Below are 144,179 nucleotides of genomic sequence, written 5' to 3' on the forward strand. Positions count from 1 at the left end.
TCACAGCTCCACTTTGGCCGACCACATCAGAACGCACACAGGTGAGAAGCCGTACGCCTGTGAAACCTGCACCAGGCGCTTCAGTAGTCGCGCTTACCTGAAAGTCCACATGAGAACGCACACAGGCGAGAAACCGTTTTCCTGCAAAACGTGCGGAAAAGGTTTCAGAAGCTGTACTCACCTGATAGCCCACGTGAGAATCCACACAGGTGAGAAACCTTACACCTGTAAAGTGTGTGGGAAACGATTTAGCCGCTCGTCGGGACTGAAGAACCACATGATGACTCACACAGGTGAAAGCGCCTTTTCTTGTGAAACGTGTGGAAAAAATTTCTCTAGCTGTCCTCCTCTGATAGTCCACATGAGAACCCACACAGGTGAGAAGCCTTACTCCTGCGACACCTGTGGAAAAGAGTTCAGTAGCACCTCTCATCTGAAAAAACACATGATTGTGCACACAGGTGAGAAGCCGTATGCCTGTGATCTCTGCGGTAAAAGCTTCACTAGCAGCTCCTACCTGAAAGTCCACATGCGGAGCCACACAGGTGAGAAACCGTATTCCTGCAAAACGTGTGGGAAAGGTTTCAGCAGTAAGCCGCCGCTAATAGTTCACATGAGAACCCACACAGGTGAGAAGCCTTACACCTGCAATAGCTGCGGGGAAAGATTTACGTATGCGACGGTGTGGAAAAATCACATGAGAGCTCACGACTCTCACACAGCATCCTCTTAGGAGAGGAGCAGCTGAGGAAACATTTGAGGTCATCAGCAAACAGGAAGAATCGGCGCGGTTTCGACCAGGAGGGATTGACTTCAATCTGAAGTGACCAGCACTGACTGGTTCTTTCAGATTAAAGGACAAAACTTGAAGGTCAAGTAAGCTGGAGGCCGTGTTGGAGAACCTTTTTCTTTGACCGCAGGCTGTAAAGGCTGATTTATGGGACTGAGTTTTGTTTTTATTCTGGTGTTCGATGTTTTCTCAATACACTGGATGAAATGCTTCATCATGGTTTCCATAAGTGTTTTGTACAGTTTGGAGTCAATGATGTGATTCATGGGCTTTATATATTATAAATGAAACAAAGAATGCAGCAGTGATGCAAAGCTTTCTATCAATAAAGACATTAATAAAAATGAACATCGTGTTAGTCATGCTTACAGCGCCGAGTGCCACAGAGGTGGTTGTAGTTCAGGAGGTGGAGCAGCTCATCTATTATTGTACTGTTTATATTGTGCAAAATCACAACAACAACTCAAAGCACTTTATATTTGAAAGTAAAATCAAATATAAAGTGCCAAATATATACTGTGTGTAAAACAGGGGTCTCAAACTCGTGGCCCATATATTGGGTGACGTTACTTTTTTTGTTCAGAAGGATTTGTTTGTTTTTGAGTGCAATGTTAAAAAAAAAAATGATTTAATGGAAGACAATATGAGCAGAGTACACAAACACGCAGAGGGATAGGCTGTTAGTTCAGTGAGAGTCAAAAGCTAATGTGTTCACTTATGTCTGCGTTTTTAATGTGGTCATCTGTCTGTCTTCCTTCTGTCACCCCAACCAATCACAGCAGATGGCCCCGCCCCTCCCTGAGCCTGGTTCTGCTGGAGGTTTCTTCCTGTTAAAAGGGAGTTTTTTCTTCCCACTGTCGCCAAAGTGCTGCTCATAGGGGGTCATTTGATTGTTGGGTTTTTCTCTGTATGTATTATTGTAGAATCTACTGTACAGTTTTTTCAAAAAGGTCTCAAAGACTTTAGAGTCAGACCTGTTACAGATCGTCAACTTTTCTTTATTATCAGGTGTGTTTCCAGAACCACTAAAAACTGCTGTAATCAAACCTATACTGAAAAAGGACAATCTTGACAAGACACAAATGAACAACTACAGGCCAATCTCAAATCTCCCGTTTTTAAGTAAGATCATTGAAAAAGCAGTTTCTCAACAGCTCAGTTACTTCTTAAAACAGAATAACTGCTACGATGCCTTCCAGTCAGGTTTTAGACAGAACCACAGCACTGAAACCGCTCTGACCAAAGTGTTTAATGACATATGTCTGAACACAGACAGTGGAAAAATGTCAGTCCTAGTTTTACTGGATCTCAGTGCAGCATTTGATACAGTTGACCACAACCTATTACTCAAACGACTGGAGAACTGGACAGGTCTTTCAGGAACTGTACTAAACTGGTTCAAAACATACTTAGAAAACAGGAAATACTTTGTATCAATAGGTAACTTCACATCTGAGCAGACAAGTATCACATGTGGAGTTCCCCAAGGTTCCATCTTGGGACCCCTTCTGTTTAACATCTACATGCTCCCACTGGCACAGATTATAAACAACAACAAAATAAACTATCACAGCTATGCAGATGACACACAAATATATATCACAATGTCACCAGGAGACCGAGGCCCTGTACAGGCTCTTGGTAAATGCATTGAGGAAATTAATGACTGGTTGTGCCACAATTTTCTCCAGCTAAACAAAAACAAAACTGAGGTAATAGTCTTTGGCGCCAAAGAAAAACGATTACAGGTCACCAGAGAACTTCAATCTATACATCTAAAAACCACAAACCAGGCGAGAAATTTGGGTGTAGTGATGGATGCAGACCTAAACTTAGAAAAACACATTAAGACAATAACAAAATCAGCTTACTATCACCTCAAGAATATTTCAAGGATAAAAGATCTGATGTCTCAACAGGACCTGGAAAAACTAGTCCATGCATTCATCTTTAGTAGGCTTGATTACTGTAACAGCATCTTTACAGGTCTACCCAAAAAATCAGTCAGACAACTACAGCTCATTCAGAACTCTGCTGCTCGAGTCCTCACTAAGACCAAAAAAGTGGACCACATCAGTCCAGCTCTGAGGTCTTTACACTGGCTGCCTGTCCGTCAGAGGATAGACTTTAAAGTTCTGATGCTGGCCTATAAAGCTCAGAATGGTTTAGGACCAAAATACATCAATGACCTCCTGACCCAGTATGAACCATCCAGATCCCTCAGGTCATCTGGATCCGGTCTTTTATCAGTTCCCAGAGTCAGAACCAGACACGGAGAAGCTGCATTCAGCTTTTATGCTCCTTTATCCCTTGGAGATCCTTAAAAAAAAGACACCCACCTTTGCTTTTAATGGACATAAATGTCCATTCCCCAAAAAGTGCTATAAAAACTTTATATATGAATATTTTTTTCCACTTTAAATTGGTCAGTCTTTTAAAACTACTTCTCCCTGAAATATTCATATAAAGTTTTAATTATATTTTCGTTGTTTTAACCCTTTAAATCCCAGTTGTATTACACGAGCGCCCTGTTTTTTTAGCCCCAAAAAAACTAAATATTTTCCAAAAAAAACATTTGAAGTAATATTTGATTGTTATTATAATTAGGCCTTTAGATGGTCCAAAGATTGGCACCAAAATTCATTTTGACCTGCCATTATTTTTTTTGCAGGAGCACATTAAAAAAAAATGCATCCACCTTTAAGCCTATGTCCATTCCCCAAAATGTGCAATAAAAATATTAAATATAAATTTTTTTTTCACTTTAAATTGGTCAGTCTTTTAAAACTACTTCTCCTTGAAATATTCATGTCAAGTTTTAATTACATTTCGCGGATTTTAACCCTTTATATCCCGGTTTCGTCACATGAGCGCACTGCTTTTTTTTGCCCCAAAAAACATAAAACTTGAATATTTTCCAAAAAAAACATTTGAGGTAATATTCAATTGTTATTATAATTAGGCCTTTAGATGGACTAAAGATTGGCACCAACATTCATTTCGATCGCCTTTTTTTTTTTTTTTCAGGACCAGAAAATGGTCTCCAGGCGGCAAATGCTCCTCCTCTAGGCCGAAATAAGTGCATCTTCCCGGGGTAAGTCGCGACGATTACCGGGGACTCCTTTTTCCAGCACGTACGTCCGATACCACGTGACAACAAATACGTCATTTCCTGTTGACTAAAAAAAAAAAAAGCACCCTCTCACGGCCCTAGGGACCGAAAATGGTCCCGCCCGATCAGCGGGCGAAGCCGCTGCTGCACGCCGGAAATGAGGCTTCATTTCCCGCAGGTCTGTCTAAGCAGCCCGCTGTTTTCCAGCCTGGGGTCAAATGTGGAGCAAGGGCGCCACCAGGTGGACAAATAAAAAAATTACAACTCTAAGGCCCGTCCTGCAAAACGAAACGGAAACATAAGTAATCACCAAGACATTAACGGTAATAATTCTGCAGTGAAAAATAGCGTTTATAATGGAAGTCAATGGGGACATTTTTGTCCGAAGAGACTAAGGTGGATGCATCTCTGTAGCTTAGCCATTTTAGGCTAATTCAATGAATTTACACCACAATTATAAAATATAATTAAAAAGAAAATTCTTTGACAAATTTGGCTATATTCCACTCAACACAGTGAAAATGGTTTAAAATTAAAAATGCAAAAGACAATAAATGTCCCTAAGGACCTCTGAGGGTTGTTAAATCTGGAACAAACTCCCAGAAAGCCTCAGATCAGCTGAAACACTCAGTTTATTTAAATCCAGGTTGAAGACTCACCTGTTCTCAGCTGCATTTGAATAAAGCACCAAATCCACACTTTAAGCTTAAATTTCAAAACTTACATTTAACTACTGATTTTATGTTTTGATTTTATGTTTTGATTTTATATACTGTTTTGTTTGTTTGTTAATTAGTTTGTTTTAATCAATTTTAAATCATGCTTTTTATTTGTTTTTGTTTCTAATGTCTCTGTAAAGCACTTTGAATCACCTTGTTGTTGAATTGTGCTATACAAATAAACTTGCCTTGCCTTACAATAGAAAGTGCCTTGAGGCAACTGTTGTTGTGATTTGGCGCTACGTAGAAAAATGAGAAATAAAATGAGAGCAGGGGCACTGCCACATGTGTGGCCAGAAAGAGGACCATTGTGTTTATTTGGTAGTTCATTGAAGGCTTCAGTTAAGAGGAAGGAAAAAGAAAAATTCACGTTAACAGTAGCAGTTTTGTCCTCTTATACAATATTTGAAATTTGGGAAATATTTGTGGGTGTTTTCTTGTTTGTTTTGCATTATGTGAACACTAAAGTGTCCCTCACATTAGATGACAGTGCCAGCAGTGGCCCACAGCTCGTTTGAGACCCCCGATGTAAACTATATGCTTTAGCAAAAAGGAAAGTTTGAAGCCTAATCTTGAAAGTAGAGATAGTGTCTGTCTCCTGAATCCAAACTGGAAGCTGGTTCCACAGAAGAGGGGCCTGATTATTTGAGACCTTGTATGTGAGGAGCAGGATTTTGAATTCTGGATTTAACAGGAAGCCAAAACAGGAGAAATCTGCTCTCTCTTTCTAGTCCCTGTCAGGACTCTTGCTGCAGCATTTTGGATCAGCTGAAGGCTTTTCAGGGAGTTTTTAGGACATCCTGATAATAATGAGTTACAGTCGTCCAGCCTGGAAGTAATAAATGCATGAACTAGTTTTTCAGCGTCACTCTGAAGATCAAATAAAAATGCAGTTTTTTCAGCGACGTCGGGACAGACGAGGGTTTCTTCTTCCTCTTCAGAAATCTTCAGGCGTCGTGGAGGACGTCACCCGTTCAATGTTCAACACGTGTTCAGGCAGGCCGACTGAAGTGTGACTTTTATAAATGAACACACAGGTTTTCTTGTTAAGTTTTTATTATGCTTAAAAAAGAAAATTAAAAGACAGAGGAGGTGGTGATCAAAGAAAAAGAAAAATATATATTCATATTCAAATATCTTTATACTTTTCTATTCATATATGATTAACAATGCAAAGAAAATAATTCCCGTAGTAGTAGTGCTTAAGTAAAGTTCAATATAGACTTTATTATAACAAAATAGGCAGTTTACCGAGGGTTAAATATCTGTCAAAATCTCATTGTACAATAATCGTGTTTCCGACACCTGTGGACGCCCGGAGGTGGCAGCTCGTCTCCGGGCTCGCCGCGCGAATCGCATGATCGACATCGTTTTTGTGGTAAGACACTGGCGACGCTGATGGACGTCACCGCGACGACCGGCGGGGTTCTAACTGCAGAGGGCGCCACTGCATCACGCGACTGTGGACTCGTCCAAGTGAGAAAAAAAAGAGACCAGAATTAAAAAAAAAAAAAATCAGCTGAAGAGAATCTAAAATCAGGAGTTCAGATCTCACGAGACACTCGTTGACGTCGGCGTTACTTCCTCGTGTTGTCCTGCAGCTCTGACGTGCTTTTAAATATTTTTAATTTTTCATAAGTGTTACAGTTATAATTTCATTATAATAAAATAGATTGTTGTAATAAAAGTTAATAGAATTCTTGTTTCACTGTTTACAGGAAGTTTTATATTTTGGTAAAATAAAATCTTTTACTTTTTAGGTTTTAGGGGTTATAATAAAATATTAAGAAATCTATTTTGTCCTGTGATTCTGGTGTGTTTGTAAATAAAATACGGATTTGGGATTTTAAGTTATTCTAAACTTAAAAGTTTCACGCTTTTCTAAATTCATTTATGTTAAAACAATTTTAATTTGTTTTGCATTTTCTGGTGATTCAAATTCTTTTTGTATTAGATTATTTTTTCCTTGCTGTTCTGGATCCTTCATAAAAATCTGTTTTTTATTAATTATGAGCAGTTTTTCTAACAGGCGGAAAATGTTTGTAGCATTTTTCTTGATTTTAATATTTAATTATCTTAAATTAGATTTTATCATAAACCATATTTGGCATAATCAGTTTCATAAAATTCTGAGATAATTTTCTTTAGTAAATTAAAATAGTTTGATTTTATTAGATTCTTTTGTTATTTCTAATATTGAGATTTTTCTGGTAATAAAATAAACATATTTGGAAATTTCTGTCTTGCATTTGGTGTTTTAGTGAAATTAAACACGTTAATGAATAAAATATTTTTTATAGATATGATTTATAATTTTTGATGATTGCACTCAGCTTATTTTCATCTATAAAAATATTTATATTTTTCTGTCTCTTTGTCTCGGTGGTTTGGTGAGAAACGATTCGACGTCTGCAGAAACATCAGAGCTTTTATTTTTTCATCCCTGAAATCAGAAAATCTGTCAGATTCTTTCTCATTGACAGAAAATTATAAATGTTAAAACCGTTTCCTCTAAAAACAAAGTAAAGAAACTGTCGTTTTCCTTCGTTAAGCCTTGCGGCGCCCTCTAGCAGCAGAGCAGGAACCTCGCGGTGTCCTGACGAACATCCAGCAGCAGCGAGGAGCGAAAATAAAAAACAAACGAAACGTGAGTAGAGTCTAAAAAACGAGCAGAAGAGAAAAGCGGTGACATCAGACGTGAGGCGACGGGGCTGATGGGAAAATAAACGGGATTAACTGACATGCTGTTAAAGCTCAAACGTGCAAAGTTTTGCTTTTTGTGTCTCCGCCTCCTCCGGACCGACAGACGCTGCCTGAGACTGAAACTCCGCCCACCAGCTTACCTTACAAGACAAAAAAAGGGGAAAAAAACCCACAAAGAAAAAACTAAACATAAAATCCACTTCGTACGTTTCTTCTCGTCACTTCCAGGTACCTTCCTCGTCTCCTCTAAAGTTCTCCTCCCTTAAACATTAAGGAGCTGTACCGCGGTGAGTGTGATGTCATCAAACTTCCTGTGTGCTTTGCTCTGCTGGTCAGGAAACCCAAACATGAAGTCTTATCAGGCAAAGAAAGAAAGAAAAGAAGCTAAACTGAACTCGGGTCGGCCGCTGCGTCGCTGATGGGGCGAGTGGAGGGTGAGGCGTGGGGGAGGGGACGTCTGCAGGTCGACTCGTCCGTCAAAACGAGGAGGAGGAGCGGCCGTCTTCATAACTTCTCCTTGGACTGAACCCAGATGAAGGGACCCGACTGCTCCTCGATGATCTGCTTCACCTGGTCGTAGATCTCCTCCAGCGTGTCGCCCTGCACGATGGCTGCACACACACAGAGCAGAGTCAGCGGCGAGCGCGTGACATCATCAAAGACGGGCACAGCCCACCTGTACATCACTCATCCCGACTCCGCTGACGTTTATTATCGTTTTTAAATGTTTGTAAATAAAGTTATGATTGGTGCCTCTTGTTGCATCAGCTGTGATGTCATTAGTGCTGTGGACGTGTCAGAGCGCTGCTTGTGTCTGAAACCAATCAAAACACTCCTTTCATCTCGAAGTTTAAAAGCTCCGCCCATAAAAATAAAACTACAAACGTATTTAAACCTGGCTGATCGATCCTTCGAGCTCATTTCTCGGACTTCCTGCTCTCTGATAAGGCGGCGCCATTTCTGCTCGTTATTAAAGGTCCCGGCAGGGTGGTATAGCGCCAGTCTGCGTGAGGAACTTCCATCAGGATGCACGCTCGCAGAGGTGCACGAGGACACGACCTCGAAGAGGAGATCAGCCAAATTTAAAACGTCACGTCTCAAACAAAGACTCGTCATTTCCTCCCGTCTGCTGCACTAATGTTGAGGTGCAGCTCCAGCACGTGACCAGCAGGGGGCAGAGAGGAACCACATGCGAGACTGTAACGTGGTTTCGACGGCGCGGGTGGAGAATCACCTGAGCTGAGGCGGGTGGAGCCAGGGCACTCACCTGTGAAATGCTCGGTGAACTCCTGCTCCAGCTTGTTCGCTCGGTCGAAGGTCTTCTTGCCCTGCTCCTCCGTCAGACGCTTGTTCATCTCCCTGCAGAGAAAAACCACGTCACCTTCACGCTCGTGTGGGAGAACTGAGTGGAGGCGTTTCCTGTGAAGTGACTCACATGATGTTCTCCACAGATTTGGGTTTGATGAAGATGGCGATGGGGTGGAGCTGAGCCAGCTGGAGTCTCTTGATGGCGTTACCTGACACGTCCAGGATGCAGTGTTTGCCCTGAAAACAGCAGGAGAACATCTCAAACCACACGCCGCCGCTTGAATGAGGTCAGAGCGGGGTTAAAGGTCAAAGGGGCGTGTCGCCATTACCTTCTCCGCCACCTCCCGGACCGACTGCACGCTGGTCCCGTACAGGTGGTTGTTGTATTGCCCCGCCTCGATGAACTTGTGGTCCTGGATGTCCTTCTCCATCTGCTCTCTGGAGATCACGAAGTGATAGTCTCTGCCGTCCACCTCGTAGTCCCGCTTCGGCCGGGTCGTGTCTGCGGGCGGGGTCAGCATTAAACATCAGGTGACACGAGCGTACAACGCAGCCTCTGTTTACAGGCGTTCGGCGGACTTACGAGGGACGCAGGATCCGAACTTGTCGGGGAACTCTGAGATCAGGTCGTCGTTGATGCGGTCCTTCATGGGGCCGAGGATGATGACGGGGCGGGTGTAGTTCACTGTGGGACAGAATCGAAGCATGTCGAATATGCAGGAACACCTGAGTGCTGCCTGTGGTAATCAGATTACTTTAAAAAAAGAAAGCTAAGCGAACACAGATGTCTCACCTTCCTGCTGAACGACGGGCTCGTAGGACAGCACGTACTCCTCCTGCCCACCTGGAGACACAGAGGTCGGTTAGTTTCAGCGTCCGGAGCTCAGACGGGAGTGAGGTGTGATGAAGGTGAAGAGGAGGAGAGACGGAGGAGAGGAGGGAGGATGGGATCTACTGAGGTTGGTTAGTAGGCGGAGTCTGAACCTGCGGGATTACATCAGTGTGCTCAGGAACTAAAATTCTCCCGTTAGAGAACGGCGACGGGAGCAGAAAGCGTTTAAACAGTTTCAGTTACGGCTCTGGAATCGGAGACGACGCCGACTTTGACGTCTGCACGTCTAACAGCTCACGATCCAATTTTCAGCATGCACAAACGCCGCGACTCCTCACATACTCATGCTTGTTTAATCTGAGCTGTGTGAGCCGCGGTCACCTTACATCAGTGGCGGGGAACTCCAGGCCCAGAGAGCCGGAGTCCTGCAGGTTTCAGACGTGTCCTTGATCCATCACAGCTGATCTAAATGGCTGAATGACCTCCTCAACATGTCTTGAAGTTCTCCAGAGGCCTGGTCATGAAGTAATCACTGGATTCAGGTGATACCTAAAACCTGCAGGACACCTCGAGGCCTGGCGTTCTACACCTGTGCCTCATCTTTATTTTCGGGGTATCGGAGGTTTTCTGCTGCAGTCACAGCTCAGCCTGCGGGCTTTCACTCCCACTGCTGTGCTGCTTCAGATTGATCCGATTCCATGTTTAAAGGAGCCTTTATCTCTGATCGGGTTTGCTCGCTGAGCTCGTTTTTAACCGTTAATGGTTCATAACAGTGCTCTCACAACATCACCCGAGTCTGCAGCGCTCGCTGGGTTACAGGTGATGCTGTGCGTTTCTGGTTTCCAGTTTTAAGGTGAAATATTTTTATAGTGGCTTCATGAAATCAGTGAACTGTGCCGACATGCTCGGTGTGCGGTGTGGCTGAAAGAGTCGCTCTCTGCGAAGCGGCAGCGTCCATGCAGCAGCGGGGGGAGGGGCAGACTGTGAGGGTGTGAGGTCATGCTGTTACTGGCCAATCGGCAGTCTGTGCTTGTTAACGGCGTCAGTGAGGGAGTTAGCGGGTTCAGTGACAGGTCGCGCCGATCGTTAGTGTTTCCTGCGAGTCATCGAGCGGCACTTACGGTAGCTACTCTCACTATCGCTGGCGTTAGACGTCACGTGTTCTGGAATCACAACACAAACAGGACACGACAGGTCACATCGCCGTCCCACAATGCTTTGCCCCGAGCCGTGATCACGCAGGGGGACTCGAGGCGGCAGATCAATCACAGCAACAACCACCGTCCGACTCTTTTCAGCCCAATAATGGACACATTTAAAACATTTCCCAAACTTCCAGGAGTCTTCCCTGACCTCAGATCCAAATATAACTGCTTCACGTTCAAAGACTCGACTCTGAAAACTGGGCGATGTGGATAAAACCAGACTGTATATAAACGATGGAAGCAGCCACCGTGACATCATCCGTTTGCTTCGAGCAGAGCGATTTAGGCTGAACCAGGGAGGGAACTGAGGGACACGGCGCACTCAGTGGGCAGCGACTTCCCCTCCATCACCTTTTAAACATTTTACTTAGACCAAAATTAACTAAATAAATATCCCGTTTTTAACTCAGTAAGACTTAAAACTAAAGACTGAGACCACAAACTCACCAGGACAGCATCGCCCCCTGCTGGCCATTAAAAAGAACGCAGCTTTAAGACGCTTCCCTCCTTTATATACAGTCTGTGTTTTCAGCTCGCTGATGATCATATTCAGATAAGAAAATAAAATCAGATTTTTTCTGGGATATTAAACGTTTTCTTTAGATCGTCAGCTGGACAAACATCTGGAAACATCTGGAAACACCACCAAGACCTGAATACACACATTTTAAACTGTAATTTAACCAAAACTAAAAATGTTCCCTGGTTTATCGATCAGCCGTGTTTGTGGGCGGGTTTATTTCCCGATGACTGAGCGAGCGGCTCGGCTTCAGATCTGCTCGTGTCGGTCGCCGTGTTCAGCTTTTAGAGCTTCCTGTAACTTGTACACGTTTGCCATGAAACAGAAAAACAAAGGTCTCGTGAGAGATGAAGAGCGGAAACTCGTGGCCAGAGTGAAGAGCGCCGGCCTGAAGGATCCACGAGGGTCTGTGGTGAGGAAGAGGAGGGGGAGGGGTCTCAGACTCCACCAGGAACCATCATCAGACTCTTCAGTTTAGCGTCTTTTACGGCATTAAAACTAAACGCGCTGATCCGGGCCTGCCGACAGCAGCCTTCACTGACACTCGACACACTGACATAAGAAAAACTGAGATTTTATCTTCATGTTCTGGATGAAATATAACAAACTGATCCGGATCAGAGCTCCTGTCAGTCGGGAACTTTGAACCTGCTGGTTCTCTGTTACGTGTTTGACTGGTTTTTGTGGTTTTCTGAGTTTTATTTGATAGTTTTGGTCCCATATGCAGTTTTATGAACATCATTTAAAATCTGAATAATCACTTTGATCAAAGGCTGATCAGGAGTCGTTGATGCTTCGTCTGATTTTACTTCACAAAACAAACAAAATAAAGTCGTCTGCTCTAAAACACGAAGCTGCTTTTAATTCAAAACAAACAACCAGTAGAATAAACCTCAAATACAAATCGGGCGGCGTAAAGCTCCGCCCCCAGAGGTTTTAGGATGGAAGGATGCTCGTGCTCACAACTCATAAACTCGCTTGTAGAGCGAGCGGCATCTGTACGCTCTGGTTATTTAGTGGAGCTCTCGGGAGGACACTGGTGGAGACCGAAGAGGCTGATGGGAGTTTTGGGGGAGGGGGTGTTGGGGAGAGACTTACTGTGTCCTTTGGACAGCACGTCCTCGCTGTTGTCCTGCAGCAGCAGAGCCGAGTGAAGGAAGGAGGGAAAACAACCACAGACACAGTTACTGACAGAGCGACAGACTGAGAGAGCAGAGGGAACGCCGCCGGGGCGCCGCTGCAGGGCGGCCATGTTGGCTCTGGTTTCAGGTTTTAGAAACGGCTTCTAATCAGATCGCACGACCGCGGCCACGCCCTGCAGCGGTGACGACCAGCGCGCGCTCAGCACGCCGTCGCCACCTGATCTCTCTTCCTGTCGCCGGCCAACCTCCTTTCAGACCGCCCTCCCCGCGCTTGTACTTACGGTCGACATCGCTGGTCTCCTGCTCGCTCGCCTCTTTGCTCTTGTAGAACGGAAACTTTCGGGAAAAGAGGTTCTTTTTACGCTTGTCATTGAGAGACTGCTGAGGAAGAGGAGGAGGAGGGGTGATGGAGTAAAACAAAAACAGAGGAGGAAGAGAGGGAGATGAGGGGGTGTGATGGGTGTCTGAGTCTGCGTCTGACCGGCTCACAGTTTCAACATTAAACACAAAAATCACAAAGTTTAAACTAAAACACTCGGACACAGAGGCCCCGACCCTGAACGCAACCTGCTCTGACGCCCCGCTTCACACGCCGACAGTGAAGGCAGTGTCGGTCGGAGAGGAGGAGGAGGATGAAGGTGAACATGCTGACGACATGCAGAGACACAGCAGCGACAAGCTGGGAGAAGCCGTTTGGTTATTTCGGCGAATCGGCTCGAAGATGGTGCTGATGCGATGCCTTCAAGTGCATCAGGAAAAGTCGTTCCACAGAGCATTTATGTTCCTTCGTGTAGCACTGAGGAAACACTGGTGCTACAAACCCCAGGATTACAAACGTCCCGCGGGTCGGGCTCAGAGGCCTTCTCAGCTTTACGTGGTTTCTTCATTTGGACTTCTGAAGCTTAAATTTAGCTTCAAATTTTGCATTTCGTTTGTCTTGAAGTGTAAATGAAAGCGTGACGTCACCAGTCAGGCTGTAAAGGTTACTGTGGGGTTAACACTGATATTTAAAATAAACTCATCCAGATGTGAGGCTATAACAAAACGATATTGGCTGATGTCATGGCAACCAACCAACAAATATTAGGTTTATTTAAAAAGCGCCGGCAGCTGCAGTCGTCTGAGTCCGGCATCCACCTTCTTTCAGTTCCATTGTTGGTCTCCACCACCTCATGGCTGCAAATATTGATTAGTTGAGGCTACGAACGCTAAACCTACATTTATGTATAAATAGAAGCCAAACACAGAACAGAGTCGTGTCCCTTTTCCTTTAACCGTCTGTTACTATGGTAACAGCTTGGTCTCAGTGGGTTCATTCAGGCTTGTGCGATGACACAAAACCAAAACCAGGAGCTGAAAGGGCCTAAAAAGGTCTGTGTTCAAGTTATTGATTAGTTCAACTATAAATGGGTTTAATGGCTCAACGAGAAGAACAAGCAGACATTTGAACCGCTGCGTGTCGTTCATCAGCAGGAGGCGGGACCTGTGACATCATTAGCTCACATGCTGCACTTTGATGTTACAGAGCAGGAGACGGAAAACAGGGTGAGGAGGGTGAGTGGTGAGGAGGAGGAGGAAGGTTTGAGAGCAGCAGACGTCAATGTCAAGCGTTTCGCGAAGAGGCGGGGAGCAGACCGCGGGCACCATGCACGTTCTACGGTTTGCCTCCCCGCCCTCAGTCTGCCGTGTTAGCGTGGCGGCTGGCGAGCAACGCCGTGGAGACACGTATTAAAGCGGCACACGGTTTAAAGGTGGCGGGGGAGGGAGGGGGAGGCGCTGCTGCGATTTGGTGAAGAAGAAGAAACGCCTCAGAGATCGTCATGCTGTTAAACGGCCGGCTGCTTCAACATTAGTCAAACACTCATTAGTAGGTGGAGATCAGGTGGCTGTGGCTCAAACACACAGAGGTCACATGATGCACACAGCTGGCGCCAAACACCTGAAACGTGTCATCAACCAGCTCAGAATCAGCCGACTTTATTCAAACACGTTTCACCTTCACACGAATGAATCTGGTGCAGTTTAAAGTGCGACACGCCGACGCTCGGGGAAGGTCAGAAAAACAAGCACCCGTCACACTCGAGGTGGCGGGCGCCGCGGGCAGCCATTTCCCTCACTGCCGGGTTTCAAAAAAGGCGGGCGGCGCAGACGGACTTATTCAGTAACGTCCGGTAACTGATGAAAACCCTAAAACCGAGTCGTTAGCTAACAGACTGAAGTCTGTCACAACGGCCCAAACACGCGTGCACTTCAACCGCCTGTACGAAGGTAACACCGCGCATGGCTTCACTAACCTGCATGTTACACGTCACTGCGGGGAAAATAAAGTCGGCTGATCCTGAGAGCATCAGATGGGACGAGTCACTGAAGTCTAAACAAGTCCGACTCGTTCTATCAGGTCGAGTCTGGAAAACTGAGCATCTTTAAAGACGCAGAAATCAAACAGACAATAAAAGCAATAAAAAATGTTTTACAGCTTAAATACAAAGAACAGAAAAACGTCTTTGTGTGTAAATAAAGTCGCGTTACTGGAACTAAAACACGTTTCTGACTCCAGGGACCGCCTACGCCGTCACTCACCCCTCTGTCCCGAGACTTGGCGTTAAACTTCACCGTCTTTAACCTCGCCCTCTCCTTCTTCTCCACCCTGTGGGAAAGGTCAAAGGTCAGCAGAGATCACAAGGGAACCAGACTTTATGCATGAATCTGTCAGATACTCGCGATGAGCTCCGCCTCAGAGCTCGAGGGCAAATCGAGTGAGTCGGCAGCTTGCCGCCACTCCGCGAGCGTTCCTCCAGAAACTGGAAGGTTTTGCCTTTCGAGTCTCTGACGACATCCTGACCTTACAGTCTAACTCTGCCTTTACCCTCGGAGGTCACCTGGTAAATGTTCAGAGCGTCACTGTGAAGCTCTCGTTCGTCGCAGTGACACCTGTACAGGTGCGACCCGGATGTTTGTTTAAATAAAGTTACAAACTCCAGCCAAACGTCCTCTCGAGCTCTGAATCCTGATTGGTGGAGCAGATGTAACTGGGACTGACCGTCTCTTGCTGGGGATGACCCCCACCTCCTCCACCTCTCCCTGTGCCGTCAGCTGCCTCGCCTGCCACCACTCGTCGTCGGAGGCGTTCACCACGTGAAGGATGTCTCCGAACTTAAAGTTCAGGCCCTGACTCGGCAGACCGGAGTCTCTCGTCTTATCGTAGTCGAACAGAGCTCTAAAACACGAACGACAAACAAACCGATTAAAAACAGAACACAGGACGTCAGCACGCGAGCGCCTTCCACGCTTTAGGCCTACCTGACGTACAACGACCTCTTCTGACTCGTCCGCAGAGACCCAGAGCCCGAGCTGATGCTGCTGTTCATCATCTGCTCCCTCAGGTCGTGGATCTTTGCCTCAAACCGGCTGTACTCTGAGCGGACACAGAGGCCATCCAGGGGTCAGAGGTCACAGGAAATTACAGAAACACGTTAGAGTCTCTACAGAAGATTTTTATGAAGCCAAACAGAATCTGAAACTTTTTAAACTGGACTGTTTCTCTGGTAAAATCAGAGATAACTGCTGGTTTCAGTTTCCCACAGAGATCAGAGCTGAAACATCTGTGAATCATTTTAAAGTGAAAATAATCAAACAGCCAAATATTCTGATACCAGCTGCTAAATGCAGAGGATTTGTTCCCTTTCCTGCTCACACCCGACTGTAAATATACTTAAATGTAGTTATTTTTATTTAAGCTGCTGCTGGAGTCATGTGATCCTGCAGGTGCGTGCTGCTGTCCCACCTTCTGGTCTGTAGTGGGCGACGATGGTCACTGTCTGCCCGGCGTTCTTCAGGGCGGCGGCCGCCTGTTCGTGGGTGGCGTTACGGAGGTCCACGCCGTTCACCTGAAAACACAAAAACAATGTCAGACGCGGAACGACGACTCAATCGGGGAAACGAGCGGCTCAGTCTGATCCAGCACTTCTCTAAAGGTGCAGCTTTTAATTTGAAAGTCAACCGTGTGTTTGCCTGCGTGTGGCGAGCGACCGGCAGCGACTCATCACTGACTCAGACAGACACTCTGGTTTAAGTTGTTGATCTCAGAGTTTAACGCGTTGTTACGTACGGAGACGAGTCGGTCTCCTTTCCTCAGCTCTCCGCTGAGGTCAGCAGGTCCTCCGGCGAGGATGAAGGAGATGAAGATCCCCTCGCCGTCCTCCCCGCCCACGATGTTGAAGCCTAGTCCCGTCGCTCCTCTGTGAAGCACCACCTTCCTCGGCTCCCTGCAGGAAAAAGCACTGCAGCCGTCAATCATCTGAAGTCATGTGAGCAGGGTCCCACTCAGACTCTGCAGGTGTGTGTTATGACGGGAGGGTGGAGGGCGTAACTGCAGGTGTGCACCAGCAGAGGGCGCAGCAGCTGTGGTTCAGCTACAAAAACACTGAAACGTTTCAGTGCAGGCGTGCGCGTGCACAGTGTTTCTGTTCTCACCGGGTGACGTCGTCGTCTCCCAGCGTGCTCTTCGGGGTCGGGGAGTAACGCCCCGAGGATGCTGGCGGAGGGACGGGCTGACCCAGGAAGTTGGGGGGGCTGATATGGTTCTCCATGCGCTGGGAGTACGCTGGAAGAGAAAGAGAGAAGACCATTAAAACCAGTCTGATCACAGCCGCTGTGTGTCTGACGCTGAGCTGCTGCATCTGCTCGCCTGTCCGGCCCCTGTAACCACCTGATTGGCCGAGGCCGGCAGCCGTCGAGGGGGGTCGTAAACGACACCGGTGAGCGAGAAACAACCACCTCCCAACTCAACCCTGTCACATTTCTGCTGAGGATCAGCTGTAACCGCAGCATCAGAGCGACGACAGAGACGACGAACACGCAGTCAGTTTATTATGATCTGTGACAGCAGCACCGAGAGGATGAAACCTGAAAATAGTTTCCATTCGTCTCCATTTTTAAAAACATTTGAAAGTTTGATGTTCGTCTGATCGGAAACTGTTCTCTCTACGAACAGGACACTCCCCCGGAGACTTAAGGTTAAACAAATAACGTCCCTGCATAATTAACAGAGCGATGGTTTTCCTGCCACTGCAGGAGACGAAGGGCGTCGTTGGTCCACGACTCGGTTTAGACACAAACTCAGAAGCTGAACAGCTGATCGACTGTGGCCCAAACTTCAGATATAATCATAGCTGTCAGCACAAGGCTGTAGGAAGCACTCGGTTTTAGGGAGTCTGTGTTTCACATGGATGAGTTGAGGCACCTGGTGGCGTTTGTGAGAGCCGAGCTGCCAAACATCGTTCTTCCGCGACTCGGGATCGGATATTTTGTGCTCGTTCCTCGTTTGGCTTCAAACCAGCACCAGCCTGCTCGGCTCAGAGTCTGTGTTAGATTTAAGGATGTCAACTCATGATGATTACTCAGATTATAACGTGCAACACTTCCTGCAGCCTCCGTGTCTTCCTGTGCGTTCCCATCAGTCTCTCCTCGGCTCCGGATCCTCCACAGCTGCTTGGAGCTCCTCGGTCTCTATAGCCGAGGAGCCTGACGCGCAGCATCTCTGAGGGGTGTTTCCTTCTTTGGCATCTCCTCAACAGCTCGGTGCCAGCTTCGAGTCTCCGGGATGCAGGTTTGTCCTGCAGTATTACAGTTTCAGAGCGCTTCCTGTAATTTGCAGCGAAGTGAGAGATGTAAAAACAAGGTTCAGAGCTGGGCCGTCTTCATCCCTGCTAAAGCTGCCGGTTCAGAGAGAAATGTTTTAAAGGAACCGGCCTCGTCTGCACTTTGAGGCGTGTCGTTTGACGAATCCCCGCCCCACTTGATCATCAGAGACTGCGGCGGTCCACACCGGCTCAGGGTCGGATGTCATCCTGACCACATGAGCCAGGACCTTCTAATCTGCTCGACGTCAGAGCAAAAATCCACCGCAGTGTTCAAGACAAACCAACAAGCCTTCAGCCGGGACGCCAGAAAACCGACAATCACACAGGGAAACCTTTAACTCAAAACCAGGTCAGCTGATTTATGTGAGACCTCATTTATCTGGAAGATATTAAAACGGAAAACAATTCAGGATAAAAAGTCCAGGGAAGTTTTCAACTATGGGTTTTCCAACTGTTTCTGGAAGCCTGAACCCAGAACAAACTGAAACGCGACCGCAGCATCAAAACGTTTCTCTCTTCAGCTGCAAACACAGAAGCAAACTTTAGTGGTGAGGTCACAGGTGTGTGTGTTTGCACTCACAGTTGGTGAGGTCGGGCGGAGCGAAGCTGTCGTTCATGAAGACACTGTTGGGTTTAGCCACTTTCAAGTAGACCACGTCGGGAGTGTTTTTCAAGGCAGTGACGGCGTGTTCGTGGCTCACCTCCTCCAGGCAGGAGCTGTTCACCTGAACGCAGACACACCAAGAGAGGAGCGGTCAGACACGCCTGTGCTTTTATTCTGAAGGTCTGCTGTTTGGTAGTTTGTGGTGAGGTGCGCCTGCACCGCAGATTCAGCGCGTCTTCCCTTAATGAAACATTTTATACGTTTATAATTATAAAATGTTATAAGGGTGAAACTTTATCTTATTGTTAAAACCTCAGAAATATTCATGGTGCTCGTTCTTCACCGTCTACTCAGCAACTTCCTGTTTTTACTGCAGATCTAAAACTTTATTTGTTCGTTAGCACTGAAACCTGTTTCTACTATTTATACACGTGTTGGTTGTTTATCAGAAATATTTTACTTTATTTTAATTTATTTTATTAACTCGCTGACCTTTAACCTGCTTTTATTATATTTAACTTTTATTAGTCTCATTTTTTTCCTTTTTTAAAATAATGTAATTTGTTTGTTTTATTTTTATTATTTAAATCAGGCTTTATTGGTTTTAATTAACATTAACAGTTCTTTTTGGTTTATTGATTATTTAAAAGGTTTTAATTAAAATTTTTTTTAAATATTTTATTTATTTTATGTTAACTTCCAGCTCTTTCCTTTAATCTGCCCATTTTCTGTTTTTATTGTTATTTTAATTAATTTCTAATTGTGCTTCTTTTTTCAAATACAGTATTCTGTCTTGTGTGTCTATTGATTTTTTTTTACGGGTCTATTTTTGTTTTTTATTTATATTTTTCTACTTTTAGTCGTCTTTACTTCTATTATTTCTTTCCTGCAGTTACTTCATGTCATAAGTTTAAGCTTGTCTTAATTATTATTTCAAATTTTACTGGTTTCAAATTTGAGTCTTTATTAGGTCTCATAAATAATCTCATCAGAGCTTTTCTTAATTATTTTATTGCACTGAATGTTTGTAACTCTGTTTGACTTTCTCGTGTTTACTCTTTTAGTTTGTAGCCGTGGTGTAAATAAATAATTCGTCTGATGTGATTTCTCGTGTTTGATCCTTACAGCCAGCAGTTTGTCTCCAATCTGCAGCCGCCCGTCTTTATGAGCCGCTCCGCCTTCGATGATCTTGGTGACGTAGATGCTGTTGTCGCCGGGGATGTGCTGGTTCCCCACGCCGCCCGCTATACTGAAGCCGAGACCTGCAACACAAAGAACCAGAAGGAGGGTGCAGGGTGATCAGACGGGAAAAGCATTCTGGGTAAAAACCCTCAAACTCTGGAGTCTAGCTCCGACGCCTGAGCGTCCTTCACAGGGACAAACTTTAAATAACAACCACCCCACGAAACGCGCCGCTGCTGGTTTAACACGGGAACGAATCAGGACACATAAATGCACAGAAGCATATTTCAGGATGTTTCCGTGGAAACCGAGGCTTTGTTCTTGAGCCGGGCTCCTCGTCTGAATAATCATGAGGCCCGCGGGGATTTCACTAAAGCTCCTCAGCAAGCGGAGACAATCCAGCAACACGGCTGGCACACATCCACGCCATCTGCGCAGAGCTGCAGCCGTGAGCCAAAACATTAGGAACACTCACAGGTTTAATAATGAGCCTGCGCTCAGACAGGGCGCCGGATCTGAGCGCAGGCACAGTTTAAGCCTTCACGCTACCTTTGGGTCCTTTCACCAGCTTGATCTCCATCACTTTCTCCGAGACGGGTTTCCTCCTGCGGACGTAGAGTCGGACCAGAGATCCCGCCTCCTTCAGCGCCTCCACGGCTCGGCTGTGGGTCACGTCCCGAACATCCACCTCGTTGACTCTCAGGATGACGTCATTGACCCTGAAACAGAGCGTGAACACCGCGCTGTCAGTCAGGTCACCTGCTTCAATAGAAACTGATGATGTCACAGCTTTTCTTTCATTTATTGGAGCTAAAGCAGGAAGTAGAGTCAAACTACGGATCCAAACTTACAAACAGTTTAAAGGAAACCTGAGACCGTACTCTTCGTCCTCATCATCATCACCTGGATCAGGTGTGACAGACTTTCTGCATTATGAATGAGCCATGAAAGGCTGCAGGGCACAGCGGGGGTCCGGCTGTGAGGACACCACCACGCAGACCGAGGGACAGAGGTCCTTCTCTCTCTACATGTTTTTATACGAGGCTGAATCCGTCAGGCCAGCTTCAAGCTGAGCCGGTAAAAAGTGAAAGCTCATAAAGTTTGTGATCTTAGAAAGGTTAGTGTTAGAAACCTGTGTGAGTCACACGTTGTTCCCTCTGTCCCACTAACTGCTCCCTGATCAGCTTAACAGCCTGTCCTCCACAGCAGCTACGCTCTAAAGCAGCAGCCTGGAAGGAACTGCTGCAAAGCATTCTGGGTGTTGTAGGAGATGCTGGTTTTCAGTTTAAAAGAAAATCTGAGCCCTCCTCTAATGAGGTGACAGAGGGATCAAAAATAGAAGGAGCCGCTCAGACATCAGTCACACCTCCTTCACCAACCAACAGTTTCCTGCTGCCTCACCTGAGCCGTCCATCCTGCGCCGCCGCTCCTCCAGGGATCACCTTGGTGATGAAGATGCTGGGGTCTTCACCGATGTGAGGGTTGTCGGTGCCGCCTGCGATGCTGAAGCCCAGCCCCGAGTTTCCCTGGAAACCACAGTGATCACAGTAGTAATGATAACGATCCGAGTCTGTGAGCATGCTCAGGATTCACACTTCCTGCCAGCGTTTCACAATAAAAGCCTTCCAGGTGAGCGATGATGCTGCTGAGCAGTGACGACTGAAGTTTGACGCCGTGTTGGAAAACCTCGAACCGCAGCCAAGAGGAGCAGAAGTGACAGCTGGAACAACGAAGCATGAACACGTCTGCAGGTACCGCTACGCGAATCCCCCGGCACGAGTTTGCACCAATCAGATAACGTCAGCAAACATCCAGAACCCGAGAGCGTGCACCGGCTCCGAGGCGCTGTTAAACATTTTGTTTTTACCTTCACTGGTTCAAATACACTGCTGTAATTACCCAGCATGCCGTTCTGCACTGAACTTTTATAAATGTGCAGTTATTGTGTAGAATGGCTGGTTCCTGCCGCGGTGGGCGTCCGGCGTGTCCACTGCTGTGGACGGGCATCAGATTCAGTTTGTGTCATGTGTGGAAACATTTTGGTTGTGATGATAAAAACAACACGAGGCCGGTTAGACCGCAGACAGAACGACAGGCAGACCCTGTGAGACTTTTTTAAAGCTGTGCTAATAATTTGCACTTAAAGGAGCAAAATTAGGACAAGAACAAAAGGAGGAAGACGGTAACAATGTGGAGGATAATACCAGAGGCAGCGAGGAGGATTAAAACAGAGCTGATTAAAGAGAAACTGTTTGTGTGAGAGGATCAGAAACTTTTGCTTTGTTTAACAGAATCTGGTTCATTCGTTACGTCCTCGTTTCCCCCGAAATCTCAGACGGTCGGGAGGTTTGGTGCAGGCAGCGGAGGTCCATGAAAGCAGCGCCTCAAAGTCAAACAGAGAGCATCAGACGGCGGGTCGCCCGTCCTGCGAGTCATAGACCGCGGCTCGTTTATGTGGCTCGTAAAGACGCGACGGAGTTACGGCGGCTCTCGCGGCGAGCAGCACGGCCGTCACTCACAGGGAAGTAAACAGTAAAGGCAGCTTACCCGCTCCAGCGTGATCTCCTCGTACTCATAATCAGCCTCCGTCCCGTTCACCTGCAAACACACACACAGGTATCAGCTCACCTGTCGGCTCCTCCCAGCAGCAGTTTATAGGAAGCAAACACGTTAGTAGAACACAGACTCTACGGTTCAACTGAGCCTCCTCCTGCTCCTCAGGCTCACGTCTAACCTCGGAGAACTGAAGAGTTTTTATTTCCTCCTCTTAAGCCTGAAGTTCAAGGTTCGTGCGATGCAGCCGTCTGCCCACAGCTCCTGCAGGCTCCACTCACCGACTCTGATCTAACACATTTCCTTTAAACCGTCCAATTAACAGAAACGTGCTGCAGCACTGAACTCTGAACTGATGTGGGGAGAGGAGAGCGAAGCAGATGCTTCTTCAAATATTTCTCCCCGTCAGGTGAAACTGAAGCGACGCCGTGCTGACAGCGGCCGGAGTCCACGGGAGGCAAACATCAATTTAATAAAGACGGGTCCAGTGCTAGGCAGGTGAGGCTCCAGCTGGACCGACGGTGAAGATGGAGTTACCAAACATCTGCAGATCCACAGAGTCCTGCATCCTAGCCATTGTCTGTGGATCTACCCACCCACCTATCCACCCATGACTCCATCTTTATCCATAAAATCATCAACACAGGTATCGTGCCTTCATGCATCTGTCATCATCTTCCAATCTATCCATCACTCATGCATCCATTCAGAAATGAGCAGCACTCACGTATGGAGGTGTGTCCAGGCTGTCTGCGTTGACCACCACAGGCGGAGGATTGGCCTGCAGAGACGAGGAGACACGTCAGAACATCACAGAGGAAAAACATCTCCACCCTACAAACACCCTCACAATAAAGAAACCCCCCTGAACCTCCACCCCTCCGATCACACCCCACGCTGCGCCCGGGTCGGCCGCCGCGCAGCTGCTAAAAGACTAACTCTCCTCATGATGCTAAAACGGGAAGCCCGAGGATTTGAGCACAGATTAGCGAGCACGAGCGGTACGTACATGGTGGCGCTTCACGCTGCAGAAGATGCAGTTCTGAAGCATGAAGCCTTAAATGAAGAAACAAATCAAGAAAATCAATCAAATCCAGTCGTGCAGGAGGGGAGAAGCTGCTCCTTCACCTCGTCTTCCTCGTCTACTCTGACTCTCGCTCGCTCGCCCGGGAGGAGACAGATGGGCTCTGAAAAGTCAAACGGGGGGAGCGTGGCATTCCTCCCGCTGTTTCTATCTCTAATCTGCTCACTTCATCAGCGCCACAGCTGGACGGCCGACACTGAAAACCGAACTCGACAGAAAGCCGCAGAGCCAAATGAGCGAGGAGGGAAGTGAGGATGGAAGGAGGGAGGGATGGAGGGATCGAGCAGAGAAGAAGGAGAGGAGGAAAGTCAAAAAGGAACAAAAAAAGGAGACCTGTGACGTTGGAGGGATGGCGGTGGTCTCGGCTGGGATTGGCAAGATTGGGATCACGGGGATTATGGGTGAGGAAGGCGGGGCGGCCTCGGCCTGCTGAACAATAGCATGGTGAGGGGTCAAAGGTTAGACACAGATGAACAGCCGGTGAAGGAGGAGGAGAGGATGTATATGTGTATGTGCATGCTGACTGATAGGGGGCGTTCGTTTAGGTCGAGCCGAGGTGCCAGATGGGAGGAGTTTGACAGAGAAGGACCGCCAAGTGTCAGAGAGGTCGGCCAATCACAGGAGGTCACTGTGTGAGTGACACCTGACGATCCTGATGTGTCAAACTCGCCCATCTGCTGTTCTGAGGATTAAAGCCATCTCTCGTGTGTGTGTGTGTGTGTGTGTGTGTGTGTGTGTGTGTGTGTGTGTGTGTGTGTGTGTGTGTGTGTGTGGGGTAAATCCTCAGTCCCTCGGTACAGCTTCAGCAGGGGGCCGATGTCCTTTATGTCATTACTGAAAAGCAGCGGATATTTCAATCTGGGAGCTTTAACCCCGACAGCCAGTGATGACATTGGCACAGACCCTCAAAGGTCAAAGGTCACAGCTGTATCTGCGACCTCACGTCCGAGTTTCTACTGACGCTAAAGAAGCGCTCAAACCGCACACCCACATGTTCACCATGACGTCACTGATCGTTTCACCTTCAACTCCCAAAAATCAAACGAAGAGCTCGAGGACCGATTTCATTCAGCTCCAATAACACGATCAGCTGGCAGGTTTACAAGTAAATATCTGCAAACAACGTTAAATAAATGTACCTGAACACGGCACAGCTGCCAAATTAAGACACGCCTCTTTGCTCCACATTAAAACTACGATAGCATCGTCCTCGCTGCTGTCGAGTTTCAGCTCCGACTCAGTCTGGCGACACTTTTTGCTGAACGCGTTTCTATTGTGGTTCTATTGTTCTCACAATGCTGTCGAGCGTAACCAGCGTCGCCTTCAGGCCGTGTTTTTCACTCCACAGCAGCCTCTTCATTTCATGATGGGCCCACTCGGCGTTTGATTCAAAGGTGAACTTGGTAACTGGTTTTAGTGGAAACATCATCACTGGTCTGAACGAGCCAGCAGCTGGCCAATCACATGCTGCGTATTAGACGTCAGACGTCTCGTTGCAATGCTACGTGCTGCTGGGGAACTACAGCATCTGACGGATGTGTTTTTGACCTGAACACTGCAGAACAAGCTAACTTTAACTAGCACCAGCGCTCCCCGACAGCAGCAGCCTCCGCACAATCTGCCCATGAACGCCACACCGGCAGCAGCTCCACTCCACTCAGCTCGAGAAACAAACAGCCTTTAAAAGAGTGGATCGTCTTTCTACTGCAGCCATGCTGCTGTTTATTCATCTACTAAGAATGAAAATACACAAAATAAAACCTTTGTAAACTGTTCAGACACAACCCATAAATGTGTGTGATGCACGTGAATTAAATGAATTAAAAAAGGATTTTTTAGATCTTTTTTCTGTTTCCTGTTTCAGTCAAAGATTTTCTTTCACGTCTACGTGTAATTTAACACCCCTGCGTGCACATGAAACATCACAGAGGAGCGAGCGGCGGCCCTCACCGCTGTGACCTCTGTTATGCAACAGCAGGACCTCGTGAAGCTGCTGGCAGGAAGCGCCGCTGCGTTTCCAAGAGGCTTAATTGTTGTGCTGCAGCAGCAGAACCCGGAGCCCGTGGAAAACCAACAGCCGCTAAAATTAGCCCCGCACATCGACCGCATTGATCCGCCAGCCCTACTTCTGCGGCTCCGCTCGCCAGAAAGCTGCTGACAACGAGGCTTAATTACTCCCAAAAGACACAAAACTGGTTTAACAAATGCAGCGACACAGAGAGGGCAGAGGTTATGATTTCATCTATCAGAGAGCGATCGACGATACACCATCAAATCCATAACAACAACCAAAACCAATCAGACGCCCAATACGTCAATCGATTTATTGACCGATCAGGTTTCCAAGCTGATGTTTGACCCCGATGAACTTACACCACTGACATAACATCAGTCCTTCATATAAATATCATTAACACAGCTGAGCCCACCTGGAGTTTATAAAATTACACAATTAGTATTTTTAATTTTTCTCTCAGAGACTTTTACAGTTGATGATTTTACCTGATGACATCTTTTCCACACGACCCCAAACTTATCATCGCAGTCTGTATATAAAAGATGGACGGCCTCAAACTGACCATTTTCACCATCTTGACCTTCAGTCAATGACATGGTAGCCCCGCCCTGAATGTCCCGTTTTAGTCCTTTTAACTTTAATGGTCCTTCATCTCCAACACGAGCACCGCGTTTTATTCAACAGGACACAAAACTGGAGCCTGAAACCATGAACTCATCAGCGGAGTCTTAACCAAGGTCAGAGGTCAGAGGAGTCTCCCCCTGCTGGTTTATTACAGAGAATCTATGTCCTGCTTTCAGTAAATGAGGCACGTGTGTCACTTTAGTCTTCAGTGTACCAGCGAAGCCACACAGATCAAACACCCCCCCCCCCCCCCCCCCCCTCGAGCCCCCCACTCGAGCCCCTCGTTAAAAGTGTAGCTGCAGTTTTTTCTTAGCTCACTGCATCCATAACATGGATCTGAATGTCCGCTGGTGGGAGGAGCCACAGACGCTTTGGACCGAATCGGTGATGAAGCCATAACGTAGCGACGGTGTGACCACAGACCACCACTTAAAGATGGGAGCTTGAAATGTGCAGCAGATGAATCCCCAACCAAAACACGTGGATCACACCATTGCTCATGTATTCGGTCGTAAACAAGACGAGCAGCTGGAGAGTGTTTAAGTATGGATTTAAATGTGATGGCAGGGTGATGTGGCTGTCACACGTGGACAGAGTCCATCGATTCTCCGTGTAGTAACTCGATCTGACCGACCGCAGGTCTCATTCACACACACTCCTGCTACAACACTGTACAAACTGCTCTGCATGTCACCACAACCACCATCACCAAAACAGCCAGTTCTCCAATGTGACCTTGAACTCACCACAGCAAACAGGAGTTTTGAGCAGCAGCAGGTTTTAGTCTGTTTCATATAAAGACTCCGACACTGAGTCTCCTGAAACCTGACTGTAGCTTTTAGTCTCAGCTGATTTCACTGAAACTCTACAAACATCAGCACTTGTTGATCTGACTCTGTGCTACAATCTGTGTGTCCTTTAGAAATCAATCAGTGGTTAAAGGGGAACAACCTCCATCCATTCACCCGCCCACCGTCGGCTGCTCGTTTCTGTGGAACAGCCTTTAGCTCCCACTCTCCTTTCTAACAAAGCGATCTTTTACTTCTTTAAACGTACGGCGCTCAATCAACAAAGTTTTAGTTCCCGCAGTGGAAAAAGTAAAAATCTCTGAACAGGTCACATGATGTCGCTACCTTGCTGTAAGCGAAGGGCACCCAGGAGATCTCCTTCCTGGCGCTCTTGAGGACTTTGGCCGTACTCTTGGTCGGGCTTTTCTTCACGCTGTCCCGCAGGTTGAGGAACCGACTGCGAGCTCGACAGGACGCCGGCACGGTGCAGGCGGTGAAGGTCGACAGCGACGCCTGGACCTGCGGGTGATTGAACGACTGTTGCTGCTGCTGTCGGTGGAGCTCGATGGCGTGCTGCCTCTGCAGAGGGTGCAGGTGGGCGATGGACTCTTGTAAGCTGGCGTTGACCCGCGGCAGCTTCTTCTCGCCGTTCACAGCTTTAGACAGGAAGTCCTGCTGCAGGTAATGAGTGGTCATCTTCCCAAACGGAGGAGGAGGAGCTGGGGGAGGAGGATAAAGAGTAAATGAAAGATGCTTCCTTCGAGTCCAGAATGTCCAACGCCTACGACGAGACGGCGATACTTCCAAACTCTGCCGTGTTACTCCACCTCCGGCACCACAGCGCAGTAACACTCCCTCTCTTCTCTCCCGGCTCACCCCTCCCTGCCGGCTGCTCTTTCTCTGTGACACCCTCCCTCTCGTCTTCTCTCGTTCTCCTGCCAATTAATCGGCTCCAGCGAGCGAGGCACATGTCAGCGCGAGGGGGGGGTGACGGGCAGCTCCACTCGCTGCATGAATAATCGATGCTGCCCCCGGATTCAGACACAGCGGCGTGCGTGTCAGCAGCGAGGGGGGAGTGCGACGAGGACTCCCGGTTAGCGGCAGGCGGGCAGGAAGCCGCTTTAAGCCTCTGCTGTAGAGAAAAACCCGACGATCCTCACAGGCTGCTGCGTCTCCACAGAGCTCCACCTGAAGCTGGAGGTGAAAAACATGCAGGCCTTCTCTCTTTTCACTTAAATAAAATCTGCACCGTGACAGCAGCGTGGACGCTCCTGGTGGATATATACTCCATCAGACCTCCACGGCCTGGTTACAGGTGCAGCTCTGCAGGAACGTCGCTCTGACACTGTGTTTTCCTCCAAGTGAGGTGATAAATTATTCACATTTAGCAAAATATTGTTGAAACTGCCCACAGATTATGTTGGAAACACTTTTAAAAATGCCAAACTGTCCCAAAGCTACATAAACAAAAGATCTTGGCTCAGAAATCATAAATGCAGATTTTGTTTCCTGGGATTTCCTGAGTGTGCATGAGGAGAACGAGCTGCAGCAGATAGAGACGTTTAACACTGAAATCTCACACTTATACCTGCACATCATATACTCTGACATTTCCACACCAACATCCAAAAACTGCGTTTCACTGAAAATAATCAAGTCTGTACCAAAACTCAAAGCTATGAACGCACTTCCTGTTGTGGCAGATGGTTCATTATATGGACTCAGAGCATTCAGGCTCGTTGTGAACAGACAAATTAATTATACGACAGAATAACCATCGCACAGGAGGCGGCGTGGGGTTCATTGGACGGAGGTTTGATTTCGTAAATGGATGTAAAAAAGCCGAGCGGCCAGAGCCAACAGTGTGTTCTCCCCACAGTCCCCGAACGCCTCACCTTCATTTACGACGATGGAGAGACACCTCGACTTTCTACTGGTGCAAATCTGCTCATACGACGCCGTCATGGAGGCTGAGCCACATGATTCACAAACAGCAGAAAGTCGACGCACCGAGTGTGTCACAGTAAACAAACACATCAGGGCTCATCTCTCTGCTCCTTCATCACCCAGCGTTTACAGCCACATCACGACTCCACGGTGAGGGCCGAGGAGAAGCACCAAGGATCTGCTGGAGATTAGGATTAAACTGCTGCTGTGTGTCTGCAGCTCCACCTACAGGCCACTCACGTCAGCACACGGCTGCACTGTAAACAAACCAGCGATTCACAAATACCAACAGCTTTTCAATGGCACTGCTTGTTCTACACAACATGGGTGGTTTTAGTCATGTAAAGGAGCTGTGGAGGATTAACCTAAGTAGTCTTCCTCCTTCCTCGTTAATGTGCAAATTTATGCAGCAGGAGCTCTGAAGTCTGCTGCAGGGAAAGTGGTTTATACAGACTAAAGCTTCTCTCGCCGTCCGTTCTCCAACACTAAAGAAAATATTAATCTCAGGTGTGAGAACACAACACCCGGCCTCCAAAATAAAAGTCTGGCTGAAGGTGTGAACAGTGCAAACATCTTTATCCACATCACAGAAACCGAAAGTGGCCCCATTTTAGAGCTGGGCGATATAAGATTTTTTCATATTGGGCGACCGTGGCTCAGGGGGTTGGGAATCGCATCTGTAACCGGAAGGTCGCCGGTTCGATCCCTGGGCTCTCTGTCCTGGTCGTTGTGTCCTTGGGCAAGACACTTTACCCTACTTGCCTACTGGTGGTGGCCAGAGGGGCCGATGGCGCGATATGGCAGCCTCGCTTCTGTCAGTCTGCCCCAGGGCAGCTGTGGCTAAAACCGTAGTTTGCCTCCACCAGTGTGTGAATGTGAGAGTGAATGAATAGTGGTATTGTAAAGCGCTTTGGTTACCTTGAAAAGCGCCATATAAATCCAATCCATTATTATTATTATTATATCACGATATGTTTTTTTCATTTCAGGCGATAACGATATCTATCACGATATAAGCCAAATAACTATATTTGTAAGATTTAAATGTGCCGTTGCTCACAAGTAAAATGTGAAATAATCAGCAGCTTGTTTTTATTTAAATATTTATTTCCCATAATAAGTTCAACAGGGTAGATGTACTTAAGGAACATGAGACTTTTTCAGATAAATAAAGGCAAATATTGCAAACTACACAAAGGCAGCCGCTAAAGCGTTTAAGTTTCAAAATAGAACAAACGAAACAGACTAAATTGTCAATTCCACTTAGAAACAAAATATTAATTCTAAAAATAATCTTAGTTTGTTTACAGAAGAACAGACAAAACTGACTAACTTTTGTCAATATCAAATAAACTGAGAACTAAAAGGAAATTCTCAATCTCTCCTTGTTGTATAGCTGAGCTTTTCAAACAGTTTTAACAGTTACTTTAGTCTGACAAAAGCCGAATGACGAATTAGCGCTTCCAGTCAGAGACTGAGCTGCACCGCTTTATTGTATTTCCAGACTTGCGTTCGGCACATTTACAGTGCAGCTGCTCTGTTTTTGTCAGACTTGAAATAGCAGAAATACCTTCACACTACGGAACTTCTGTGGCTCTTCCACTCGACAATCTCTCCGGCGTTGGAACCATCATCTGTTTTATCTTCGGTAACCTTCGGTCACGCTCTCAGTTGATTTTTCTCTAGTCGGCACGCTCATTTCCTCCATTACCCGGGCGGCACGGCGGCTGGCTGCTTGCCAAACAAATACGTGCGGCGCCAGTGTTCTGGGAATCCATCCTACCTGGCAAACCATCCTACGCGTTGTTTCTGCGCACAACACGAAATTCAGTGGCAAATTGTCCTACCTTTGTGAATATTAGCTAGAAAAATACTCTGACCGGTAAAATTAACTGCCAAACCAACCTACCTTTGTGAATGTTACCTACAAGCATACTTTAACGGGTAAAATGAAGTGGAAAACCATTCTGGCTGTATGCATATGAGCAACAAGCATACTCTGATGGGCAAAGTTGGGTGGCAAACCATCATACCTACTTAAATTGATGCTGGAATTGCTCTGTGACAGCAGAAATGTGCATAAACTACTTACGGTAGCATGTTTTGCCAAAGTAGGATGGTTTGTCAGAACACCGGCTTGGGACTTGTGCTGTACGTAATAAGTCACGTGACGTGACGCTGCGGCTGTGATTGGTTCGGCTCTGCGTTACTTAATTTGGATTGGCTGGTTTTTTTTTTGTTTTTTTAAGAGGACAAGAGAGATGAGGCCTATCGCAATAGTTTAATTTTTCTATCGAGAAAAAGTTATTTCGCAACACATATCGTTCTATCGCCCAGCTCTACCTCATTTCACAGGAAACTGCAGGAACACAGCAGGTTATCAGCAGAACCGTGGAGGCCTTTTACGACCAGCTTTAGGAACGATCCATTTGATTTTGTGCTTTTACAAAACGACATCATCTGCATATAGCGATAGTTTCCGGCCTGTTTGTGTTACTCCATAACAGCAGCAGCCAGAGGATGTGAGATATTTCTGTCACGATTTCTGCTGTTTGCTTTTCTTTATAAAAACTAAGAGAGAGAAAATCCGCAGATTTGTGTTCAGTGAGTTAAAACAGATTCACGGACTTAACTACAGGTGGGTCAATCGTGCTTACTGAAATTCCAGAAAATTACTTCAGAACGAAATCATTTCAATTCTGTTCAGGTTGGTTCAGTTTGAGAATCAGAGAATCCCAACACCACCACAATCCCCCGTTAGCAAATATTTGGCAACGACTGAGAAGAACCCCGTTTTATGGGTGATTGCAGCGTTATCACTGAAGTAGCTGACCCCATGTTGTTAGGGTTTACCTTCAACTAGGGGTGGGCGATGGAAACGATAGAAACCATATAAATTTGGCCAACGATAGAGATTTTGACTATACCGCTCTATCGCAATAGCGCATGTTGATGATGTCATCAAATTGCGCCTGTTTTGATCGAAAGCATCGCAGCGGCTAAAACCATTATCATCTGCAAATTATGGCGATTGACAGTCACAGCAAAGAGATGAAGCACTTTTAAAATAAGGGGAAAGCGAAAAACCGCGCTTTCATCCTCCAGCTTCACTGTGCTAAAGTTATGCTAACATAGCTGTGTCGCTAGCAATCACGTAGCACAACATGTTTAGGTGGAAACTAGCGAGCGTACTTCCTGTTAACTTCTAACTCCGTTAAATTGAATAAATTCTGTTTTCATGGATGTTAAACTTAATTGTTACACCTGCTAAAGCAGCAACGCTGATCGTTTTATTACAGATGAAAGAATTGTGTTGACATGAGTCACACCTGACGGGACAGGAAACAGATTACAGCCATGAATCAGAGCTCCGAGTCACGTCTGGACTGCTCTGCCCGAACACTAAACAACCCACGAGGGAACAGAGGAGTAGAACTACCAACCCACCCAGGAGAGTCACTTTGGATCTGACAGTAAAATCTTCCATTTAACAGTTCAACTGTCAGAATGAAAGATGAAAGATTTGGACTTCGGTGATGTCTGGATGTAATTAGAGTAACTTTGACATGAACACAGACATGCATCAGGTTCGCCTGCCAAACAAAGTAACGTCTGCTGCTCGGGGTAAATTAAACCGTGCATTTCAACAGCCCCGCACCAAACACAGCACTTCAGTCATCACGTCACATTATTACTCTTTCCTCACACTGTGCTCATGTACAACAGTCATTAATGGTGCTTTTAGCTCTGTTTGCCTGCTGGGTGTCATATCTCTCTCTGAAGAAAAGCAGCTAATGATCGTCTGACAGCTGCAATCTCACCATGACTCACAAACTATAAACAATCAAACTTTCCCATCATCAGCTCCAGTCCTCATCTCACCTCCTGCGTGGCCTCTGATCCAGGAGTCGTCACAATCAGCTCTGAAACTACAAAACTACCCGAGGTTTGATTCCAGCTGTGAGCTCGCTCGTCGGCGTGATTGTTGGGCTGTGACGTTCGTGTCAACAGCTGGATTATCACCACTCGTATTATTTTCCATGAAAATGTTGTCCGCTGACTTCATTTACCTAATTATAACTAAACTCAGACGTCCATCTGTAAGTGGTTTATCTCAGTCTACCATTTCCACAACTTTATGTCACCAACCTCATGACAACATTTCAGCCAATCAGCATTCGGACTACGCACAGATGATGTGCTGCTCGCCCCCTGAAGGACCACACCTGTGCATTTCACATCATTCCTTTCTGTGTGTAGTCGAAGAACAATGCTAACCCACAATGACCACGAGTCTGACTTCAGACTCATGTTAACATGTTTAAGAGTTGAATCCTGCCAGGACCTCCTGATGTGACCGATGAGAACAGCAGGAACGATGAAGCAGACACTGATGAGATATTTGGGTCACAGGTGAATCGGCCTGTGGACAGAGCCCACAGTGGCAAACATTTCACCCACTGCTCAGCGTTTTACTGGAAAATAAAAGGATGACTTCCAGTCTCTTTCTCACAGTGAGGATTACAGAGTAATATTAACGATGCTACGTTGTCAGGTGTCGTAGGAACGGCATCAGAGATGGAAAAGTTGGATCAGTGCGTCCCTGGGAAGTCCAGCGTGTTCCCGTTTGTAACAGAGTCTGATCCTCCACCCGGAGGCAGCACGAATAAACTGAACATCAACATATGATCCGACTCGGGAGGCGTGAAAGCACCTGAGGGGAATTATCGCCTCTTTAGCTGCTAAACGATCCTCAGCTGGTTCGTTGCCACCGAAAACGCCTTCCACGTCGTCCAGGCGTCGCGTCATAGCCCGCTGTAACCATGACGCCACCCGTTACAACCTCGCTGTGATAAAAATACAGCTGCAGACGAGCATGTATGTTAACGTATGAGTGTGTGTGTGTGTCAGTAAACGGGGGGAAGTGGTCGGGTAGCGCTGTGTGTCAGGAGCCTAGAGGTTGCTAGGCAACGCCAGGGAAGGCATGTGCTACTGCAGGGGTTCCTCACATCTGCCCAGAACATGATGCTGCTGTTTATGCAGGTAAACCTGTTCAGCGTAGCCACACAGAGGCAGAGAGCGGGTCAGGGAAACCTGCACAGGTACGACACCAACACGGACCCCCGAGACTCCGAGCGCCACCTCGTCCTCGCCGTCAGATTCAAAGCACAGCTCTGGAACATTCACACATTGAGACGACACGTTAATGTAAAAACCCGCTCACGGCCGCTGCAGCCATATCAACAAATCACCTCAGTGACACACACACGCGCTGCCGCATGTTCTTTATCACGACGTAAATCTGCTGGATGCGGATCGAGGGCGTTTCTGGACCAGATGTGAGCGTTTGTGCGCGAGCCGACACATGACGCAGCAGCAGCAGATCTCCTGTTGCAACTTTTACACATCAGCCAGCAGCGTCACGCAGCAGACGGCCCGATCAATACGTTCACCACACACACACACGGGGGAGTGCATGACCGTATGAACACACGTGCTAGGAAATGAGTCACGCTGCACGCTGCAGCACCTCCCCCTACCTCCTAACCTTTGGGAGGATTTATTTTCCTCATAGGTGGGAGGTGGAGGAGCTGGAGGAGGGGGGGGGGGGGGCGACCTACCAGTAGGCGCCGGTGGAGCCGCTTGGTTCTCCTCAGGGTGCCCATGATGCGGCGGCCCATCTTTTTGGCGTACCACACAGAGTTGAGCATGTTGATGCCGCCACTGCTGCTGCGCTGAAGGTGGTGTGTCGCCTCCTCTGCGCCTCCTTGCTCCTGCTGCAGGCTGCGGGGTGGCAGAGGTGGTGCTGGCTGGAGAACAGACGATGGGAGGGGGCTTCACTCCACCTTGGGTCCCCCCCCCCCCCACCCCACCTCCTCGTCTTCTTCCTCTCAGACACAAACAGGGAGGCTGCAGAGGAGCCGACGGAGGTGACCGGGAGATGAGCCGAACCGCGGTCGTCCTCTTCCTGTCAGCGGGGATAAACGCTCGTGGCGCGGGGGTGACGGGGGGAGAAAGCGCGGAGCCTCTGGGGGGGGATTAACGTGGCGACGGGGTGAGAGAGCATCGCTCGGCAGCCGGTCGGCGAGCCTCCGTCTGTGTGGAGCAGACAGCAACAGCAGACTGCAGGGCTGACGAGAGGACGAGCGAGAGAGAGAGCGTGTGCGTGCGTGTGTGTGTGTGTGTGTGTGCGCGTGTGTGCGCGTGCGTGTGTGTGCGTGTGTGTGTGCGCGTTTAAAGAGAGCGCAGGCAGGGAGGAAGTTGGTCCTCTGATCTCTTCTCTCTGCAGTCTGGAAACCTCACACAGTCTTCCTCCTCCTCCTCCTCCCTCTCAGCGGGGTTGGTCCAGCTGACCTTTGTCCTACTTCAGACTCCGAAAATGAGTCAGCAGGGAAGACTCCGAGTTTTCCCGGTGTGGAGATCACAGGAGTGGCGGTCACGACAGCACAGTGAGTTCATTTAGAGCAATGGTGGCAAACATGTGGTGCTGGGGCCAGAAACAGGCCACCCAGGGTCCAAATCCGGCCCACAGGAACATCAGAGATCAATGGACGTCTGCACGTCTCAAGGAGACCACTTTTTATTTCTGTAGCGCAGCATTGATATAATTTTGATAAATCTAGAATACAACATTTTTCTTTAGTCATTTAAATGTTATAGATTAAAAACTATGATTTATAACACGCAGCTGTAACCTGCACTCATCATTTGTTTTTAAATGGCTGTTATTATTCTGCAATTTTCACTTCATTACGTGATTTTGTACATTTTCCTTTTAAGGTCATAAACCTGAGAACAGGAAGTACAGATGAGTCCAAGTCTGTCACATGATGAAGCAAAGTGTCCGTTTCATTAACATGCACCGTCAGCATCAGAGTCACATCACTCTACGTCAGCTCTTCGTTCTTTACTGCCTGCTAAAAAAATATATCCGTATGTAAGTGGTGCTAGTCTGAAGGCTGGGCCAAAATGTCAGTCTGGTTTTATCCACCTGCTCGCCTGCTTCCTTTTGTCCAAACGAAATAAATGTTTTCTTATTAAAGTATGGTGCATATACTGCATTTAAAACTGTCAAACAGCTTTAATTTGTATAATTTTTACTAGATTGATATCAAGAGTCTAAAGTTGTGGTCATATTCTTAATAAAACAAGACTTTCTGGTGAATCATGTTTGTCTCAATTTTAGTCCTTTAAAGGTTTTCTGCTGTAAGCGCCGTGTTGGGCCTGAGGTCACTGATGAAAACAGTGATTAAAAGCTTCTCTTACAGACACTAAACCTCTGACATGGTGTCCCACCAGGCTCTGCCCAGGACACGCCTTTCAAACAGTTACCTGATCCATAAGCCAGAGGAAACACACCTGTACGATGATGACACCCCGCTTTACGTAGCAGCTGATCCTGATGACCTGAGGCCACCGTGTCCTTTAAACCAGGCTGTGGATGAACCCCAAAGACCAAACTTCATTTTATACAAAGAGAAGAGAGCGATGAGTCAAAAGCTTCACATTTATTTGATCTTAAGATGAATTTAAGAGTAAATATGTTGAGTAGAAGTTCTGAGGTCAAGACTGAGTTGTACCGAGGTTTGGATTTTTCTTTGTTACTCAGTTTGTTGCACACTTTCACCGTTTCTCGATTACACGAAAACTAATGAACCAAAGTTCCTGAAAACTGAATCGGTACAAACGGGGCAAAAGGAGGAGCACGTTTGGTCCAGATGCAGAACATAGTGTTTAAGGGAAACATTGAAGCCTGTTTGCAGCAGAAACCTTAGTTTCAGGAGAGAAAACCTCAGTAAAACATGTTAGAAATGCATTTTTTTAAATAAATTAATAAATTATCTCACTGATGTGATGAAGAAGAAAACCTGGCACATAAACTTTAAACTCATGTAAGTTTCTGTCTGCTGTGAGATCGGCCACTCGTGTTTCTTCTTACAGTGTACGAGCCTATCATAAATGCTTAAATGAACACGTTTTCCCCGTCATCCACGAGTTTCCCGCTCATGAAGACGTCCGCACCGACATTGAACGGTTTCCCTGAAACTTCATAAAGCTTTAAATAGAGCTGGCCCGTCCTCCCCGGACCGACGTGCAGCGGAGACGAAGGAGCCCTCGTTTCATGAGCTCTGCTGCTAAATATACTTGAGAACAGCTGTAAATCTTTCTGTTGGGGACGAAGAGGAGGGCAGCTCTCCATTTTATCATCACCCCCTCACAGTGTTACTGAAAGCCTCACTAAATCGTTCCTTGTCCTTCCGTGCAGGTTCACCCCTCCTCCTCCTCCTTCTCCATTTTCCTGCCGTCTGGATTTTCTTTGTCGACATTCATCTCCTGTGTTGCCATGGCGCTGCTGAGGACAGCAAGTCGAGTGAGAGGTGGAGAAAACGAGATGAAAAAAAAAATGAAAGGGACAATAAACACAGGGGCGTACAGTACGTCCTCGCGGCCCTCGCCGTCTTTGTGGGATGTGACAGTCCATTTGCTGCGTTATCGCCGTGGAGGCGGTGGAGATAGCATCCACCTGCTGACGTCAGGCAGGGCGGCCGCTGCAGATCAAACGTTTAAGAAACAATGAAGAGCTGGATGAAGAGATTCCTCCAAAGAGTGTTGGAGGTGCTGAAGAGTCTGAGGCACAAACAGCTGCACGGATCAGGGCCAGAACCCCCCCACCTCTGTTCTTTATCTTTGGACAGTTGCAGGTAAAACATGTGGAAAACAAATCAGTGACATTCAGTAAAGCTGCGGGTCAGCGGGAATCGAACAGAGACCTGCTGCTGACTCATCGGCACGCCTGCCAACACAGGAAACTCCTGCAGTTTGCAAGACCCTCAAACTTCACTACAGATAAGTTGTGCACACAGCCAAGTTTGCGGTTTGGTCTACCGTTGCTCACGTTTCCTGCACTCTGCACATTTCACTCTCAGCTCCAGCTTCACCACCAAACGTACCACAGCAACCAGTGAGGAGTCGAGATGTGTGCGGCTCTTTGCATGTGCGACATGAAGACTTACAGATTCACAGGTGTGAGCTTGTAGAATGAATACCTGTTAATGCACACACTGAAAACAGAAACGTCTCCACGCTGAAGACGATGTTTAGTCCTTTTAAATCGACCTCGGGTTAGAGCTTGGTGCGGGTCGTTTGTGCAGGTGTGATTGAAAACAAACCGAACCGCAGTCAAAGCTACAGGTTTACAAACTCATCGACCGGATCAGAGCAGAGCAAACGACCCACAGGTGAGAAAACGGCCTGAGATCACTTGTGTGACTCAAAACATGCAGGACTTCATCTGCACTGAGTCACTGAGACAGTCAGCTATTACACCATCACCCTTTAACCCTTTAAAGCCGGTCGGAGCAGCACGCTACGTTTTGGTAACTATTTTTAAATCCCTGTAGAACCAGAACCACGTAGCTAGCTCAATAATTTTTTTTTTTTGCATATGAAACCGGAGGAGTTGTACTTACATCTGATGCCATCAGCTTGTCCTCGGTCACGGTTTCCTTCCACATAAAGCTTTGCAAAAATTACATAAAAACCGCAGTAACAAAAACATAATATTCCAGAAACACACTTTGCCGATCAGCTGTTTGTAACACTTCCTAGGTTGGAATAGACGTCAGCGCGAACTATCGCATGTCCGCCATTTCCTGGCCGAAACCGAAATGTAGTTTTTTTTTGTTTTATTTACTTATGGGCCTTATAAGCCTATACTGGTGTTTTTAAAAGTCATGCTGGACTTCATGCTTTTCTGAATAGTTGCTGGGATGCTTAGAACAGAAATTGCACTGCTTTAAATAGTTTATTTTGATGCACCTGCTGTTTTCTTTGCAAATTTGCATTATAATATTTAATTTTGTTTTTTCTGCAGTATATAAAAATTGGTGTATCTAAAAAATAGAACGATAAAGACACTCAAAATAAATTTGCTGTTGCTGTAAACTATTTTTTGCAACTTTTCTGTATTTAAAGTTTTGAGGGATAAGCTTCTTAAATTTCTCCAAGTAGAAATATGTGTAAAATATGTGTATTGCACTTTTTTGCAATTTATGTAGTTACTGTGGACTTAATGCAGACATATTACTAAAATTTGGGCTATAACAGTTGTATTGATGTATAGCAACTTGAAATGCTCCCACAAATGGCTCCACAGCATGTAAAAATATAAAGTAAGCTCTGGCAGACTTGGTTCTATGGCAGGGTTAAACACCAGAATTAGCATGTTAGCAAGCTGTACGGGTGCATCACACAGACACCGGCTCACTGACGCTCAGTAACCTCCAAATACAATCCTAACAGTTCCCCAGCGCTCGCGCTCAGACTTCTTGGACGGCCTGTCGGTACACTAACCTCACAGCAGCCATATTACTGTCAGCTAATGTCACTAAACACGCTCCAAAACACTCCCACAGCACAAACACGCACAGAGCTAGCAGCTACAGCCGCCTGTGTCACCATCCACCTGTCAGCCAAAGAGGCCACGCCCCTAAAAATGCTAATTTATTACAGTTTAAACATGTGAGTTTTTACCACAGAGCAAATCATTTGTAATCAGAGCATGTCGTGCTTCAGATAGGTGTGAAACATGATGGCGATGTGAAATAATACAGCAGTACCAAGAAAACAACCCGGCGGGATGGGAAGGTGAGGGGTGGGGGTTTACCTGGATCGGGGGGTAAGGGTTGGAGGAGCAGGAGGGGAGGGGGCTTTCATCTCCGTGGGGGTAGAGAGTGGAGGACGTAGGGGAGGGGAGCTCCGGGTGATGCTGTCCTAAAGTTGAGCCGTCAAAGATGCACTCCAGAGACGCTACCTAAAGGACAGAGGAGCAGAGGAGGAGACACGGCGGCTCGCTCAGACACGGCAGGAGGAGCGTCACAGACAGACAGACACGGAGGAGCGCTCAGGGAGGCGTCTCCGTACGGATGAAGGTGACATGTTTCTACACTGAACGACCAAAACAACACAGCAAACACTGGACAGACAAACATGGTTCCCTCTGATTGGCTAGTGCACTCGTCTCCACCACCTTTCTGCTTTAACGATAGTCGCAGACACCTCCACCCCCGGGGGCCGCACACATGCGAGACCTGATCCAAGACTTTCGGTCAGCAGGACCTTTTACCTTCGTTCATCTACAGATTCAAACCGACACTCTGTAATTTACATCAACTTCCTCTGAGTCCACTTCCTGTCAGAGGGCAGATTCACCCCATCATGTGATGTTACTGCAATTTAACATTTTCTGAACAATTTGTACTATTGTGCAAAAACATACTGTGATTTATCACTATTTTAAACTGAAGTTAAACTTTGTCAATTCAGTTTTATTTATTTATACGGCGCCAAATCACAGCAACAGTCACCTGCAGGTCCTTTAGACTGTAAGGCAGACTCCACTACAATAACTTCATCTAACAGCATAATGGTTCTCACTGCAAAATGAGACTGACAGACATGGACACAATGAACGTAGCACAGTTTAACCTTAACCAACAATTTACTGTGAGAAATCATAGAAAATCACATCTCTGTTGCCGTCTGTCCACACAGAGGTTCACATGTAGTTGTTACACGAGTTTGTCTGTTCTACATGAATCTAAGCAGGATGCCTGCAGCTGCCTGACAGACTCAGACTGATGCCAACCGGCTGTCTGCGTTTGTAAAGTAGATGCACTCATTTGCAAACCTTTGACAACGAGTGCAGTCAGAGTCAGACTGCCACTGTTTGCAGAGAGGTTGCCCTCTCGTTTGTAGTATTCAGACTGTACACAAAATATTGCAATGCTTTGCTGTTTCGATTTTTCACCAGCCTGAAAGGTTAATACTGTAAAACGGGATGTTTTCATGCACGCTACTATCTTTGGCTAACCCCGACCAATCAGAAGTCACTGCCTAAAGACAATTTAGTGCTTTTAGACAGTTGGGCCCAGCTGAGAGACTGAGGGACTTTAGGCACTTAAAGCCTGGCTGCTAATACAGAGAATAAGCCGTATTATTTTTATCTTAATATTCATGACAAACTCTCGATGAGCTGCAGCAAATATACAACTCTAGGCTGATAACTGATTCTATTTATTGAATTTTTGGTTAATTTCCACCAAACAAAGAAAAATTATTGTTAAAAGGGACGATTTGAACATCTCGCCAGAGTTAAACTCAGAACTGGACATCATCTCGCATACCGATGTTTACGCACACAGAGCGCCTCGATGGTTTGAATCTGTAGATGAGACCTGACGAGAAGAATAACAGAATATCATCAGAGTCTGAACATCATTACAAATGAGGTCAGATCTGCTTTAAGAAGAAATCTGAGGGAGAGGAATCACAGAAACCTGAGCGTTCACAGGTGAGCGAGCGATAAACTGATGAGGAGGACAAAGAGGAGGAGGAGCTTTGATGGTTAACGGCGTGACCACAGGTCAGGAGAAGATCAGTGATCAATGAGCCTGCTGAGGTTTGTCTTTTTTATTCATGTCGATTTATTCAGTAGAAACAAAAATGGGTCAAACATTTATGACTTGATTGATTCTGCAGCACTTTTTGGTTCATTTCTGTTACTTTGAGGCTTTTACTGGACGGCAGGCTGAACCCTCTCAGAGACGAGTCCGTCACACTGTCAGGACCGAACACACAAGTCCGAATCAGGCGTGAACGCTGCTGCAACACACGTGTGGAAAACCACATACAACAGGGGGACACACACAGTGAACAGGTGAAGGCTACAACACATCACAATAAACCTCCAACTACACCACAGAACTGCAGCCCAGAGGCCGACGTTAGCTCACACACAAACCAAAACAGCTTTGACTTCATTCTCCTCATCCAGTGTTTAACATCTGGCCCAAAAAAGCCTCATCGAGATCAGTTTCTCTCTTTAGATCAACTAAAACTTTATCGTCTGCACTGAGCGGATCTTTCTCCAACCCTCGGACCACGATGGACTCACGTGAACAGAGTTTTTTATTCATGCCTTCTGCTCTCTGAGGCTTATCTGACGCTGGTCCGACTGTTTCAGCGAGTTTATCTGGTCAGATGTGAGAATGCGCGTCCTTCCCTTCGATCGACGGAGCGTTTGAACCGTTTGCAGCTCGACTGTTTCGTGTTCGGCTGTTTTTTCTTTCCTTTTCTTTTTAACGGTAATTGTTTCCTGCATAGAAACAAAGTTTAGTGGAGTTTCTTCTCACATCATCTCAAATCTTTACACCAAACACAGTGCTCCTCTCAGCTCTCCACATTTACTGTGGTGCATTTTTATTCCAGGAGTTCCAGATGTTCACGTGAACCTGTGTTGGCGTGAGCCGTGTTTTCAGCACGAGCAGGTTCCCAGTTTTGACGCTGTGGACGCCGATGTTAAGCGTTACTTTGACATAATTATGTCAGCCGCTGTCTGAACTATGTGGACGTGCCTTATCTTTAAAATTAACGAGCTTTTTATTCTGTTTCAAAGAACAAAGCATCAAAAATCTGACAGATCTCGAAAGTCTTTAGAATGAACACAAATCTTTCTATATTAAGAGAGATTATAAAACATGACTGTTTTCATTTCCCTCGTTCATGTGATTTATGATGTAATACCCTTCACAAACACTGGGAGGCAGTCACCTACAGATTTCATACAGGTCTCATATTTAAAGCACGAGACATTAAAAAGAAATTAGAGACATTTTTGAGATTTCTGTTAAATAAGGTTTAAATAAGAGACTGAAGCCTCAAAGAAAGTCGGGTTAGATCCACCTGGTGCGGCATCAACACCCTCTGTGAGGGCGCTTTGGCCTCGTGCTGCAGATGATCTGATCTCCACACGATGGCAGCAGAGCTCCATCTGCGAGTCACAGCCACCCAGCTTTGATCTGATCCCATGTTCTCCGTTACCACGAGCAGTGCAGCGTGAAACGGGTCAAACCTCCGTGAAATATCACATCTCAGCTAATCGGAGATCGGATTAATCAGCTCTGAGCACGAAACACGGAGGCAGATTTCAGGCAGGAGGCCTTTCCGTTTGTTCTCTGGCGCCGCTGCACACTGATGAGGAAACACATTTATGTGACAATCAGCTGGAAATACAGCGACATCTCACCGAAGCAGCCTTTGGTTTTTATTTAAACTGATCTTTTATTAAACGATTTATTCATCAAACGTGGGAAGAAAAAGTCATTTTAATGACTATTTATAATTCATCACCTTCTTTGTCAAGAACGGCTTAAACTGAAGGTTATTTTCTGTATCCATTTTATTTTTACAAACTTAAAGATAATTTCAAACGTTTTGAAAGCGTTAAAGAGATTTTCAGTCTTACTTTAACAGCTCGTCAGAAAAAAGCATCTTTCTAAATACTGTCCACTTGTCCCTAATTAATCGGCCAAGCTACAAAAACACTGGATCCTACACTTCCCATAATGCACCGTGACAGCTCTTCTCCACAGACGATGGGCACACACATTAACGTGGACGTGTGGAGTTGGTGAAATGCTCCTTTAACGGCACACACAGTCGTTATGAGAGTAACGTGGAGGCCCGAGCGGCGACAGACACAAACACAGCGGGCGCTGACAGAAGCAGCACGAACAGGAGGCAGAGTCACGTGACTGGGAGCACGCCAAATTCCCCTGGTCGAGCTTCCAGGACGGCGAGAAACAGACCGAGCGCGATCTGGTTTCCAAACCGAGGCCCGGCTGTGAGAGAAGCTGCTCACATCACACGAGGAAAGTGTTTAAATATCAGCTCGTGCTTTTGTCCTGAAGCGTTTGAGTCACCTAAATTATTTTCAGACTGGGAAAATCCGGGAAACTAGTAGGAAGCTCTAACAGGGCGTTCCAGCAGCCAGGGCTGCTACTTCCCTCTCAATGTTTGGATGAAACATCAGGAGCTGGATGAATCCATGTTTGACAGAATTTCTGTCCTTTCACATTTATGATCGCACAGCTTTGATTCTGTTCATGGAAAACTTTAGGAAGCGTCCACTAGCGGGAACTCCTGGACGGCCTCAACATCGAGACCCCAAACATCTAATCCTGTAGGTTTACCTCAGGGGGAATTCTCAGGCTCCGCCCACAATACCATGCGGTGATCTCACCTGGACTTTTACCTGCTGCAGCTGTAACACTGAAACGTGGACCAGAGGAATTTGAAAGGTGTGTGATGGCGCGATGACAGGAAACAGGTGTGAGCTTCAGAGCAGCGTCAGCATTTTAATGGGTCACATGATGCAACACATACAAGCAACAAGCCTCATCCTCCACGTGTGTGTGTGTGTGTGTGTGTGTGTGTGTGTGTGTGTGTGACTAAAACAGATTAAGACATTTATACTCATTTTATGACAAAAACCTGCTTCGTCGATTGATCGACTGATTAAAGTGGAATGCGGCGACTCTGATTGGTGTGCACACATAAACACGAAAAGTCGCCATCAGGAAACAAATGTAAAGAGATGAGAAACACATGAAAACATTTAACTTCACTGGCATTTTAACAAACTCTGGTCAGAATATCAGGCTCGTTCGTGCACCATGAAACGTTCCCGTTACATGAATATTTTATGAGCTGAAATCTTGGATTTTGCCTGAATGTTGGCTCAGCCAGGTCTTTTCAGAAGGACCGTTGGACTTAAAAACATTACATTAAAAACCTCCAGAAGCAGGTTTTCACTGAAACTGAGAGCAAGCTTTTTATTTGCTGCAGCTACAGAACATAATGATGCACCGCTCATCAATGATCTGACTGTGACGGACGTCTGAAATGAAGGCTGTGGCTCGCTGACTGTTTGAAAGAGAAGCCAGTAAAGTCGCCGTTTGGACCAATGAGAGAGACGGGAGGCTGAGACAATGCCATCTCCTACCTTCATTGGTGAGATGTGAGCGTGGGTGACGTAGCCGTGCACATTCTCGATCAGGGAAAGGTTCTTCTCTGCTACCTGGACCAGCTCTGGGCCCCCCGCCTCCTCCGTCAGCTGGGGGGAGCTCTGGTCCTGGGGGGACGAGTCCTCATCGTGGTGCCTGTACTTCTGCAACAGGAAAACACAAAAATCAGCAAAACGGGGCCAACAGCAATGTGACAACAACTCTAGTTCAATGAGTTGAACCGCTATGAGCAGCGACAGCGGGGAGGAAGAACCACCAAAAGAATCAGGCTCGGGGAGGAGCAGCTGTCACGATTATACACGACACATCTTCATGAAACTCTCCACTCGAGCACAACAACAGTGCAGGCGGCTCCACCATGTGGTGAGAATCAGTAATTACGGGTTCATTATTTACAGAGAAGAAAACGCAACAAACTAACAAAACAAAAACCTCAACGTAAAGAAGGGAAAACAAAGCGATAAAAGACAAACAAACCAGCAGAGACCTGATATTTAAAACCTTTTTTGTAATAAATTTTAAACCCAAACATGAGCTAACCTGCTTTTCTGTGTTTCAGCTTTCTAAACGGGCAGTTTTTGGTCAGTAATGTGACCCACGGGTCCACAGAGCCAAAATTCTGGGGGCTCTGATTGGCCTTGGTGAGCTGGAGGTGTCACCAAGTGAGTTTGTTATTCCCAGGAAGGAATTCAGAAAGAACGCCAGCGTGGCAGAGCCGATCAGCCACTAACCGGAAGGTCGGTGGTTCGATCCCAGGCTGCTCCAGTCTGCATGCCAAATATACTTGGGCAAGATACTAACCCATGTTGCTCTCCGATGCAGCCATCGGAGTGTGAATGTGTGTGAATGTTAGATACTTAAGCTTGGAAGTGCTTGTGTGAATGGGTGAATGAATTAGTTGTATAAAGCGCTTTGAGTGCTCAGAGTAGAGAAGCGCTATATAAGAACCAGTCCATTTAAAGGATAATCCTTCTCTGATCCTCTGACTGCTTTTCTCAACAAAAGGAGGTGACTCACTGCTCGTCAGCACCAAACCCTTGTGACTGAATCATCGGTGCAGGTGAAGAAAACCTGTGCAAGAGAAGAAACTCAAGTCCCAGAGTGCACCTCTCCAACAAACATCCAATCACAGCTTGGGTCTCTGTTGTGGTCAGAGCTCCAGTCGGTGTAGTTTATAAAATAAAAACAAGGATATAAATGGAAAAAGAGCAGAAGTCCTCCTCGGAGGCCTCGTCCGTTGATCGGCAGCCTTCACATCTTGATGAGTCAGAGCTCTCCAGTCTTACTCATCTGTTTTCTGGCTTTGGGAGGAGAGACGCTCAGTGTGACAGGTGAACGACTCGACGGTCCTGCACAGACGCGGTTACGTAACCAAACCGAGTGATGGGCACTTTTCAGAGCGCCAACTCGCTGAGCGGGAGGAGGACATCAGAAACCTGAACATCACGGAGGTGTAACAGGAATTCAACCGACTGAAAACATTTCAACCAAAAACTAAGATCGCAGGATTTATTTGTTTCCTAAAATCATAAAGTTTCTTTATGAAAGTAAGTCTTTCTTTTCCCTATTAAAAAAAGAAAAAAAAAAAAACCCAGTGAAGGAGCTACGGACTTAAACGCTTCAGCAGCCAATCACGTTGCTCGATCTGAGGGCAGTGGTAACATTGTTGCAACCTTCCGTCTGTGTCGGCCTGACTTTAAGAAACACTTTTATGGACTAAATTCGTCTCCAGTCCACTGAGAATTAAACAGCTGAGACAAACTGTGAGAACATGCAGGCAGCTCGCCCACGCTCAGGAAAATAGAAGTTAATGCAGCTCCAGTAAGTGCTGCGAAAGTAAAAACACTCAGTCCACCATCTGAGGCTCGGCTAAAGAAACATCAGCGCGTTTTTATTATTATTTCATCTCAACACTTCGAAGAGTCTTTGAGGAGTCTGAAAAGAAAAATGCGAGTGTTTCTAATTGAACACGAGGAGCGTTAAACGAGCCCCAAAGGACAAGAACTAAATTCAGAAATGAGAGTGAGACCAACAGAAGTCGATTTAAAAGACTCGATACGTGTGAATCCCGACCTCAGAGACTAAAACAGTGTTTGTTTCAGTTCTAAAGAAAGTCAAACTGTGCTCAGCTCCAACATAATGATGAGTGTGGCTGATGAATGGAGACAACACCAGCGCAGCTTTGGAGGGTTACCGACGCCGGGCAGTGTCTTGGTTAGGCTCGTATACACACAGCAGCACAGGAAGCGCGTTGGACGAGGCTTTCAGGTCACATGACACAAACAGACACGTATGATCACAGTTTAGCCACAGTTTCATTTGTGCTGTAACACTAAACAGTTTCTTTATAACTGCCGAGCTACTCCAACGCTTACATCCTCTTCACTCACAGCTGGATCGGCATTTCTCAGCGTCAAAGTCTTATTGTTTGGTTTTAATATCGGAGCAAAGAGAATAATGCAGAGAAAATCCAAGGGTTTGAGCTCTCTGCTGGTTTTCATTCTGCCTGCTTCAGAGTCGGAGAAATGGGGGTTTGTGAGTGTTTCTGAGGAAATCCTCGGCTTTCAGGGGCTGTTTTCACTCAGGGATTTTAAAGAGGGGGAATTATTCAACTTTAATGGGTTAAAAAGGGGGGGAAAAAAAATCAGGAGTAACCTGAGTACATTTATAACGTGCTGACAGGATCTCGGGATGATTTCAGAGCCGGGTGTTGGCTCCAGTGTTTTGGCTTTTTCTCGATCAGGGTCTCAAACACTGATCCCGCTTTGCTGCAGTCGGAGGTTTTGCCGTGAGGCAGATTGGTGAAACCCTGACGGCGCTCTAAGAACCTCGGAAACTTTCAGCAGCAACTTCAAAGAGATGCTAAGCTGCGGCTGAACGGGATTATCCCACGCCTGAGTGGCTGTGGGCCGGATCAGCCGGCAGGTCAGAAGCTGAGCTGTTGGACGAGCAGCGCCTCAAACTGCAGACCTCCCATCATCGCTGAGGGCCTGAACCTTTAACGCCTCCGTCCTCCCGATCCCTCTGCTGACCGGCGCAGAGCCAGCAAACAGCGCGAAGGGCAACACCTCCGTTCATCAGGCTGAGAGGCGCCAGCCGGCCAGCGTTTGGTGAATTCAAGAAGGACGACGACAGCTGGCACAGAGGCGGCAGCGGCACGCAGACGACACCCACAGATGTAGAGTGTGAATCTGAACAAGTCTGAGGCACAGCGACTCATTTCAACTTCATAACAGCACCAAAACTCTGGTGTCAACACGGCCTGGTCTAAAACATCCACACCATGACTTCCAGCTGCTGAGTGCCATCACATTCTTCAAAAACCTCAGTCTCATTTGAAATGTCTCTGATGCAGCTCTCAGCAGCATCGTCAGATTCATGTTTCAAACTACAGCAGTCCCCCTGATGTCGGTGCAGGTGCCTCCATCACACCTTCATCCTGTCAGACTGGCTGAATTACAGCTGAGCTGCTGTTACAAAACCCGTGCAGGTCTGTGAGGCTGCAGGAAGCCTGACTGTGAGCTGATGTTTCTCAGATCCAGCAGGAAGTCCAAATGGAAATGAGGTCGAGGCTGCGTCGGCAGCAGTCGGATCTGCACAGACATGGAGTCTGATGCTGACCTAACCTGACTGCTGGCTCTTTATGGAGGAACCGGCTGTGGAGGCGTCAGCTTTTCTCTCACTGTCACACACAGGCTGAGGATGGCAGGACACACAATTCTGATCAGAGGAAGACCAAAACAAAGATGCAAAAACTAGCAGCAGATGGCGTGGTCCCCACAGAGCTCCGATCTCTGCATCATGAAGCCGGTCTGAGAGGAGAGACACATGATTAGCCCAGCTGGGACAAACACAGAGGAAGGTCGCAGGAAGCTCAGGAAGCTCAGACATCCGGCCGTGAGAAGGAGCTCGAACTGTCCAGTCTGAGATGATCGTCCTGGAAAAACACTGGAGTAGTTTCTGTCTCCGAGTCGTGTTCAGCACTCTTGACTGCTTCCACCAAACCTCTCTGTTATTTTATCAAACTGAAGCTGCGATTTCTGCCTCCACGCCTGCTTTAACTGCTAAACAATGCAAGACACCGCTCAGCTGTTAATGACAGCACCACACAGAGGACTGTGTGTGATGTCACGACCACTGTAGCTTATTCTATGGAAACGAAACAGTTTTCTCCTCGTCCACTGAAAACATGGATGATGCCGCCATGAGTCACCCGTCGACTCGCTGAAGCTCTGAAGGTTCAGAGTAAGGTCGCTCGAAGGACTATATTTAAAACAAACCTGTGTAAACTTCAGAATAAGTGGATAAATAAGTGGATTAGCTCAACTCTTCTAAACCTGCACAGCCTGGCTGCTTATGAATACAGTGATGAGGGAGGCGTCAGCTCCAGAGACCAGGCTGTAAACATCTTTATTTCTGCTGGAGCCTCTAGTGGTCATTAGAGGAACTGTCACCCAGTGTTTGGATCAGTCTTTCTGGGTCACTTTAGTTTGCTCACTTATGACTTACAGCCAGCACATCATACAGACATGACCATCACAAGCTAAAAGGTTTTAACTTATTAGTAACTTTTTACTGTTTTGGGCTCTGCACGGTTTCAGGTCAGCGGTACAAACGTTACGCTGAGCGGCGAGCAGGCCTCGTGCTGTAACTCAAACATGTCTGCTGACGTGTTTTTGACCTCTCTTCAGATGACGGTTTGCTGTCACACCTCACAGTAAAACTGAATCTTGCTGCTTCAGCCTGAAGATCATCACTAATACGAACACTTTCACTTCAGTTAATCATTAAAAATAATGATTCGCTGCAGAAATCTGAAACGCAGATAACCTCGATTAAGAGGAGGAATAATTTCACGGGTGCATGATTACCGTGCAGCTGGACGAGACTCGTGTTAATTGCATGCTGCCAATCACATCGTCTGACTCTGCTTCTGCAGAACGTCCACCGATCACCTACAGCTGCACGGCCTCTGTACCTACGTCCCCGAACAGCCGGAACCCCGGCGACGGGAGACCACCGCTGAGATGAAAACTTTTAGATTTACATTTTCATGAGCTTCTGTGACAGCAGCTGCTCGCGAGGTCAACAGTCGCGCGAACAGTAAGGCGAACATGTCCACGAAGAAGTGTTTTCACCATGGAAACCGAACCTGCTCCAGAGAACATTATGTTGTTATGGTAACAGATGAGCAGGTGTGGAACCACATCCTACAGACTCTCAGAAGCAACTTTACTCCAGCTTTCTCTTGTGTGGTTTTGCTTCATGTGTGATCCTGGAACTGACCTGATATCAGATATTTGTAATCAGAGCTTCAGCTGGAAGAATTAAACCGTCTCACACGCGTCTGAACTTTCACTTAACGGAGTATCTGCTGTAATCTCCGACTCCTCCACAGCTAGGATAAACCCCGGGCAACTTATCCAGTTGATAACCGCTTCGTGTGACCTCTCAGCCCGATTGATCGCATTGGGCTCAGCGAAGCCAGAGAAGGAAAACACATCGTGGTGAGCGCGCTCTGTAGCGCTGTGGCCTGATTATGTCGTTTGAGTATTTGAAAGCAGGAAGTGAAGCTGAACGCTGGTGTGCGGGCTGATTAATTCCTGCTTTAATTACTGGAGTAACTGCTGGGATTCCCTCCACAGATTAACACAGATTACGTGACCGAGGGGAAGCACCGCTGACGGTTCAGCATCTTCAGCCTCCTGCTTCCTGCACAGAACTGAAAAATCAGCTGAGACAGCTGGGAAGGGACCGGACAGAAGGGGCCAGGTCACATGACCAGGAGCCCAGGGGACGCGATGACTTGCAGCTAAGGCGAGGTCGGGTCGCCCGCCGCCGCTGTAGGGGCATATGGTGCTGAAGAGCAGATAAAAGTGAGGGCGGCAGCAGCTGAGGTCAGCGTAGAGAAACGCTCCTCTGCAGCTCAGATCGAAGGCTTCACCAAGGCGCCGCAGCACTCGAGGAACAGCGAGGTTACTCATCACTCGTCCTGGCAGGAAACAGGCTTTTGTTTTTGAGTGGGTTCAGCGAGATTCCTAAACCTAAAATAAGAAAATCTCTCCGTTAGAGCTGTGAACTACAAGCATGTAAAGTCTGCACGACAGTGCCGCCGATTTTCTCGTTGTTAACAGTCATCAAGTCGAGTTACACCAGCAAACAGTGAGAATCCAGCAGAGTGAGCGTCTGTGTTTTCTCTGCTTAGAAAACACAAACGCTAACGGCTCTTCCAGTCCTCAGAAACGCTGATCATCGATCCTGTTACCTTTTTCAGAGCCTGCTCCATCCACAGACTGTAATCCACTGAAACCACAGCTGTGTGTGAAACCTGTCAGCTTACATATAAACTATCTGGCAGAGAGCAGCACGGGGAGTCTAAAGGTCGCCACAGCTCGACTCCTCTGAGGTTAAAGTTTAGTTACTAATTATTCATAGTTTTCAGCCATCTCTCCTACAAACATTTTAAAGTCATCATCAGGGTTGTTTTTTTGTTTTATTGGTCAAAGATTCAGTTTCCACTGCAGGCGCTGCTCTGACCTGACCTGTGACTGAACACGAGAAGCTTCTGCTCTGGTTAATCATCCAGGTAGCTGCATGTTCGAGCAGTTCGAGCTGGATGTGAAGCGGCAGTCGGCGAAGCATCAGGCAGCTGCAAGCAGATCGAAGCGCTGCGACGCTCACACGCAAACCAAGCATCAGGTCACAGGTTCGAATCCCTCTGCCCGGGCCCACATGGGCCACATTCAAAGAGAAATAAAGGTTTGAAGCAGCGATGCGGCGTAACGTCAGAGGGTCCATCAGCGAGACGCCGAGCCCACTCACCGTGGACCGCAGCACAAATGGAAGTGTGGACGTGGGAGGCAACGGGGAGGTTTCCACTGATGACACTCTCTGCATGAAGAGAGCTTCCTCCTCTCCTCCTCCTCCTCCTCATTTCTCTGAGAGCTGTCGAGGAGGAGGAGGCGGCACAGCGCCGACTCCTGCCTGCCAAAAGCTGCTATAAATAGGAGCATCACCGCAGAGAGGATGTAGCAGGATGTTCAGGACGAGGAGGAGGAGGAGGGCTGCTGGATGATTCAGGGGGTGATGAAGAGGAATGCAAAGAGACGGAGGACTCACTCACCACCACCTAACTGGAGGACTTTGCTGTTTGTGTCGTTAAAAGCCGCAGAGCAGAACAGAAAAACACGCTAAGCACACGCTGCTGGTCTGAGATCAGATTTACTGCCCATTTATTTAGCTTTTAAACATGCTTTCTACACGAGTGAGGTAAAAACTCAAAGGACAGTTTATTAGGTACACTGTTTGGCTGCAATCTACATGTTACAGTCACTGATAGGCCAAAGAGAAGCTCTGTGATTCAGGCCCTTCATCAGGACCCACAGGGCTGTGTGATCAAAGTGAGATGACTAAATTAAACAAGCCTGCGACGACACGAGATGGTAAAAACCACAGTGTTCATGAGCTGTAACTGGTTTCAAGCAGCGTCTGACCCACAGGGTGACAACTCTGTAAAGTTCACCTGAACTTTTTGAAGTTTCCTCCAGTGAGCGATGCTAAAAACATCCAGGTCCTGGTCTTGTTCCTGCTCGTCTGTGCCACAGACGTTAAACTGGTGCAGTGTATCGACGGGCCTGAGGCTCCAGACTCTAAATCTGCAGTTTTTCAGGGCTGGAATTTTAAATTCGTCTCTTCTTCCAGCTTTATTAATAACATGTGAAATGAGCTCATTAATATGCGCTCTGTGAAGAGCAGAAGGTCCTCATACGTCGCTCTCGTTTGAATCTGACAGCCGTCGGTCTGATCTGTGAATCGAGATGATCTCACAAACCCGGAGAGACGGCCGTTCAAAAGTCTGAAAATGGGTTCAGAAAAAGACAGCAGCTCCCTAAATACTCGACGCCACAATGATTGATAACTTCCGGCACAATGTATCGAGTGAGTGGCTGTGAGAGCGGTCGATGGCAGCCGAGCAATGGGACTTAATTAAGACTAGTCTGTGAGTCTAGCTCTGTGAGCAGAGCAGAAGTGGCGGCGGCGGCGGCAGCTCGCACTCCGACCGTCTCCGTGTGAACGTCTAAGCTCCTGATTTATGAGCATCCCGATCCCGACAGATTAACACCAGATTCCAATCAAACCCTGATCCACACGGGAGTAATCCGAGCGGCTCCTGAACCACAGCTCAGAGGTCAACACGCTGCTCCACATGATACCACAAACCCCTCCCCCTCCTCCTCCAGGCGATGGGTTATTGCCCAATCAAAGCCCAGAGGGCCAAGAGGTCAACTGGGACAGACGCTGCTCTGAGTCTGAATAGCTTCCCCTACTTCTGCTGTGACATCACCTGAGAGCCAGTCAGGTCATAAACGGGAGGACACCGCCAAATTAAAAGCACCAACTTTAAAGAGACGAAGGGTTGGGATCAATGAGCTCCGAGAGTTTGGTTAAAGGAGTTTCCAGAACAATCAGATGCTCTTAGGAACGTTAAAAACATCCCATTCAGAAAACATCGCGTTATCGGTCGGACCACCTTTCAGTCACCACCAGCTCGTGGTCACAGGCGAGGACAGGAACATCAGTCCACCTGCAGATCAACAGCTGAGCCCTCACTACCAATCCGTCTGCCAATCTCCAACTCTGGTTTTCATCAAGAGAAAAAGACTTTGAGTTAACTTCAACAACCTGGAGCTGCCAATCCATGTTTTCCAGCTGAGAATCGGTGCAAGTTTTCCGAGTTTAAGCACTTGATTTAGTTCAAAACACTCGGGAAAAACAACGGCTCAACAGGGCAGATGGAAAATGAGAGCTTTTGGGGTGAGCCGTCTCCTTTAAACTTCCTGTGAAGCTAATCCGGGCTTCAGTAGTCTGAGCATCTCAAATCAAGAGAAAATCTTCCAGTTTTTCCCGCTTCAGTAAAGAATTCCTTCTTTGTTTTCCTCGGCTGTAATTTCATGCCAGATCGTTGGAAGAAGTCGACTTGATCTGACCAACAGAGACATCTGAAGCCTCGGAGTTGAATCAAGTAAAGGAGGACGACTGTGACGTGTTGCTCACGTACACAGAAATCACATTAAGAGGGGTCGTTCAAGGGCCGGCACGAAGAGAAGAGCAATTACGGAAACGAGCTGCGAGACATGAAAAATGGAGCCGTTTGTTGAACAGCAAAGTTTTTACGCTCATCGTTTCCTCAAAGACGCTCAGACACAGCCGCACAACAGGAAACAGCCGAGCAGGCCGGCGGACACGATCAGGAGAGGCTGAGCCACCACAGGTTTAAAGACACCCCATCTCATACACATGGAGCATTAAAGAGCAACTGGGGTTTAAATCGGGACATCTTCCTGAATTAACTTGTTTGTCATAATAAGTTTAATCCAAATTTACTAAAACATGATTTGAAACGTGGAAAAACAGATTTATTGTTTTTCTGAAGATGTGTGAAGCTGCTCACAGCAAGTTCTTTAAATGAAAGGTTGTTAAAGTAGTTTATACGATCACTTTGTACATCCTCGGGTCTGCTGGTGCCCCTCTGACGACTGGCTGAGTTTAAAAAGACACCTGATCTGTCTCCTCCAATCAGTGATCTCCAGAGTGTAATCCCCACTGAGACATTAAACTGCGTAGTTACTCTGCCTTATTCTCACAACACTACAGTTTGTAATAAATGCAGAGATCATGCACAAACTCGCTCCCAGAGACCTGACTGGCATCTCTCTGGACTGCCTGCTGTGAGGCCACCACGCTGCCATGATCATTGTAATTCAAATACTCCGTCTACTCTCTGACATGACGTCATAATTATCATAATTTTACTCCCTGAAGGTTCTGTTTTATTGTTGCAGTCGTGATATCACCTCTGTAACCGTGCAGCTCGTGGGAAACTTTCTTGGCTTCTACAGATTGATCAAAGTCAAACATGCAGAGGTGGTGAACAGAAAGCAACATGATGAAATCTGTTAACTGTAAGTGCGTCTTTACTTTGGATCCTTTTCAGGTTCATTTGTCTCCATATTTGTGCATTTATGGGTTTTTTCTTCAGTACTGAGACAGTAAATCTGTTAAAACGTGTGAACATTTCATGAGTTCTGCAGAGTCTCTGTGTGCACGCCGTGCCCTGACGTCTCTCGGCTGACAGCAGAGCTCACGAGGGAGCGAGCTTTCGGTTCGCTGGCGTTTCCCTGCACAGCACATGATGACCACACACGCACGTGCCCTCCAGCCTGCCGCTGACGCTCCCCGCCAGCCAATCGCGCCTCAGCGACGCTTCAAACCCAGCCTCCGATTGGACGGTACGGAGAGCGGGGCGCGACGGGCAGCTCGGGCGGCCAATGGCATGGCGTCAGGTCACAACGGTAAACACAGCCGCTCGGTGACAGCCAGCGAACACGGGTTATTTCCCCCTCAGCAGTCGCCTGACAGGAGCAGAGCGGGAGGACACAGCAGGAGCAGGTTTATATGTTCATCGTTTTCAGGGTTGTGATTCGCAGCTCGTCTGAGTGTGCGTTTGACAACGTGCCCTGCAGCTTTTCTGTCTCACCCACACACTTCTGATTACGCTCACAGTCCAGCCATCGCTGCTCCTGCACAGCTTTATGTAAGAAAACATCAGCAGCTACTGATTGGTTGTAGAAGTAAATTTAGACCCGTGTGACTGCAGCGGCGATGATCACCATCAAAGATTTATTCCATTTTATCACAGGAGCAAATGTTAACGACTTCTCTGTGAGACCGCCGGCTCATTTTAAAGATCAGAATAATCTGGGCTGCACTCTTCAGCAGGCCGGTGTAAACACTTTCATTTAATACCAGCTCGTCACCGAGGAACCTGACGGCACATCATCAAGCTTTGGAGCTCCATCTCAATGAAGATGAGCTCGATTTACTCTGATTACTCCACACGTGTACATGCACTGAAGTGTAAACAGCATAAATACACACATACAGCAACTTTATCCTGTGTTTGAAATCACGCTGACGTTTAAATGCAACAAAGTGTTTGATTTAAATAGGAAATCATTTCGTTTTCATCCATTTAAAACACAACCCTGAAGAATCCTCACAAATGCAGCTGTGGAGGTGGATTATGGGAAATCTAAGAGTGTGTTTCCGGAGCTGGAGATGAAAGACGGCATCGTGTACGACGAGCATTATAAAACTGATGCTACCTACGAGACGCCCGCAGCATCCTAGCAGACGGACGAGTGCGCCAGAAAGACCGATGAACAAACGGAGAGCTGACGTTTTTCTTCCAGAGGAAAGATTTTCGCTGCTGTAGCTCAGTGACACTGAAATGTAGTCAGAACCACGAACAGCGCCGCTCATGGTTTTAAATTTTTTACCCAGAAATCATTGCTGGCCAGCGCCTCCTGATTTATAACGCCCAGAACGACCATGGAGATGTGACATAAAAAGGTTAAATTCTCCTCATCCAGCACGGCGACCATCGTCATCAAAAACGTCGTGTAGTTTCTGTTCGTTTCTTATTTCTGGAAATAAACGGACAAATCCTGTGATCCCATGATGAAACGCTGAAGTCTCAGCACTTATCGCTCTGACTGGATCAGGATGACCTGATCAGGGCCAATCTGGCCTCTGCTGATGCAAACGTGAGGACAGCGATTCCCAACGAGTTTGAAAATCTGCACTGAACCTGGGATCAGTTTCAGTTTTGTTGGGATGAAAATGTTTACCTTCCGTTGAAGCCGCTGCTCAAAGACGGGACATCTTCAACTGTATTAAACTCAGCCGAGGATCGTTTGGGGGTCGGCTCGACGACCCAACCTGAGGTTTTGTTTTTAGAATCATAAATTCGGCGCTTTTCAAGATTCACAAAGATTTAGACAGTCAACAAAAACAAAACAACAAAACAGCAAAAGAAATCGTAGTTAACTGGTAAACGACAGTCATGTGACCCGCCTGTCAGGCTTTCGCGTTCAGACGTTGAGCAGCTCGGCGTCTGCAGGAGGATTCGTCTCCGAGCGTTCAGAAACATTTCTCCGAACTCGTTTTTGTAACTTGTGACGTTCTGGCGTCATTTAACGATGATCGGGAGACTTTTCCTCAAACTTTATTTTGGGTTTCTACTTTTTAACCTACCACAAACCAACCCAGCCCCCTCGCCGTGACCCCACTTCACCGACGACCCCGCCCCCTCCTACACCCACCTTGCAGCCGAACATGAGGGAGATGGTGCTGTTGGTGCAGGCCACCTTGCAGTGGCACAGCATGGGCGAGAAGCACTCCACCTTCTTGCTGGGGGACATCTTGTCGACGCCGGGGCAGTTTGCCGACAGCCGCCTCCTCCGGGAGCGCTGCCGGCTCCTCCCGCGCCGTCCGCCTCCGGCTGCGGCTCCCCCAGCAGCACCTCCTCCTCCTCCGCCTCCACCTCCTGCCTCTCCACCTCCTCCACTGCTGCTGCTGCTGCTGCTCCCTGCTCTCACCATCCGCCCTCATTCCTCGCATCGCTCCATCACGGCGGGGAGGAAACGACTCCCAGAGCTCTTCCTTCATTCAGGGAGAACCTCCCCCTCCTCCTCCCTGCTGACCCCTCCTCCTTCTTCTTCTTCTGCTGGTTGAATGTTTTCCTCTCCCTCTTGACCTCCTCTCAGGCGCACGCCCGGACTCCTCTCTCCCTCGTCCTCACGCTTGTTTTCCTCCTCTATCTTTCTCTCTCTCTCTCCCGCGATGATGACGAGAGAGAGCGAGGGCTGCTGTGTGTTCGTAAAGCGTCCCTCTGTGGGGGTGTGATTGGTCTCTGGGGAGCGGGGGGAGGCGAGAGAGGTTGGTCACATGACTCATCGGAAACGAGGAGGGTTGAACGAGAGAGAGAGCGAGAGAGAGAGAGCGAGAGAGAGAGAGAGTGGGGGTGTATCCTCAGGGAAGGTAGAGTGATGTAGGACAGAGTCAGTGATGTGGAGGAGAGGAGGAAGAGGAGGACACTGAGGAGGAAGCGCGAGCCCACACACAGCAGCGAGCGCTCCCTCCATCAGAGAGGTGCGTTTTAATCTGACAGCGAAGAAGAAGATACGACAGGCGATTGGTCGGCTGGGCTGACGGCGGCGTTACATAAAAGATGGACGAAGCTTCCGGGTTTGAAAAGTGAACCGGCGCACAGATGCCTCAAACCTGCCGCCTTTCTAACAGCCACCAGGGGGCACAACTTCCTGCTGAGAGCATTAGCCCGTGCTTCTGATGAAGAAAACGATCCTGGATCCACATCTGTCCAAAAGTCTCTTCCAGGACGGACTAAGCCCCACGTTTCATGGAAATCTGACAGGAACGAGCAAACGGAAGACGAACCATCCGATCAGCCCGGATCATTTTTATTTCTCTCTCTCTCTCCTGTTGTTTAGCGCGACAGTGTTAAATTCATTTCATGACAACGACTTTTAACTTTCGTCACTTTTACTGCTCGGCTGGTTTTTGTTTCTTTGCACCAGTTCTGGACAGTAAAGTTGATATAACTGCTCTAAAGTTTCACTGATCACCGTTTATTCGTATTTTTAATATTCATTAATCATCTGACTGAATCACACTTCATCTCACTACAGACGAGCTACAACAAAAACAGCAACCGACATAAACCAGGTCCTTCAACCTCGTTAATAACTTAAAACTAATGGCAGAAATGTAGAAACTAGTCTCAGACACTGAGTCTCTTTGTAAACACATCGACCCTCATCACCACTAAATCAGGAAAAATAAAAATAGCAGCTTTTTAACCTGATTTGTGAACATTAGCTGGTTTCTGCAGTAAAGCTGCTGCTGATGTTGGCTGACACAGTACATGTTTAATAATGTTTAACAATTTAAACACTGTGACTAACATTACCTAACGCTTTAACTGATATTACAGTAGGAGGTTTGGCAGCATCAGTGCAGACTGCCGTTTGTGTCCTTTGATTCTCGTTTAGTCTCTGGTTACAGTTCAGGAGGATCTGAGCACGTGGCGGGATCACGAGCTTTTGTGCGTCTCCCATCAGCTCTGAAACCACAACGCACGAGTTACAGTGGTTTGCAAAAGTATTCGGCCCCCTTGAAGTTTCCCACATTTTGTCACATTACAGCCACAAACATGAATCAATGTTATTGGAATTCCAGGTGAAAGACCAACACAAAGTGGTGCACACGTGAGAAGTGGAACGAAAATCCAAACATTTTTTACAAATCAATAACTGCAAAGTGGGGTGTGCGTAATTATTCAGCCCCTTTGGTCTGAGTGCAGTCAGTTGCACATAGACGTTGCCTGATGAGTGCTAATGACTAAATAGATGCACCTGTGTGTGATCTAATGTCAGTACAAATACAGCTGCTCTGTGACGGCCTCAGAGGTTGTCTAAGAGAATATTGGGAGCAACAACACCATGAAGTCCAAAGAACACAGCAGACAGGTCAGGCATAAAGTTACTGAGAAATGTAAAGCAGGCTTAGGCTACAAAAAGATTTCCCAAGCCTTGAACATCCCACGGAGCACTGTTCAAGCCTTCATTCAGAAATGGAAGGAGTATGGCACAACTGTAAACCTACCAAGACAAGGCCGTCCACCTAAACTCACAGCAGAACAAGGAGAGCGCTGATCAGAAATGCAGCCAAGAGGCCCATGGTGACTCTGGACGAGCTGCAGAGATCTACAGCTCAGGTGGGGGAATCTGTCCATAGGACAACTATTAGTTGTGCACTGCACAAAGTTGGCCTTTATGGAAGAGTGGCAAGAAGAAAGCCATTGTTAACAGGAAACCATAAGAAGTCCCATTTGCAGTTTGCCACAAGCCATGTGGGGACACAGCAAACATGTGGAAGAAGCTGCTCTGGTCAGATGAGACCAAAATGCAAAACGCTATGTGTGGAAAACTAACACTGCACATCACTCTGAACCATCCCCACTGTCAGATATGGTGGTGGGAGCATCATGCTCTGGGGGGGCTTCTCTTCAGCAGGGACAGGGAAGCTGGTCAGAGTTGATGGGAAGATGGATGGAGCCAAATACAGGGCAGTCTTGGAAGAAAACCTCTTGGAGTCTGCAAAAGACTTGAGACTGGGGCGGAGGTTCAGCTTCCAGCAGGACAACGACCCTGAACATAAAGCCAACAATGGGATGGTTTAAAACAAAACATATCCATGTGTTAGAATGGCCCAGTCAAAGTCCAGATCTAAATCCAATCCAGAATCTGTGGCAAGATCTGAAAACTGCTGTTCACAAACACTGCCCATCTAATCTGACTGAGCTGGAGCTGTTTCAAAGAAGAATGGGCAAAGATTTCAGTCTGTAGATGTGCAAAGCTGGTAGAGACAGACCCTAAAAGACTGGCAGCTGGAACTGCAGCAAAAGGTGGTTCTACAAAGTATTGACTCAGAGGCTGAATAATTACACACACCCCACTTTGCAGTTATTTATTTGTAAAAAATGTTTGGAATCATGTATGATTTTCGTTCCACTTCTCAAAAGCCTTAATTCTAATCAATTAAGCCTCCTATTAACCCTTTATTCCTCCTGTAACAGCAGCGACGTGTTTGTGACTGCAGCACGTCTGAGGGGCTTTCTGTTTAAGTCACTTCCTTTCTTGGTCTCTTCTAAAATATGTTGATACCGAAGAGAATCTTGAATACATCAACATAAACAACCCCCCCAATCTCATCCTGTGTGTGTGTGTGTGTGTGTGTGTTGCAGAGTAACGCTCCAATTAAGAACCAGCACAGAAAGACAAACAGACAGTCGGTCAGATTCACTCTGTACCTTCTGCTCCACCCGAAATCTGCCGCTTTATCTCCGTCTCTCACACTCACACTCTCAGACACGCGCGCGCACACGCACGCGCACACACACACACACTCTCAGACACGCGCACACACACACACTCTCAGACACGCGCGCACACACACGCGCACACACTCACACTCTCAGACACACGTCCACCCACTGTCTGCCGCTCGCCTCCTCGGTGTGTGTTAGTCATTCAGGGTGAAGAGAGAAAATGTGAGAAGTGAGACGAAAGGAGCTCTGTACCATTAAACCAGATTCTGAGGAAGCTGCTTCACATCAGAGGAATGAGCCGATCGGGCTTATTGACGACTAATCTGTTGATTATTTCTAAAATCAATCACTCAGCCCACATCAGGAAACTACAAAAGACATCAGCTTTAAATGTTTACATTTGTAATTTTACAGGCTGGAGTCGGCAAATAGTTTTTGAGTTTTTCATTATTTTACTTCATCAATACTGAAAATATTCATTTAGTTTAACATTATTTTCCATTTAGTGTCCAATCAATAAATCCACCAACAGTTTGAGCTCCAATATTTCTGGTAAACGACTCAAAACATCCAAATAAAACTTGTTTATCCCACAGCTGCGGGCCTAAAGAACAGCAGACACAGCTCCCAAGTCCCAGTACCTGCAACCTGAAAACCAGCAGCGCATCATCCAAACCCAATCCCCCAACAGCAGCTAAGGATCATGGGTAGTGAGCGGTTACCACAAACAGCAGTGTGCAGAGGAGAAGTCCGTTTACTCATCGATGACCTCTGTATTATTTTCAGCTGTTCAGAGAGAGCTTGTGCTGCTGCTGGAGGCAGGAGCTCCTCGGCTTCGCCTTTCTGCTGACGAGTCGATCCCACCCCGGCTTCTTAAGTCCAACTCGACTGAAACATCGCTCCCCACTAAAAAGTTCAATAATCACAAGATGTTTTTAAAGATAATAACAACCATCAAGTTCAGGCTTCAGACTGGGTGAACTGTGCTTTACTACCATCACACTGGACCCAGGTTTAGCAGCGACTGAGGATCATGGGTAGTGTAGTTTTAGGACTCAGGTCACCAAACTTACTGCCCTTCAAAAAGAAAAAAAGAAAAAAGACACACACCAATCACGGCGCTTGATTCAGACGCCTTAAACCGAGCACAGACAGACTGGAGCAAGACGCTCAGGCTCTCATTACACTTTAGACACTTCAACCAATCAGCTTCCATCTGGGCGTGCGTCTGTCTGAGCGCCTTGTTATGGAAGTCTGAGTCAGGCTCGCACACGTGCAGACAAACAAGAAGCCTGCACATGCTCAGAGACGGGAGAGCAGACTGAGCGTGTGCAGTGACAGCGACCTTGCTGCTTTTTACACGCCACTCGGCGACCGGCCGCCACACCGAGGAGCTTGCAGAGAGACGCAGGGTCGTTTCAGGAGCACGTGAGCGGGATCAGGTAGTCTCAGTCCTCTCAGGGAGTTCAGACAGAAAACAGGAGTATAACAGGCTCCATCGCTGCTGTTCATGCTGGTTTTAGGCCAATTTCCTGGAATACAGGTGTTAAAATAACGTGAGTGTTGCTTTAATTTATTTTTTTAAACAAACAAACAAACAAACAAAAAAACAGAAGAGTGGGAGGCATTTTAGACGCCTGCAAAACAAACGAGCCCTCTGAAACGCCAGCTGGAAATCAGTCAGGAAACAAAAGACCCGATCAAACCTGCAGCAACACCTGAGTCAGGTGAATGCCTGCTGCAGGACAGCTCCCCCTAGTGGTGGCAGATATCAACATTTCCAGCTGATCTATGTTCTACTTAAGTTGCACATTTGTCTCCTTTTGGGCTGGAATAAAAATGTATTTTCTTCAGGAATTTATCTTGAAGTATTTTAGTAAAAATAAATAAAGAAACAGGTAACATAACACCTGCAAACACAGATATTCTTCCCAGTTTCTCACAGAAGTTTCATGCAAACCTCAGGTCAGCCGTGCAACCCAGCGACCTACAGCCCGATCCAGCAGCTCACCTCCGCACACCTGTGATCTCAGCTGCTGCTTCACGCCTTCAGCTCTCATTACGGCAGACGCCGTACACTCGACACGATAAAAATACGGAAACAGAAACAACAGCGAGCTGTGGGGTTCACGGCTTTCTTCTCATCGCTGGCCGCAGCAGATGTTTCACCTTTCAAAGCTCTTTGAAAACTGATTTGTTGGAACTTTAATAAGGAAACATTTCACTCAAAGTCACATGTGTATAAATCCTCATTTTGACCAATCAAAAGCCCTAAACTCAGAGATGGTCTTCACATGTCTGCACATTCATCAGTTCATTAAAACTGGTGATGTTGATTAGAGAAGCTAAACTCTGAAACAAAACTACAGAAAAGTCTGATCCAGGTGTTTGCAGCTGTTCACACACAGCTGGTTTGACTAAGACTTTGGGTTTACATAAGGCACACATAGTTTGTCATGCCACATGAAAAACAAAATCTGTAAATTAAACTTTTTATCAGTTCCAGTCAGAACAAACTGCTGCCTGTATCTGACCTGCACAGTCAGGTGAACAGCTGTAGAGGTGGCGCCCCCTGCTGGACCTCAATTAGAGCTGAATGAAACCATCCAAACAGAGAGATGTGCTCCTCTGTCAGAGTGAGGACGCTCCGAGCTAACCAAACAACCTGCTGAAGATCCCAAACATCCAAAATCCACCAAAGAAAGACGAAACCAGCCGACCTCACGGTCCAGAGGAGACCAGCTGACAGCAGCCGAGGGCTTCGTTTTTGTCAAACACACTGAGAAACGGAGAGCTGAACACCTGAACACTCCTAAAACACGACTCCAGCAGATCTCAGATCAGAACAAATGACAAACCTCACCGATCAGCTGATCTTCTGCCAGCAGACGACCCCGAGAATAAACAGGAGAAGATCGTTGCTGCGCTGTGTGCTCACTGTTTTTGTTCGTAGTCCTCAACCACAAACATTAAACCCCCCAAATATATTAATAAGAGCTGCTGGCAGCGGCTGGTGCTAAGCAACCAGGACTGAAATCTTACAAATCTCTGCCAACTTTAAACACCGGCTGGAACAGACCGATCAATGTGCAGGAAACGAGCACCGCCACAGACCAGCAGCAGGGGGCAGCACAGCCTCAGCCACACCAAAGTTTCCTTTCCTGCGCTGCAGCTGAACAGACACTGATGCACCAAACTGAATGGAAAGCTTTCGCACAGCGTGATCCAGCCTTCATTTCCCAGAAGTATCAGAGATAACACACTGTTAATAATTTAATATGCACTGAAAGCACACAAACTAATTATAGATGAAAAACACGTACTCCCCACGTATCAGCTGACCAATAATCATCCAATGACAGCTGATGGCGTTGGGGCCGACGTGCTCCTTCATAAATAAAAGTCCACACGTTTGATAACTTCCTGTGAAGCTTCCTGTGTTCTCCTTATTCCTCCAAGACAAACTCCAACAAAGTGCCGTGTTTCATCCGCTCATAAACTATGATCACCATCCAGGTTTTCTGTCTCACCTGTACCTCAGAGGCCACGCCCCCTCGTTCAGTGTTTCTAAGACGTCTGCCTGTGAGTGTTTTTGTCCCAAATGACAGTTTGGCAGTGACTTCTTGTGCCTGTGCCGACCCAGATGGCGAGGAGTCGCCCTGAGGCGAGGGAGGAGGAGGGGGGGACGTCGGAGCCATTCGAGGTCGCATCTTAGCGTCCCTGTCGTATCTGCAGCGGCTCAGCGCCACTCCCTACCCACAATCCTCTGTGCTCCCACGCTGCAGCAGAGAGAGGCAGGTTTTAAAATGAAGACTCCTCAGCTCTCTCCAGAGAACAGATGTGCAAACCAACCTGAAGTTACTGGCCGTCGGGTCACACGTGCACACAAAACGCCTCTGCATTAGTGCACCAATAAATATTGATCATGAAACGCCGCCAACCCAAACTATTTTTAGTTTAGATTGCAGTAAAGCCGCAAGAAGTACTGCTTTAAAAACACGTCCTTAATTATCAAACGATCGATTGGGTCCATTTGTGGTCAACAAGCAGCGAAGCAACAATAAACACATCAAACACGCTCACTCGTGTTTGTGACGTCAAATCTAAACATATGTATTATTCACTGTAATCCAGCTGATCAGTAAAGATTATCAATCAGCTCCACGCACGTTTAACAGTTATGCCCGTAACATGTTAAAAAGCAAACAGCGACACTTATAATGAAGTTCACATCTAACATCTGGAAACACTTCCTGGTCCAAGGACGTCAGTGAGACGGATTTTCCCATGTCTGTCAAAACCCGAGCACACAGGAGGAAGAAGATAAACTGAAGAAGAAGAAGATAAACTGGAATCATTTACAGATAAGAACAGATCAGAGACGTTTCCTGCGAGCGGTCCGTGATGACCAACCCGCTAAACTCTAGAAGTCTGCTGTGGTGAGTCAAAGACTTTGTAGTCAAACAAGTCTGAATCATCTGAGCAAACCTGAGGAGACAAAAGTAAATCAGCATAAACAATCGCAGACAGAAGAGTTTTCTAAAGCGGATTTATTCCTGAAAAAAGAAGCCAATGTTTAGCTTCCAGTGAGATCATCGACAATTCCATTAAAGACACCCACGTCATCTTTTTATGAAGCCAAATACTTTCAATCGGTTTACAGTCAAGATGTTGCATAAATAAAAGACGTCAGAGGACCGTGTGAAGACAAAACCAGCAGCTGCTCCAGATTATCACATAATTATAATAAAGATTATTCTGGATCTGCAACGTTTAGTTTTTACCTAAAAGCATGACTATAAAGACTCTTTAAAGCCTGTAAAGAAACTTTAAAGTTTTAAATGTTTATGCTTTTAATTCTTCTCCTGTAACTGTGCAGGTCAACAACTGAAGACGTCACAGTGAAATTAAGGAGGCCGGGAACACAGCGGGCAGATTAGCTGCAGTTCACCTGATTTCTCACCGTTATTTAAAGAAACTGACAAAACCATAATTGTAATAATTGCCCAACAGCTTTGAAAGCTTTAGCAGCCCAGGAGTCCGTGATTATCGTCTCCAGTCGTCCACCGTTTCCACGCAGTGACCTCATTGTTTCACTTTCTGTCTGACCAGCAGGTCAAACCCAAAAGAATATAAAGCAGACGCCAATCCATTCTCGTCGAATAATAACTGAAGTTTAACTCAACGACCATAATTAGCAGACTGAACGGACCACAGGAAGTCCTCCAGGTGTCACACAGCTGCAGGAGAGACTCAGGTAGGGAGAAGTCTGACCTGAGATCAGCTCGGGCTGCAGACACGCAGCGAGGCCGAGGCTCGGAGAAAGTGGCAGCTGGAAAATCTTTCAGCGCAGTGCAGGCAAAGGAAGCCGGAGCTCTGTGATCTGCTCTCTATGGGAAAGCCCTGGAGTGAGTCAATAAGGCCGCCACTTCCTGTTTCAACAGCGGCCGCGACAAACACTGAGAGAGTCAGAGGCGGCGTGAAAACAAAGACAAACTACCAGACTGCACTGAGAGGCGATTCCCCTCGGAGTCTGCAGCTCGGGTCCTCCTGCCGTCCAACATCACGATCTCTGATCCCCGCGGGACTCTTATCACCGAAAATCTCCTCCCTGCTCCGCACAGGAAGGAATCTCTGCTTCCTGCCATTTGAAGCAAATGTTTTCACTAATTTGTCATGCACTTCCAATTTAATTTATCTACCAACATTAACTGAGTTCTGCTCATCAGTGCCTGCATTTATCAGTCTGCTGCAACCTAAAAATACACTTTAATGAAAGGAAACCCAAGAACTTACAACAAATGTTAATACAACCAGAGTGTGCGACTGTGCGGTGTATGGGGCACCGACATTTAACAAAAACCCCACAGCTGTCTCTCAAAACAGCGTGCATGTCATGTTTTTAACAGCATTGTCAGGTCCTCACAGTATATAAAGCAACCTCAGGCGACTGCTGGTGTGATTTGGTGCTGCATACATAAAACTGACTTCAGTTTAATTTAAAAAACGAACAACATAAACCTAGCTTCCTAAACACGTTTCTGTTACGGAACATTTTTTTTTTCACATAAAATGAATCAAACAAGAAACCTGAAGACGTCACATAGTTGTGCTTCTACTTTAGTTCTAGTGTTTTTATTGTTTGAGTGACGGCGGAGCCCGTTTTCATGCAGCCGTGCGGTGTATGGGGCACAGGAACAAAATATATTCTTCTACAGATCCAACATTAACAAAAATCTATTCATACGAAGCTTATTTATTATAACGTGTCTGAGTGCATTAGCTCCAAATATATTAAAAGCAGACTGAAGTAGAGCTTTTTTACTTTACTTACAGTGTAGTATATTTAGTTCTTATGATTGATTCTCCTTCATTTGAAAAAATACATTTGCAGAGAGCATTAAGAGATTTTGCAGTGTCTACCAACCACAGCTGGTAAAAATTAAGTTTGGCCGAAGAGTTTTTGATTAATCTGTTAGTTCTTTTGGTCTAAAAGTTAGCCCACCCTTAAAATGTCCTTCTTTGCCCAAATAACAGAAATCAAGCACAAATCAAAGACCTCACACTGGAAAGACTGGACCAAGTGATTAATTTTCCATTTTGGAGCCATAAATAAGTCAAACGATTACTTGATTAATTTTCCTCCTCCTTTCTTGTGGTTATGAAGGGAACAGCTGCAGCTCTGTGGCTTTAATCAAACATTTACTCTCCAAATTCAACATTTGTCCTGTGATTTTGCTACTATAAAAGGATCTGTTTAATAATGGAAATGAATCATGTTAACATATTGCACATTTCTTTTCCTTCTGCTCTCTGTGTTTTCATCCTTCTCTATTCCTTCATCTTTCCCTCTCTCTAAAACAAAGAGGGAAAATCTATTATTCAGCGCAGCAGAGATATGACAGCTCGGTTTAATATGCAGGGAAACCACAGAGATTCTCCATCAGCATGCATACAAATGGAGGGAGAGGGGGAAAGAGGGGGGAAGCCCGGGGGGAGCAGAGGATCAGAGAGGAGGAGGAGGAGGAAATCTTCCTCTGCTGTAAAAACGCCTGCAGAGCAAAGCATCAAGCTCTTAAGCACAATAACAGCATGTTTAACCACAGCCTAATGAAGACTTCAACACGACGGAGACGAGAAGCAGAAACTCGACTGAAGCAGAGAAACAGAGATCCAGAGAAAGTGCCGCAGACTCGTGAGAATAAATTAGAAGAATAGAGATTATTTCCATCAAAGTGATAAAAGACGTGGATGACAGCGACCCACAAACGTCACAGTTAATGACGGGTGTTTATCATCTGTTTGACTGTTGTTGTCTGTTCATCAGAGAGAAAACAGCAAAGTTTCACACAGGAACAGAAAAACTGACAAAAATAGATTTTTAAAATAAAATCTGATGCTGTTGCAGCCTTTTTGTCTCGTTATGTGAATGAATGGCTTTTTAGCAGATAGCTGATATCACCTTATGTCCACTATTCAAAGCAGGCGATATCACTCATTGCTATGTGTAAACGACTGAGTTGCTCCACCGCGGCTGCTAGCGCTCAGTGTTATGGTGGGTGGATAGCACAACATTAACCAAGTGAGAATTTAAACTGAAAATCCACAAATGCCCAGCTTCTGTCTTTGGTGACAGAGGGTAGAGTCAGCACTGATGCCCGGAGTAACAACCAGCGGAGGTCACGTCTGAAACAACCTGAACAACATCTGGCAGGATGAGGTGAATCTGGGTGCCCCAGCCCAGCGGATGGTGTCAGGGGTGGTGTGGTTAAACCAAAACAAACACCTCGTTGCTGTGATCCCAGTCAAGCTCGTGACTTTTGGTCCACCTGCCCTGCAGCACTGACAGGTGGATAGCTTGCACCTTTCCCAGTCCAATGCTGTGAGTTTGTCCACCAGGGGGCAACGTCCCTGTCAGCAACGTCACAAACAGCAATCGGCTGATCCGAGTCGAGCAGAGCATAAGACGAGTAGCTGCCAATAAAGCAAATTATTTTCAGGCACTGTCATATCATCTTAGTAAGGATTCATAAACAACTAAACATAACAAATGTTATATACAGTCTGATTTTACACAAAACGTTTTTAGAGTCAGCACACAGAAAGTTGATCAGTTAAACAGCAACAGAAGAAACCGACTCAAACAGCCAACACACACCTGTGTTACCAGACGCCTTTCAAAACTATTCAACCCCCTGCAGCAGTATGGAGGCGTGAGGCATCAGCTCCAGTGTGTAACAGTAACAGAATGAAAGCTACACATTTTCTTAAAAAGATGACACCTTATACTTGAAGTTTTGCGATAAATGTGTCGCACAGCTGTTTTTAGGGTTGGACACAGTCCTGAATGAGGCCAGGTGCTCTGCAGGTATCCAGCCACAGACTGAAACAACAGACAAATTAAAATGTTGACCTGAAGATTCGTTTATTAAACAGCGTCAGTGTGAACCTTCCACTCACTCACAGAGAAGCTTCTTAAGAAACCTGCCAATTTAACTCCCAGTGGTGCCACGCGATTATGGCATCATCAGCAGAGGTCAAGGGTCAGAGCGCACAGAAAGCAAACAGAAGTGAGAGCCAGTCTTCTGCCTCTGTTTTCATCTCAGCGCCCTGCCCACGCTTCCCAGCATCCTCTCTGTTCCTCCTCCTCTCCAACCTCTCCTTCTGTTCTCCTCACCTCCCTGCAGACTGCTGGCAGCTTGCTGAGTGTGTGTGTGTGTGTGTGTGTGTGTGTGTGTGTGTGTGTGTGTGTGTGTGTGTGTGTGTGTGTGTGTGTGTGTGTGTCTTATTAAACTGCATGGCTGCTCCTCTCGGCTTGTGTCCTCCTTCAGGGCCCATCAGCCTCTTGCAGTGCAAACACAGCCATTAAAAATTCCTCACGGCGCCTCGACGTCACTCACAGCAGGAGCGCCGTTACAGCGAGGGGAGAGATAGCTGTTGAGCTTCCTGTGCCGAGCTTCGGCCGCCACAGCTGGACTCGACACGACGTGTCGCGCGGTTTATCTGCTGGGTTAACACCACCAGCTTAGAGCAGAACAGGTGAAACCAGTAGAGCAGGGCGATAGGACCAAAAATATTTATCACGATATACATTTGAAAATTTGCGATAACGATATAACTGACGATATAATTGACACCAGACAAAACACTTTACAACTCCTCAACTTTATCCATTCGCTTCCGCTTATCCTGTCCAGGGTCGCGGGCGGTGCTGGAGCCTATCCCAGCTGTCATAGGGCGAGAGGCGGGGTACACCCTGGACAGGTCGCCAGTCTGTCGCAGGGCTTTCATCGAGGGTTTGTTTCCTCCTCCGGGCATCGCTTGAACATCAGCACATCTGTGTGGATATTTGCTGCCGTCCTGTCAAACTACAGCAAAGAGAAAATAAACCGCATCTCACGACCGTGCGACAGATGTGACCGCAGAGAGTCATGTGACCGGCTTTACCGATAAAGGTTTGGGGTCAGAAGGTTTAGTGTTTCCGAGCAGCTCAGGATGTAGTTTATGCACATAATCATCACTAATAGCTTCAATGCAGGTGTTCATCTCTGGGCCATGAAGTACTGCAATACGGGCTCTGAAAGTACTTAAGACAGTATTAAAATGAAATTATACTTTAAAAGAACTTACATATAAAAAAATACCAGATATATAAAGTTATTAAAATAAATATAAAATTACTTTAGTATTAAAATTATTTAGCAAAAAAGTAATAAATTAAAAATGCAAACTTTAAAAGTATGAATGTTATTGACGACATTAAGCATTAAGTATATATCAAATCAGAGAAAACTGTCGAGTAAACTCGTGAAAACCTAAATAACAAAATGCCATCAAGGTCATAAAAAGCTTTAAATGAAAGTAAATTAAAGTATTTTAAGTTGAACACAGGTAAAAACAAAGGTAACGACCAACAGACAAAAGTCAATCTAGGAATGATTCCATGTTTCTAACTCTTCGTGCTCGCAGGTTCACTCTCCTCGCTCTGCCCGTAACCATCATCAATAATTCAGTCGGCTGTTTCCAGGCGCAGCGGCGAGCTGCTGATCGAAGCATCAACAGTCCGACAGCACGAGCTCGTTACGCTTCTCTGCAGGTAGCGGCCGATCAGCCTTCCCATCAGCCCTTGCTACTGCGGTTGTTTTCTGGAAGGAGTGGAGACGGCCGATTTGACCTCCGACCTCCGGCTGCAGCAGACTGCGGCTCTGAATGTTTCTGCGTTTGTGAGGACGACTCCGTGTTTAAACCCACAGTAACGAGCTGATTTGTGATTGGATAACTTCTTTCCCACCCACACACTCGTTACAGGTTCAGTGCTGTGTTAGAGCTGTGAGGACGCACAGACTCACATCAACAAGGAAATGGACAGTAACAGGACATGACTGCACCGTAACGGAGACGCTGAAACGCCGCGTCCTGTCACAGAGTCATAATTAAATTAAACATCATCTCGTGCTTGAATTTTCGCTCCGGGGGGTGAGGACGTCGACATAAATAGACTTCTGACAGGAAGTGTCTGAATCTGCGTGAGAGCGCCTGCACTGCTGGTTTCAGCGTGGCGAGAAACACAGCAGAGAGATTTTATACACATCAATCAATTTATGTCATTTTTTGCATCTCTTTATAAACAAAAAAGATGTTTTATTTTCCTCATTTCCTGTCATTCACGTTGTGTTCCAATGATCAGGCGTCAGACTGCTCTAAAGCTCTCAGTTTATCAGGGTTTTTTCTACTCTTGGACCTGAATGATGTCACAGAGAGGGGATACAGCCACCACTCCCACTAGGTGTTCAAACCTAATCAAAGCTAATCAGGCTGGATGAACTGAGGGGCTGCATCGAGGCCTGGAGGAAGACAAAGAAGGATTGTTTTGAATTGTGGATCATGCAAAGCAGCTCTAAGAGGGGCCAGGAACAACAACAGGTCCTCGTGAAACATCTAAAAACACAACTGCCTGAAACCAGCAAACTTTCTATCAGTGATGAGCCACCAGGACCTGAACTCCCGGCCAGGTTCTGATCCGAGCACCGACCTCCAATCGGAGGCTCCAGCAGTGACTCAGTTCCTACATTGAAATGTTTACAGGCTGAACCCACATCAGTTTTGGTCTCTGTGGATAATTTTCACCATATTTCAAACTGTAAACGCTGGTTTTGGTTCTTAAGTAACATATTTAGTCACCCGGGCAGCGTGCGTCCTGTAGCCGTGTCCTCAGGTGTTCCTCGAGTGCTGATCTGTTGGTGTTCCTGTATTTAGACCGAGCCGACTGTGCTTTGTCCTGCTGAATCACCGAGCTGCAGCTCGTCGTTAATAAGGAGCTGAAAATAGCGCCAACGCCGAGGCGCTGCCCTACAAACACACACCTGAGGCTCTGACACCTTTCCTGTGCGGGGAGGAGACGCCTGAAACCAACAGGAACACGGAGGTTGCTGGTTCAAATCCACTGAGGACTCTTCATCAGTGCTCAGCGGGTGCAGGGAGAAAAATGTCCTTTAAGTTTAATGTCACACGGAGGGACTTTTTAAGGACGAGGCAGCGGGGGTTCAGATCAGAGGAGAGACACGGATCACAGAAATGGGATTTCAGAGAAGAGATGACGGCCTGCAGGGACACTGATCCCAGACCAGCTGGAGACGCCGCATCGGGACGTTAACCTCGTTTACATACAGCCACTAACGATTCAGCCCAGCAAACACATTTAAGAGACTGAAGTGCATCACGGAGTAAACCTGGGATTCTTCAGGTTGACCATGATGCTCAAGGACACAGGTAGACATGTGTCACCTAAAAACACTCATAATGAATTTAAAACGCTCCATGGATCTCAACAGACAATGTTCAGTTATCAATCTTTCCCTGACCTACGAAACTACAACTTACAGACTGTCCAGGAACACAAAGAGCTCAAAATAGCTTCAGTAAGGTGACGGCTCCAGACTTCCAACTGGTGTGGGAAAAAAAAAACGTGAAAGCGCAAAAATCAGCTCTGTCTCGTTCAGCAACTACAGTGACGCCACAGGAAGCAGAGAGCAGATCACACGCAGCATTATTAGCTCTGTCACATTATTACATGTTAATAATGTGATAAAAATGAACAATCAAAATGTCAATATGTTCCGGATGCTTTCAAATTTCATTCACAGCTCTAAAAACACCAAGAAGCCTGTGTTCAGTTCAAAGTCAGACCCCACACACTGCCAGCATAAAGTGAAAACAGTCAGCTGGTAACTATCCTGATCAGTAATCAATAAATGGATTGAACTGAATCCCAAAAATAAGTATGACTTTAAAAAGAGAAGAGGCTTAATAAACCAAAGGCGTGAAAATTTCAATTAAATTTAATCCATATAGCCTCAAATCACAACAACTGTTGCCTTAAGGTGTGTTATATTGTAAGGTAAAGACCATACAATAAGATAAAGAGCAAAGAAAATGTCACGCCAAACTCGCATTAGGAAAAGTCAAATTTATTTCTAATCCTTATTTTTTAGAAAAGAAACCGATGAGTAAGAATAAAAGGCTTGGGGCTGTATATGTCCATCGACTTTTCTTCAATTCGGCAATGATACAGTAAAATGAATGGTTTTACTTTCCCTACAATCATCGCTTCATATCATCCAAACCGGTTACCAACCTCCGTTCATTAGCGATGCTGCTTTAATGGGTATAACAGGCTGGAATGAGGCGCGAACCCTTCAGAAAAGTAAGTTTTTTTACTGAATAAAAAGTCGTCTTTATTATAATATACTAGCCGAATTGACCATCGACTCACAATTAATGACAACATACCACCTATTAGGAGGTAGCACTATTTTTGGTCGAAATCTCACTTTTATAAATGTATCGTCACAAATCGATACTAACCACTTCATCAGCGGTGCTGTTTTAATGGGGACCAACGGCGGGAATGAGGCGCGGACCCTTGAAAAAAGTGAATTTTCACCTAATTAAAAAGCCGTTTGAATGATGTAATGAAAGCCGAATTTAACACCGACTCACTCTTAACTAAACTCGCCCTCCAGTGTGTGCGTGTGTCGGTATTTTATGAGCTTTCTTCAAGCGTTACCTTTGTGGTGACAATACAAATGCAGTCCATCGTTCCGAGCCGGGAGTGAAGCCCGGGAACATCAGCATCTCATCTCCGTCCGTCCTTCCTGCTGAGCGAACTCCAGCGAGGCGCCACTCTTCATAAATGCTTCACATTCACTCACAAACCGACCGACTGCGGTCATAAATCTGCCCAAGAGAGAGAGTGCGCTCACCGGAGAGCCACCTCATCCCTCCCCCGGTCCTCCTTCATACCGTATCCGGAGCTCAGCAGGAGCAGCGCTCAGCGAACCCGGCTCCTCCACACACACAAGCTGCGTTCAGGCGCTTTGGGAAAAACCCACTCCCTCCAAGTTATGAGGTTAGAAGATTAACACGGGACTATTAAAACCAGTGTATTGTATTGTTTGTTAGCGAGGTTACAGGAGATAGAAATTATTAATATAATTTTATCCAGTCAAGTTTTCACTTTAAACCGATCAATCAAACGCGTTTTGACTGGAAAAATAGTTTCAGAGTGTATCTGAATGCAACACTAAATACCTGTACTGTAATGATTGCGTAATTGCAGACCAGCGTATTTATTAACACTTAAAAAAATAAACAAAGACATTAAATAATACATTTTGGAGCAGCTTAAATTATGTAGTTAATTATTTATCATATTATAAATTTACACTAATTAAAATATGAATTTATTCTGTAATAAAGAACTGAGTCAAGTATTTTTACCTTTCAGTAATTACATTTGCCATCAGGTATTGTACTTTTAACCAAAACCAAAACAGTTTTGATGCAAATATGACGTAAATGTCATGTGATTGAAATCATTACAATTATTATTTTTCTCCCCTGCAGGTTCTAAATGGCAGGTTCTGAGCACTCAGGCATGAATGATATCTGCAGATGACGATCTGGGCTGAAATTAGTTTGTACTTACCAGTGAATAATACTGTTTTATTACAAGTGCAACATGACTCTAAAAAGACTTGATTAAAGATAAATTTCAACTTGATAGAATAAAACAGTTATTTCTTCAAATAATCATGTGAAATAGTGACTGATATGATATGTGACTATTCCCTGATATTTTCTACATTAAACAAACAGCTGAAACAGCAGTATGTCTGACATTTTTACATAAAAAGGATTCATGAGTAATTTTTCTATCAATCGGCTAACTGGATTACGGACTGGTGGCTGCGCTGTAACCATCAGTGTGTTTTAAAGTGTCCCTGAAGCGCTGTGACGTCCTACTCAATAATAGACCACAAACTCATCTTGTCTGAGTCAGACTGTGCCTCGGCTTTTCCTCTTGAGGTTTGAAAACACGCTAACTGCTGCTGATGACATGTATGACTCAACGCCAAATGCTCGTGGAGGTGGAGGAGGAGGAGCAGTGTCCCTCTCAGCAGGAGCAGGGGGAGGAGGAGATGGGGCAGCGTGGGCGTTTGGCAGGTGGGAATCTTTCACAGCTCCATGAATCCGTCATGTAGCTGCGTCGCGTCTCATGCGTGTCATCATCATCATATGGCGTGTTTCACACCTCGACATTAACACAGAACAGGAAGTGATGCGAGTGGCGTTTTCCACAGTTTGCCGGGCTTTACATTAAAGTGATGAGCTCGTTTGCCCTGAAGAGAAATAGTTATTAGTGCTTTTGTACTTGTTCTCCAAGCAGCTGAGAGCATCAGAGCGATCGATCGGAGTTTAAATGAGCTGCAGCAGTTTAACGTCTGCGCGCAGCAGCAGGGAGAAGCATGCCTGCATGTTTGACCCGTTTCTGATAATTCACTGCAGAAAAGTTTAAAAAACCTTTATCGAGCTGCTGTGACCCACAACTGTGTTTAGCACTGGACTTTTGTTTCACAGTAACATGAAAAGAACAGTTTAACCCTGCAGAGAAGCTGCAGAGAAGCAGCACCTGCCTCAGGTGTGGACATCTCAAACCGCTCACAGCGCCGTGGTCGTCACACATCACGAGCGTTATCAGTTAAAGTCAGAGTGAAAAGCTTTGCTGGTTGTTCTGCTCTCTGCACGGCTGCCCAAGCAGCTTCAGCACTGTGGAAACATTTCAGGTAAAGTCGAGATGATGTGAGCGCCTCTGAAACACTACTTGTTCACCACCTGCTCACCAGGTACACAGCAGGTTTTTTAATTGGTCGATGAGCATCTTACAGGACGCGTTCACAGTTCGTCCGTGTCCAAGTCTCCGCCTCTTCCTGCGATGATGCTGTGGCTCTGTGGGTTCCGACTACAGACTGTAAATAAAAGATGGATGCAGTTTCCAGCTGTGCAAAATGAAGCCAGTGCATTCTTCTGAATGTCCAGCAGGTGGCGCCTCCTCTGACCCTCCAGCCTGATCATCTGATCCTGATGAGTTCATGGTCTCAGTCGCTGCTTTCAGGTGTCATTAAACGCAACAGTGTTGATTGTGTTGTTCCCATTAGAGTTTGTAAAAAAAGACAAAGAGGGAGATGCTCATTGGCTAACAACTTGTGACTGAAAGTCATTCACCAATGAGCATACAGTACCCTTCAGTGACTTCACTAACAAACAGGTGACGACGCTACGTCCATCTGTTTTATACAGTCTGTTTCCACTGCAGCTGAGGAGCCTCACCTGTCAGCAGGTGTTCTCCACCTGCAGCCTGACGACAGTGAAACAATGTGGGATAAAAAGGGAGCTGAGCCTTGATAGATGGTTTGACTCACTGAGCAGCAGCAGCCTCAGACCACAGCTTCATGTTGTGTGAATTATTAACTCTTTCCAGGCCGAGGCTCTGAGCCGCTGCTGCCTTGTGGTGAATAATGTTTGCTTATGGACGAAGCTTCGCAGGTAGATTTTGCATAAGTGGGTCACAGCAATGTGAGGTCAGAAAGTCCCCCGGACGAGCTGCGACGCTCAGAAACGTACAACACTGAGAAACACATGAGGATGGTATTTGAAAGCAGCACGAGACACACAGGAGCCTGAAGAGGCGGCGCAGGACCGAAGCCTCACGGAAACCTGAACTGAAATCCACACGAACCACCACCACGAAGGTGCTGAACGCCAGTACAGCTCCAGTCTGTCTGGGGGAGGCCTCGCAAGGCTCCTTCACAATAAAAGCTCCACACATGCAGACTCAGGGGTCAGGAGCAGGCAGGCTCTCAGCCTGGCTGCAGGGTCATACCCGGTGTTTTTTAACAGACTCTCTCACTAACAGCTCAAAATGTAAAGTTGACCCATTTCAAACACTACTTTTTATCAGCTGATATCTGAGACATGCTGACATGAATTGAGTGAAGTTTGAACGTCTATTTGCTCAGTTTGGATAAAATAAGGAAGTGAAATTCAATCAAAAACAATAAACATGAACTGATCGAAGAGTTTCACTTCAATTTCAGATTCATTTGGACTTGAATGTAAATGAAACCGTGCTGCAGAGCTGAAATCAGGAACTAACATCTGCACGGCGCTAACGAACAAACTTCTGCTGCCGTATCCTGAGCTTAAAGTGAATTTTTAATCTGCATCATTTAAAGAGATTAAAAGCATCAGTAAAATGTTCTTAAACACATTTACTGCTGCTGTGAACAGCTCTATTAAATCTACTGTGTTTCTATTGTGCTGTGGGTAAATGAATCTATTTCATCTGGCTTCAGTTTGAGACCCTCGGCCAGTTTTAATCCACGTTTAACACTTTAAATGATTTTAATATCACTTTAACTTTGATTTACAGCTTGTTTTGGAAACACTGGTTACATTTTAGGTTTGTTGTTCCAGTAAAGTGAAGCCTTTGAGCACCAACTGTTCTCAAAGCTCATAACTGCAGAATAACAGCTCACATGCATCTATTAGCTAGCTGTGATGTTTTCATGTGAAACATGGTGTCTCGTTTTCCATTTATGGTCACAGCGTGAAAAGAAAAGCTCGTCACACCTGATTCGATGCGTAAACTCTAAACGACTGAAGCCTCACTCGACGAAAAGTCGTTCGTGTAAATCAGTTAATAAAGTTTTTACCACATCAGTGACAGCTGTGTGTTAGTGTGTGTGTGTGTGTGCAGCTCTGAGGACCGGAGGTGTACCGTTCAGACCCGACAACATGAACCAAAACGAATGAAGCACGATGAACCCACGACCCCTGAACACAGCACAGACAGCCTCGACGTGCCGCCGCGTTCCTGCTGACAGAAATATTTAAACACTGAGACCAGACGTGAAGATGGAGGATGAAAACTGGAGGAGCGCAGCGTCAGGTCAGAGTTCAGCTCACACGCCGACCATGAAGCCACGGCTCCTCGGTGAGAGCTGCGAGTTTGTTTTATTGATCAGCGTTAAAAACAACCCTCAGACTTCAGCTCTGGTTCCACTTTCATCCAAACTCAGATCAGAACGACTCAAAGCGACACGTTGAGGCCGTCTGGGCGAACCTGACCCCTGACCCCCACCCCTCCGATGGCCCAAAAAAAAAAGCACACGAGGACTGGATGGGACATGCGGCGAAGGTGGACGACACCGACAGCCCCTCCCACCAACAGCAGGCAGTACTTACTTGTCCGTCACGGCCAGGCGGGCGCTTGGCCTGCGCCAACGTGTGGAGGATTTCGTTTAGGAGGGGGGAGTCCTACGGGGGAGCATGAGCATTTACAGTCGGGAAAAAGAGGAAAGAAGAAGAAAAGCATTCAATCAAACAACACAGCAGGTTGAAACATCTCAGCCAACGTCAGGTTTGTGCTCCGATCTAAACATGATGCGTACGTCCCGCCCTCCATCTCTGACTGCTGAAATATGTCCACCTCACACTGACGCATGTTTGCCTCCGTTCATGCATCTGCAAAGGACTGAAACCCAACCAGCTGTGCTCTCACTGACACGAGTCCCCACCTGCAGCAGCGTGTTATGGTGGCTGGCAGAAAACTCCCGGGGTCATTATGGCTGTCACGTTCGACCTGTTCTGAAAATAAGGAGCCAGTTTATTGGCTCCAGAGGATACAGATGGAGTACTGATCGCCTGGTCAAACAACCAGCTCACCTTTACACCCATGTGACCCAAACCCGGGTCCTGGACAGCTGAAAGCACAGGACTGAAAAACCAGGATGAACGAGCTCAGTCCGGCTCTGGAAAAGCTCCTCACACAACAAACGGACTGGATCAGGCGGGAGCAAACAGACAAGCAGGTGAAAGACGTTCTGGAGAAGCTTCTCGTGTCATTTTTAAATTCAGACATTTTCCTTTGTCTTCCTCAAAGCGAGAAGCCCGATGCCTCACTCAGGAAGTGCAGGCTTAGCTTTGCCTGAAGAGAGGAACGGTTGGCCAGCTCCATCGGATGAGAACCGTAACCTCCACTTAACCTGGATGTGCCGCTCACTCACATAGCGAGCGTCAGAGTAAATCCTGAGCGTGCATCAGCTGCCCCGCAACCCTGAACGCTAACCTCAGGCCAGCCGCGAGCGGATGAACGTCTCCGTCCACCTGCCCGAGTGCACAGCACGGGAATAATGATGCATTACATCCAGACTCCAGCTGTTTGCCACGGCAACCTCTGCAGACTTTAGCTTTAACCCCCTCCCAAAAAAACAATCTCATACAAAGACACAAAATAACATTTTCTGGATTATACTCCAATTTCTGGCTGATCCCATCTGCTATTATGAAAACACGGGATTAGAGCGAATGAAAGAAGCAGAGGAGGCAGACTGCTCCGTTTTCGTTTCACTAACAGAATCGCCGGCTTTCACGTTTCACATGTTGGCGTTCACCACAACGTTGCGAATCACATCTTGGAGACGTGTTTGTGCCGCAGACGCACAAACACCGAGGTCTCAGGATTTAAAGCACCAAACAAACAACCTGCCGCCTCTGCTCTCGTTTTTCAGGAAGAGAAAACAGAAACTTTACTGAAAATAACTTTAAAAGCATGTGAAGCGTGCAGACTGATGGAGATCGCTGGCATTAATCTCTCACTTTTACCAATAATCAATCGATTGTTTCAAATTATAAGACGTCAGAAAACTAAAACATCAGTCACCACTTTCACTCTGTCTTTTTCCCCCCGTTTTACCTGCAGAGTCACTTTTTCTACTAAACTGAACATTTTCCATGAGTTCTACTTTCAGCGAGTCTTTATTTTATTTGACTTTTTGTCCCATTTGATTTGGTTTTGTGCGATTTTATCTTCTGTTCTGTGACGTTACATTTTATCGAGCTGCTCTGTTGTATTTCTGATGTTTGTTACAGACTGTTGATGTGCTGCATTGACTCTGGAACTTCACAACATCTGGAATAAACCAAGTTGTAGTTTGAGGGTTGAGCAGCAGGTCTGCACACACACAGATTCATTCTGCAGGTAAAATAACTCCAATAATAAACTGATCAATGATGTCTTTGATCAACTGTGAGATCAACACGAGAGTGAAATCTCAGCGTCGGTGACCTCGGACTGTTTTTCAAGTGAGAAGTTTAAACGTCCTCACAAAGGTTTACATCAGATCAGCACAAAACTGGAAACTGGAGGAGATTTGTTCTTCTTATATTATAGAAAGTGTAACTTAAATCTGTGGATTTCCAATCAATAACAGTTTGATGTTCAACATTATTTCTGTTTGTTTTCTTGTTGAGATGCGTGTTTAAAAACATCAGACAACAACAATCGTTTGTTTTTTCCCTGAAACTGAACGTCGTTTGGATTTTCGAACATTAATGCGTTCGCTTTGATTCAGGGACTAATGAGGGATCAGTTTTAATGTTTTCTGGTCATTTTATAACCAAACAATCAATAAATTACTGACGTAACCAAACTGCCAGATGGTGATGAAGTGTAACTGATGACAGTTTAGATAAAAATCAGGTGGAGGGAAACAGTTGATCTTTGCTTTCCCTTCACTCACACACACACACACACACACACACACACACACACACACACACACACGATGAAACCACCAGCTCCGCCTTTAATAACTTTGGATGATCTCCACCTCGGCAGGGGAGTGAACCTCCACGAGCGCTCACACGCTTGACTGTCGTTGCAGAAGGAAACATCACTCGTCTCATTTTCACTTTCCTCGCTTTAACTGCACAACTCATGAAGTTTGTTCTTCCTCAGGCTGCTGATCTAAATCTTCATCATCATCATCACTGTCCTGTGGACTAGTGAAGGACATCTGACGCCATCGTGTCCTCCAACACAAACGTCGTCTTTTAGCTCAAAGCTGCTGCGGAGGCGCACGGTCACGTACAGCAGAGAGAAACTGAACAGTTGCTCTCATGGCTGAAAATCAGACCCAGTCAAACATTTAAAAGCACTTTGGTAGAGTTTCTGTTTTAACATCATTTAAACTCAAGGTGAAGAAACGCCGCTCCAGATTTATGTCCAACACACCTGTGCACAGCGTGAAACAGAAGCTCAGGCTGAATCGCGACTTTCATTTTGTTCAATACCAATTTGTACCACCAGATGGCGCAGTGATTACATGTTTTTAGTTAACATGTGAGAGCAGCTAAGAAGAAATGCCAAATGTTAAAAACAGCACAAACTAGGAAAGTGCTGCCGAACGAATTCTGCAGAACATAATTACTAAAAGTTCGTTCAAAACATGAAAAATTAAGTTAACATTTAATTCATGATCAAAAGAAAACCTGCAGTTCCTCCAATGTCCACCAGAGGCTCTGGCAGCGAGTGAGTTCCCACAGACTTTTTAAATAAAAAGTTCACAGCCGGATACGGAAACCGCTTTGGTCTCCAGAGCCGTTTAAGGGTTTACAGTTTGTAGTTTCAGGGGCGTGGCCTCTTTGACAGGTGAATGGCGACACAGGTGGTTGTAGCTGCTAGCTGGCTCCCAGGCTTGAGCTGGTATTCTGGACTGTTTTAATGACATCATCTGACCAACAGTGAGGTTACGGCACTAACAGACCGTCCAAGAAGTCTGACTTCCAGATTTAATGAAATGTAACAATTTAAATTGGATGTTAGCATTAATTAGCACCACTCCATGTCTCTGAATGCATGCTTGCTAGCATTACCAGATAACTGAGCATTTAAGTACCTACATGTTCACTACTGGCTCCAAACAAACCAACATGGTGGCAGCCAAACTGCTAAGACTGAGGACAAAACCAAAGGGTGACATCACTGTGGTTACGTCTATATTTTAAAAAAGCCCAGAAAAGTAAACAGGAAAGAAAAGGTTTCATTTTGGCTTCTCCAGTTACGAACGCCAAAACACCACCGTGTCATTCTCTATTTTTAAATCTCTCATGTATGAGTGATGACTGTTTCTGTCACTGCCAGGAAATACCAAGACATGGCTGCTGTAACTGGTAAACAAGACAGGAAGATCCAGCTCTTATTTCAAAATAAGAGCAGGAGGAGTGATAACAGATGGCATCCACACACTGACTGAGGGGTTTTCTTGGCCTTTAGGAGACGACCGACCACAACCGCTCAGCGTAGCGTGAGCTAAAGATGCATTTATGCGTTTCAGGGTTTTGGAAATCAGAAGCACAAAACTGTATTTCAGCTCCTGTAATTTTAACGTTCTGGATAAAACAGTCTCATCACAGTTTTTGTGAATTTTCTTTTGAAGGAAGAAAACCGACACTTAATGAGGCTCCAAGCAGAAATATTATTGCTGCAGTGAAACGAGTTGCTCATCAGCCCAAACTAATCAAACCAAACACGCTGTGACCAGGAGTTCGACCCGTTTGTACCCGTCGAGGAGCCGGCGCTGGCGGGAATCCTGCTTTTCCTCGTTTAGTGCGAGCGGGGAACAGATGGCGTCAGTTTGTCCATCGAGCTGCTTTGCAAATCAAATGCAGCTTCATTTTTCATCCTGCGAGGTCTGAAAGGTTTGATCTATTTTTACCGTTTTCTATTTTTAACCAACGGTCGGCGTCTCTGCTACAGAGCAGCAGGAAGCAGGAAAAAGAACCCGAGTGTTGGTGGCACTTCCTGTCCTGACAGGCGGAGCGGCAGCTGTCAGCAGCTGGAGTTCTTACCTCGATGCTGGTGCTAAGGCTGGGCAGCGTGTCCGAGGTCACCGTTGTACTTTGAAGGCTGGAGAAGTCCCATAGGTTGACGGGCGCCATGGGGTCCGCCCCCTTGGAAGACTCCACCCATCTCTGACTGTCCAATAAGGTCACTTCGTAAAACTCCTGGATATCTGCGAGGACACAGAGAGACACGCAATTGGTAATGGAGTCGTTTTCAGCTTCATTTATTTTATTTGTCTTTGACTGGTAGACTCCTCCCTCGCTCTTATTTTGAAGGCTCCGTCTATTTTGTCATTTCCTGTCTAACAGCTTGCACGTCCTTTGCTCTCCCTGGCGCAGGTCGCAGGTGTAATTAGAGTAGAAATATATTTTATTTAATCAGAATTAAGCTGAAATCTGATCAGTTTCCATTACTAATTTTTCACAATAAAAGCTTTGATAAGAAGTGAAAGGTTCCCGTCTCATAAAACATTTTAGATTTGAGTATTTCTTCACTTAAAAATCTAATTCGCTGAGCTCAGAGCTCACGGAGCAGGCGAGGGAGGCCAGAGTGGAGGACAAACACCGACCTGACACTCGTCGGGGTCACGACCGCGGGTTTTGTTCGAGGCGGAGGCGACACACAGGAAACGGCTTCATCAGGCCGACATTAACGTTCAGTAAAAGTACAGCACGTGACACGTTTGGAGGTTTTCCTCTGTCATTAAAAACTTTTAAAACAGATTAAAGAAATGCTGCTCACGCTTTCATTTATAGGTCAGGATCAGGTTTCCACAGGTGAGTCACCTGATACACACCTGTCACATTCAGAGAAATGAAGAATAAAGCAAACAAAAAACACTGAATCTCAGATGGAAATCTTCCTGCACAGTGACTCATTTCACTGTTAAAGCAGGAGTAAAAGAATCAGACAGATCAGGAGTTTTAAAGCAGAGCTTTTCAAAATAAAGCACCTGCATCTCTGAGTGTTCGAGCAGGTCTGTCCTGTTTTTAAAGAACTATGAATCGTCTCCAGGGACGATGGCTGACTTTAACCTGAGCTATCATACTCAGCCGTACATGCTTCTGCCACACTGTATGGATGCTTATGATTGGTTGTTTTATTATATGCAGACGTTCCTGATGAGGCCACAAGCTGAAGCACGTCGCTCAAATAATGAAGCTTTGACCTCCTCGGTTTGAGCTCAGCAGGTCAAACTGCTGCAGCGAGGGACTAACAGCGACTGACGGCGTGATTGATATCATGACTCCACGTTCAGATGTTTACAGTAGGCTGTTATTATAAAAAGCTTCGCCCTGGCAGCCGCATCCAGCGAGCTTTTTTTACATCCCGAAACGCGCTCACAGCGAGCGGATCTAAAATAAGCGGGCTTTCTTTGGCTCGCCGTGGCAGCTGACCGCCCAGCCGGCACAGATGTTTCCCCCTAAACCGTCAGATCACCACTTCAACAGCTCCTCGGGATGACCACTGGCCTTTAAATCTCTGGCACTCCCCGCCGTCAGCCCGCAGCGGCGTCTCGCTGCCTGTTAACCCTTTCCACACAGATTTCTAACGACCTCAGAAAGTACCGAGCTCAGTAAAAATGTAAAACGAGTGCAGCGCCTGGATCGATCCGAGGAAGCAGAATCATGACTAATGAGGAATCCCAAACATCCTCCGGGCTCCTGGAGGCTTTACAGCCTCTATTTTGGAGCTTTGGCACATCGAGTGCTATAAATAAAACAAAAAGCCGCTCCGCCATAAAGTCTCCTACTTTTACACCCACTGGAAACTTTCATTGGGTCCACATTTACAATCCGAACCAATCAAATAAAAGCTGCTCCGGCTCCACCTCTGCAGACCGTCGCCTGTCGACAGGCAGCGGATCACCTTCAAACTTCCAGCTCTGCTCGCCATCTTACCCACTGCAACCCACCTGCATCCTGACCCACCCCCACAGACCTTTCTCTGCTTTCCCAGCACAAAGAAACACGACTGCTTTTCACAGACAAACATCAAAACTTTTATTCTTTCAACCTGCCCACTGTTTTCTCAGCCTCTGGGCTCTTTGCCTCTGCAGCCTTTAATGACGGTGTTATCTGCTTTGTAACAGTCCAAACTAAACTACGTTCTTTCTGAGCACTCAGGGGCTTCCTATGCTCTGCTCTTTCACAATAAAAGCCTCTACCATGGCTACCAGCAGTGCCACGTGGAGCTGCAACGTCTCTAACCTGCAGACTCACCCTGAACCGGGCTGAATTATCACATTTATCATCAGGTGTGCTTCGTGGGCCGGTCGGTCACATGACTGAGAACAACATGGAGCCAACATCAGTGCAGGAGAGCGCTGTGATTTTCTCTGACTGCAGCTTCTGTAAAAGCCTTTGATGACTGAAAATAGCCTCAGATATCAGCGCAGAAGCTGATGCAAGAACTAAAAATACAAAGTCGCCTCTTTGTTTCCACAACTGTGTGAACTCTGTTCGTCTGCAGCATCCTGGCCCCGAACTGAAGAGTCTCAGCAGCAGCTGGATCCCATCAGGCTCCCACACTCATGACCCCACAGGGTGAAGCCCACTGACTGTTTTACCAGTGACACCTTTGGCACTTAGTGAAAGACTTGACGGTGGAGATCCATCCAGACTTTAAGCTCAGCTAGCGTACAGACACTTTAGCTTTGGATATCTGCTGATACTGAGCCGCACAGTCATAAGCTGTGCGATTGACACTCTGTGATAAATCCACGCTGCGGACACGTCATTAGCCGCAGGCCGACACCTCCCTGGAAGAATAACTACACGTCGTCTCAACGCAGCGCCTGTGACGGGCCTGCTCAGTAATTCTTGGGAACTATCAGAAAGGATGTGAGGAAACCACGACAAACAGCGAGGGCGCCAGAGGGACGAAGCTGCAGCGTTTGGTTTGTTTCTAAACCACCAGGACGCGACCACCACACACCGGCATCAACACCGGGGTAGGTTACATCGTTACAAGATAACAGACCAATACACAGAAGTTATTGATGAGTGAAATAATCCTGAAGAGTGCAGCAGATGTGCACCTCCTCACAGAGTGGAGCAGAGGGAGCTTGTTTCAGTCGGAGGAGGAATGAACTGAGACAAAGAAGGATTATTCTTAGCGGAAAAAATCATGCAAAGCTCAAGTTCAAGAATCAAAATCATGAGCTGGAAATGAGAGAAGTTAAAGTTAGAGGATAAAACCTCCACCAGTCGATGTCAGCAGACTGCCGGCTGATAAAAATCCAGCTTTCTTTCCTCTGGGAGAGGCCGTAGCACTGTGTTCCTCCAGGCTGAGGTATTCCAGTCTGACTGAGGAACATGACGGTGTTTTTAACAGATTCATTATAAGTTGTTAGTGGATGCATTAGTTTAATGGCAGATTTAACTACATGCTGTTGCATCTGTTTTTATGAGCATACTCACTTTTTCTATTAACCTAAATAACATTTACTGACCGTTCCTTTAAAGACGACAAAGTGAAGGATATCATAACATTTTAACGCCGGCCTGCATCACTGTGTGCAGCATGTTGCAGTTCCTCCTGCAGAGACCAGATGCTGCACAAAGCGTAGATTTAAACAAATACAGACACAGATAGAAAGACAAAGTTGGATTACAGGGAGGTGGAGGTCACCATGAGCAGGCTAGAGGATTAAACGATGAAATGTGGAGACGAATGACGAGAAATAAAAACCAGAAATGATGCTCAATGTCAAGTCTGCTTTTGTTTTCCCAGCCAGCGCCCCCTAGAGGCTGTGACATGCAGCACACACTCAGCAACTTTAATTTCATTGGTGCCGGGATGTAAACAGCATGTGCAGTCACTGATCAGATTTTCAGGGAAAATTCTTTTAAAAGTTTCTGATTATGTCTCAAAAATGGTTTTAAAACACTTTTTCCTGACAGTTATGCTCCAAACACCAAATATTTACCTTCGGGACTCTTTCAAAGACTTCTCTGGTGAACATGGCTTTGGTGGGCAGAGGTTAGTGGAAGCAAACGCACACAGCAGGAGAAGAGCTGGTTTATATAGTCCAACAAAGTGGTCGAGAGCGTGCGACAATTTAACAGCCAGAAGTAATCGAGGTCACGTCACTGAATACACGGATGTTCACTGAGTATTTAGTTTCCAGACTTCTGTAAATGAACCAAACTGTTAAACTGAGGAGACTAACAGGTCTAATCGAGAGCACACACTGACCTGCACTTTAAACCAGCTTAAGCTGCTTCTTTCACTGAAGGGTTTAATGCAGCTTTTTTATTCTTTAAACTTAAGCAGTGCAAACTGAGCCCGAGTAAATGAAAGGATCCGGGGTCACCTGACCGTGAGAGCGCTGGTTTCCCTGCTGTCAGTCCGTCTGTCCTCGGGGGACGACCTTAAACACGGCGCTGAATTGATGCCCAATAACAGAGAGACCTCTGTGGAATTGTGGGAGACTCGGAGATCGTTTTACAGTGAAACCAGCGAGCTGCTTCCCAACTTAGAGCTTTGTGTTTGACAGCCTCTGCAGTCACAGCAGAGGCTGTCAAACAGTCTGCAAGACGAAGGAAGCGCAGAGACCCTGAACCTGGAAACACGGCAGCAATCTGGGATTTTTTAAAAGCAGGAATCAAAGAAAGGTTCAGAATTCAAACACCAAATCATTACTTTAAATAAAAGAGTAAAACACAGCAGAGATTCCCTGATTTCAGTCAAACATGAAACTTTTCAAACCCGAGCAGCTTAACCACAAAGATGATGCTTAGTTTTGTTTTTACCCGAGACTTTCTCTCCACATTTAATTATTGACCGAGACCAAAATGCTCGACGGCTGCAGGACGGCAGAGGAACTCTGGGTGACTGGGAAGCAGAGCAGCACATCATCGGCCTAAATGCAAAAACTGATCTATTAATCAGGTTTAATAAATCGTGTACACGGTGCATAATCCACAGGTCTGAGATCCACAGTGGGACGTTTCCTCAGACGTCTTCAGCTCTCGTTTCTGACCTGCAGGACTGGGATTTAATTAAAACCAGCTGACAGATAACTGGCCCAGTGACTGTGATCACATTAGCCAGTTGGAGCGAGTCGGACACAGCAGCGTCTGTTGTCCGCTCTAAGAAAAGACCACGCCTGTTTAGACTGCAGTCGCCATCAGCACGACCACACTGCAGCGGCATGAACTGGCCACACCCAGAGCTCGCAGAGGTCAGCAGTGCAGATCAGACGCGGATTAATCTAAATCCCACCGACGACTACAAACAAAAGCAGAACGCTGGAAAGTCTTTTTGAAAACGACGAAGAACAAAGGAAACGTTTACACGAGTCTCTCAGCCGCCGCTGTTGGTCACGGCATCGCTCACCTTCCTCGCAACCTTCTCGCCAAAGCTGCGCTTTAAACCATCTCCAGGTTTATGAATCTCACTGAGCCCGGAAACAGCCGCAGACCAACATGCAGATTTAGAGTCGCCGATCCAGGGTCGGCTTTGTCACAGCAGAAAGAGAAACACGAGAAAATAAACATTAGATCAACCTGATGAAATACTGACGACGACTGATCGCTGGAGTCAAACTGTTTGTCTCAGGTGCTCCTGAAAACTCACTCGTATGTGTTTCACCTTTAACGTCATGAGAAATCCCTTTGTTCTCCCGCAGCCGCTCGTGTTTACTGATAAACATACAAACATTTTGGGGTTTGAGCCTGTCTGTGATACGAACACTCAGTGTCAGTGGAGTGGGCAGGTGTTTTTCCTTTAATGTGTCACACATCTGCCTAACAAACAGGTTTGCTGCTCAGCTGAAAGTCAAAGCCGTGCACGTGTGAGGACGTGTGTGAAACACGACTCACGTCAAACGTGTAGTTCAGTGTGCGAGCGTCTCTCAGCTGTTCCACGCACAGTAAACACGCCACATAAAAGTTTCCTGATTGCAGGAACGACACCACGACTCTTAAAACGACCCACAACAACCTGTTTCACAAGCCTGAACATGACACTGCGAGCATGTTACATCGTGATGTGAATCTGTGCGTCTACTCGTTTCTCCCATCGCACACAGAAACGCACCTCCACACTCACATTTCACAAACACCTTCCTGTAGTTTCAGAATAAGAGCGCTGCCTCGTGACCACGGTGCAGCTACAAGTGGAACGACAACACTCAGCTTCCAGAGGATGAAACTGGGCTCGAGTTTGAGGAGAAATAATCAGATTCATGTTTCATAACGATGCTCCGAATAACGTCGTTGGGTGTTCGTGTGCTTCATCCCATGAACTCTGACTCGCTGACCGCGGCCTCTGTGAGTGACGTCGGGAGGATCGCAGAGGTCCAGATTATAAATGCAACATCAAAAGCTTCACTTAAAACTGATCTGACTCAACATATCGTCACGTCTTCAGAAGCCGGCGCCGTGTTATTCCCACGTCTCTGTGCAGCCCGAGGCCTCTTAAACCTGCTGAATTATCACAGCTTCAGTCAGAATTTGTTGTGTTGAACATTTCATTGTGTTTCTTGATGCTACCTGTTCTGACCCGTCTACCCGACGCGATGTTTGTGTGATGTACGTTTGGTTTGAAGAGGTCCGATTTCACTGCAGGCAACTGCAAGTGACAAATAAAGCTTCATCATCATCGTCATAATTATTCCCCAAATCACAAACAACAACAACCACAATCAGAGGAGCCTGGATCCTTGAGGCAGACCTGGTCCTGCAAACGGACTGCTGAGAAACATCAGCAGACTCGAGCTGGTTTCGATAAAGGCGTGGTTTGGACAAACTCACGCACTCACAGACGTGACCGTACACGTTAAATGTGCAGCTGTGTGAGGAGATGAAGACGTGGAGATTTCCTGTGTTCAGTGTGTGGTCCTCACGGCTTTAACAAAGGAGGGGCAGAATTATCACACAATAAACTGAGAGGTGATGCAAACGTTTCCAACGACGCGATCGGGAGCAGCTCAGCAGCTCCACATTCACTCAAAGTTGTACAAACATTTCTTATTTCAGGCTGTTTTGCATCTGCGAGGACACCAGGTCTCCGATGTTGCCAAATCCTGCTACGGCACAATCTGTCCAAACATTCCCGGATCAATGACTCCGATCGTTTCCATTATTCCTGCTAACAAACAGCAGCACATCAAACCAAACGTATAAACACTTTTTCCTGGAGGGAACCTAAAATATCATCAATGCAAAGATGAAAGCAAACCGACATTAACCCTTTAAAGCCGGTCGGAGCAGCACGCTCCGTTTTGCGTAACTATTTTTAAATCCCAGTAGCTCTGCAACCACGTAAGCTAGTGCAATAAATTTTGTTGCATATGAAACCGGAGGAGTTGTACTTACATCTTATGCCATCAGCTTGTCCTCGGTCACGGTTTCCTTCCACATATAGCTTTGCAAAAACAGCATAAAAAGCCCTTCTAGCAACAAAAACATAATACTCCAGAAACACGCTTTGCTGATCCGATCAGCTGTTCAAAACATTTCCTACGTTGGAACAGACGTCAGCCCGAACTATCCCATGTCCGCCATGACCTGGCTGAACCGGAAGTGACGCAGTTTTTTTAACCTTCGAGGCCTTATAAGCCTGTACTGGTGTTTTTAAAACTCATGTTGACTTCATGATTTTCTGGGATGCTTAGAACTCACATTGCGCTGCTGGAAATAGTTTATTTGTGTTGCTGTTTTTTGGCAAATTTGCATTATAATATTTATTTTTCCTGCAGTCTATAAAAATTGGTGTATCTCAAAAATAAAACTATGAAAACACTCAAAATAAACTTGCTGTTGTTAGAAACTATTTTGTGCAACTTTTTTGTATTTACAGTTTTGAGGGATAAAATTTCTCTAAATAGAAATATATGTGTAAAAAAACCAAAACAAAAAAAAAAGATTTTAACTTTTCTGTAGTTTATTGCTCTTTCTTGCAATTTATGTAGTTATTATAGACTTAATGCAGACATATTATCAAAATTTGGGCTATAACGGTTGTGTTGCTGTATAGCTACTTAAAATACTCCCACAAATGGCTCCACAGCATGTAAGAATATAAAGATAAGCTCTTAAGGTCTTAAAGGGTTAACTCACATCAGTTATAAAACACAGAAGATGCATTTAAAATGTTTCCACTCAAAGTCCAGGAAACAAAACTCTGTGCAGTGTTGTTGGGAACGTGATGTTGATGTTAGAGTCTGAGTGACTTTAAAAAACTACAGCACATCTCGCTGCCCCGTCCTACTGTCATGGTTCACCTACAGTGGTTGGTAGGTTAAGTTACTTTAGTTTTGGTCTGTCAAAGCTCCATTTTCCAGTTTGTGAAATACTCAGAAAATCCACAGTTTACATCTTATAACGTGACACAAGTTGGATGCTTTTCCTTCCACCTGAGCTTTTCTGAGGCGGGAATATCTTGGTTTAATTATAATAATTATGAGTCGCAGTTTTGACCTTCAGCGCTGGAAACCTAAATTCTGGGGCAGCCAAAAGCAGCCGAGTTCAGAGCGGCAGAATAACATCCAAATCTTCTGGGCTGAAAACCCGATGTTGATTTATTAAATTGAAAAGATTCGCGGGACGCCATCTGTTTCTGACGGAGGAATCAAGCCGGTCTGAACAGAAAGAATGAGAAGGAAAACAGACTGAAGCTGGCGGCTCGCGCTCTCTGCAAATCAGCGGCGGCGGGGGTGGGGGGTGGATTATGAACCGGGGGTAATCGTCGTGTCCACAGAGGGATTACACCATGCTCGGCCTGCTGCACACGTCTCCTTTTGGTGAAGGGGGGGTTGGCAGATTGGAAAACTGTGTGGCAGAAATCTATTTTTCATCAGGGATGCTGGGACGTCAGGGTGAGCGTGACAAACACGCCCAGGCCTCGGGCACGCAGAGCCAGAGGAAGGAGTTTGGGAAGAAGCTCGGCAGCGTCAGTCAGACGGATGAAAGTGATTATTACTTAAAGTCATGAGTCACGACGGCAGAGTTCAGCTTCTAAATGTAAACTCCAGCTCAAATGCAGGCACTCGTTTCATTGGCCCGCAGCTGCTTGAATGAGAGGTGATTGGTTGATGAAGGCAAACGGCAGGTGGAGCCGATTCTCTGACCGATGCTAAAGCACCGCAGGAAAACGGGAAACGGCGTGAAGAGTGGAGAACGACTGGAACCCACGGCGGTAGTTTTATTCATTAACACGAGGTTTCCTCATCGCGCTGCACAGACGACGTCACAGGAAGTCTGTATGATGCCGAGGTCACGTGACACATGCTAACGTTACTTCCACAAACATGACTGCTACATGCAATGACTATTTTCCTTCTGAAGATTAGCAAAACAATCCGGACAAACTGACTTATTTTCTTGCTCGTTTCCTTTGTGCTGTGTTATGAATCAAACGCACCTCTTTGCAGCAGCTTCGACTCGGTCCAAACTCACTCGCTGCTGTGGATGACAGAGCTTTAACCTCCTAAGACCCGAACTCGTTCATGGCATGCATATTTATTTTTCCTTTGCTATTTGGGCTGATTGGGACCTGATGAATGTCAAAACAAAGAATTACCTGAGATCCACATATGAGGACATTGGTTTTAAATTTTGATAGCACAGTGGCAGCATAATGTCCTTGGAAGTGGATATCAGGCCCTTGTAGAGCAAAATGAAGTATTTTGGTCTAGACGTCCCAAAGAGGAAGTACAACTCTGTCTGTGGAGGACGTGATGCCTGCAGGTCTTCAGTGGGGGTCGGTTAGTGAGATCCTTCCCTGCACAGGACCCAAAACTCCCTGCCAGACATCCCCGTGCCCCCCACCACCCGCCCCATTGTTCTCCACTCATTTATTTATTTATAAGTTGAGGAAATTCCCTGTAAAGAGCCACGTTAGAAAACTCATTCAGCAGCACAGAGAGTGTTAATCCAACACTGCAGCTCCTGATCTAGCATTTGACCTCTCTGTGGATTATAAGATCATACCGGGTTATAATTCTGCTCGAGCCGCTGTAATTTAAAACCGCAGGCGTACGTCTTCTATACTGGGATTCATGCGCTGAGCAAAGCTGCAGCCTTTTGTCGACGCAGTTTTCTCGTCTTCCCGTCACGTATCTGCTGTTCTCGTGGGAATGTTCAAGCTTCTAATGATGAGGCGAGTGAAAGTACGAGCAAAGCTCACCTCAGAAGCCCCATCCACATTCTTACGAGGGGCAGCCAATGAGAATAAAGTTAGCTTAAATGTAGGGATGAACTGATTGGCTGCCCAGTATAAGACAAACATGCAAAGCTACCCTAGGAGTGTCCAAGAAGACAAATATGAAGCTGCAAATAAACAGGTGACGACCCCTTTAAGTCGCCCCACCAACCCGCTCTTCAAATGCTTTGTTTACGAGGGGCAGCCAATCAGAGGAAAGATGGACAAAACACAGACACACACCGACCCACAGAGCATCTCACGTCAGCCCCGATGTCCCAAAAGGAACTCTTCACAGCCCCCTTCATAAAACACGCATAAATAGATAAATAAATACTAAAAAACAAACTATTAAAACGATTAAAACCAGGATTTGAGGCTTTTGTCCTGATATAAACTGACTCGACGTTTTTCTACGCATCTACTACACCAGTATCCTTCCACACCACCTAAATATTAATGTCAGTCAGAAAGAAACGTAATGAATACAGCTGGGTCCAATTATTTTTGCACGATGGTCTCAGTGGTGAAGACTTCTCCAAACAAAATGTTTTGTCTTTAAAATTACAAATTAACTTTGATCAGTGCGGCTTGCAGAAAGCTCATTAAACAGGCGCTTTGCATGAAACTCGGAGAATCAACATTAATAAGCTGCAGCTGCCATAATCTGATGAAGATAAAGAGCGGAGACGGAGAACGTCTGTCAGCAACACGCCATCCGTTCGGCTCCGAGCTTATCGATCTGAAACCAGATCAAAACCGAGCCGTCGTCGGGGGAAACGTCGGCGTTCCCCCAACAGGAAAATCAGCGGGAAATATTTTAATCACTCAAAGCAGGGCTTCGTTTACTGCAGCAGGAATCACATTTTTACCATAAATAAGAAAAAATTAATTAATTTCCTTTGAAGTACGATAACACAGACTTGAATATGTGGAAACCTTTGGTGCTTGTGTGCGTGACCAAGACCCCACAAAGACCCGTGAGTGTGGAGAAAGCCGGCAGGAATTATTTCTATGAGCCAAAACAAAGAGCTAAGATTAGAGGAAGTGTGACGGAGGACTAACAAAAACACGTCACAGGTTTAATCCTCAAATACTCAGCAGCTCACTTTGTGTCACAGATAAGATGTTTCATAAAATGTCTAAACTCTATGAAATCAATTATGGCCCCTCAACAAAGATCTGACTCGGTGGTCTCTCCTCCCCATGGATATGAGTAATAGAATAGAAATAATTAAAATGAACATTCTGCCACAAATTCTCTCTCTCTTCCAGTCACTGCCCCGGAGATACCCCAAAAACAATTTGACGAATGGGATAGATGGATCTCACGGTTCATCTGGAACAGCAGAAGACCGAGGGTCCAGTACAGAACGTTGCAACTGAAAAAAGAGACGGGAGGGAGAGCTTTGCCGTGCTTACAAGATTACTATTATGCTGCACAACTGAAACCCCTGGTAAACTGGTGTTCCCCGAATCATGAAGCTAAATGGAAAACCATGGAAATTACTCAATTAGACTTCCCATTACAGTCTCTTTTAGGAAATAAAAACCAAGCTGAAAATTTTTACAAAAATTTGAACCATTTGACCCAGTTCACCCTGAAACTACGGTTCAGGGTAGTGAGGAAACTACAAATAGAAGAACAGGCTAGGACCTTGAATTGGATAGCTTATGACCCAGAGTTTGTGCCTGCCAGGCTGGATGGGACCTTTAAACAGAACCTTTAAACTGAGAGGAATTACTTCTTTTTGTTCACTAGCAACAAACGGGGGATTTCAAAGCTATAAAACTATTTCAGATACATACGGATTGGCAAAGCATGACTTCTATAGATACTTGCAAGTTAGAGACTATTACAACAAGACGTTACTATTCAGAGATGAAAACGAATACAACCTAATTCATATCTTTCAAGAGGCATACAAAAAAAAGTACTCTAAAAAGTTGGTCTCAAAAATATACGGAAGTATACAAGCCTCTAAAAATCACTCTACGTTGTATATTAAGCAAAACTGGGAGAGAGAATCAGGCTCACAAATATCAGAGGACAGCTGGTGGGGAATATGTGAGTCTCAGGCTACCACTGCAAATTCAAGGTCCTTAAGAGAGTTTGGTTGGAAAAATGTTGTGATATTTTTTATCACACAAATTCACAGCTCGGCAAACAGGCTCACAGAGCCAGGGCCTATGTTGGAGAGGTTGTGGTACCCCCATGGCAAACCATTGTCATGTCTTCTAGGCCTGCCCAAGGATCCAGCCATATTGGGGGGAGGTGGCCACAAAATAGTCGGGATAAAAATAGACTATTCATTTGATACGTTGTATCTTGGCAATTTACCTACGGCGCTTCCACATAAAGATAATTATTTATTGAAAATAATTTTGGCTAGCAGCAGAAAGGCCAAAACCCGAAGATGGCTAAAGGCTGACCCTCCAACTCGGGCCCAGTGGTTTGGGATAGTGGAAGAAATTTTTGGAATGGAAAGACTTACTTTTGTCCTTAGACTTGAGCTTGAGAAATTCAAGAAGCTCTGGGAAAAATTTATTGTGTAGTCCTTTTGTACTGAACAATTAAATATTACCATGATGTAAGTAGATACTAATGTTGAGACTGTGTATGTCTTCCATGCTGACCTAAAGTTTTGTATTCTCATACTGTAAATTAATAAATTAAAAAAAGATGTTTCGTAAAAACAGACTTTACTCGGGCTGCTCGTCCAGCCATCGTCTACCACAGTTTACATTTCACTTCCTATTTTTATATCCAAGCAACAGAATGATGTCATCTCCTTACTCTTATTTTGAAAGTTCAGCCCTTAGTCATTCTAGCCCTGCACTTCCTGTCTAGTGTTTGCCTGTCCCAGCAGTCTCAGCCGGTCTCTGGTTGGTTGATCCTCGATGTGATTCAGGTTCCTCTTCAGAGTCTCGCTCCATGGTTGGGCGTGCTCAGCTCCACCTTGGACTGGGACCATTACCCTCTCTTCTTCTCTGCCTGCAGCAGGCACTGGTTGGTGAGCCGCTACACCGACCAGAACGAGGACCCCCAGCTGCATGACGGAGGAGCTGGAGTTCATCACAAGATGAGGCAGGTTTCAAACGAGACACATGAAGACGAGGAAAACTCTTCTGATGCCATAAAGACTCAAACATCATCTAATCAGCCACATCTTCCAGCTCCTCTGGACGTGCAGAGCGACATACAGGACACATGATCTCTGTCAGTCCACCTTAACAGGCTCCTGTTCAGCTCATCTCTCTAAGAACACGAGCTCATTTCTGCCTCTAACACCGGCCATTATTTCCTCCTCTTTAGGAACATCGACCAGGAAATCAGCACCTCTGCCTTCACACTCAGCTCTGTCTTAATCACAGCGGATCAGGAGAGCGTCCACCAACCCGCCTCTACCTGAGGCAGCAGCTCATCCCCGCCCTGGAGCAGGGACTCCACCCTTTTCAGACTGAAACCACGACCACAGACTCGGCCTCTGCTTCACACCTGAACACAAACATCCTCAGAGGAGCTGGAGGTGATCGCACGTTGAGCACCCAGCAGCGACGAGACCACCTCCACCCACTGAATGAGAAAGTCGTGAGCGTGGCGTGACTCGGCTGTAAGCTGCAGAGCAAACGTGCAGGCGGAGGACGCAGGAAGGCAGGATCCAGGCCAGTGATGATCTCCACTCATGTATTAGTGATGAAGACAGAGCGGCGCTGCAGGACACGCAGGACTGAGGGAAACGAGCCGCCGTGCTCGAATTATACTTGAGGAATATTTACACCAATCACACGACAGCATTTCAGCTTCCTGCTGATGAAAGGAGGAAACACGGAGGAGGAACGATAGACTAATCTGTGACAGTTTTCTTTCCTCGTGACACAAAGATGGTGATGCTCGGCTTCAAACTGAACGCTTTTGTCTGCTGCTTTATGATAAGGAGGTGAAAGTGCTGTCCAAACTGATGCAGCAGCAGGACACTGAGGGTGACCTCTACAAACAGCTTGCTCCTGCCCACTCAGAGCCGTGTGAGCCGACAGAAAGGCAGCACCGAAGCCTGAAAGTTTAAAAAGTTAAAGCGAACGTCCAGAAAGACTTCCTGTTGTTGCCGAGTCCCGGGGCACAAACACACTCAGTGTTTGAGTCTTTCAGCGAGTCGTTCCTGGGAAACTCAAACACATCGGACCACATTCCTGCTGCTCGGCGTCCGTTAACCCTGCAGCTGCTTCTGCGTTTACTCGGAGAGTCCCGTTAGCTGGCAGCGAGGCGACAGCCAATCAGAGAAACATGACGCTGGCAGAACATCAGAGAAACACAGACATCTGCAAACCTGCAGGGCGACTTCTGCTTCGCCGTAATTACAGAGGAGAGGCGAACAGTTAAATAACAGATTTGTTGTTTTTCTCAATGAAACGACCGTCTGCAGGAAAAACTAATCGATATTCACAGCAGAGGCCGACACGCTGGTGCACTGTGGAGAAACACGTCCACGGCCAGGAGCTCGTTAGGAGCTCAGCCGTCTCATTATGTGAAGCTCGTGAGTCACGTCAACCTGGCGTCCCTGTGAAAGACGTGACACTTTGGGTTCATCCATGCTGGATGGACGGAGGAGGCGTCGGTGTGACACGGTCAATCTAAACTTTGATGTTCGGACTGCGAACAGAAGCTGCTCAAGAACCAAACCCACGTTGTATTAACTGTGATCTGTGTTGTGTGTCTGGGCTCGGTCACTCAGAGCTGAGCTCCTGCTGCTCCGGCCGAGTTGGCTCAGAGTATCAGGATGTGACTCCGTGGAAAACCGACGGACAAAAAGCAGGTTTGGTTTAGTTTAACAGGATCTCCTCGAAAATTAGGGGGAACCCAGGTGACCCTGAGGGCAGGACGCAGGGAGTCGGGCACATTTCACAGCTTTCGCTCTACACGGATTTTCTTTTTTTAATCAAAGGCTATTTTCATCATCTCGAGCCAAACTGAACCACGAGTGCACGTGGACTTTTTGGGAGAGGTGAAGGAGCGGCTCTGTGATGGACAGAGGTGCCTTTCAAACGAGGCAAAATACGAGTTTTGTAACAAAAAATAAAAAATGTTCCCGCAGCACAGAGAGTTATTGTTTTGGAGCCAAAAGCGACGATGTCACCGCGATTCTTTCACACGGGTCATCAGAGGACTGAAATCAGTCGTTAAGCTCTTCATCACACAGTTGAAGATGTATCAGCACAAAGCTGATGACACAATAAGCATAAACATCTTATCAGCCGACAAGGTTTCAGTGCAGTATCAGTCTGTTTGATTTCATCGCTTTGCATAATGTCAGGATGAAATGAATGTGGACACGTCTCAGGCTGCACTCAGTTTTCAGGGTTTAGTCGCAGCTAAATTGTTGCAGGTCGGCTTGTTAAGGTGGTAAATTAGCAACAATGCAGAGCTGATATATGATGACCCTGATCCAGTAAAACTGTGCGAGTCTACAGAAAACAGCTCTGCACACGAACACAAACTTCACGGCCTCTCGCCCCACTGTGACGCCTCACAGCAGAGGCAGCCACGAGTCACGAGGCCGTTTCTACCCTACAGACCCACAAACGTGACGAGGTCAGAGGTCACCTGCAGGTGGAAGCACATTATCGCTTCAGTGATAATTATCATGTGATATTTGACTTTAAATAAAGGATTTAATTAGTGGTTTTCTCCACATTAGAGCTCAAAAATCAACTCCGGTTACGTGGACGTGGTCAGAGCGGTCCAATCAGACGCGGTGTATGAGGGATGCTGTTCATGTGTGGCTCACATTTCATTCGTGTGTAATGTTTTGGGTCTACTTTCCTCAGCGAGCGGCCGCAGCGCGTTCATTTAACTGCAGGCCAGCTGACTTGGACACGAACGAGCTGCACATGTGCAAACGATGCTGCGAGGACCCAACACTGATCTGCATTGTTGCTTTGCTCCTCCCGTCCGTGTCGTTCTGTCTCTGACTTTCACCCGCAGAGCTGAATCAGAGCTCAGGGAAACGTCACCGTCAATAACGGTCTGCGCCGCCAAAAACATACAGAGACATGATGTCAGGTCCTCACAGACCGACTCAGCTGTTTGATATTTGTTCACTTAATAAAACACAAAACAACAAATCCTTTAAAAGCTCTTTGTTAGTGGAAACCTCAGCGTGACTCATCAAACAGCTCTGACACTGAGGACAATGAACGTGGCAAAAGTGCCTCCATAACATCATCATCATAATAATGACAACAATAATATTAAAGGATTGATGACACATCAGATGGCAAACAGACACTGAAACATCTTCAGATCCATGATGTAAACACACATTTTTACACAACATGTGAACAAGAAATACCAAAAATACCCCAAAACTCTTCCCAGGTTTGGAAGCCCACCATAGACCCAGGTCCACCAGAGCTCATCTTAATATTTTTAGATGCTGTAGAGACATTTTTGGGAGTAATGTTATACATTACTACAACCGTTATATCGGAAATTTTAATAAGATGTAACGATTAAGTCCACCAGTAACTAGATAAATTGCAAAAAAGTGCAATAAACTACAACAAAATTGAAAATCGTTGTCCTTACAGAAACTTCAGAGGTTTATCCCTCAAACCTGTAAATGCAAACGTTGCACAAAATAGTTTCCAACAACAGGAAATTTATTTTGAGCATCTTCAGTTTCATTTTTGAGGCAAACTCATTTTTATAAACTGCAGCAAAAACTAAAATGAACATTATTGTGCACAATTTGCAAAGAAAAACAGCATGTGCATCAAAATAAACCAAAAAAAACAATGAACAGCTGATGGGATCAGCAGCGCGCTTCTGGATTGTGATGTTTTTGATGTCACAAGCGCTTTTTATGCGATTTTTGCAAAGCCATATGTAAAAGGAAACTGCGACCTGGGACAAGTTGAATGCATGTTATGCAAGTACAACTCCTCCGGTTTCATATGCAAAAAAAAAAAAAAAAAAAAAAATGATTGCGCTAGCTTATGTGCTGTGTACACAAATGGGAGCGTGCGCGCTTCGATGGGCTTAAAGGGTTAAATAACTCTGTGGTTGTGTCACCTACAGATAAGCTCAGTGTTCTCATGTCAAGATTGTGACAAACTGCTGAAGTACAAAGACTGCTTCTTGTGATGTGAAACCTTTATCAGGCCAGGTCCTTATTTTCCAGGGTTATGTTCCAGGACTAGAGACGTCCTGTTTCCAGGATGTGTGGTAACCGTGTGAGGTGTTCTGTGGTCAGAGAGGCGACCGTACCTATGAGAGCCTGGAAGAGATTGCTCTGGAAGATGTCGATGACCCTCTGGATGGAGTGTCGGAGCTGCCGGTCCTCGGTGTGGTTCAGCTTGGCCCGGTACTGCTCCAGCAGCTGCAGCGCTCGCTGTGCGTCTGTACAACAGGAGGAAGCAGCGAGAGAGGTGAGCCGGGGATACGACAGAGCCGAGGCTCAGCGACTAACGAGGACTGATCTGAGACAAGATGGCAGCAGAGGGCCGCTTCAAACCGTCAGACGGGCACAAATAATCCCTCTGTGCTGAAACGCTGAGCTGCACTGGCAGCCAGCACGCACCGGGAGAGGGAAATAATACTTTAAAAATCCAAACATGCATGCATTTAAGACTGCAGGCAGGTTTTAAAGGAGTATAAATGAGTTAAAGAGGCCTCTCCCCAGCGGATAAGTATAAAGGTCAGAGTATCAGGCTCGGCTCAGAGGGAAGCATTAAGGACAGATTTACTACATGTCTGCTGCTGACAGTCACATTCAGACCAAAGCAAATCTGATAAAATGATTAAGCTGAAAGTAGTAAATAGAAAGTCGCCTCAAATCATGACCCGAAGGCTTCATTCAGAGCTTTGTTTTAAATTCAAGGCTTCAACTAAACATCATTTTAATGCAGATCATCGTCCAATAACACCGATCGATCACAGACATGCAAACAGCGTAACATCGCTGCAGTTGGACGTGGAGAAGATTCAGGACTTTGACTGTAACTCTGTTGGATGGTCACATTTCTGCTGGTTTACTTGTTGGTGAATCAGCTTTAAATAAAGGTCAGTGCGTGACTGCAGCACGGCAGCGAGAGCGTCGGCTCGGCGCAGAGTTTCAGGAAGTCAGAACCCGAAGGAATCTACCGAGGTCGTTATTGTTGAGCGATGTCATGTGACTCTTACGACTTCTAATTAACTGGATCATTTACAGGACAGAAGAACCTCACACAGACAGCTTCCTGGACAGTTATGCACACAGCGACACATTTACCATCACATTGTTGTTTCCACCATCATTAAGCTGCTCTCTCACTTCGATTCATGCCTGCTGCTGATTGGCTGTGAGTCTCGCCTGTAAATAAAACACACAAAGCCCGAGGAGGCGGCGCATTGGGCCTCTCGCCTCCGTCAGCACTGATTTAGATGAATTGGCAGTTCGCTGCGTCCTGCTTCTGGTCTTGGTTTCATTATTGTTGTTTCAAGCCTAATTTAGGCAAGAAGCCTGAATCCTTCGGCTCACGCTGGAACCAGCAGAGAAAACTCCGACTAAGACATAAAACCATCAAAACCATAAAACAACGTGGAGCTGGAAGTGCTGGCGGCAGGCTGCTGGTGTCGCAGTCGGTCACAGAGAGGACGCTGCACCGGAAACATGGTTGTGGTTGCTTCGTCACGTTGGATTGGTCAGTTGGTCAGGAATACTATTTTTCCCGTCTCCAGGCCTGTGTGACTGAACGGTTTTATCGATACGCGTTTGAACATTCAGCCATCACGAAAGTGACGTGATGAAAGAAACACGATGTCGATAAATGTCCCCTCGCTCACGAATGTTCGAGTGTCTGTAACGATCCTGATATCTGCCAAAGTGTGTCTCAGAGACTCTGCCAGCATTAAACTGCCCGAAACACAAAGCCTCGGGGTCCTGTTCACTGATAACATCCAGGAAGGAACCAAGTCTACGTTCACAAAGCGCCAAAAACTGTCTAACTCAAGCTCAGAGCGAATGTTTCACTGAATGAAGACCTCTCGAATCAAAGACACCAACTTTAATAACTTTATGGTCGAGAGCTTTAAGAAATAAAGCTTTTCAAGGGCTGCTGAAAACCTGCACACACGCCCGAGTTAGAAGGTGTAACACTGTAGCTGAGGTGGAAAGCCACAGATCTCATTTTAAAAGCCACATTAATTGAAAGTATGAACTTGAAATACAACATAAAACATAAACCAGGCGATTTGTGTCACAGCGCAGAAGACATTTAATATCACACTCCTCCGTCTTCTGGTTTATTAGGAAGTGAAAGTTTGAGACAGATTGTGACGGCCTACAAACCCTCAGCTGACCTGATGCTTCAGCCTGATACGCTGACCTCACAGCTGACCTCACAGCTGACCTCACAGCCCACATGTCAGTTTCTAAACAGCAGAAAATTACCTCAGCCAATTAACAGCTTTAAATTAAATTCTCTCCGTTAGTGTCGGTTTTTGAGGTTTGACCCAGATCAACATATCTGCGCGCGTCGCTGTGAGCGCTAAAACGTGGAGCTTAAATACACGATGGTGAACGCTGGTGCGTTATGTGGTGTGAGGTACAATGGAAGCTGCCAACTTTAAAAGACTTCATTTAAGTATCAGCTGATGTCTTTCTCCGTCCTTCAGCTGCATGAGGTTTGTCAAATATGTGGCCCGAGGACCAGAATGGACACGGTCCTATTCAAGACAGTGATTAACAGCTCACACTTTCCAATAAAACACACGTTTTATGTCCGTGTCGTTTCACTCAGGAGTGGGTGTGTGTGGATTTAATATTTCTATATTTAAATATTTGTTAAAGGCACAAAATGCTGCTGTTTAGTTAGAAAATCTCCACCGGTGAAGGTTTTTAATGCAGAGGGACAAATACAGCAGTGATGTCTTCGTAGTTCAGGCTTTTACACTGAATAAAAGCAACGTTTTTTAAACTGCAGTGGTTTTGCTGGTGCAGCCCACCTGAGCTCAGACTGGGCTGTACCTGAACTGCAATCACTGAAACACTGAAACACTGAATACTTTGTGCAGTGACTCATCCACACTGATGGCACAGTTTAGGTTTGTTTTTGCAGTTTGCAGAAAAAAAACGATCATTAAAATGTTTCTTGTCTTTTCATACTGAGGGAGGCTAAACATAATTACTATAGATAATAAAGGAGGCATTTGACGCACCATTTGCAAGGCTTTTGAAATTATCTTTATTTTTCCTGGGATTAAAGTGGAGGTCTCCGTACTTATGAATGAGTTCACTAAATGAGAACATTTTTCTAAATTTTTACAGTTCATCTAGTTCATGAAATGTGCACTTAGCGCTGGGAACGAGGTGAATCTTTCATTGACTTAAATAAGTGGCTTTTCTTTAACTCACTGCCTCCACCGCCCCGGGCACAATCTTTATTTTTCCCGGGATAACAGTACAGTTATACACGGTTAATAACGTGTAAACTAACTCAGAATATTTTTCTAAATTTTTACAGTTCATTATATTCCTAAATCGCGCGCTGACTGCTGAGGACGAGGTGAATATTTTATTCATATTAGAGTTTATTTTTAGTTCTCCACACAAGGTGCCCCATTTACAACTTGGTTAGCAGCAGTGGCTAACCGGCTAGCTCCTACTTTAACTGACTTCACCTGACTTGGCACGGCTCCGCTCAGCTCAGCAGGGCCAAAGCGAGCCGTGTGGGCCGTGTTCGGCTCGTGTGGCGTGTGAGCCGCTGCGTGTCCCGTGTTTGTTCGAGTCCTGTGTGTCTAAGCGAAGGAGCAGCCGGAGTTTGAACGGCTAGCCTGCTAGCTTGCTAGTTAATATGTGAAGTGAAAGCGGCTTACCTTTCTTTCTCACTGGCATGGTGGTGGTCTGGCTCGGCTAGATCCGCCTCAGCCGCATGCAGTCCTCACACAGGACGGTTTTTGTTCGCGGTTCCGCCGGATAAACCCGCCGCTGTCACCGCTCCAAGTCAGGGCTGAAGAAAATCCCTCCGAGCCAAAAGCCCTCCGGACGGAGCGTCGGGGGGCAGACTGGCACAACAACAGCGAGCCTCCGGGGACGGCTCAGCCAGCAGTCCCGCTAACAAGTGAAGCTCCGCTGAGCTGCCGACTCTCACAGATGTAGTTCCCCGCCGGAGAGGCTGTGTGCGCCGGCGTGCACCGCGCAGGCTGACTCTGGAGCTGGCTCCGAAAAGTGCAGATCTGGCTCGGACCGAGCGGGACCTGCAGTGTGCCAAAGTCCGGGAAACACCCGCTGCTGTGCAGGCGGCGCATGCATGAGCTGCCCGCTGCTGCTGGGTGGAGGAGGAGCGGCTCCGGAGCTCTGCGGGTTCGTCCAGAAATAAAAAAAACTTCAAAGCCAGGCTGGCGGCACACCTACACTCACTTATCCCGCACTGGTCCGCACCGCTCCGCCGTGTCCCCGCCTGCGACGTGCACTCGTGTCAAACTTCTGTGAAATCCCTCCTCCCTCCTTTTTCCTCTTTTCTTCTTCTTCTCCTTCTCCTCTCCCTCTCCAGCACCTCCCCAGGTCTACAAATTCCCAAACTTTCCTCCAAAATGGCGACTCAGGGAGCTGGAAACGTAAACCATGTGATTTCCAAAAGCCTACCCCTCCGACCTGCCGCCCAATCATGCAGCTCACCTACAAGGCCAAGGAGGAGGAAGAGGAGGGTCAGGGAGGAGGGAAGGAGGCAGGGAAGAGGCAGCGGGGGGGATAAACTTTGTGAAGGGGGGGAAAGTGAGAGGAAGGAAGAGGAGTGAAAGTTGAGGAAAGCAGAGAGAGGTGACAGGAGATGGAGGTGAAAGCGGGACAGATGGATGAAAACACAGAGTCAGGCTTCTGTTTTTATTTAAACCAAATAGAAACGAAAACAAACACACGTGGAAAACAATGAGATAAAGAAAATGTAGATCATAGGAAGGATTAAAAATAAATCAGCTGAAATAAGAGGCGAGAATTCAAAACACCCCGAGGACTCTCACTGTGTCTCCTTTGTGTTCAAGGTTTAATTATAACCTGGTAAAACTGGCGTTTTGTCCATCGAGCCACTCCTGTATTAGCACGAGTCTCTGAAGGCGTGGCACACCTTGGTTTGGGCAGCTTCTTATTGGACGACCCATTTACCTGCATCTGTGAACTCACTGATGCTCAGAGAGCCTGAAGCATCTGCAGCGGCTGCTTCAGGCTTCTGTGTTTCACTCAGTTCTCACTGAGTTCAGAGAAGAAGGATGAATGGATGCTGTGTGCAGATGGCATGTTCTCCCTAACATGTGCGCTCACTTACATACATGTTAACAACCCCATCAGGCTCCGTTAGCCAGCCTGTGCTTCACATGATGGGCTCCACCCTCCCGCAGCTGATGAAGCTGTTAAAACAGTGGATGGATGCTCCAACTGCCCAAACACAGTCCACAGGTCCAGGTCAGGGGTGAGCTGAGGTCAAGCCTGTGTCGCCATCCAGCTGTCAATCAAAGAGACCACGCCCCCAACAATGCAGGTTTATGACTTAATACAATTTAAACAGGTGAGTTATGGCAGTACAGGTGTTACGAAGCGGAAGTACTGAAACCGTTTTGTATCAGGCTGTAAACACGTTTATTTCTGCTCTAAGTTTTTAACATGACTCCATGCGGACTCACTGTTGGAGCCTCTGGTGGACGTTAGAGGAACTGCAGGTGTTGACACGGCGCTCAGCAGCAGCAGTGATCCAAACACGATCACTGCTGAGTCCAAACAAACAACACGGCAGCTGCCAAAACAACCCGGTGGACGACGCCGAGAGGGTTACGTCCATATTTAATGTGGTTGTAGCGCCAGTGGCGAGGAGGTCAAGTGTAAGTCCCACTTTGCTGTTGTTTGTATTATTTTATTTCTCAGTAATTTGTCCTAAATAACCTGAACGCATCAGGCTGACCCCACTTTGAGCTCATACAGTGGCTTACTGCACCGCACTCACACTGACCTTTACAGCACAGCTCATTTATTCTCTGAGTGCTAATGGACACTGTGAGTCACGGCTTTCCCAAAGAGAGCATCAAAAAAGAAAAGGGAGAAAGGAGAGAAGGCAACGTGATGGAAGGCTTTCTGAAGGAAGAACAGCGAACAGGCTAAGGATGGTCTGGCTATCAGCAGCTGTGAGATCTGCTGACATCAGGCAGCCTTCAGCTTCACTGTCTCCAGACCTGCTCTGAGGTAACGGGACATTTAACATCACAGCGACAGCACTTCCTGATTCAATAAGAAGCAAAGAGGAATGTGTGCAGGGAGTCACATGTGTTTCCTTAGCTTTAGTTCACTGTGATGAAGCACAGGCAGCACACTGGCGTACCCGTGTACACTCTCTGCATCAGTGAATCAGCAGCTTACATCTGCAGGACCATCACACCGCTCCGTGTGACGTCTGCAACTCGTGGGTTCGATATCGTCCCAGAAACAATAAAAAACATCAATCACATCGCTGCAGATACACCTGCTCGCCCACAGCGCGGGAACTCTGCTGCTACGGTTTCAGAAACACAAAAATATCTGGATACATATTTAAAATTCACTCCATATAAAGATAATGACATTGTTTACAGTTATTTATTTTTTGCCTGTCCCGTTTGGCTCTTTTTCATCAGAATTATTGTCTAAAGGTAAAGAAAGATGCCCAACGGATTTACTTTACCAAATGGACCAAATGATTCACCTTTTACTGTTTATTTTATTTTCATTTGCTGAACACGGGACAGACTTGACTGGGGAAAAGAAACAGGAGAAAGAAAGAGGGAAAGAAAAAGAGCGAGGAAGAGGGACGGGGATAAAGTGCAAAAACCAACAAAACCTGGGTCACCTGCTGAGAAAGAAAAAAGAGAAAACAAGCAAAGAACAAGAGTAATAGAATAAACAGCATCACAATGATATATGGGAATATGACAGTAAATACTAAATGTTAAACATTATTGTGCAGCACATAAGATCAACAGAACACAGTGTGCTTTGAGGTAGGAGCCAAAAAGGGTGTAGTTTGTGGGTGTGATCACCCGTGTGCACACCTGTGAGCATGGACGCGCTTGTTTTTTTAAAAGGTTCCTTCATGTAATGATCTGCTAGAGGGTGTGGGGGGGCCACAGCCCGTGAGCTCCGCCGGCAGCCAGCTGTGCCAGTGACCGAGCCCCAGGCCGAGAGGCCGGGGGCACCCCACCTCCGAAGTGGCCCGAGCGAGCCCCAGGCTCCAGGCCCCGACAAGCAGAGTGAGCCGGTGTGTACCCGGACACCCATCCCCAGACACAAAGAACCACCAACGCACCAATGTCTGAGGGAGTCCGCCACTGGCAGGGGAAGTGGTGGTGGAGATGGGCCTCCATACCTTGGAGGGCCTGAGATGTCCCTGTTTACAGTTATTCTGATGTGCCGTGATGATCTGGATGTCTGAGTGCTGCAGGATGATGGAAGCAGGGACCGTGAAGGTTGCTCTGAGGCTGATGGGAAGGATGAGGACTGAGTGTTAGGAAAGGTTTAGAAAACAGACTTCACATTTTTAGAGCTTTTTATCTCACAGGAATCATAAAAAATTCAATGAAAACAAAGAAAAGAATTCATTCTTCAGCTCAATAATCCAAGTAAAACACGTGTAACCGTGGTTAAGCTGTGAACGGCTCTATGGTAAAAACAGAGGAGGTCAAAATGTGCTGAGACTCATGGACATGCTACAGATCTGTCAGCAGTTAACAGTTCATGTCCTAATAATCAGTGCAGCTGTCCGCACAGCTGGATGAACGAGGTGAAGGGGGCCCACAGAGACTCTGTGACCATGGCCCCAGAGTTCTGTGTCACGGCCCTGGGCAGCAGCCCCAACCTGAAACTGGACTCAGGTGCATTTTTGCCACAAATGCATTTTACAGTATTTGTGCTGATTACAGGATCCTGACAGTCCCGATGACGCTGCCGGTGGGACCGCTGGTGTTGTGGAAGTTTGCGCTCTCTCACGGACCTCCATCTGTTATCATGCAAACATGTTTTTAAGTAAAGGGAAAGCAGTTTGTCATTAAGTGAAATACACAAAGATTTTCCCTCTGTGAGCGTCTGATTTAGTCTGATTTGGTCTGATTTAGACCTCAGCAGGTATTTAAGATGTTTCAGCATAAAGACTGAAAACAGAGCCGACAGCTGAATAATGAACACGTCTGCTGTAAATCCAGGTTTTCTTTCATGTGCCAACATCAACGTGCTGTAATGAATCCTCTGCTGTGTGCTGAGAAACAAAATGAATTTAAGCCTTTGATTTCCACACAGTAAGGTCAGAGGTCGTGCTGCGTCCCCATTGAAGTACAAATCCAGCGGCCGGTCACTGTGAAGATGAAGCGCCCTCCTCCTCCTCCGCCTCCCGCTGTGAAACATCCCTCTTTGTCTCTCTTTGTCTCTCGTGTCGCCTCTCGTGTGCTGATGCAAACCACTCGAAGCTCTGGCCCAGATTAAAGAGCGCCGTTCTGGTGAAAGGAGGAGGCCTTTATTTTTAGACGGTCATGTTTAATGAATGACCTCGCCGCGAGTCCCGGGCTCGCCGTATGAAAGTACAGAAGGAGAGCCCGCTGTGCTCTCACCGCCAATCCACACGCCTCAAACACGACGAGACGGAGCGATGACCCGAAACCAGAGAAGCTGCTGATCTCCAGCCAATCAGAGAGACTCGTGGTCCGATACCTTCAGACTGTTGTGATGAAGAGAGGAGCAGATCACGTGATTCTGATGTGGGAGTCACGTTATTCTAACAGCGTCCTTCATTATGAATGAGCTGCAGGGTTCCTGAGCCTCTTCTGGTAATTTTATTTTTACATCTTTTAGATGTTTTTTGTGTCTCATTGTGCGCTCTGACCCACAGCCACGACATTACTGACCACCAATAAATAACAGCACATATCAGAGCGAGACACAAAGTCCACACAATGAGCCTGTGGTTCATTTTTCCTTTTTTACTTCCACTTTCACCCTGTTGGTTAGTTTTAGGTGCCCAAAATGACCCAATCAGGGTTAAAACAGATGTTTTGGGTTAAATCATGTTGTAACCTTCAAACAACGCCCTGACATATCTGAGAAACTTCCAAAATGATTATTTGCCATCCTGAGAGCAGCTCAGTATTTATGTCTGCTCGTTTGTTAATAAGACCTGAAATTTACGGTCGTTTTGTGCATCTGTCCAGCCAGTTATTGGTTGTTGTGCACCTCTTCACGGTCCTGTAATAGTTTGGGCTTGAAACCCTCCAGACTCACTATAGTCGTCTTCTGAACTATAAACAGTGACGATGATAAAATTGGAGCAAACGTTGCATCAGCTCTGATGAGGGAACAAAAGCCGTCCAAACAGACACAAAGCAGTCGCTGAGTTTTCTGCAGAACATCTCATCAGCTCCTCTCCAGCACTGGAAAGTCTCTGCGTGTATCTGATCTGGAGATGCTAATTGGATACCAGCCTGTCTGAACACTCGTGTTTCCAGCTTGGTCAGAAATGATGTTCAGAGTTCACAGGAGCAGCAACGATGAGGTCACATAACAACACTTTGTGCTTTTGGAGCACTTGGACATGGAGGGTTATCATCCAGCATCTTTTGGATCATTGTTGTTTGGTTTCACTTTTGAACTGTTTAGTTTAAACTAAAATCACTGTTTTGATCTCACTGGTTCTTAGAGGTGTTTGGTCCGGGATAATAAAAGGTTTCGTCTCTCTTACATTAACACTGACGTTGAAAAATGATGCGCTGGGGGACAGACGGCTGAGATTGTTTTGTGTTTGTGATCCAGGACTGTGGCCCAGCAGGCCTGTTTGCTGCCATATAACCGTTTAAATTGAGCTAAAGCAAGATATGTTTATAATTTTATATTATATTTAATATGTTCGTTTAAAACTCAGTGTAAGGTTTCTTTACTGCAGCAGAGGGAAAGATCCACACAAAGATTTCTTTCTTTAAACAAAGCAAAGTCTGTCTTTGACTCAGTAAAACCAGCAGCTGTTAGTTCGTGTTTCTAAATCAAACTAAATATTTAAAAAACATTTAAAATAAATAAATATTCATTTCTCTGGAACCTTATCTAATGCGACTTTTAGACGTTCTTATCAGTTAGAAATAATCTCCAGCAGAACTGTAGAGCTGATTATAACAGCAGATTAACAAACTCCACGATCACTGGACAAAAGACATCATTTCATTTTGACTGCATCACTTTTATTCCTTGTATTGCTCCTGCAAATAATAATAAAAAGCTTATAACATGTACTGAAGATATGGATCAGTGTCCTTGTAGCAGTGAAAGTTAACACCTGCACCTGGTTAACCTCTCTCTCTGCAGCGCCCCCTGGTGTGGATACTTCAGTTTGCAGGCTGATCATTAACCAAATTAAAGTCTGTATCATATGAAAACATCAGAAATGAGAAGTTTATAAATGTTGTTCTGTAGTGGGTAGAAGTGATTTCCGGCTCTGGTTGCATTTTTGTTCTGACTCGCTGAGATTAAAGTTCAGTTTAAAGAATAAAGAAGCTGAAACAGTGAAGAAGGTCAGAGAAAATGAAACTGCAGACAGTGGAGGAAACAGGCTGCAGGTGTGTTTCCCTCCTTTGTTGATGCTGATTTGCGCCTGTCCATCATTTCTGAGCTGCTCCATGTTAAACTGACGTAACGTTGTTTGTGTTGATTTTTACACAGCAGATGTTCCTGTCAGCGAGGCGATGATACGATCTGCAGGAGTTCATTTCATTTCCATAAATTTTCACTTTTTTTTGAAGATCTGTTTCCCGTCTGCCTCGACTCAAACCAGGTTCCTCTCTTTGATTTCTATAATATGACTTATCCTCAGCGCCCATGACTTTGGGTCAGCTTATTGTTAATGACGTTAGAGAGCAGAGGAACCATGAATCATATCCTCTGGACTACACTGTTACTGTACAGTCTTCTTCATCATCATCACATTTTTCTTTCAAGCAGCAGCAGAAGCCGATGAATCACCTGTGATGACCTGATGTTTACAACACTGAGCAACTAAGTCCACTTCTGATATCTCAAAGTCGTCACCCAGAGCATCACTTCTGCACAGTTTGTTTCAGGATCCTCCACAAATACGACCATAACATTACTGATGTGTATAAAAACACACATCTGTTTGCTTCCATAATCATTTTTCAGTGATTAAAGTCCATGTCCAGGGATCCAAAGCAAACGTCTGAGCTCAGGTGGCTGCTGAGAACCTCGTTACAGGAACGTGTCACTTTCCCAGGCATCCAGAAACCAGGGCGAGCCTCAGACATGAAACAAACTCTTATCTGATTCATCAAATGACGAAAAATCAACCTCTAGCCAGTCTGATGATTAAGTAGATGTAATTTTTTATAGTGCAAAGTTTGTTGATTTTGAATGTTTCTTTCAGATTTTGAAAAATACAGGAAAAGTCCGAACATGTGGAGGTGCAGCACTGTGATGTGAAGCCACATAATCTTGTTTTAAGTTTTTTTTTTTCATCATTGTTTTTATTGCAGATTTTCCTTTAACACGACAGTGTCTCGACAGTAGACACAGAACAACAAAACATTACAAACACAAAACGTACACAACAGCTCTTAAATAAGGCATAATACAAGATACAAAATATAACATACAAGAGGTGGTGAGTCAGTCTTACAGCGCCCGGGTGGTGATCACGTGTGTAGTAGTCCTTTGAATAAGATAGCGGAAAGGTCCGGTCCAATATAGTCCAAAAAGGGGTGCCACATCCCATAGAACTGACCCACACTGTGGTGTATAACGTGTGTGAGGTATTCCAGAGGAATCAGTTCAAAAACTATTTTGCGCCAGCCACAGACAGTGGGAGTCCTATCGTTGATCCATTGTAAGAGGATATTTTTCCTGGCTGCAAATGTTAGAGTGTTATACAATCTTTTGTTGGCCGCCGCTTTTAGGCGGTCACTTGGAAGACCTAGAATCAGGGACAAAGGGTCCATCTCTATATCAACGTGGAAGATTTTCCCCAGTTCACCTGTAATGTCAGCCCAGTATTCTTGAAGCTTATAACAGGATCTTGTTTTAAGTTAAACGATCTAATGGTGAGAAACCACGACAGCAGATAATGAGACATTTTTAAAGAATCTTTGCTTAAAAAGATTCTCATCCGGGTCGGGGATGAGTTCCTGCCCCAAGTGGAGGAGTTCAAGTATCTCGGGGTCTTGTTCGCGAGTGATGGGAGAAGGGAGCCGGAGATCGACAGACGGATTGGGGCTGCAGCTGCAGTAATGCGGACGCTGCACCGGTCCGTCGTGGTGAAGAGGGAGCTGAGTGTAAAAGCGAAGCTCTCAATTTACCGGTCGATCTACGTCCCTACCCTCACCTATGGCCACGAGCTGTGGGTAGTGACCGAAAGAACGAGATCGCGGATACAAGCGGCAGAAATGAGCTTCCTCCGAAGGGTGGCTGGCCTCTCCCTTAGAGATAGGGTGAGAAGTTCGGCCATCCGGGAGGGGCTCAGAGTAGAGCAGCTGCTGCTCCACATCGAAAGGAGTCAGCTGAGGTGGTTCGGGCATCTGACAAGGATGCCTCCTGGGCGCCTCCTGGGTGAGGTGTTCCAGGCATGTCCCACCGGGAGGAGGCCCTGGGGCAGACCCAGGACACGCTGGAGAGATTATATCTCTCGGCTGGCCTGGGAACGCCTTGGTATTCCCCCGGATAAGCTGGAGGAGGTGGCTGGGGAGAGGGAGGTCTGGGCCTCTTTGCTTAGGCTGCTGCGACCCGGCCTCGGATAAAGCGGATGAAGATGGATGGATGGATGCTTAAAAATATGTTTGTCATTCATAGTATGAACTTGATTTAAACCGTTTCTGGTTGAGTTTCCTTGATATATTATGAATATGTGTAGATGAGATAGAGTCAAGATGTCTGTGAGTGTCTGTGATGTTTTGATTTGCAAATCGTTTAGTGTCAGGAAATGTATACATGAGGGATCAAAGAGAGGTGTGAAGTGGATCAGAAAGAAACAGCACAGCATCATCAGAGTAATCAATGGAATATTTTCCACTCTGGGAAGATGATCAATAAGCTTGTGAAATGTTCCACTGCAGCCTTACAGCGATCATGTGACGGGTTATTAGGATGAGTTCCTGATGACTTCAAACACAGAGAAACAAAAGCAAAGCCATTTTTATCAAACACAAATGACAACAAATGAAAATACTGTTGTAAAAAACTCAGAGAAATGTACAAAAATACTGATTTTGACTTACGACAGGACCGACATGGGTAAATCGGGAGCTGTAGTTCATGTTCCACTTCAAACTGGTTTTGGACTGACTTTGTATGGAAATGAGCAGCTGCACACTTAATAAAATGCTCCCTCCAGCAACTACACATCTCTCTGAACGCTGTGTGAATGTTTAGGATGGATGTGGAGGGGAAAATATCCTCATCTCCTCTGTGAAGGACATGAAGCCTTTTCCTCCTGCATGTTTGCAGGAATGTTCTCAGTTCGACACCACGACTGAAACACATACGAGCCTTCAGACCTTCAGCGGCGGCGGCTCAGATGCTTCGTGTAAAACATGTGGCGAGCAGGATTTATCCTCCCATCTGCACCACACACAGCCGTGTGTGAACTGTAATGTGATTACTGCACATGTCATGTCAGTTTTCATCCCGATCTGGACAACATGCTCATAATTAATCTTGGCATAAATCGGGACTTTGGCAGCCTGAGCCTGGCACGCACACACACACACACACACACACACACACACACACACACAGGGTTTCAGCACCTCTCAGGACGACACGTTGACTTACATTCATCTCCTGGAGATTTCAACACCAAAGTTTAAACTGAAATATTTTATATGACATTTTTACATCATGGATACATTTTGTTCTCAAATGAAAGTGAAGTGCTAACACCATGAGTAATACAAATACGCACACAGCATGCAGCTCAGACACTCCTGATAATCACTGATGCCGCCAGTCTGGCTCCCACTTACATCATCACGCCATCGCCTTTACTCATAACATAAAAACATGTTGTTACATGACATGGTTACATATTTTCACTTATATTTTCACAACAAATAATCCTAATAGAAGAAACTTTGCACGAGGTGATGAATCAATAAAAAGCCTGAATTAGAATTAAGAAGAACCCCATCAGTGACTCAGGGCTACAGAATGAGTCAAACACAGCCCGTCTGATATTTGACAGCAGATTTAAGCCACAGATGAACTTTGATGATGAGGAAATGCTGTGAAGATTTGTTGGAGTTTAATGGTTAAATCAACAAATAACTGTTGGTAAAAACATAAACAAACCAAGAATGAAATGTGATTGGAAGCAGCAGCAGGACAGCGTTGGCTCCTCGACATCGAGCTGGATGCTTCAGAGATGATGTGGTTGGTGAGGAGCGCCTGTTTCACTGCTGCTGTGCAAATGTCTTTAAATATTCAAAGACTGGAGAGAAGAAGTGCCCAGGACTATGCTTTGCTTCTTATCATTGAAATATATTAAAGTGGGCATGAAATACATATACGGGTAAACTTTTACCAGCCTGCTCTCAAAACTGTCACAGATTTCGCTGTTTGTGAAGCTGGATTTCAAAAAGTATTTAAAATCAGTTGTGAGAACATGTGCAGCACCATCTTGTGCCAGTACTTGTTAGCTGAGCTGAAATTTTAAACAGTCTTCATTACTTCTCAGATCACTGGTTTATTGTCAGCTTCTTTTCTAATGTTTAAACTTTATTTTGTGACAAAGCTGCCAAAACTTTGAAACAGTTTTTATTTGATTCAACTGGCTGTGGAGCACAGGCGTGTACAATGATGTCATGGTGTAGTTATATCACGTGCTTCCCTGTCACATGATTCTCCCGTAAGTGTTTCTGGTTATGTCCATGTTGGAGCGTGCTGCCCTCTTGTGGCAGTATGTTAGCGGTCTCTGAAAACTAGCCTACTTGCGGTTATACGAGATCAGAACGACGCCGCCTTAAAATGAAATTGAAAAAAAATTGTAAGCAAAAACAAAAAAATTACAGTTTGAATTAATCGTTTTTCACTATCAATTTTTTTTTCACTTTCAATACAAGATTTTTCAGTAAATTTTTTTTCAGTTTCATTTCAAGGCGGCATCATTCTGATCCCATACCGTTATGGCTCTGCACTACGTTTAATTTGTGGGCGTGGCCACTGTCCCCTTAGCAAAGACTGGAGCTGAGAAAAAGAGCGGAGGAGCAGTTTTTGAATTTTCTACACATGCGCACTGTGGATAATTCCCTGAGGTTGGAACGGTAGCTGCATAGACAGACCACGTGACTTTCGCGCATTGCATGCCGGGTCCTAGTGGCAAAACAATTAAAGCATTTGCACAAACGCGCTTCCACTTAATGAGATCGGTTATAATTCTTACACGCATGCGCAGAAACGCGAGGCTGCTGCTGAGTTTGGGCTGATTATAGTTTATAATTTTAATGAATTATGATACAGAGGAGTCCGCGGGACACAGCTTCATCGCGTCATCACTGCAGGTAATGAGCATCACAGTTATCGTAGTTTGTTTCTGTGGTGTGTAGCAGGTGCAGTGGGTTTGCAGAGGGCTTTTCAGCAGGTTTACTTGCAGTTTTCAGTTCAGCTTTGCTAGTTTCACTCTCTTCATCACTTTATCACGTCCCAGTGTCAGGAAACAAACGCACCCCTCGCTGTGACTGTGACCTCAGGGTTGACCAAAACTGACCAGCTCTACATAGTTTGGATTTTCATTGAGCTCACTGTAATAACACTACAAGTACATTTACTCAAGTACTGCAGAGTGAAAGTAACTTTTATTGACTCGGCCTGAGGAATAAATTCAGTTTGTGCTGCACTGCATTTACTTTAGTTACATGAGAATGTGTAAATATTGAACCCGAGGCTGTAAATCAGAGCACACAACAGTGCGTTTACAAGGAGAATGACCTGCAACGTGTTCAGCAGCAACATACAAAAAGTTAAAAGTACATTAATGCAGGACTTTTATCTGTACTGGAGTATTTTCTATATTGTGGTATTACTGCATTTACTACCTGAATGTCTCCTCTGCTGTTCGTTGTCATTATTCATTTTTATTATTAAGTTATTTGTTTTGAAAGTAAATTTCTGAACAGCATATTTGATCTTGAACAGAAGCGAAACAAAACGTGTCACAGTCCAAAAACTGATGGAGTCACATGTCTGTGCATTTGGTTCAGTGTGACTGGAGATCAGTGGAATAGTTTGCAGTAAAAGTCACAGTAATCAAAGTATTTTTACTTAAAGCTCGTTGTGTGTATTTTGACATCAGACGTTCTCACCGTGGGAACGTCGGACGTACGGCTCACCTGTGAGGAGCTGTGGTGGATTTTTGTCGAGGAAAGTCTCACGTTGGCTGGATGTCGAGCAGAGCACCAGGTCAGTGTGAACACACACACACACACACACACACACACACACACACACACACACACACACACACACACACACACACACACACACACTGTTGTACCATTGTGGTTCAGATGAATCAACACATTCTAAACCAACACTGGCCCGTTATACGAATGATTTGATTTTGTGTGTGCGTGTGTGTGTCGTGGGTATGGAGTGTGTGTTGTTAAACAAGCCCTGCCTGTGTCAGCTGATCGCTGTGTCAGCGTGTTGGAGCATCAACAACGACGCTTTTGTCACCGCTGACGACACGAACATCCGCCTAGAATCACCATGCTCGCTCGCTCTCTGTCTCTCTCTCGCCAGGGCTGCAGATTCGCTGAGAGCATCGTCCGTTAATCCCATTGTCACCTGAACGCCACAAACCTTTGTCACACCGCGGGGCGTGGGGGTCAGGCAGCTGTGTGGCGATGGCGGCGTTTTGTTTGTCGATCATTATCTGCTCGTGCAGGAAGAAGAGGATCAGTTTCTGCTTTGAGTGTTTGAAACAACAACACGTTCACAACTTTACAAACTGTTTGGAGACAGAAGTATAAACATGTTTGATTTCACTTTTAAAAGAAACCAGATTTGATTCTAAAGATCTAAACTTGAGTCTAATTTTACAAGCTTGAATCCTCGTTTCCATCTTTCATCAGTTTAGTTCTGTTTCCATCATTGAACCTGATTCATTAGATTTTATTTCTGTGCCATGAATTTCATCTCATTCAGCTGATTTCTGCAAATCCAGCACGTAAACATTTAAACCTGTTTCAGAGGCAGAAGTCTTTTTACCTCGGACATCCTCAGTGAACTTCCTTTGGTCTGGGACCAGTCTGAATCCAGGTCTGGGAAACTGGGTGATATCGCAGGAAATTCCTGCACCAAATAACAGCAATTTAATAAAGTTCAGACCTGCAGGCCGGAGGAGACGTGGAGGCTCCGAGCTCCCTCTGCTGCTCCAGGAAGGCTCACAAACACAAACAGACTTCAGAGATGTGAAGGAGAAGAAAAAAGAAACACCTTAAAATAAACTTCAGTCCCAGTGACGGTCGTCACCAGCCTTAATCCTCAGACCACACCGATGTTGTTACGCTGAAGCGTCGGGCAGTTTCAGGACGCTCGGCTCAGAAGATGTTTGTGAAGAGTGAGAGAAGAACACAGACTGCAGACACGAGGAACGAAACCATCTGATGGACCTGCAGGTGAGTCTCAGACCGTACGGATCATCTGTGGAAGGTACGTTAAAAATATGAATTTAAAACAGAAGGTCGGGACCAAAAACCACCAAACCCCAGGACCCAGATCAGCACCATGACTCACAGCTCACACCAACCAGCAGGTCATCAGGTCAACTTCCACAAACTCGAGCTGTTCCTGGATGTTTTTAAATGTGACGGCTTCAAGGACAAAAAGCTGCTCAGCGTTTAAAACCTTTGATTTTTCACAGGTTTGCAGGAACAAACGATTTAAATATAGCTTTAAAATTTCAGTTTAAAAAATATCTTCCAACTGTGATTCTTCAAATCCTCCAAACTGTCTCCAGACAGCAGGATACATGATTAATATTAACTGTACTGCAGCATCGAGCTCTGCTGTCAGCGATTTACTCAAAAGCGTCTCGTTCACCTGATTTTCTGCCACATTAATCAAACGCTGTCAGTTCACATTTTTGCCTCATTGATCCATGAATCACTATCGTATCACCCTCATCAGCTAAAGTGGGAGAAAACCTGCGAGGTGACACGAAACTGTGACCTTAATGAAAGGGGACGGGTCAGCAGCAGGTATAAACTCCCGGTGGTTGTTTGAGGACACAACCACCAAGGTTCAAGGTTCAAGGTTCTTTATTTGTCACATGCATAGTTATACAAGTATAACACACAGTGAAATGTAGCCTGACACGCTCCTCAACATGTGCAAAAATTGGGGGGGGGGGGGGGGGGGGGGGGTAGAGGAAGAACATTATATATATATATATATATATATATATATATATATATATATATACACATATACATATAGTATATACACCAGGGGGAGCCACACAGTCAGGCTGCAAGTCTGCTGGTGATCGATCAACTTTATTTGGATGAATGAAACGAGCAGATGTAGCAGCAGGAGAGCAGCTGGACACAGGATGACGGTATGAAGATATTATTTTATTGTGAATGAAAAAGGTGTTTTCAATGAAACGAGTTGTGTTGTTTAACAAAGTAAACAGCTGTGATTAATTTGACCTTGAAACATTGGTTATAAATAATGAATGTGTTGTTATTTCAAGCTCAGCCATATACAGTTAATGCAATGAGTCAGTGTTAGCTTGCGTTTAGGAGCTCTGTTATTTCTGCCCTTGCACTAAGCAAAAATGTATTTTATTGAAATATTTTGACCTCTGACCTCGTCCTTTGTGCAGCTGAGTGATCCGAATCAGACTTTTTACCTACTTTGACCTCTGAATGGAGGTCAAAGTCTTTACCTGTTCGTTCAGACATGAGCAGCATGTGTTGTTTGATGGTTGGATGTCTTACATTTACATTTCTCTGTAACTTAAATCCATTAGATAATGTACTGTCTCTGATTACAATGTATAAAGTGATGGGAGTTATTACAATAACCAGGAAGTAATTAGCTAGGTTGGTTAGATTCCTACAGGTCTTAATTAATTCACATAATTAAAGTAAGTTTTACATTTTTAGGTTACATTTTTTTATAAACTGAGCTGAAACATCACAATCTGAAGATCCAGAGTTTTACTAACTTTTAATGGACACTTGTGCTATAATTCTGGTTTCAGAATAACATGAAAAAAGCCTGAAAGAGGCAGAAAGACCTTCAGTCAGCATCTGGGACGCCTGAAGACGTCCTGACCTCCTGTCGCTTCATATGAGGATGTGTACAACGTGCCCGTTACGCTGACTGATGGAAACACAGCCACCGACTGTTATGGTTTTATAAAACCTTTATGATACTTACTGCTTTTTTTTTTTTTTTTACCTGGTTTCATGCTTAATTCTTATATTTATGTTGTATGGGGAAAAACATCCATATGGCTTTAGAGACACAAGCCAAACACAGACTGATGATTTTCCAGGGCTCTTTCTGTTTGAGCTGCTGGCTTTGGAGTGTTTCTGTGCATCACCTGCAGGGATCTATGATATTATCAGATATATCATCAGGTGAGTCTTTGTGGTTGGAGAGTGGTAGCATCCTGCGTCCTTGTACTCTACAGCTACAGTTTTATTGATGCGTTCAGGTAACTCACAGACCAACAGAGGATTAGTATTCAAGAGCACCCTCTGCTGGTCCAAAAGCAGAACTACAGCAAAAAAACGTAAAATGTTTGCTGTCTTTCAAGTGGTTTTTTTATATGGTGATTTTTGTGGATTCATGGGTGTCTGCTTTCATGGACATCACATCAGATGATATCCTTAGGAAGTCTAAGGTACTGTTACACTCATTTAAAAGATCAGTGATGTGAAGAAATGACAAAGAATGGGGGGGAAAAAAGCAGACAAGCCGGCACGACTCACATTTGAATAATATTTAAATTAAAAGAGACAGGCCGCAGTCAACATCAAAAGACAGAATACAACAAAACCTGGGAGTAAGTCAACAACGACAAATGTTGACCAAGGTGCTGACAATTAAGATGATCAAAAGAAACAAAAACATAGGGAGACATGGTCAAAGGAGCTTGCAAAGAAAAGCGTCTGGACTTCTTTAAGTTGCTTGAAGACGTTTCACCTCTCATCCGAGAAGCTTCTTCAGTTCTAAGGTCAAATGGTGGGGAGTCCCAGATATAAACCTAGTGGGAGTTTCTCCCCACAGAGGGACAAAAGGACCCCTGATGATCCTCTAATCGCCTGAGCCAAGGTGTGAAACTGGGTGTGGGTCCCAATCAGCCAGAGTTTCGGGTGAGCTCATTGTGAAACCTGGCCCCACCTTATCATGTGATTTCCTGAGATCAGATGGCCCAGGATGTGAGTGGGCGTTAAGGCGTCTGGGAAGGGATCTCAAAACTGGATTATAGATGGCAGAGAGTTGGTGTCGTAAACCCCGCCTCTGTTCAAAGATGGTCGCTCACAGTGGACATAGATGCTTCTTTCACTCCTCTTTCAAACCATCTGTCCTCTCTGTCCAAAATGTGAACATTGGCATCCTCGAAAGAGTGTCCTTTATCCTTAAGATGCAGAATACAAACTCATTCTGATTTAAAAGTCATGGAGTAAAAGTGTGTTTTCAGACGGGTTTTAAAAGTGTCCAGTGTTGGGGAGGTCCTGATGTGAAGGGGCAGCTTGTTCCACAGTTTAGGAGCAGTTACAGCAAAGGCCCGATCTCCTCTGTGCTTTAATCTGGACCTCAGGACAGCCTGGAGCATTTGATCCACAGACCTCAGTGATCTTGTAGGAGTGAACAATTTAAAAGATCCGAAAGGTATGAGGGTGCTAACCCGTGCAACGAATTAAAAAAAAAAAATAAAATCTTAAAATTAATTCTAAAGCTAATTGGCAGCCAGTGTAATGATGCCAGTATGGGAGATGTGTTCTCTCGCTTGCATGTGCCAGTTAGTAACCGTGCTGCAGCGTTTTGGACCAGCTGCAGGTGGCTAACTGATGACACTAACACCAGAGTAAAGACTATTACAGTAGTCGAGGCAAAGATGAAATGAAGACGTGGATAGCTCTCTCAAAGTCTCTAAAACAGAGAAATGGCTTCACTTTAACAAGTAGCTAAAGATGAAAGAACCTGGTCTTGATTACAGCATTAATCTGTTTATCAAACGTTAGATTAGAGTCAAAAATCACTCGTAGGTTCCTCGCGAAAGGTTTTTTAAAAAATAAATTTCTAAGGGGCCAAAGTCGCAGTGGTCACAGGGACCAAACACAATCACCTCTGTTTTCTGTTCATTTAGGTTAAGAAAGTTTAATGCCATACATGCCTTAACATCCTTTAAACAATCTAGCAAACTCTTCAGAAAAGAGTCAGAGTGGATCGCGGCGGAGGAACAGTGATACAGTCTCTAAGCGCATCTGTAACCGGAAGGTCGCCGGTTCGATCCCCGGGCTCTCTGTCCTGGTCGTTGTGTCCTTGGGCAACCTACCGCCTACTGGTGTTGGCCAGAGGGGCCGATGGCGCGATCTGTCAGTCTGCCCCAGGGCTACAACTGTAGCTGCCTCCACCAGTGTGTGAGAGTGAATGAATAGTGGAATTGTAATCAATCAATCAATCAATCAATCAAAGCTTTATTCGCCACATGCAGGTTGCCCTACAGTGAAATGGGACCCCCCCCGACCTTACAGACACAATTTTACAGTGTTTATTTACTTTAACTTACTTTAAATAAATAATTTTAATGTCACCGTTAATACTGTCCCCCAGGCGGGGCCGTCCAAAGTCAGAGGCTGCATCCACCTGAGGACCCGGGCTTCGTGGTCCAAGTGGGCCGGGTCCTCCGAAAGCCAGGTAGGCTGGAAGTGAGCGACTGTGATGATCTAGCCTTCAGAATTACGTCACGAGCTCTCTGGGTGGAGTGAAACTCAGCCGTCTGCTCCTTGCTATCTAAAATATAACCGGACGCTGGTGTAGATTCTCGACCGTCTGACACTTCTGTTTAATCAGTTTTCTGTTTGACGTGTAATTAGCTGTGTGAAAATCCTGGAGGAACCCACCCAATGATTAATAAAGTGTTATTTAATCTAATAATCTAATAACTTTGATCTCAGCCAAACCGATTTACTCAGGAACAAATAAAACACCGAAAAAAGCCAAACAATTACATTTTTAAGTTATCCGAGTGACTTATATATCATGTTTAACCTGAGTAGCAAAAGAGCGGTGGTCTGAAAACGATGAAGCCGGGAGTCTGCTGCTCTCGCTGGCTTGAGTGACCATTGAACCTCCCGGCTTGCTATCGAGCGGGTGGGTAACAGACGTCTCCGAAAACATCGGTGCACTTTTGCAAATATGCAATGTCTTGATAAACCAAGTAGATATTGTTATGAGTTCGAAAATGCTGAGCAATGAAACAAACCCACAGAGGCCCAGAAGAGTTCAGTCAAACAATGATTTATTGAGTACACGCGTGGGAAGATGTATACTGCAACACCAGCATCGATCTTCTCTGAACAGCTCAATTCAGAATGGTTTCATTCATCAGGGTTACGCCCCCTCATGCGTCACAAATGAACATAATATGCATCAGTTACAGTAAATGGTCAATCTTAAACCCCTAAAATTAGACAAAGAAGTTCCTTTTCCTATCACACCTTCCATACAAGGCAATAAGTTGCAAGCCTAGATGGTCCCTGATGGCTTGTCCTTTTCTTGACTTGTCTTCTGTCACCTGTTACTAGGCAAGCTCAAATGCAGTTAGAAGCAAAATGTATCTCAGGCCTTTGGCCTGGAATCAATACTGTCATGTGTGTTTGTAAGCGTGCATGCTTTGAACCTTCTATTGCTCCAAGTCACCCACAATATATCAACTGAGACATAGCGCTCAGTGAAGCTTAAAACCTTCACGAGACCAAGCATCAACTCTGCTAATGAGCACAATCACGCAATGTGTATAAAATTATTATAGCTGCACCTGTAAGTAAAAGGTTAATAACAGTAAGTTTCATAAAGATCTTTAATGCAATATCAATGCTATAAGGAGTATTATTAATGCAATGTTAAAAATGCAAGTTATATTGTAGCAGTAAAATAATTTATTTTATTTCCCCAATATTTGTAATTTACACAGCTACTTTCTCGCCTGAAAATATGTTAAAAGTTTATTTTGTGACCCAGAAAGATTAATAAAAGTAATTTTAAAACTTAGTAGCGGCCGCCATTGTTGGCAGCTGAAATTTGGCTGGGCCGCGCAATGAAGTCTGGGATATGGTGGGCCACGAAGGACACACCCGACCCACCCTTCAAATTCGGGGAAATGAAGGACACATTTGTCGGCCGCATTTGAAGGAGTCGAAGAATTGGGACAGCCTTCGTTGCCTGGCTGTGACGTAATCGGCCTTCAAATGCGGCCTCCGGAGGATGCAGCCAACTTTTTGGGACACAGCTTCTGTGTTCATTGTGTTTAGTTTTACATTTCCCCTGTGATGTCGTTAGGTTCATGTGTGTCAGCTGTTTCCCCATGTGTTGCCACTTCCCCTGATCACCTCATGTGTGTATTTAAGTCCTCTGTCATCCTGTGTTCAGTTTCGCGTCCTCCCTCATGGCTGTGTTTCCCTGTGTGTCAGTTTTAGCCATGTCCCAGTTTAGTTTCTTTACATTTTTCATGCTGTTTTGTAATAAAGCAGTTTTTTGAGTTTAATTCCTGCGTGGTGAGTTTTGCGTTTGGGTCCTTCTTCTGCCTGCACACAGCCGTTTTGTGACAGAGACACAACAAATGAGTACTAAGAACTGTGTGTGAATTCTTCAGTTTGACTCGGCCAGGTGCACAGATCAGACTTTCAGGGACACCTTAAAGAGCACTGTTCCTTGATGAGGACTGGTTCATTACCGGCCGTAATGTCTGAAGGCCAAGAAAGATGCCAAGTGGATCATCATGGCCTTGCCATATTGGTCCATTTGATTGACCTTTATTATAATTATGTATTTATTTTATTTTCATTTTTTAAAGACGGGACAGACATGACTGGGGGATAGGACAGGGAGAAAGAATGAAAGAAAGAGAGGGAGAGAAAGAAAAATAGAGGGGAGAAGAGACGGTGAGAAAGGGGGGGAAGAAAAAAAAACAGAAAAACAAGCAAAACACCTGGATCACCTATATGGAGATAAAAAAAACCAGAAGAGAAAACAAACAACAAAGAGCAACATAATCAAAACAACACCATCACAATAAACTAGTAGATACTAAATATTACATGTTATTTATTTATTTTTTATTTTTTTTTAATTTCACCTGTTGCGAATGAAAAAAGAAAACAGGCAAAGAAAAAGAGCAATATAATTGTAATGGAGACCAGGGGTTCCATTACCTGGTGGCTATTGTTAATAATAAATTGTTGGATTGGGAATTTAAAATAGGGTAATAAAGGAAACACATTAGTTCTTATGGAGTCTTTTATTAGGTTATTTGACATACGATTAAATTGACAGCTTGTAACAGAAAAGAGACAGTGGGACTGGCCATCCTACCTGTGTCGGAGAAGAGCCAAAGTTAGAGCTGCTTGCAGTTAATCATTTATCAATAACCTAAACATATGTGAAATGAGAACTTGTAAAGGTACTCACCTGTCCTAGTTGCTTCTTGCAGAATGTGGAGCAAAAGAGTGAAAGCGGCTCAATCACCTGTTTAAGAGCTCTTGGGGCAGACCAGTGTGCCAGGTTAGGGAGTATGGATAAAGAGGGTTTTAATTTAGATAGAAATGGGTGAAGCTTATGTTATTGGTTTGTTTATAGTATGTGTTGGAAATATGTATATGTTTGTGATGTGCTTTAATGTTATTGTATGTTTGTTTGTGTGGAGGGTTATGTGTTCATTTTGATTAGTTAACCCCCATACTTGGGCTATTCCGGATGCTCACCTGGAAAAGGTAGAGTATAAAAGGAAGCCATTTTGTTTAGTTGTAGTTAGTGTTTTGCTGTTATCATGCTCCTTCTTTAATAAAGTGCCAATCCATGGATGTCTTTTACTCCAGTCTCGCGTCATATTATTGGACAGAACCTATGACCGCCGGCCAAAACTGACAAGTGGTGTCAGGAGTGCTGCCTCTAATGAATGAGGTAAATATGATGACGAGAAGTGGAAAGAAGAATGACAGTAATGAAGTGGCAGAGGATGGTGAAGGTGCTACAGCTGATCCAGTGGCTAAAGCAGGAGCTAAACCTGGCGATAGACTGGATGAACTGACAGCTCTGGTGAAATCATTGATGCAGTCTCAAGCAACAAGAGACCAGAGAATGGACAGAGAATCAGCCCGACAAGAACAAAGATGGAAAAGTATGCAACATCAGTTTCAGCAAATGCAAGTTCAAGTAAAAGAAATGACAGAACAGCAGCAGGAACAAGAGGACAACCAAATCGAGGAGGGAAGTGAACCTGATGAGGGGCCTAGTCTGACTGGTCAGCAGATGTGGTCTCTGCCAAGACAGGAACCATTTCACCAGAGAGATCCCAAGTTGTTGCCACTCACTCCAGATGATGATATTGAGCATTTTCTCACTACTTTTGAGAGAATGGCTCAAGTTTGCCGTTGGCCGAGAGAAGAATGGGCTGTTCGACTCGTACCTCTGCTCACTGGAAAAGCACGTAGTGCTTATGTGCATATGGACATTGCTGATTCAGAAGTCTATGATAAAGTAAAAGATGCCATTCTTGCTAAATACGAAATAACTGCTGACACATACAGAAGAAGGTTTCGAGCCCTGGTGAAACTCCAAGAGAACTTTATGTGCGATTAAAAGATATGTTTTACAAATGGGAGAAACCTGAAAAATCTACAGTGAAAGACATTTCTGAACTGATGATCTTGGAGCAGTTTCTGAGGATGGTCCACCCAGATCTGGAGGTGTGGATCAGGGAACGTGCCCCCAAATCTGCAGAGGAGGCTTCACAGCTAGCGGAAATCTTCATCTCTGCCAGAACAGGATCGAGAGGAACCACCTTTGGCCAGGACAGCTTCATGACTGGACAAAGTAAGTCTGATGGGGGTGTAAGGAGTGGTGGTATAGGCCAGAGTAGAAGTTATCCTGGAAGCAGACATTTTGTTTCTGGTAAAAGTAACAACACTAAAAAGTCACATTCAGGTTCAAAATCAGATGTTAGATGTTATCACTGTAACCAGATCGGCCACACTCAGTATACCTGCCCAGCAACAACACAAAGTCGGCCATCCCTTTTGTGCTCAGCCCCCAGACCCACATCGCCAGGTCCTGATCATGAAGCAGTAAGAACAGCACCTGTACTTGTTAATGGTCAGCGTGAAGAAGCACTCTTAGATACAGGGAGCTTTCAGTCAGTGGTTTTGGCTAGTTTAGTACCAAGAGAGCTATGGAGTGACACAAGGACTAAAATAAGCTGTGTACATGGTGATGAGAAGGATTATCCCATGGCTGAGGTGTATTTGACTGTAGGTGGCCAGACATTTCTCCTGCCAGTGGCTTTAGCACCCAGACTACCATATGCAGTGATATTGGGCTTAGATATACCTACACTGCTAGATTTGGTGTCTAATGAAGTTCCGGGACATTTGCATACAGTTCATGTAGATCAGGACCACAACGTACAGAAGCAAGACATTATTCTGCAGGCACAGCCAGAAAGTGCAATCCCCAGTTTGATCACCACAAGAGCTCAGAGTGCAAATGACCCGTTAAAAGAGCTACCTTTCTATGATGAAGAATTAGAAGTAAGCCCAGCAAAACCAGCTAAATCTCGAGCGCAAAGACGAAGAGAGAAATTTAGGGGTTCATCCAGGTTAGAGGGTGTAGACCAGAGCCCCAACCTCCCTCTGGAACTTGATATCCCACCAGATATCTCTTCACTTCAACAGGCAGATCTATCATTAAAATCCTGGTTTGATAAGGTGTCTGAGGTTGATGTGTTGGCAGATGCAACCTATGTGCTGAGAAATGGTGTCCTTTATGAGTGTAAAGGCAAGACTGAAGCCATAGCATTACCACAGGCACTAAGAAACAAAGTCATGGAACTTGGTCATTCTGTACCTTGGGCAGGCCATCTTGGTTTTCAGAAATCTCTACATAGGATTGCAAGCCGTTTTGTCTGGCCTGGCATGTACACTCAACTACAGCAGTTTTGTAAGTCGTGTCAGATATGTCAGCTCACCCTAAATAAAGGAGTGGCCCGTGCCCATCTTCAGCCATTGCCTGTCATAGATACACCTTTCGAAAGAATAGGAATGGATGTAGTGGGGCCCCTTGAAAGAAGCTCATCAGGTAATCGTTACATCTTGGTCATTTGTGATTATGCCACTCGTTATCCTGAGGCTTTCCCCCTAAGATCAGTGAAAGCGAGACAGGTTGCCAATTGTCTCCTGCAGTTGTTTTCTAGAGTAGGTATAGCTAAAGAGGTCCTGACAGACTGTGGCACAAATTTCCAGTCTAAATTTCTACAGCAGGTATATAGATTACTTGGCATAAAAGGTATTAAAACCACCCCTTACCACCCCCAGTCAGATGGACTAGTAGAGCGTTTTAACCAGACACTAAAGAACATGCTGCGCAAATTTGTAACAGACACTGGCTCAGACTGGGATCAGTGGCTGCCTTACTTGTTGTTTGCCTATCGCGAAGTGCCACAGGCCTCTACAGGATTTTCACCATTTGAACTGCTTTATGGCCGTCAAGTGAGAGGTCCACTCGACCTGCTGAAAGAACAATGGGAGAATCCAGAGCCTGATGGAGATAATGTAATAGCTTATGTGCTGAAAATGAGAGAGAGACTAGAACAAATGACAATACTGGCACAGCAAAACATGAAAGTGGCTCAAAACAAGCAGAAAACCTGGTATGACAAGAAGGCCAGGGAAAGAACGTTCCAACCAGGACAGCATGTGTTGCTGTTGCTTCCTACGACAGACAGCAAACTGCTAGCCAGGTGGCAAGGCCCCTACAAAATTACAAAACGTCTTGGCAATGTTAACTATGAGCTGTACATGCCTGACAGGAGGAAGAAACATCAGGTCTTCCATATTAACCTGTTAAAAGAATTCACGCAGCAGCAGCAGCCCACCACGCAGCAGCAGCAACTGCCAATGCAGTCCATGCAGCAGGTAAAACAGCATTGTCTTGTTCGGGTAGTCAAGGACGAAGAGGAGGGAGAACAGTTTTTTCCCACAGGCAAATCAGGGCCAAGTTTAGTGTCACTGGCCCATCTTAAGCCCTCCCAGCAGGGAGATTTAAGGGCTCTTCTGGATCCAAATTTGTTCCAGGAAAAACCTGGTTTTACAAAACTGGTACAACACAAAGTCCACTTGAGGGATAATGCTCCACCCCGTAGAAAATTCTATAGGATTCCTGAACGCCTGGTTTCACAGCTGAAGAAAGAAATCGACCTAATGTTGTCACTTGGGATAATTGAAACATCAGCGAGTGAATGGTGCAGCCCAATTGTTCTGGTCCCGAAAAAGGATGGAACATTGAGGTTTTGCATTGACTTGAGATATCTCAACTCTGTCTCAAAGTTTGACCCCTATCCAATGCCTCGTATTGATGAGCTCTTGGAAAGGGTGGGGAGAAGTAAGTTCATTACCACTCTTGACCTAAGCAAGGGCTACTGGCAGGTGGCCCTAGCTCCAGAGGCAAAGGAACTGACGGCCTTCAAAACCCCGTTTGGGCTGTTTCAGTTCAGGGTGATGCCGTTTGGTCTCCAAGGGGCACCAGCAACGTTTCAGCGGCTGATGGACCAGGTCTTGAGGGATGTGTCAGACTTTGCTGCAGCATACCTAGATGATGTTGTGATATTTAGTCAGACCTGGGAGCAGCATGTGGCTCACCTGCGACGCGTTCTAAAGTTAATCAAATCTGCTGGTCTTACTATCAATCCTCACAAGTGTAAGATCGCACAGAGGCAGGTGGAGTACCTTGGATATGTGGTTGGACATGGACAGGTGAAGCCTCAGGTGGGGAAAATGGAGGCAATCCATGCATATCCAGTTCCTACAACCAAGAAGAAGGTGCGGGCATTTATAGGCTTAGTGGGCTGGTACAGTAAATTCATCCCCCACTTTGCAGAGAGGGCAGCACCTCTCACGGATTTGACAAAAGCGTCGGCGCCGAATAAGGTGAAGTGGACAAAAGACTGTGACAGAGCTTTCATTGACCTTAAGTCAGCCATCACAAGTGATTCTGTTCTACACAGCCTGGATTTCACTCAGCCTTTCACACTGCAGACAGATGCTTCTGGAGTAGGCTTAGGAGCCGTGCTGCTGCAGGAGGTGGAGGGAGTGAGGCGCCCGGTTGTTTTCCTCAGCAGAAAGCTTCAGGACAGAGAGTCTAGATACTCCACCGTGGAAAAGGAGTGTCTTGCTATGAAGTGGGCGGTGGAGTCACTGAGGTACTATCTTCTAGGCAGACATTTCACCCTGGAGACAGACCACCGTGCCCTTCAGTGGCTGCACAAGATGAAGGAGACCAACATGCGTGTTGCGAGATGGTATTTGTCATTGCAACCCTATGATTTCATAGTGCGGTATCGTCCAGGCAAATCTAACTGTGTTGCAGACTGTCTTTCACGTATGTATGAAGATTGAAGTACAGTAGTCTAAGGGGAAGGGGGGAGGAAATGTAATGGAGACCAGGGGTTCCATTACCTGGTGGCTATTGTTAATAATAAATTGTTGGATTGGGAATTTAAAATAGGGTAATAAAGGAAACACATTAGTTCTTATGGAGTCTTTTATTAGGTTATTTGACATACGATTAAATTGACAGCTTGTAACAGAAAAGAGACAGTGGGACTGGCCATCCTACCTGTGTCGGAGAAGAGCCAAAGTTAGAGCTGCTTGCAGTTAATCATTTATCAATAACCTAAACATATGTGAAATGAGAACTTGTAAAGGTACTCACCTGTCCTAGTTGCTTCTTGCAGAATGTGGAGCAAAAGAGTGAAAGCGGCTCAATCACCTGTTTAAGAGCTCTTGGGGCAGACCAGTGTGCCAGGTTAGGGAGTATGGATAAAGAGGGTTTTAATTTAGATAGAAATGGGTGAAGCTTATGTTATTGGTTTGTTTATAGTATGTGTTGGAAATATGTATATGTTTGTGATGTGCTTTAATGTTATTGTATGTTTGTTTGTGTGGAGGGTTATGTGTTCATTTTGATTAGTTAACCCCCATACTTGGGCTATTCCGGATGCTCACCTGGAAAAGGTAGAGTATAAAAGGAAGCCATTTTGTTTACAGGAAGTGCAGAATTATTAGGCAAATGAGTATTTTGTCCACTTCATCCTCTTCATGCATGTTGTCTTACTCCAAGCTGTATAGGCTCGAAAGCCTACTACCAGTTAAGCATATTACGTGATGTGCATCTCTGTAATGAGAAGGGGTGTGGTCTAATGACATCAACACCCTATATCAGGTGTGCATAATTATTAGGCAACGTCCTTTCCTTTGGCAAAATGGGTCAAAAGAAGGACTTGACAGGCTCAGAAAAGTCAAAAATAGTGAGATATCTTGCAGAGGGATGCAGCAGTCTCAAAATTGCAAAGCTTCTGAAGCGTGATCATCGAACAATCAAGCGTTTCATTCAAAATAGTCAACAGGGTCGCAAGAAGCGTGTGGAAAAACCAAGGCGCCAAATAACTGCCCATGAACTGAGAAAAGTCAAGCGTGCAGCTGCCAAGATGCCACTTGCCACCAGTTTGGCCATATTTCAGAGCTGCAACATCACTGGAGTGCCCAAAAGCACAAGGTGTGCAATACTCAGAGACATGGCCAAGGTAAGAAAGGCTGAAAGACGACCACCACTGAACAAGACACACAAGCTGAAACGTCAAGACTGGGCCAAGAAATATCTCAAGACTGGTTTTTCTAAGGTTTTATGGACTGATGAAATGAGAGTGAGTCTTGATGGGCCAGATGGATGAGCCCGTGGCTGGATTGGTAAAGGGCAGAGAGCTCCAGTCCCACTCAGACGCCAGCAAGGTGGAGGTGGAGTACTGGTTTGGGCTGGTATCATCAAAGATGAGCTTGTGGGGCCTTTTCGGGTTGAGGATGGAGTCAAGCTCAACTCCCAGTCCTACTGCCAGTTTCTGGAAGACACCTTCTTCAAGCAGTGGTACAGGAAGAAGTCTGCATCCTTCAAGAAAAACATGATTTTCATGCAGGACAATGCTCCATCACACGCGTCCAAGTACTCCACAGCGTGGCTGGCAAGAAAGGGTATAAAAGAAGAAAAACTAATGACATGGCACCTTGTTCACCTGATCTGAACCCCATTGAGAACCTGTGGTCCATCATCAAATGTGAGATTTACAAGGAGGGAAAACAGTACACCTCTCTGAACAGTGTCTGGGAGGCTGTGGTTGCTGCTGCACGCAATGTTGATGGTGAACAGATCAAAACACTGACAGAATCCATGGATGGCAGGCTTTTGAGTGTCCTTGCAAAGAAAGGTGGCTATATTGGTCGCTGATTTGTTTTTGTTTTGTTTTTGAATGTCAGAAATGTATATTTGTGAATGTGGAGATGTTATATTGGTTTCACTGGTAAAAAGAAATAATTGAAATGGGTATATATTTGTTTTTTGTTAAGTTGCCTAATAATTCTGCACAGTAATAGTCACCTGCACACACAGATATCCCCCTAAAATAGCTAAAACTAAAAACAAACTAAAAACTACTTCCAAAAACATTCAGCTTTGATATTAATGAGTTTTTTGGGTTCACTGGAAACCTGGTTGTTGTTCAATAATAACATTATTCCTCAAAAATACAACTTGCCTAATAATTCTGCACTCCCTGTAGTTGTAGTTAGTGTTTTGCTGTTATCATGCTCCTTCTTTAATAAAGTGCCAATCCATGGATGTCTTTTACTCCAGTCTCGCGTCATATTATTGGACAGAACCTATGACCGCCGGCCAAAACTGACAATAATAAACAACATCACGATGATCTATGTGAATATAACAGTAAATACTAAATATTAAACATTGTGCAGCACGTAAGATCGACAGCACACAGTGTGCTTTGAGGTAGGAGCCAGAAAGGGTGTAGTTTGTGGGTGTGATCACCCGTGTGTACACCTGTGAGCATGGACGCGCTTGTTTTTAAAAGGTTCCTTCATGTAATGATCTGCTAGAGGGTGTGTGTGTGTGTGTGTGGGCACAGCCCCGTCCTCCAGGGCATGAAGCAGGTATGGAGGAGATCAAAACTCCAGACATCCAGAGGCCCCCAGAACACAAGAGACCAAGGAAGACCCACAGAGGGTCAGCCGCGCCACTGTCCCAGAAAGAGCTGAGGAGAGTCCCAGATGAGGGGTCACTCAGCAGCCACGGAGCAGAAGCCAGGGGGGGTTGCAGTGACGTGCCCGTGAGCTCCGCCGGCAGCCAGCTGTGCCTGACTGACCGAGCCCCAGGCCGAGAGGCCGAGGGCACCCCAACCCCGAAGTGGCCCGAGCGAGCCCCAGGCTCCAGGCCCCAACAAGCAGCCACCAAGGAGTGAGCCAGTGTGTACCTGGACGCCCATCCCCAGACACAAAGAACCACCAACGCACCGATGTCTGAGGGCGTCTGCCACTGGCAGGGGAAGTGGTGAGGGGAGATGGGCCTCCATACCTTGGAGGACCTGGGATGTCCCCAGAGAGGTGGCGTCTGATACCCGACCTAACATATGGTGTTATGGAAACTGTAAAATAAAACTGCAACCACCAGGTGAGTGTGTCTTTAAAGTGAGGTTTATTGTAATAAAAACACTGCAGTGGAGAAACCGTTCAGGTCAAACACCAACCCGTTTTCTGAGGAAGGACACCGCCCTGAACAATTTTATACCTTCCCAAACACTCCCAAACAAAGAACATTCCACAACATATCATATATCACTATACCCTCAGTCCAACTCATCCTTGACCCCCCCCCACTCCAAGGAAAGTTACGACCATCCGTCACCTCCCTAAAAGCAGGATGGCTGTAGACCTTCAACTTATATTAACTAACTGTTAATATAGAGCGTTATTAAATTCATTGCTAATGCAATCATATGGCACACTGACCTCTGAGGAAATTTTAAATGGCACTCGCCATCAGAAAGGTTGCCGACCCCTGTTATAACACCAGAATATTTGTGCTATATGTGTAAGGTCGGGGGGGGGGGGGGGGGGCCATTTCACTGCAAGGCAACCTGCATGTGACGAATAAAGCTTTGATTGATTGAGAATACTACAACTAGCAAAGCTTAATAAGCCTGAAATTCCTGAAATGCACTCCTGTCTAAAATGAAAATAAATTATTATCCAGTTCTTTCCATATCAGTAAATCAGTTATTTTTAAACCCAAAATAGAACAAGTAATAACATTTCTCTAATGTCCTTTTATCAAGCAACCTATTATGGTAACTTATTATGTCTGCAGAGTAAAACGTCGGCCCCACAAATACATTTCTCTGCAGCCCACACACAAGCATAAGCTTCTTTTTCAACAGTTGAGTACTTTTGTTCTGTTGCAGACAGTGTGCGGGAAGCAAACGCCAAAGGTTTTTCTGTGCCATCAGGTTGCACTTGAGCAAATACAGCACCAAGCCCATAGTCACTTGCATCAGTAGAGACCACAACTCGCGAGGGTCAAACAGTGCGAGTGCAGGACTATTCACCAAGAGTTTTTTTACTTCTCCAAAACTCGCTTGTGCATCTGAAGTCCATGTGAAGGTGGTCTTGTCACTAGCACAGGCACGCATAGGGGCAACAACAGTTGAAAAGTTGGGCAAGAACTTGGAGTACCATGACACCAAGCCCAGGAAGGATCTCAAAGCAACAGCATCAGATGGGGGAGGGGCTCTCAAAACAGCATCAATATGCTCCTCATCAGGAAGAATGCCATCAGCAGTGACAACATGACCTAGGAAGTGTAGCGATGTCTTCCTAAAATGGGATTTGTTTTTGTTAAGCACAAGTCCAGCATCTTTGAGCTTCTGCACGACAGTGCTAATGTTTTGGTCATGCTCAGCTGCACTTTTACTGTAGACAATAAGGTCATCCAGGTAGTTTTGAACACCTGGGAGGTCTTTAAGGATTTCAGCCATCATTTTCGGAAAAGCTGAGGGGGCAGAGGCCAGTCCATAAGGTACTCTGCAGAATCTGAAGAGGCCATCATGTGTAATGAATGCTGTCAAATCTCTGGTATCTTCATGCAGGGGCAGCTGGTAGTATGCATTTTCAAGATCAATTGTAGAAAACATCTTTGCACCCTGTAAGCTGGCAAACAATTCATCTACTTGTGGTAAGGTGTAGCAATCAGTGATCACAGCTTGCATCAGCACACATGCATCAACACTACATATGAGCAGGCGGAGGGAGGTTTGGAGTCTTCTCTCACCCCCGTTCTCTGCGGCCTGCTGGAGCAGGGGGCTAGGAGGAGGAGTTGGCCGTCCGATCGGGGTCTGGAATGTGGGGCCTCCCTGCTGCTGCCGAGTCGGGGCGGTCTGCCTCTCCCCACCGCAGGGAAAAGGGTAACACCACCTGGGTCTGGGTGCGGTTCCCCCCTCCAGGGGCAAGGGTACCTAGACCCGGTTCGTAGAGTACGCTTGGGGAATGTGATTGTGTGTACAGCGTCTCTTTATGTCTGTCTCCACGTTGGTTGAGTGTGGAGTAAGTGCATATGAGAGCATGAGGGTGGGAATGGATGTTTGTGTCTGTGTGTGCCTGTATGTCTGTGTCTATATGTCAGGTTGGGTGTCAGGCGCCACCTCTCTGGGGACATCTCAGGCCCTCCAAGGTATGGAGGCCTATCTCCCCCCACCACCACTTCCCCTGCCGGTGGCGGACTCCCTCAGACATCGGTACGTTGGTGGTTCTTTGTGTCCGGGGATGGGCGTCCAGGTACACACCGGCTCACTCCTTGGCGGCCGCTTATCGGGGCCTGGAGCCTGGGGCTCGCTCGGGCCACTTCGGAGGTGGGGTGCCCCCGGCCTCTCGGCCTGGGGCTCGGTCACTCAGGCGCAGCTGGCTGCCGGCGGAGCTCACGGGCACGTCACTGCAACCCCCCCTGGCTTCTGCTCCGCGGCTGCTAAGTGAGCCCTCATCTGGGACTCTCCTCAGCTCTTTCTGGGACAGTGGCGCGGCTGACCCTCTGTTGGTCTTCCTTGGTCTCTTGTGTTATGAGGGCCTCTGGATGTCTGGAGTCTTGATCTCCTCCATACCTGCTTCATGCCCTGGAGGACGGGGCTGTGGCCCCCCCACACCCTCTAGCAGATCATTACATGAAGGAACCTTTTAAAGACAAGCGCGTCCATGCTCACAGGTGTACACACGGGTGCTCACACACACAAACTACACCCTTTTTGGCTCCTACCTCGAAGCACACTGTGTTCTGTCGATCTTGCGTGCTGCACGGTAATGTTTGGTATTTGGTATTTACTGTTATATTCACATATATCATTGTGATGTTGTTTATTCTGTTGCTCTTGTTTTCTTCTGCTTGTTTTCTCTTTTTTCTTTCTCAACAGGTGATCCAGGTGATTGATATATGCATTTTCTTTTCTTTCTCTCTGCCCATTCTGTTGGTTTTTGTTTTTTGCCCTTCTCCCCCGTCCCTCTTCTCAGCTGTTTTTCTTTCCCTCTTTCTTTCTCCCTTTCTTTCCCCCAGTCAAGTCTGTCCCGTATTCAGCAAGTGAAAATAAAATAAACAATAAAAGGTGAATCAAATAGAACATTATGGCAAGGCTGGGATGGTCAATTTGGTAAAGTAAATCCGTTGGGCATCTTTCTTTGCCTTTAGACAATAATTCTGATGCCAAAAGAGCCAAACGGGACAGGCAAAAAAAAAAAAAAAAAAAAAAAAAAAAAAATATATATATATATATAAATATAAATATAAATATATAAATATAAATATAAATATAAATATAAATATATATATATATATATATATAAATATATATAAATATATATATATATATATATATATATCACCTGCCCCACCAGGGGTGAAAGGACACTGGACCACTGCTACACTACGGTCAACGACAGCTACTAGGCAGAATCTTGCCCTCCGTTTGGCAAATCCGATCACGCCGCCATCTTCCTCATGCCAAAATACAAACAAAGGCTAAAACAGGAAGTTGAGGTTCAGAGGAAGGTCGCGCACTGGACGGACCAATCGGTGGCCGCGTTACAGGACGCACTCGATGACGCGGACTGGGACATGTTCAGAAACAGCTCCAATGATGACGTCAACGTGTTTACGGAAGCGGTTGTGGGATTCATCGGGAAACTTGCGGATGATAACGTGGAGACAAAGACAATCAATCAATCAATCAATCAATCAATCAATCTTTATTTATAAAGCACTTTTCATACAAAAAAAAAAAGTAGCACAAAGTGCTTTACATAGTTAAAAGCAGCCCACCCCACCCTCCAACTCACTCCCCACACTCTCATTAACATAAATGATGTGAATACACACATATCCCCCCCCCCACCCCCCCCGCCCACACACACACACACACATACACACACGCGCACACTTAAAGAGTAAAAATTGGGCTGGGCTCGCATGAGCCAAGTGAGGAAACACTATAACAGGGAGCCGTCTGCACCGGGAGCCGGTCACAGACCGCAGCCTCCAGGCTGGGCACACAGCAGGAGGGAGGCCAAGGAGCCCCCCAGCCAGGCTGAGAGGACCCCCAGAGACCCAGCAGCCACGGTCAATCACAGCCCCGGTGCAGAGAGCGCCCTCCGAGGAAACACTGGAGATATGACACAATAGGATATATACAGGGTAAAACGATTAAATAAATAAGAACAGGATACAATATAAATATAAATATAAATAGAGTAAGAAGATTAAAAAATGAATAAGAATAAAATCAATAAATATTAGGTAAAGCCTAAATTAATAATAGAATAATAGGATAGAATAAATAAGCATAAAATAACATTTCCCAACCAGAAGCCGTGGGTGGATAAAACCATCCGCGACGCTCTGAGATCCCGCACCGCTGCCTACAACACTGGACTCACGACGGGGGACATGGACCCGTACAAAGCCGCGTCATATAACGTGCGGAGGGCGGTAAAAGAGGCGAAGCAGCGCTACGGGAGGAAACTAGAGTCACAACTCCAACAGAGTGACTCTAGGACCTGTGGCGGGGACTAAGGACAATAACGGACTATAAAGCACCAACAACCAGTATGACGAACGTGGTCGTGACTCTGGCAGACGAGCTGAACACTTTCTATGCTCGCTTCGAGGCTGCAGCTAAGGACTCCAACAATGCTAGTGCTAGCGGCGCTAACGGCTGCAGACAGGAAGATACTGCCAGCACCGGAAACGTGCTCATCATCTCCGAGCATGATGTGAGGAGAGCGTTCAAGAGAGTGAACACCAGGAAAGCAGCAGGACCAGACGGCATCCCAGGTCGTATCCTAAGAGACTGCGCATACCAGCTAGCTCCTGTGTTCACTGAGATATTCAACATCTCTTTATCTCAGTCGGTGATCCCCACATGCTTCAAAGAGTCCATCATTGTTCCTGTCCCGAAGAAACCCCACCCTGCTTCTCTCAATGACTATCGCCCTGTAGCCCTCACCTCAGTAGTGATGAAGTGCTTTGAACACCTGGTCAGAGACTTCATCATTTCTTCACTACCAGACACACTGGACCCACTACAGTTCGCTTACCGTCCAAATCGTTCCACAGACGATGCCATCTCTCATCTCCTCCACACATCACTTACTCACTTGGACACTAGAAGGGGGAATTATGTTAAAATGCTCTTCATAGACTACAGCTCTGCATTTAATACCATAATTCCCTCCACACTCACCACCAAGCTGGAGCATCTGGGACTCAGCTCATCTATGTGTCAGTGGATCTCCAACTTCCTAACTGGCAGACCACAGGCAGTAAGGATGGGCGGACATGTCTCAGCCTCCACCACTCTCAGCACTGGAGCCCCCCAGGGGTGTGTTCTGAGCCCCCTGCTGTACTCTCTGTACACATATGACTGTGTGTTCACTACCAGCTCCACCACCATCATCAAGTTTGCTGACGACACCGTCGTGGTGGGCCTGATCTCTGATAACAACGAGACGGCCTACCTGAAGGAGATTAGGAATCTGGAGAACTGGTGCCAGAGGAACAACCTCCTTCTAAACGTCAGTAAGACAAAGGAGCTGATAGTGGACTTCAGCACTAAGCAGGAGAGGAACTACCAGACCCCCGTCATCAACGAGTGCCCAGTGGAGAGAGTGGACAGCTTCAAATACCTCGGGGTTCACATCACGCAGGACCTGTCATGGTCCTGTCACATCAGCACCGTGGTGAAAAAGGCCCGACAGCATCTCTACCACCTCAGACGCTTGAGAGACTTCCAACTGCCCTCCAAGGTGCTCAGGAACTTTTACTCGTGCACCATAGAGAGCATCCTGACGGGAAACATCTTAACCTGGTTCGGGAACAGCACCATGCAGGACAGACGAGCTCTACAGAGGGTTGTGCGGTCAGCTGAGCGCACCATCCGCTCCAAGCTCCCTGACCTGCACTCAATCTACAGCAGGCGGTGCTGGACCAAGGCCAGGAAGATCGTGAAGGACCTCAGCCATCCCAACAACAGACTGTTCTCTCTGCTGAGGTCAGGAAAGCGATTCCGCTCCCTGAAGACCAACACAGAGAGACTGAGGAGGAGCTTCTTCCCGCAGGCGATACAGTCTCTCAATCACACCACCACACAGTACTGACCCACACATATGGTTCTTACACACACACTGGACTTTCTGGACTTTGTTTACACTAGTGGCCACTGCACAACTACACTGTGTGGTCATCTAATCAAATCACTCACTTAGTCACAAGTCACTTAAATAAATCACTTTTAAGCATATTTGCACTGCACAAAACACTTAAATATGTGGATTGCACAACCCTGGACATTACATTTCTTTCATTACCATTTATTACTCATACAGCTGCTCTTATTGTTTTATATTTCTTCATATATTCTTATATATTTTCTGAAGGAAATTGCCGTCCCGGGTTTCCTCCGTGGCGTGAGCGATAAGCAGAGTTCTGTCCTTTCCTTCTAAGATTCCTAATTATTTAAAGTAACACTCAGGTATGCCATTCAGCGTGTTAGTACGAGCTCGGGAGCAGCTTGGGAGAACAAGAAAACAGAGACTGCTTTAGGTTGCCTTCCCAATCGACTCAAAGGTTTATTTGATACACAGCAGTTTATATAGAGAAAAAAAAGGTTCGTGTGTCAGCTTTCCCAGTTCAAACCGGTACAGACTAAATAAGGAAACGTCTTCCTGCCTTCTGAGCAAAGTATCCCTTGTGTAGTTTATCAGTTCAGCTATAATTTATGATCATCCCAGCAAAATACACTCCTAGACATAAAATACAGAGTTCTTTCATTAGTGAATTCTGAAACAAACCACCTAGCCTTTAACGAGCCTTTTCCAGGAGATAAAGAAAAAGGGAGGATGGGAGTAAGGAAGTGGTCTCATCTCTGTGGTGTTTTTGACCTTCGGGTACCAGCTTGTGAGTCTTACACATTAATTCTTGGGTCACAGAGAAAGAGAAAAACAACTAGTAGATCGGCCTTATTGAGTAACAGTTTTCCTGTAAATGCTAACCGTGGTATCAAAATATCATAACAGTTCTCCCCTTTTATCATGGAATGATAACATAGTATAAAGACAGAATGTAATAACATAATATAAAGACAAATCATAAATGTGAAACAAATCATAAATGTGCCTTCGAGTGAGCTTAATATCAAAATCTTAAAAAGAAGAAAAGAAAAAGAAGAAAACGTCAGTCTCTTCTTTGACAATCGAGTAATTCACAATCTAATGCTCAATACATACATCAGGATCATCATCGACGACATCTGACACATAATCTGGGTCAATTTGTGCCAATTGCAAATACATTGAAGTAGCTGTACTAGTAGCTATACGGGTTATCATTGAACGTACACAGGGTACCACACAACAGACAATAATCATCAAAAACAAAATAATACATGCTACAATGGTTACAAAAGCTACAATTAGTTCCTTCCATTTTCCAAACGTGTCCTGCAGCCACTTGTCAAGCCACTGACCGTGACCTGCATTGGCTCTTAGTTCTATCTGTAATGCTTCAAGTTTATTCATAGCTAGTGTGAATGAACCGTTAGGGGCGGTATTATTGGGAATGAAAGTACAACAAACATCTCCGAACATCGCACAAACACCTCCTTTCTCAGCTAACAGCATGTCTAAGGCCATCCTATTTTGCATGGTCATTAAAGAGGTAGCAGACATCTGTTCTCCTAGGGCCTTAAGGGCCGTATTGGTCAAATTAGTAAGTCTTTGCTGATTGTAATAAACATAATTGATCCAAGCTACATTTTTGTTTACCTGTATATGCGGTATTAGTGAGACAAACCCTGCGGATATTTCCCCTTGTGCCTTTAATTCCCTTGGTATCCCGCGTGGAACCCCTATAGCATCTATGTAAACGTTATGTGAGTAAGTGGAGCGTCTTGTACGTTTGCTGGATACAGGCAGATCTGAGGTTTGTTGTATTAGTAGTTCTTGAGCTAAAGTTACTAGACCGCAGGTACCGGTCCAATTAACAGGTAAAGCCACTCTAAGGGTATTATTGCACATCCAATAAGCATGTGGGATTGGTCTGGTCAGGCGCGAAGCTGTAAAGCCTTTTAATATGCCTCCCCAGTACGAGTCGTTTAGTGTGTTGGGCGAATGCAGGATTGTGGAGTTATCTGAATGCGTACTTATATATGCATATAGATAAAAAAAACATATGTCTATGTTGTGTCCTGTCAACACTCGCTGCTAGCCATGTTTCATTACAGCGTGCTCCTGGAGAGTCAGAAAAAAATGTATAGTTTTGCGCGTCATAATTTATGTTTTCAAGTTTTGGTCGGTGGATGCATGTCATCAAGATATTTGGGTGATGGCGCACCTGTTTTGGGGGCGAGAGAGAGGTTCAGTGCGGTCTTCGGGGCGCTTCATTGGGTTACAGGGGTGGGTAGAGTCGTTAATCATGCTGACATCCTTACTAGAGACTTGTCCTGTATATATGAGTAAACAATCTAAAGGACTTAGTTCTACTCGCACCGCTTCAATCAGGGTTACTGTTAAGGGCCCTTTTTCATCATTTTTGAATAGCATCTTTGTCAGGGGAAAACCTGAGATTGGGTATCCCACTATAACCTGTTCTGGATTACCCTTTGAACAGACATAACAATTGCTGTTTCTTAAATCACGAGCAGCTGTTCTAGCATTTTCATACCAGGAGTTGACTCCTGCTCTAGAGGGCGCATAAAATGGTTTATTAGTGGCGTCTATGTTGCTATTTACTGATTTTAGGGAACGTGAGGAGTGCATTAAGTAGGTGTCTTGCAAAATGGAGCATGAGGTATAGTCAGCAAAATATGACCTGCAGAAATGTGAACATGGTTGCAGTTTACAATACAACATAGCAAAGAAAAATCCTAAGGTTAATGCGATAAGTATGATAAATAACCTAAATATATAAGGAAAACAGTTCTTCAGTCGTCTCCTGGCCTGGTCCCAGGTTCGAGAGACATTGAATAAGCGTCGTATGATGACAATGGGCATTTCATTTTCTCCATTATCAGGATGGAGTGAGTCTAGCTTTATCAGGTTAGACATCATGTGGTACTTTTGGCTTTCTATTCCTGCTGGATGTTCGAGTACCTTGCTGTGGCTCTTTCAGACGTTGTGTGTTAATCAGTGATTGTGTGTGTATGTACATTGGATCCTGGCGCTGGCTCGCCTGAGATGTCATCTACCCGTGTGTGTTTATTTGCTCTGGATCCGGGCGCTGGCTCGCCGGAGATGTCGTCTGCTTGATCCGACGCCTGAGATGGTCCGATTGGGCTGGTCTTAACCCTGCTGGCATCAATCCACTGAGGTTGTCCGTCCGTAAGGATGCTGGTTCTTCGTCACTGCCAGTACAGTCTGGGGCTGGAACACGCGCGGCCTCCCAGAGTGTCCTTGGTTTTAGTGGCTTCTCCAACATGCATCTCCTTGTCTCCACTGGTGGAACTGTGGAGGGGAAAGGCTGAGAGAGACAAACTTTCTGATAGTTATTATTCAGTTTTTCTACCAGGTTGTGAACATCAGTGGACAATGCAATATACATCACCTTCTACTAGCGGTGCCCCTCTGGAAGCTGACCATGGTGTTGGAAATAGTCTTATTTCAAATGGAAATAATTTGGTTACTGCAGATTGAGTCATTCTAATCTCACACAGGACTTGAGTAAGTAATTTGACCCAGGTCATTAAAGTTTTAGCACACTTTTGAATTACTTCTAATGTGAATGAAGGTCCTCTATCACTGTTAATTTGGTGAGGTATTCCGAATCTGGGTATTATTTCATTGCTCAACTTTTGACAGACTACTTCTGCAGTTTCTTTTGAGGTTGGATAAGCTTCTACTCATTTACTAAATTGATCCACTATTACCAGTAAGTACTTGATGCTTCCTTGTGCTGGCATATGTGTAAAATCAATTTGTAATGTATGAAATGGAAAATCTGGTTGTGGTAAATGCTGATGTTTTGCTTTTGAGCTACCTACATTAGTTCGCGCACATGTTAGACAGGTTGCTAATATGCTTTTTACTGCATGCAATGTTTTCTCAATTACAAATCTTGATTTTATTGCCCCTATTACCCCTCTTTGTCCGACATGACTCACACAGTGAAAATGTCGGACAAGGACTGGCATCAGGGAATATGGGAGGGCAATCAAACCCTTAAGATTTTGTATAAGCCATCTCTGTCATCTAAGGTACAGTCATTATTCTCCCAATAGGTGTAATCAGATGCAGAGGCTTGCTCTTGTATGAATTTTAAATCAACATTTGTTTCTAAATAGTCTGGGAGTGTAACAAGTGGCAGCTGTAGGGGCACAGATAATACTTCCTGTGGAGGTGGGAGCTGTGATGCAGCTGCAGCTTTGGCTGTCACGTCTGCTAGAGCATTACCTGTTGCTTCGTCTGTGTCAGCTGTACCGTGTCCTTTCGTTTTTACAACTGCAACGGCCGATGGCAGCTGTATAGCCTGCAAAAGTCTCTGCACAAGATCAGAGTTAGCAATCGGTTTTCCATCAGCAGATCTAAATCCTCTTTGTCTCCACAATGTGCCAAAGTCATGTACGACGCCAAACGCATAGCGGCTGTCTGTGTAAATTGTCACACGCTCATCCACATGTAGCTCACAGGCGCGTATTAAAGCCATGAGCTCTGCTTTTTGTGCTGAGTGAAATGGTAATGAGTGAGCCTCTAGTATGATGTCAGGCAATGTCACCACTGAATAGCCACAAAGAAATGAGTTGTCACTCGGCCTTGAACAGGACCCGTCCACATAAACCGTGGCTGAGTCTGGGATAGGTGTTTGCTCTAAATCTGGACGTGGTGCTGTGGATTCCTGTATACGTGTCATGCAGTCATGAACATCAAGCCTGTCTGAGCCATCCTGTCGGTCAGAAGAACACAGCATATGGATCAATAAATGTGCTGGCGAATTGGGTGTGCTGCTCGCTTTTATAGTGAGATTTGCATATGTTGTGTAGTTATGTTTGCTAGAATGGTCGTGACCTGGTGATTGGTGTGTAGAATAGTGTCATGTGAGAGTGTGAGCTTCTCGCAGTCCCTTATCATGATAGAGCAAGCTGCTACTGCCCTCAGGCAGGCCGGCATTCCTGAACAATTCAGGCAGCACCTTTGAGTGGCGGAGGTCAGCACTCCCTTTAATGCATTGAAAGAGGCAGTCATTTCTGTGGATCACAGTATTCGAGGAGGCTTCTCTTTTTTACAACAGTCACGCAGAATGTGGTCATGAAAAGAACAGTCTGGTATCCACTGTCTGCAATAGTTCACCATGCCCAGGAAGGACAACATTTCCTTCTGTGTAGTGGGACGAGGGACAGAGGTCACAGCTTTGACCCTGTCTGCAGTCATGGAACGTTTTCCGTGAGACAGTGTGAATCCCAAATATTGAACAGAAGTCTGACAGTACTGCATTTTCTTTGCTGATGCTTTATGGCCAATCTTTTTGAGGTGCTGGAGAAGCATGTGTGTAGCAGTTTGACATAGTTTTTCACTTTCAGCACAGAGGAGGAGGTCATCCACATGTGGATCAGGGTGCAGCCCTGGAGGAGTGAAGCACCATTGAGAAAGCAGCAGAGCTGTCTATCATGCCTTGGGGCAAACGAGTCCAAGTGTACTGCTTATTTCTATGTGTGAATGCAAATAACGGCTGTGTGTCTTCATGAGAAAAAGGAGCGGAGCATAAATCCACCACGGTAAAGTGTGTATGCAATGCATGTCAATATGCTGTGAACATCTGAAACGAGAGGTGGCAGAGGAATGTTGACTGCATTAATTTGCCTTAAGTCTTGTATGAAACGCCATACGCCAGGTTTGTTAGGCTTTGGCACAGGATTGACAGGAGTGTGGGCTTTATTGCTCCTGTAGTCAATAAATCTCCTATCATGACATCTAGGGC

At 45.8% G+C, this 144,179-nt stretch overlaps 2 protein-coding genes across 10 annotated transcripts in view; one reads left to right on the top strand and one right to left on the bottom strand.

Annotated features, from left to right (window-relative positions):
• Positions 1-1,657, top strand: part of LOC147307601 (uncharacterized) — a 6,302-nt gene extending 4,645 nt beyond the window's left edge. The window contains exon 2 of the mRNA XM_086271727.1: positions 1-1,657. This exon is cut by the window's left edge and continues 1,261 nt beyond it. Within this exon, the coding sequence (XP_086127853.1) occupies positions 1-733 (733 nt within the window). The 3' untranslated portion in view covers positions 734-1,657.
• A 4,008-nt stretch (positions 1,658-5,665) lies between these two features.
• Positions 5,666-104,205, bottom strand: dlg1b (discs large MAGUK scaffold protein 1b). 9 transcript variants are annotated; one of them, XM_086271685.1, is made up of 27 exons: positions 103,424-104,205; positions 99,836-99,967; positions 82,422-82,585; positions 77,976-78,047; positions 44,617-44,781; positions 39,439-39,585; positions 23,730-23,825; positions 23,040-23,093; positions 22,307-22,357; positions 21,161-21,285; positions 20,309-20,478; positions 19,703-19,839; positions 18,554-18,698; positions 16,805-16,934; positions 16,440-16,596; positions 16,116-16,218; positions 15,632-15,746; positions 15,372-15,548; positions 14,912-14,978; positions 12,613-12,709; positions 10,586-10,627; positions 9,426-9,476; positions 9,216-9,317; positions 8,962-9,134; positions 8,760-8,869; positions 8,592-8,683; positions 5,666-7,935 (listed from the first exon to the last, which is right to left on the bottom strand). In XM_086271685.1, exons 1-27 carry the CDS (start codon positions 103,440-103,442, stop codon positions 7,829-7,831), a joined length of 3,000 nt encoding a protein of 999 aa, XP_086127811.1. In that variant the 5' UTR covers positions 103,443-104,205; the 3' UTR covers positions 5,666-7,828. The 9 variants fall into 9 exon arrangements, with proteins under 9 accessions (XP_086127811.1, XP_086127810.1, XP_086127812.1 ...); XM_086271684.1 differs by having other exon boundaries at positions 12,613-12,712; XM_086271686.1 differs by lacking the exon at positions 77,976-78,047 and having other exon boundaries at positions 12,613-12,712; positions 103,424-104,203.
• Positions 104,206-144,179: the final 39,974 nt, after the last annotated feature.

Source organism: Aulonocara sp. 'chitande type north' Nkhata Bay, linkage group LG18 (assembly GCF_057382095.1).
Source record: "Aulonocara sp. 'chitande type north' Nkhata Bay isolate Kocher_YH1m ecotype deep benthic linkage group LG18, A_spYH_male_GT1.1, whole genome shotgun sequence".
Classification (NCBI taxonomy): domain Eukaryota; kingdom Metazoa; phylum Chordata; class Actinopteri; order Cichliformes; family Cichlidae; genus Aulonocara; species Aulonocara sp. 'chitande type north' Nkhata Bay.

Excerpts from the sequence above, each read along its gene's own strand:
- dlg1b (XM_086271684.1), bottom strand. Across the intron at positions 23,826-39,438 it reads ACCCTTACCCCCCGATCCAG|CAGGCCGAGGCCGCCCCGCC; the intron begins GTAAACCCCCAC and ends GCTATTGTTCAG. Across the intron at positions 8,870-8,961 it reads TCCGGGAGGTGGCGGAGAAG|GGCAAACACTGCATCCTGGA; the intron begins GTAATGGCGACA and ends TGCTGTTTTCAG.